Source organism: Sciurus vulgaris (genome assembly GCF_902686455.1).
Source record: "Sciurus vulgaris genome assembly, chromosome: 5".
NCBI classification, from domain to species: Eukaryota; Metazoa; Chordata; class Mammalia; order Rodentia; family Sciuridae; genus Sciurus; species Sciurus vulgaris.
In genome coordinates, this window is record NC_136465.1 from 153,113,461 (window position 1) to 153,257,639 (window position 144,179).

Consider the following 144,179-nt stretch of genomic DNA (forward strand, 5'->3'; position numbering starts at 1 on the left):
CACCTTTGGATTAGCTCCATTCTGTAGCAAATATTCTTCTAAACACTGGATGAATTCTGTACCACATCTTGACAAGTTTTGTTTTTACTATAACTCAGTTTATATTAAAACAAAGCCATGCATTTTCTCTCCACTGTTATCAAGTTATCGAAAAGTTGACTTTATGAACAAAATTCTATTTTGTGAATCTTCTCATTGTTTTCCTTGCTAAGGACATTAGGTCTTGACTATCTTGTACAAATAAATTATTATGAACTAAATCTTCATCACAAATATTTTACAAATATTTTCGAATAACAGGAAATGTTGAATTTCACCTAGATCCCTTTTGTAGTAAATTATTTCTTCTGATTTTAAAACTTTTTGAAATTATTCTGCAGTTAGAGGATTTTATAAATGATTTTATGATATTGCCATGGTTTCTCACAATTATTCAGAATGTTTTACATAATTAATAATTTCATATTTTTACATAAACTATAATTCAAACAAAGACTGGTCAGGATGAGGGCACACATATACTTTACAAGTGCTGTGAAAATTGGAATATGCCAACCCCTACCCGCCTCCCAGGAGAAAAGTCATCATGCTGTCCTGTCTCAGGACCAATGACCTGGTGTTCCTGAAGTCAACACCAGACTTTACACTTATCTTCCTGTAGAAATAGGTGGCCTCTGTTGCATTCTAGTGACAACAACACCTCTGACATCTCTCGGCTTCTCAGCCCCTGTTAGAGTCCTTGGAGAGTCTTCTCACATAGCACCAAACAATAACTCGAGGAAGTAAAGTTCCTAGAGCGAATTGGTTTCTAAAATTAAAACTGAGAACAATTCCAAGGACTGGGAAGGGGAGGAAACAATCTACAGGAATGCTACCAAAACACATAAGACAGTGTGACTCCGTATAAAGATGGCCCAGAAACTTGGGAAACATAGGAAGAAAGACGAGATTGGGGTTGGAACCCCACTGCAATGGTTCATTTTCTGTGTCACCTTGAATGGCCTAAGGGATACCCCAATAGTTTCTGGCTGTGTCTTTAAGGGTGTTTCGCAATGAGATCAGCATTTGAATCAGTAGACTAAATAAAGCAGATGGTCCTCACCAGTGATGGGGGACATCATCAAACCTAGTGAACGCCCTATAGGACAAAAAGAAAGAAGAAGGGCACATTCCCTTTCTCTTTTTGAGATAAAACATTGATCCTTTCCTGCCCTCCAACATAAGACATTCAGGTTCTCTGGACTTTAGGATTTAAACAGGTGGCCCCTGCTGTTCTCTGACCTTCAGTCCAAGACAGGAAGTTAGACCATTAACTTAACATGCTTCTCAGACCAGAGGACTCAGACCAAATAATACCTCCAGCTTCTCAACAACATGAACTGTTTCAGCCTCATATCCTTTTGAACCAATTCCCACAAAAAATCTTCTCTTAAGTGTATGTAGACTATTAGTTCTGTTTCTCTGAAGAATCCTGACTAACATATATAAACTATTTGAGCTTGTGCCTAATACTGATGACTTTATGGACCTTTCCTAGCAAAGTTATGTGCGATTAAGATGGTGGTGTTTCCAGAATCAGGAGTATGAGCTAGGGTGATCAACCACCCTAGTATGCCCTAGTATGCCCAGATCTGATGAGATTCCCAGGATGTGAGGCATTCATTGCCAAAGCCAAGAATATCTCAGGAATTCCTGGATGAGCCGATTGTGCCATATGAGCTTGGATTTATCTAGATGGCCACTGAAAGCTTCCCTAGGCTCTCCAATGGGTTGCTTCTGTGCTCACTGAGACTTCCTCAGTCAGATTGGAAGGAAGCTAAGTTGCAGGGAGGGTGAATTCATCACTGATGTTTCTATAGTTCCCATCTTTGGCATCTGCTCCTTCTTGTCAGGAACCCCACGTGTTGAGAAACATCATAAGCTTTTCTTTCCTTAGAGCTGTTCAAGGTGACCTTTCTTATAGCTTTTTCCTAAACCAATTCCATTATGTCAAAGTACAACAACCCCATCACCATTGCTTATTGCCCTTTTCTTCACCATCTGAACATAAGATCAGCTCTTCTTTCTAATGTGTGGCTATATGAGAAGAACCTCCTCCTCTGTAATAAAATATAACCTGGAGTAAAGGTAATTTCAAGGTGATGCTTAAAGAAGAAAACATTTTCTTAGTATGAGTTTTAGTCAGCCTTTTTTCACTGCTGTGACTAAAAGACCTGACCAGAACAATTTTAAAGGGGGATATTTGAGGGCTCACGGTTTCAGAGGTCTTAGTCCATAGAAGGCCAGCTCCATTCCTTGGGATCAAGGTGAGGCTGAACATCATGGTGGCGGAGTGTGGCAGAGGGAAGCAACTTACATGGTGATCAGGAAGCAGAGAGTCCCCACTCTCCAGACACAAAATGTATACCCCAAAGCCACGTCCCAATTCCAATCTCCTCCAGCCACACCCTACCACTTCAGTTACCACTCAGTTTATCCCCACAAGGGGATTGTTACTGATAGGGTTAAGACTCTTACAACCCAACCATTTCTCCTCTGAACCTTCTTGCACTGTCTCACACATGAGTTTTGGGGGGACATCTCACATCCAAGCCATAACAGTATGACAAAGGCATGGTGAGGAGAGAGTGGTAAGGTAGAACTTTTACCACACCCAGAAAAATCATCCACCTGTTATCTGTGTACCTTACAGAGGCTGGCACTGCCACTCATTGGAAATGAATGGGAATGAAGACCAATGTCAAGCTTCACAATGGAAGAACTTATTTTAAGTAAAAGCTATTGGATCAACTCTTTGTGAGAGTTTCCAGATCTTTTCTGTTACAAATAAGTGCCTATTGTAAATGGATCTCAAGAGCAAAATTGTCAAGGAAGTTCAAGTTCATGAGTATTTCAATATCTCTCATGAAACGTGTTCCCATCATTATTCAACATATTGCATGAACAGAATTCTACACAAAATGGGTGCATGATAATTGCTAATGAGACAATAAAGTGTCTTGTGCACCATGATCATTCATGCAAAGGGCCCATGGGAGTCAGTGGAATCCTGTATACACATTTTGTTTTTACTTTTTTTGAGAAAGAAACAGTGACTTGTCTTGAACTTCATAGGTTATGAAAAGAAACATGTTAGGACCATGAATGTGGGGCCATGGGACAGGAAAGAATGAGGAGGGAAGAAAGAAAACAGTTGTAAGGCGAACAAGCCTATTAAAAACTGAGAAATTTTTAAATCCTAAAATGCACACTCACTCAAAGAAATTAAAGATTCTAAACAGCCAGTTTTCTATATTCTTGGCAGCGAAACATTCACCACAATGTCCAAACTGCCTCAGGAAATGAACAGTAGAGTCAAACCTAAAAGCACCTGAAATTCAAAACTACCACTAGTTTACATGCTATTTAAGACAAGCTAGCAGATAGACCTGCTAATTATGTCAAATCCAGTTTCAAAGAGAAAAATAAATATGGAACCCAAAGTCAAATGAGTTTGAATAAAAAAGAAACCAGTTAAAAAGAAGTAGACAGGGAAGTCACCACTACCTCCTTCAACCTGTGAAATTTTGGTCCTTCTGCTTTTCCCTTCTTGGCACTTTCGGTTTTTTCTTCTCACACTTGGGTCAGAGGCAGGATGAGGACTGTAGGGACTGTCAGTTTCCCCCAAAGCAAAACATTCAGGGACCACACTCTCTGGCAGAATGTAGGAATCTTGGCAAAGCCAAAGTTCTCTTTGGGTTTTCTACTGGACAAACAAAATTGATTTGAAAATATTTTTATGTCTATTGGTTTGAACTATGTGAAATTTATAAGTAAAAAATGAATACGTATTAGTAATTTAAAATGATTGAAGCTAATACGGTGTGACTTCTTTTGAAATTCCATCTTTATCAAATACCAAATTCTCAAGTATGCATCAATTTGTTTTTTAAATCTCTCCCATCCCATTGATCCATTTATCTATTGCCACCTTAGTATTATAATTTTATTTTTTATGATTTTTAAAATTTGTTCTAATTAGTTATACTTGACAGTAGAATGAATTTTGACACATCATACATACACGAAATATAACTTCTCATTCATCTGGTTGTACATGATGTAGAGTTCCACAGGTCATGTAATCATATACGCACATAAGGTAATAATGTTCAATTCATTCTACTGTCATTCCTACTCCCATGCCTCTCTCCTCCATTCACTTCCCTCTATTTAGTTCAAAATACCACTATTCTCCACCCTGCCATTGTGAATTAGCATCTGCATGTCAGAGAAAACATTCAGCCTTTGGTTCTTTGGGATTGGCTTACTTTACTTAGCATAATATTCTCCAATTCCATCCATTTACCTGAAAATGCAATAATTTCATTCTTTAAGGCTGAGTCATATTCCATTGTGTATATACAACACAGTTTCTTTATTCATTAATCGGTTGAAGGGCATCTAGGTTGGTTCCATAGTTTAGCTATTGTGAGTTAAGCTGCTGTAATCACTGATGTAGCTGCATCATTGTACTATGCTGATTTCAAATCCATTAGGTACAAACCTAGGAGCGGAATGACTGGGTCAAATGGTGGTTCCATTCCAAGTTTTCTGAGGAATCTCAATACTGCTCTCCATAATGGTTGCACCAGTTTGCAGTTCCACCAGCAATGTACGAGTGTGCCTTTCGCCCCACATCCTCACCAACATTTATTGTTGCTTGTATTCTTGATGATCGCCATTCTGACTAGAGTGAGATGGTAATATGGTGTGATTTTGATTATAGATTTATACATGCAGATTATTATTCAAAACTTATATCTACACAGTTACATACAAAATCAGGTATATTCGTGACTCTAATTAAAACAAAGACAGTTTCCCTTAGCTACTAATCCCTTTAATGTGAGATATGGACTCTATCAAGTTCGGGAGCCCCATTGTCCAGGTCTGAGTTGTTTCTCCACCTCTCAATGGCTCTGCTCTCTTGGTCATTCATCGTATTCTGAGTTGTCAAATAAAATAACTGCTGAGGCTTTTCTTCCTCTTGTTGGGGTGTTTTTTATTCTTGCAAGTTAATTGGCCTCAGTTCGTATGTTTTATACTCTAGCTTCTGAATTAGTGTTATTGTTGCTATTGGCATTCCTCTTACATATTCATGTGCTTCTCCTGATGTCTCTCACCTCCACTTTTCTTATGTTTTCTTCTGCACTTCCCTCGTCCCGTAAGTATTGCCCCAGTGTCTTCTTTCTTTTCCTTGGCACCGCTCTGATGTCCGCAGACATAGCCTTTTATTTTTCCTCTGAAATGTCATTGTTTAGGAGGCAAACATTTTAGCAAGGCCACTGAGAAAAGAATTTTCCCATAAGAAAGTCAAAATCACTATTTACCTCATTTCCTATATTCTAGGAACGAGACCCAAACAACTCACTGCCTCAGCATATTTAGCTTAGGTTCAAATTCAGGCTGAACTAGGGTAACCAAAGTGAGCTTCTGAGTGCTGATGCAAACCTTTGGGTTTATCTGAATGCAGTTAAATACATAATCAATAGACAAGCCTTATCTACAAGTCTTCACTGTCAGTAACACAAAGAACGAAGAGGTCATTAGTCACTGAAGTCCTAATTTAACTTGACTAGCTCATTGTAATTAAGAATACTTCCCCTTTAGTCCACAAGAGCCTCAGTTTGGATAAATGAATGAAATGACCACCTTAGTCAAGAGACGCACGAGTCAAAAGAAGGTCAGGGTCAACAGAACTCATTCTGTACCTGTATATAGAGAGAGTTGGATTGAACACAAAGGATGACTACTGGGTACCTAGCACTACAGAGTGCAATCGGACAGGACAGAGATCACCAAAGTATGCCAGGCAGTAGAGGAATGGAGAACTAGGTCAGAGCACAGAAGGAAACTTCAAGTTTATAAGCCATCACCACCATCTCCCCAAAGAGCCCTCTGGGGAAATTATAATCCATAATTACGATAGAGCTGACACTGTTCAAAGCTCTATGCTAAGTCCTTTAAACTGATTACTTTAAAAAATTTATTTCTTATGAATAACCTAAACAGTGCATACTATTATTATCCCACTTTACAGAAGGGGAAGCTGAAGCTCCTAAAGGTTAAGTACCAAGATCAAGTTAAAGGAGCTTGTCCACCAAAGTTATTAACTCAGGCAGTCTAACTCAGGTACAGCACTTTTCCAGTGTCAGCTATGCTGAGTTAGAGCATGCTTTCTAGCTAAAAGGACATACAGATCAATTTCAGAAGAGGTGAGAAAATACTGTGCAAAGTGATAATGCAGAATTTAATTTTTTTATAAAAGGTCAAAATTTAGTTATTACTATTGTGACAGGAGTGGAAGGAAGAGAAAGAGCTAAGAAATAGAAATATCACAGGAACAGAATGAAGGGAGGATGAGAATAAATCATCTTTCAACATTCAGTTTCTACGAATTAGAAAAATTACATTTCTCTTTTATCAATTAATGAAAAGTAACACTTCATATAATATTTTATTAAGACTAAAAAATGCTAGAAAAATAGTACATCATTTTGCCTACTATAACTTCCTCAGGAAAAGAAAAAAGTAAGGAGAAGAATAAAGAGGAAAACAAATAAAACTATCAGAAAAATATGCAATTGGAGAAGGATATTAAGTATTTGGGCTTAAAGTAAATTATATTGTAATCTTAGCATTCTGCTTCTTCAAAGTTTGGTCTACATCCATATCACCAGGGAACTTATTATAAATGCAGAATCTAAAGTCCCTACCCCATACTTGTGAGTCACGATGCACATTTTGAACAGATCCTTAAGATTCATATGCATATTGAAGTTTAAGAAGACCTGTGGTAGCATGTGACTATTTTCCATAACTTAATATGCCTAAATTTCCTAAGGATAAAACCCATGCATTGGCTTCTTTGTGTTTTTTGTTTGTTTGTTTGTTTTTTTTGCTGTGATACTCACTAACTATATGACCACAAGCAAAGACTCCATCTTCATGAGCCTCAATGTTCTCATCTGTAAAATGGGGATTATAGTAATTGTCCCCCAGGTTTGTTTTGGGGGTGTTGTGGCTTGGACATAAGTTATTCCCCAAAAGCTCATGATAGACAATGCAAGAATGTTCAGAGGTAAAATGATCAGATTGTGAGAGCTATAAACTAATTCGTGATTAATCCATTTGATGGATTAAAAGTTTCAATGGATTACTGCATGGTTCAGTGGATAACTCTGGTGGGAGTTGAGAATCTGTTGTCTGGATGGTACTCTCTCTCTCCCTCTCCCTCTCTCTCTCTCTCTCTCTTTCTCTTTCCAAGCTTTCTTCCACCATGCCCTTCTGCCATAATGTTCTACCTCACTTGGACCTAAAGCAATGGAATGGACCACCCATGGACTGAACCTGTGAAACCATGAGTCCCAAATTAAACTTTATCTCTTCTAATTGTTTTTGTCATAGCAATGGAAAGTTGACTAACACAGAAAATGGTACAGAGAACTAGGGTCATTTCTGTGACTAACCTGACCCTATGGTTCAGAAGTGTTTGGAGTTGGTTTATAGGAAAAGTTTGGAAAGCTTTGGAGATTTAGGCTGGAGAAACCTTAGAATGTTATAAGTGGATTTCAGTGAATAATTCTAGTGGGAGTTCAGAAAGCCAGAATGCATATAAGAATGTGGACAGTAAAGACTGTGCTCATGAGACTCAGAAAGAGATACTCTTTGGGGAATTATTCTAGAAGCCAGTCACTTTACATTGTCTACATTTTGTCCATGTCCTGAGACTATGTGAGGCTGAATTTAAAGGAGATGCATTAATCAGAGGGAAGAAATTTTTTATTTTTTTTTTTTTTTTTTTTTTTTTTTTTGAGAGGAAGGTGCTGGAGATTACACACAGGAGTGTTTTACCAACACTTTTCATTAAAAAAATTTTTTTTGAAAGAGGGTCTGACTTAGTGGTTTGGGGGTCTTGCTAAGTTGCTGAGGCTGGCCTTGAACTTGTGACACTCCCAAGTTACTGGGATTACAGGCATGTGCCACTGTGCCCAGTTGGTAGAGGAAATTTCAAGGCAGAATAGCATTTATGTCACGGCACTGAAATTGATGGCTGCTTTTAGCCAGATTTACTATAATAGTCAGGAGCCAAAAGCAGAGAGGAAAGTTCTGAAAAACTTGATTTGGCCAGAAGGCACATGTACAATCTGGGCTAAGGACATTATAGTTGCTATAGAGATTACCTCCCCTATAGATAACTAAGTACTTTGCATAGAAATTATGTAAAGCATGTCTTGAGTCATGGAATCAGTGAGATCATATTCATCACAGACTGAATTATGTAAAAGTGAAAACTCAATTGAGAAGATACCATGAAGGCACCCTGCTCACAAAGGGACATCTTGGAAATTGTTTCCCCAGGATTTGGATAACCAATGCACTCAGACATCACTGCCTAGCTGTGGCCCAAGAGGGCCTGCCCTGCTTGAGCTGGCAACCAACCTTGGTATCATCCATGTGGTGCTGGTTCTGCAGGAATACAAGATGCTCGAGTTAAGGATCATAGAGGTTTCCACCAATATTTCAAAGGAAGGCCCAGAAAGCAAGGCAAAGTGTGGCAGAGTCTAAATCCCTGCGGGCATCCCCATGAGAAGGTAATACATGAAACTATTAAAATGAAGACAAAGAAGGAATGGAGACTCCCAGGGATTAAGAGATTCAAGTAACATGGAACATCTGCTGAAGGAAGCAGCTGACTATGGACAGAAACAGTCTGAGAAAAGCAATAGCGGCAGGGATGCTCAAGCCCTTTAGAGATCACATCTCGCCACCATGTGCCTCAGATTCTGGATATGGTGGTGAGATATTTCCTCAGCTGAGTTTTGGTCTTGCTTTGGTCACATCCTTTTTTCTATGCCACTATTTCTCCCCTTTGAAGTGGAAATGTTTGCTTCAGGTCATTATGTATTGAGTATATGTAATGTGCCTTTCATCTTTACAGGGGAATCACAGTCAAAAGTTTGCTCTATATCTCAGGTGAATTTTGGACTTTGACTTTTGGGCAATGCTGGAATTGTTAAGACTACAGGCACTCTTGGAGATGAATTAAATGCATTTTGTGTTGTGAGAAGAGTGTGAACTTTTAGGGATCAGGTGTAGAACATTATGGCTTAGATATGAGGTATCTCTAAAAAGTTTATGATAAACAAAGCAGGAATGTTCATAGGTAAAATGATTAGATTGTGAGAGTAATAACCTAATCAGTGGACTAATCCATTTGATGCATTGATAATTTAAATGGACAACTGGGTGGTGACTGTAGGCAGGTGGAGCATGACTGTAGGCAGCAGACCACTGGAGGTGAAAATGTTTTTTTCCTCAGATCTACATGTACTCCCACTTCTCTCTCCCTCCCTCCCCTCTATACTCTCTCTCCTCTTCCCAGCTGCCATGAGCTAAAAAACTTTCTTCCACCACACCCTTCTGCCATGATGTTGTGCCTTGCTTGGGCCCAGAACAAAGAAATGGGCCTTCTATGGAATAAACCTCTGAAATTTTAGCCCTAAACTAAGTTTTTTCTTCTCCAAGTTGTCTTTCTCAGATATTTTGGTTACAGTGATGAAAAGCTAACTAAATAGGGGTTGTTTGATAAATGTTCCTTTTATTCGTTTATTTATAGAACCCAACTCAGACAACTTTGCTGTCAGTCTTTGAGATATTGTTTGCTTTCTAAACTTAACAATATATGTAATTGAGTGCTACCTAGTTTTATCTAAACTAAACTGATTATTCACTAATTTTCTCAATCCAACAGAATATGGCTTAGCAAATTGCCTCTTAAGTTATTATTTTACTTTCTATGTTCTCTTACACTGAATTGATGGGTAAATGATATGTCACCTCCATAAATCCAAGTACTATAGATAGATAGGTAACACGCTTGAATTTGTATTAAATTAACACATATTGTAAAACTGTTACATGACCTGCATTATGATAGACTGCACAATGTAATACTACTATTAGCTGTAATTATTAATAATTACCTTATAAAACTGCTGTGAGAATTAAGTAGTAGAATTTTCCTCCATTATACCAGGAAGGAAAATAAGCTCAGAAAGCATGAAATGTAGTATTGGTGATCACATGTAGTAAGTAATAAAAATCCTGAACCATTTGGAAGTAATACCAGGAAAGAACTTAATAATCCTAATTTTTCTTATCATGCTCCAAGCAGGACCAAGCTAACATGAACCTCTGTAGATTCTCTCTCAAGCTATAGATAAGTCCTGAAAATCTGTGATCCCAGAGCCACCATACAAACTACGTTGAGAGACCAGAGGGCAAGTGGGTCTTACCCCAGGATCAGGCTTAGGTTGGTGTTTTGTTCCCTTTCCCAATCGTCTCAACATTGTAGCCATATGAGTCCCAAGTTTTTGACTACCTAGTCATTTTACACCATTCTGCTTTGACTCGATTCCTGCCTATCAGATCTGTGGTCTTCCCTAACTATCTAATTAGAAGACCTTCAGCTATAAACAATATAAACCCAGATCAAATTACAAGAAAATTATAGGCAATAATTGAGAAGTCCATGAGAAAAACTGGCTTCAGACCTAACGGGATCCAAGGACCAGGCATCATTCTCTCCTTCCCTACCTCTTTAATTGCTTTCCCCTTCAATGGATTCCTTTCTAGACACAAATAGATGCTGGCAGTCTCAGACTCATGCACTGCCCTCTTAGTGTTCCAAGAAAAGGGAACTTACTTTTGCCTTTGGTCCAGCCTGAGTTCTGGCATTATGCCTCTCTAGACTGACCTGGGTCAGGTACCCATTCTAGGGAAGGTAAACAAAATGTTCTGAACTGACTAGTTCTAGATATTTAGTCATCTCTGGGTGACCAGGGAAGGACATTTGTCCTACTCTATCTGGGAGGTTTCAGAGAGGAGGGATGGTTCTTCAAGGTAAGATCAAGGAACCAAGAACAAGTCTACAGATGGTTGACTGACAAAAGTAAAGGGCTTCTATACACAGACTTATTCAGATAGGCAGTGTCCCTGACTTCTACCATAAATTCAGACTTCCGGACCATTGGGGCAAATATTCCTTAAACTTCAAGCTTTCCCTTTAATCTCTAGATGCCCTAGTCTCAACTCTGCACACACACATTGTGACCAGTTGCCATTGTGGGAAAGTCTTCAGGACCAGGAAGGCACTCAGAGCTCCTCTAATCATTTTAGTTTGAAAAGAAGCTGAAGAAGCTCTGTGGGAATCTATGAGATAATATATTACTGCTTTGTAAATTCTACCTCCTGAACTCAGAGTCAAGGATCCTGAGGAAAGAAGAACAGGTAATACAAGGACTAATGAAAGGAGGCCAGGATGGTAGACAAAAGTCAGGATTGCTTTAGTCTGTTTCTTGTCACTATAACAACAATACCAGAAAATAGAGATTTATTTAGCTCACAGTTTCAGAGACTGTGAAGTACGGTGCTGGCATCCACTCAGAGCCTTGTGAGGACTTTCTTGCAGCATGGAAGGCATCAATGACAAGACTGAGCAAATATGCCAAAAGAGTTTTCTTTTATAACAAAATCATTCTGATGATATCCCATTGATCCATTCATTCAAATCATCTTCCAAAAGACACACTTTCAAATACCATTAAGATAGAAGTTTGGAGATTAAGTTTTCAACACAAGAAATTTGAGGGACACATTTCAACCACAGCAGGGACTTTATTCTTCTAAATAACTAGTTCTAAGTTGGGTGTGCATGAATATATGATAGATAACATTTTAACCATTGATTCTGAACTCCAAACTAAGTTTATTTATATTGGGCAACAAAATATGTGTCTAAGCATCCAATTGCTGAAATCCATGGGAAAAAAAGAAAAACCTTACATGTTGTCAGAGAATGTATTATTAGAAAATGCTTGAAAAAGTAAAAGTATCATGCTATAATATCAGAGCACATAGAAATTTTAAAATATTTATGAAATGAAAAATAATTTTCAGATGTCTGGTTAAGTTTTGTCTTCTTATCCAGCTATAAAAATAAAATAATTATTTAAAAATTCCAATTCTTTAATAAGCAAAAATTAATTTACATCACAAATAGATTTCAAGATTTGGGAGGAGGAACTAGAAGAGACCAATGGGTTAAAAAATTAAATGTGCAGCTTTCTACACAGAGCCAGCCAGAAGTCCCCAAGCCAGTGGAGACCTCCGACCCACAAGCAGCCTCTGGGACCAGGGCAGGGCAGCCAGAGACCTCTCCAGGTGGCCCTGCCCCTCGGCCGCAGACTTTTTCCACCGGGCTATCCAAGATGGCGGACTAGAGGGTGACTGCATCTCCAGTCGCTCCAGAACCCAGGATTCAAGAAGGGGAGGCATTGAGAGATTCAGACTAAATAGAAACACAGGGTGAGTCTCCCCCACCCAGTGAAGCTCAGCCCGGGCGGCAGGCCCGGAATCGGGCGGCTTATTAGAGTAGGGCAGGGCAGCTAGAGTCTCCCTCAGGCAGCCCTGAGCACTCCAGTGGTGGGCTCCTCCCACAGGGCCAGATTCTCCAGCTTCTCAGAACAGGCACCCCAATGAGAGCCTTTCTGCACAGAACCAGCTCCAAGTTCCTGAGCCAGCGCGCAGCAAACTCCAGCCTGCCCCGCCCGCAGGTTGCTTCAGAGACCAGGGCAGCCAGGGTCTTCCCCAAGCAGCCCGGCTCCCTTCAGCGGGAAGTGCCTTTCTAGGCTAGCTTCTTGGAGCAGACCGCCCAGTGAGAGCCTTTCTACACAGAGCCCAAGCCAGCGGAGACCTCCAACCCGCAAGCAGCCTCTGGGACCAGGGCAGGGCAGCCACAGACCTCTCCAGATCTCTCTCCCTGGAACTAGTAGAGGGCTAGGGACAGCTTTCTTCGGAAGTACTGCATTATCAAGTTACTCCAAGACTTCAGGCTACTGAAGGCTGGGAGGTGATACACTGGAAATCTACAGGGAAACTATGAGCAAATAGAGGAAATCTGCAATATCTCAGAGTCCCACTGACATCTGACCAATATGAGAAACTAGTCAGAAGGGATAAAGAAGGACATTACATACTGCTTAAGGGAAGCATAAATCAGCAAGACATAACAATCATAAATATCTATGCCCCAACATTGGCTCATCCATGTATGTCAAACAAATCCTTCTCAATTCCAGAAATCAAATAGACCACAACACAATAATACTAGGTGATTTTAACACTCCTCTCTCACCGCTGGATAGATCTTCCAAACAAAAATTGAATAAAGAAACCATAGATCTCAATAACACAATCAACAATTTAGACTTAACCAAATTATATAGACTATACCATCCAACAAAGAATGGATACACTTTCTTCTCAGCAGCACATGGATCCTTCTCTAAAATAGACCATGTTTTATGCCACAAAGCTACTGTTAGCAAATACAAGAAGATAGAGATACTACCTTGTACTCTATCAGATCATAATGGACTGAAATTAGAAATAAATGACAGAATAAAAAACAGAAACTTCTCCAATACTTGGAGATTAAATAATGCACTATTATATGATGAATGGATAACAGAAGACATCAGGAGGGAAATTAAAAAATTCTTAGAAGTAAACGAGAACAAAGACACATCATATCAAAACCTCTGGGACACTATGAAAGCAGTACTTAGAGGAAGATTTATTTCATGGGGCACATTCAACAAAAGAAGTAGAAATCAACAAATAAACGACTTAACACTACAGCTCAAAGCCCTAGAAAAAGAAGAGCAGACCAACACCAAATTAGTAGAAGACAGGAAATAGTTATAATCAGAGCTGAAATCAATGAAATTGAAACAAAAGAAACAATCAGAAAAATTAACAAAACAAATAGTTGGTTCTTTGAAAAAAATAAACAAAATTGATAAACCCTTAGCCACGCTAACAAAGAGAAAGAGGGAGAAAACTCAAATTACTAAAATTCGGAATGAACAAGGAAATATCACAACAGACACGAGTGAAATACAAAACATAATTAGAAGCTATTTTGAAAATCTGTACTCCAACAAAACAGAAAACCTCGAAGACATCAACAAGTTTCTAGAGACATATGAATTACCTAAACTGAACGAGGAGGACATACACAACTTAAATAAATCAGTTTCAAGCAATGAAATAGAAGAGGTCATCAAAAGCCTACCAACAAAGAAAAGTCTGGGACCAGATGGGTTCTCAGCCGAGTTCTACAAAACCTTTAAAGAAGAGCTCATTCCAATACTTCTCAAAGTATTCCATAAAATAGAAGAGGAGGGAACCCTCCCAAACTCATTCTATGAAGCCAATATCACACTGATACCTAAACCAGACAGAGACACATCAAAGAAAGAAAATTTCAGACCAATATCCTTAATGAACATTGACGCAAAAATTCTCAACAAAATTTTAGCAAATCGCATACAAAAATATATTAAAAAGATAGTGCACCACGATCAAGTGGGTTTTATCCCAGGGATGCAAGGTTGGTTCAACATCCGGAAATCAATAAATGTCATTCACCATATCAACAGACTAAAAGTTAAGAATCACATGATTATTTCAATAGATGCAGAAAAAGCATTTGATAAAATACAGTATCCCTTCATGCTCAAAACACTAGAGAAAATTGGGGTAGTGGGAACATTCCTTAACATTGTAAAGGCCATCTACGCTAAGCCCATGGCCAATATCATTCTAAATGGTGAAAAACTGAAAGCATTCCCCCTAAAAACTGGAACAAGGCAGGGATGCCCTCTTTCACCACTTCTATTCAACATTGTTCTTGAGACTTTAGCCAGAGCAATTAGACAAACCAAAGAAATTAAAGGGATATGAATTGGAAAAGAAGAACTCAAACTATCCCTGTTCACTGATGACATGATTATATATTTAGAGGAACCAGGAAATTCCACCAGAAAACTCTTAGAACTCATAAGTGAATTCAGTAAAGTAGCAGGTTACAAGATCAATGCTCATAAATCTAATGCATTTGTATACATAAGTGATGAATCTTCAGAAAGAGAAATTTGGAAAACTACCCCATTCACAATAGCATCAAAAAAAATAAAATACTTGGGAATCAATCTCACAACAGAGGTGAAAGACCTCTACAATGAGAACTACAGAACACTAAAGAAAGAAATTAAAGAAAACCTTAGAAGATGGAAAGATCTTCCATGTTCTTGGATAGGCAGAATTAATATTGTCAAAATGGCCATACTACCAAAAGTGCTATACAGATTCAATGCAATTCCAATTAAAATCCCAATGATGTACCTTACAAAAATAGAGCAAGCAATTATGAAATTCATCTGGAAGAATAAAAAACCCAGAATAGCTAAAGCAATCCTCAGTACAAAGAGCGAAGCAGGAGGTATTGCAATACCAGATCTTCAACTCTATTACAAAGCAATAGTAACAAAAACGGCATGGTATTGGTACCAAAATAGAAAGGTAGATCAATGGTATAGAATCGAGGACACGGACACAAACCCAAATAAATACAATTTTCTCATACTAGACAAAGGGGCCAAAAATATGCAATGGAGAAAAGATAGCCTCTTCAACAAATGGTGCTGGGAAAACTGGAAAACCATATGCAACAGAATGAAATTAAACCCCTATGTCTCACCCTGCACAAAACTCAACTCACAATAGATCAAGGACCTCGGAATCAGACCAGAGACCCTGCATCTTAGAGAAGAAAAAGTAGGTCCAAACCTTCAACTTGTTGGCTTAGGATTAGACTTCCTTAATGGGTCTCCCATAGCCCAAGAAATAAAAGCAAGAATCAACAACTGGGATATATTCAAACTAAAAAGGTTTCTCTCAGCAAAGGAAACTATCAGTAATGTGAAGAGAGAGCCTACAGAGTGGGAGAATATCTTTGCCACTCATACTTCAGATAGAGCACTAATTTCCAGAATCTATAAAGAACTCAAAAAACTCTACACCAAGAATACAAATAATCCAATCAACAAATGGGCTAAGGAAATGAACAGACACTTCACAGAAGAAGATGTACAAGCAATCAACAGATATCTGAAGAAATGTTCAACATCTCTAGTAATAATAGAAATGCAAATCAGAACTACCCTAAGATTTCATCTCACCCTGATTAGAATGGCAATTATCAAGAACACAAGCAACAATAGGTGTTGGTGAGGATGTGAGGAAAAAGGTACACTCATACATTGCTGGTGGGGTTGCAAACTAGTGCAGCCACTCTGGAAAGCAGTATGGAGATTCCTCAGAAAGCTTGGAATGGAACCAGCATTTGACCCAGCTATCCCACTCCTTGGCCTATACCCAAAGGACTTAAAATCAGCATACTGCAGTGATACAGCCACATCAAGGTTCATAGATGCTCAATTCACCATAGCCAGATTGTGGAACCAACCTAGATGCCCTTCAGTTGATGAATGGATAAAGAAACTGTGGCATATATATACAATGGAATATTACTCTGCCGTGAAGAATGATAAAATTATGGCATCTGCAGGCAAATGGATGAAATTGGAGAATATCATGCTAAGTGAGATAAGCCAATCTCAAAAAACTAAAGGAGGAATGATCTCGCTGATAAGTGGATGAGGACATATAATGGGGGGTAAGAGGGGTTAGTGTTAGGGTTAGGGTTAGGTTTAGCGTTACGGATAAGGAGGGTGGTAAGAATCGAAGATGGAAGGACTGTATAGAGGAAAAAGAGGGGTGGGAGGAGTGAGGGGAAGGGAAAAAAATAACAGAATGAATCAAGCAACATTGCCCTATGTAAATTTATGATTTAAAAAAAAAATAAATAAATGTGCAGATATTTAGGGTTTAAAAAATGTGCAAAATTATCTTCTGCCTGACTCACATTACTGGATTTCTCCACGACCTTTTACGTAAGGCCTGTGACCTCCTCAGAGAAACTCTTCATATGTCCTTTTTTCTGACAGGACTTTGCCAAGCACCTGTCTCTAACTTTTCTCCATCTTTATTCTTCTCTTCATTGAAATGACCACCTCTTGGTATTATATATCTATTTTCTAATTTGTTCATTTGTCTAATTCCTGTAGCGTAGAAGCTTCAAGAGGCAGGTTGTCTGTTGTATTAACCACTGTATTCTTGAGGCCTTGACAGTGCTTGGCATGGGGCAGGCATCAACAGCTAGTAGTTGAGAGTATTAACTGTGGAATAGTTATCTTCAAACTGTATTGATCATTAAATTCACAAGTTAGGAAAGGATCGTATTGTGATTTTTTTAATACTTTAGTTTAAATTTTGAAAAATTAGAGGCTGGTGTAAATTTCTATCAGTTTTTCAACCTACAAAACTCTGACTTCATGCTACTGACTATAACCTTGAATGCAAGTATTTTTGATAAAGGAAACAGGTTGGGTCTATTTTCCCCAATGGTTATCTAATTGTTGGCCTATTCTTTATATATATTCAAAGATATGCAATAGCTAAGAAAATTCCAAACCTTCTATCCTTCAGATGCTTTGTGAAAATCCAAGTTCATTTTGAATAGATGGAAAATTATTGGAGAGAAACTTTTTCAAAAAACCAACAACTATTTCATTAACTGGTACTTTGTAATCCCACATAAATACTAAGTAATTATTTTAATTCCTTTTTTCACATTCACTTTTGAATTTATTAAATACTGTATAATGTAATAGAATGGAAAGGTTAAGGAAAAAAGATTAGACTTTTTAGGATGTCAGTCCAAAAGGGTTTCTCTACTAATTGATGGCAGTGTGAGTCTGGGAAAGTCATCTATCTTCTGAAATCCTGTTTCTGAAAAAAAATGAGTAAAAATAACAAAACTTACAGCACCAGACTTACAAGGTTCAATGAAATAATGCAAAAACTAATCAACAACAGACACAAAAACCCTTCAAGAATCTCTTAAATTAGGGTCTGACATAAAACAGGGACTTGCTAAATATTTATCAGTATTACTTCTTCATTTATCCTAGGTTTTTAGCCAAGAGTTTTAAATTTCAACTTTTTTTTATGTTGGTAACCTAAAACAGATTCAACACAGTTTTCCTGTTTAAACATCTCAAATCCTTGTAAACATATCCCTTGCATGAGTTAAGTTACATGAAAATCATATTTATGTGAGATATTGAAGACTAAAGTAAATTCAAACAATGTTCCACATAAGTTGAAATGCATTTCAAAAAAATGTGTGTGCACACTCATTTGTGTATGTGTGTGCAAGATATACTTTGGTTGCCTTTATAAACCAGTGGCTATGATTAATAAGACTAAGTTTCCTAAAGAAAATGAGATAATAACAAAAGCCCTTTTTGTGTTTAACTCTTATCAGGGGCAAAAATAGAAAGAGATAAAACAGCATGAAATGATGAGACCAAGTGATGAAATTCATTCACAATGATTACTTTCAAGAGTAATTTCTCTTGGGTAATTGAGCGGCCTGTTACTATGGCTCTCCAGAGTGATAGCTAATGTAAATGAAGCTACTAAAAGTGGATTATCATGGCAAGAATATCCTCAACCAATAATGCAATAGAAATCCATTCAAAGCATTCGGGAAAAATTCAAAAGGAGAAATGCCCTTTTTTATTTTGTTTTATTTAAGTTAATGACCTACAAAATACTTCTTCCCTGACTAACAACCAGTAAGCACTTAAAAATATCCAGCCAGGAAAAGCAATGATTCAACTCATTTGGAAGAAGTAGGAACCCACCTGAATTGTTAGTGTCTGTGTTTGGTCCCAGGGACTCAGATTCTGAGCTAAATTCTTTGAGCAATCTTGGCAAAGGTCTGAAATTATTTTTGCCAATTTTTCTTTATCTTGGAACAGCTAGAGTAATGTTTCATGCATAAGCACCAAGGAATTTATTAATTTCAGAAAACTTTCTTACAGATGTGTATAGTACTTTAAAGGTTTTATTGAAAAAAAATCAGTACCATGTAGCATGAAAGACTTTAGAAGGATGCCTTCTTTCACAAACTCACACAAATTGTTTTTGGAATGCCCACACTGAGCAGCTGTCTTTTTGCTTTCGGGATACCTACATCTTGGCTGTTATAAGACAGGTTTTGAAACAAAGATTCTCACCATTCTTCCTGGAAATATTCACCCTGTCAATTGGTTTACAGGTGTAAGCAATGGCCTTATGGTCACGGCTGCTGTAGGAGAAGCAGGCAGAGAAGCAAAGTTACACTTGCAAGAGTGACCAGAGAATGTCTAGCAATGACAAACTCAAAGGTAGCCTTTGCATGAGCAGAAGAGTGGGTGATTCAATGTGGGCAGAATCTCATTTGAAGATTCTGATGAAAGAAGAAATAGAGGAATCCGAAAGAATTACAGTTTTCCTCAACTGAATTTGCAGGAGGGAGGATCAACTAAAGAAAAGGAAGTCATCTTGGCTGAGTCTCATAAAGTCAGGTGCAAATAGAGTGGACTAGAATAATTTCACTAATAACAGGAAGAAAAGTCACTAATAATAATCCAGAAATTATTGGGGTTTGATGTTAGGAGTTTGTATTTGGGGACTACTCCATTTGATATGAGAAGGCACTTGACTTCTTCATTTTTTTCTTGGTTCTTTTTAGTTATACATGATAGTTGAATCCATTTTGACATAATTATACAGATGCGGAATATACCTTGTTCTAATTCAGTCCCCAGTACCTCTCCTTCCCTTCCCTCCCTCATCCCCTGCTCCATTCCTTCTATTGATCTTTCTGCTATTTACCAATAGCTATTTTTTTCACAGTTAAATTAATTTCTTGTGAATGTACACAATGGTGGAATTCACTGTGGTATTAAACAAAGGATTCAACCAACCTATGAGTTGATTCAAAAAAATTTGAAGTTAGCCTTCTACTCAAACTTTTATCTAACTCCTTCTAACTTCTTATTACATAATGGAATGACATTATTTTACTTATTTATTAATTTTGAGACCCAAGGTAAGAAACCTACCGTGGTAGAACTGTTTTACTTCTATGTGTTCCAGGGATGAACTGAGTAACCAGCGGAATTACTATGGAAGGGAGCCTTTAAGTAATCCTCACCTAAACTGAGCATGATGGTGCACAGCTGTAATCCCAGTTACCTAGGAAGCTGAGGCAGGAGGATCCCAAGTTTAAGGCCAGCCTGGGCAACCTAGAGAGTCCTTGCCTCAAAATGAAAAAACTTTTAAAAGTGCTGAGAATGCACTTCAGTGGTAGAGCGCTTACCTAGCATTCGTGAGACCCCGGCTTCCCTCCCCGGTACATTTAAAAAATTAAAAATTAAAAAATAAAATAAAATAAAAGATGGCCCCATGTGAATGAGTTTTTCAGTGTCCCCAACTCTTCGTCCTCATCCCTTGCCCCATTTTTATTGTTCCATTGTTAGTTATGACAGTATCTCGTTCCTCAATCTTGTGAGGTCTTCTCCCATTTACAAAAACTACTTTCAGAGAAAATTTTTAGAACATGTCCCCAAAAGTCTGATTGGATCCCTACCTTAGAGGACAGGCTTGAGCTGGAAGAAATTTCAGATATCCATGAGTCAGAAACTTACAAAATAATACCAACGGCATCAACAGCTCTCACTGACTGACCATCTAGCACGTGGCGGGCACTGACGTTTTGTTTCTGTAGGGAGACTGGTGAGACAGGAGGGGCTCATCCATCTTAAAGAGGTGCTGCTTCATTCGATATAAACCACACAATTCTAGACACTAAGAATTTGTCTAGCAGATTGGAGTATCCAGAAGAAAATGTCAAATGTGAGAAGTAAAAAAGCACCAAATATTTTAGAACAAAGGACAGAAACATAAGGAAAAATGGAACCAAGTCATAAACATAAGCAAGACAAATACTGGCAGTGCAGCCTAGTGGTAAAGAACATGGACTCCAGACCTGGTCTGTGAGGTCTAACCCTGGCCCCATTGCTGACCAGCTATGCAGCCTTAATGGTAGTTCTCTAAACTCCTTGTGCCTCAGTTTGGTCATCTGTAGAGAGGGGTAATGATAACAATAGTGTCTATCTTCTAAGTTTATTAACAGCATTAAGTGCTCAAAAACATGGCTCCAAATCAGTTTGTTAAATGAAAATCTTAGAAAAGGATTCACACCCATCGAAAACTTCAGCTCTTGATCACTGGAAATGATCAAGCCCTGGAATCTGAGCAGGTCTCCACAAAGACAAAAATGCTTATTTCTTTTGCTCAGACCTTTGCCTAGTTCCATACTCGGTTATAGATCATGCTTGATGAATACTGTTGAATGAATAAATAAAGCTATTTTGGTAGTGACACATAATGTTTTGCATGAGTATAAATTGCAACCAAGTGACCTCTAAAGAACTTTCCACTTTAAGGATCTGTGATTTCTTCAAGGAATGAATGAATTGGAATGGTATGACACCAAAAACTTGCCTTTATGATTTGAGGGAAAAAAAATTTAAAAAAAATCTCCCACCTCAGTAAAACAGAATGTGTCTATTAAATGAATATCTTCTTCTAGTTAAAAGGTTAAACAGGAATGTGAAGCACAATATCAAGAGTCTCTAGTCAGCTCCACAGTGTCAAATCATTATCTTCTTTTACATTTTCATATCTCCAGGCCTTTCAGTTGGATCAGGTTGGCATTTCACTGCCCTTTGTGTGTGACAAGTGAAAACAGGAAAGAAAAGAAACTCAAGTGAAGAAACCCAGAATCCACACAGCAGAAGGTGGTCAGCGGTGCCCACTTGGCTGCCTCATCAGGATGCCAGCATCCCTCCTCTGGCTCACCTTGCACCCCATGTGTGTCAGTTCCAACTTCGTTTCCCAGAGCCCAGTCTCCTGCTCTTCTGCATGTCGCCCCACACTTAGCCAGACATGCAATCAGTACCTGCAAAGCTGACCTGTTTCCCCAGGGACTCCAGGGAGCTCTGATGTCATGCCTTGCACCCCAAGGATAGAAGTCTCCCAGCAACAATGTTGAAAAAGAGTGGATCCCCCAAAAATCTCCCTCCTAGAACTCAGTTCTAATTCCCCCAAGAAACTAGGCTGTGACTGCTCACTTCTCTAAAGAACTGAAAACAATCAGTAGATTCTTAGATCTGCTTTAAAAAAAAATCTCAACCCCAAAAATATTAGAAATTTCATTGTTGAAATAATGAAAGAACTAACTTGTTGAAAGTTGAACATCCACAGATATGGGAAAAATGCTTTCAATCAGGTCAAATCACTCTACCTTTGGGATTATAAATTTACTCTTATTCACAAAGAAAAAAATTCAGTTATAGTGGAGAAAGTAGGATTAGTTCTTTAGCTTAATAAGCAAACAGAAGTTCTTTCTTTAAATCTTGACATTTAATCAATCTCAATTTGGTTTTGGAAAACTGTTTTCTATGAGGCCATCTCTGACTATAGGATTTAAATCTGGACATCTTTTACCACATTGACCAATTCCCACACAGGTCTTAACTCCTAGGAGAAGCTGTTGATATTATTTTCTCCTCATGTCCCTTAACAGTGACGAATGTTTGTTAAAATAAGGAATTAGGTATATTTTATTTTATTTGCCTCTAGTTATATTTTTTCCTAAATTTTAATCTAACCCGAAATATGGGTAAAGTTCTTCACATATTAATAATCTTTGGTTTTTGTGTATCTTAGAATTTATCCACTAATACAGGTATCTTACTATTGTCTCCAATTTTGAAAAATAAAATTAAGATTCGGAAATGTTAAGAGATTCTCCTGACATCACTCAGGGAATAGAGCTGGGTTTCGGTCCAGGTCCGTCTGTCTACGTCTTTCATGGATGTACACACCATTTTTACAACATGTCATGAATTCATTAACAAAGTATGTTCAGGGACACAAGTCAGAGGTCAGCAACCTTTTTCTGAAAAGAACAGGTAGTAGTATCTTAGGCTTTGTGGACTATATGATCTCTGTCACAACTCTTCACCCCTGCCACATAGCACAAAAGCAGTCACATGAAAAATAAATGAGCCGATGTGGCTGTGTTTAAGAAACAAACACCACACACATAAAAAACCTTTATTTACAGAAAGCTGACAGCAGGGCAGATTCAGCCCAAGCCATAGGTTTCTTGACCCCTGTCCAAGTAAATCTGACATTTAGGGACAAAATTTAGATTGTGTCCTGCTGAGTAGGAGTAAAACATTGCCTCAATTGAAGGTCACAGCTAGAACTGGTGCTAATGGAAAGGGAAAAGCAAAAGTAGAAGATGCCAGGAATAAGAAGCAAAGAAGCGTAATAGTTATGGCCATAGACATGGAACAGGAATGTCTCCATTCCTGTCCTGGGCACGCTAATTGTGTGGTCTTGGTCAAGTTACTTAGTTTTTCTATGTTTCCATTTTCTTACCTACAAAATAAGGATAATAAAAGCATTTTCCTCATAGAACTGTAAGAACGAAATGAATATATGCACGTCAAGCATATAGAATAAGGCCTAGCCCATATTAGTCCATCATAAATGCTATGTTTTCATTCATCATCAACAAATGTTGATCTGCAAATTGGCAACATAAGAATGGAGCATTACTTGATATTGACCAAGTTAAGGAAAGGAGGAAGCAGAAATTATTGTTAAGATTATTCCTGTTACTGTTGATATGTAACTGACTCAGAATTAATGACCTAAAGAAAAACAATCATTCATATTGCATTCAGCTCTGCAGTTTGGTCATGGCTTATCAGGGAAAGTTAGTCTCTGTTCCATGTGGTTTTACCTGTGGAAGCTAGTTGGAGGGTTGAGTGTTCACTTCCAAAATGCTCAGCTCCAGTGTACTCACATGCCTGCAGGCTGGTGCTGGCTGCTGCTGGGAGCTCATATGGGATGGAAGAATAGGAGTCTTGGCTTACTTCCATTTGGTACCATCCATGTGACCTGGGCTTCCTCACATCAGGGTGACTGTGTCACAAGGATAAGTATTCCAAAAGAGCTGGGCTAAAACTGTATTATCTTTTAAAACCTAGACTTGAGAATTAGTGTAGCATCACTTCCTGTTCCATTCTCTTTTGGAAGTGAGTAACTAAGTTCAATCCATATTTAAAAGAATAGGAATTAAATTCCATTTCTATGGAATAAGTGCTAACAATATTATAAACATGTTTTAAATTCCACAGTCTTATTACTTGCCCAAATTACTTACATTTCTTCCACACTCATACATGATATGTCCCTCCCAAGACTCAGATGAAGGTACAGATAAAGTCCCTTGGATGCGGTTTCTTGTACCAATTCTCTCAAACTGAAGACTTATAAACTAGGAGACAAGTTATTTGCAACCTACACCTGTAATAATTAGTGGTTTACTGTAGGCACTGTAGAAACTCTGTTTAAAACAAAGGAAAATAAGAGCACGTAACAGTCATTGTTTCACAGTAACTATGAAATCCTGCTAACAAACACTACTTGTTTTTGCTTTGCTTTGGTTTCAATCCTAATGCCTTGGAAGGATCCCTTACTACTCTTGAGTCTCTAAAGTTCTTGGTGTTTGGACCTCTTTTCACTTAATCTATTCCTGTCCTCTTTAGTCCAAGCTGACAAAATACATGTTAGTGCAGTTCTGTTAAAAATTCTGTGGACTTCTTATTATTCTTATTAGTATATACTCCATTAGACAGAAACACCAACCTACAGATCTCTTTGATGTGTCCCTGAAAATTGCTATGGGACCACAACCTTAAGATTATTAGAAGCCTTATTCTTTAACTGAGAGAAACTGCTATGTGCCCTTAGATCCCTAAAAGAACTTTGACTGTTTTAAAGGGTTTATGAGACACTACTTCATATCTTTCTAAAGTATTTACAAAGGCTCTTTTTCTTTTCTATTTGATCTTTGACCTTACGCCTTTTCTTAATTTGAGAATTCTACTGTACAGAAAGACTGAAAAGCAAAATAGTTTTATAAATGAATCTCACAAGTCCCCAATTTTTTATACTTGTTCTTTAAATTTTCTTGAAGGAATTCCTTTTTAAAATGATCTCTCTACATACTTATCTCATGCGATGAAAGAAACTCCTTGATATTTTCAATATTCAATGGGATTTTTCTCAGCCAAATCTACCAACTCCTTAGGTACATTTGGCATTTTCCACTTCGTGGAAGATGACAGTTCTGCTAAGCCTTCTGCCACTACACAACAAGAATCCCTTTCTCCAGTTTTTAGTAACAATCTCCTCCCTTTTCTTTAAGCTATTACTGATGGCCTCCTTCCAGGGCTTCTACTAAGAGTCTTTTTTAGCTCCTTTCAATAACTGCCCATCAACTAGTTCCAGTGTCAATGCCCCATATTTTAGGTTTTTTCACAATAGCATCTAACTTCCAGTTCTTAGAACTTATTCCAAACATCTTTTACTGTGTACAAAATATTTTGAAACAGTAGTTCCAAGCATTAGCACTTATTTTGTTCACAAATCTGGAGGTTGGCTGAGTTCAGTTAAGTAGTTCTCTGTTAGAATCTTCATGCAGTTGTATAGGAAGGGACTAAGATTATAACAAAGCCTTCTCCACTCCCACCTGACATCTAGACTGGGAGAACTCAAAGCCCCAGGAGCTAGATCAGGTGGGGTTCTTTTATCATCCTTCTCTTCCCTTGATAACTCCCAAGATCCTTCTACATGGTGGGCACATGGTAGATGGACTTCTTCTGGAGGAGGTAAAAGCTTCCAGAGTAACTGTTTCAGGAGAAATTGGCAAAAGCTGTATGAACTTTTCCAACATAGTAAAGTCACCAGCATCTCTTCTTAGTCTTCTGTTTTTCAAGTCAGACCTGCCAGGTAAGAGAGTGGGAGATTGATTCTACCTCTTGATTCCTTCTCTTATAAAGAATTCATGGACATATTTTAATGCCACCTGAGAGATACTTTGGAACTGCTCATTTTAGTAGGAATGCAATCCAAATGTCTAACTATGGACTGGTTTCTGCCAATGATGTCAAAAACATCCCATGTATGAGGCAGTTGATCTCTGTGGATGATCAGGAGAGAAAGATGGCTATTGTTTTTTAAGAGAAAGTGATGGCATTAACTACTTGAGGATGTGGGTTGGTAGAGAAAATTAGAGGGAATCCCACAGAAGTGAAGATATCACATTTTTAACGTGTACATAGATCCATCTTTTTAGGGAAGTGAGAATATGTTTTTAAGAAGAGAGAAAATTGAAGATGATACACTTCCTTCAGGTTTAGGGAAACTCCAGGGTATAACCCTATGTTCCAAGAATATCGGGCTTATTGAAAATGCTCTATTGAAGGTAGGCAGGAAATTCCCTGCTCAGAGGAATCAGCAACCTCATACCCCATCCTGCAAATGCAAACAGAAACTTGCTCTAAATTCTTATTGCCTTTCAGAAAGTTGCAGGTCATGTGTCTTTATATCCTCTTTATTTCTGCCCTTTATAACAGCCTAGTCAGGATTCAGCTATTGTTATAATTCAATACTTTTTAAATCTTTTATCTGAGAATTTCATTCCTTTTGTACAACAGAGGCCAAGTTCAGGGTTACAATAAAGACTAGGGAAACATACAGTGTCAAAACACCTGGATTTTGCTGTTCTCCTTCTGAGCCACATAAGTGTTGAGCCATATTTTCTTGTGTGTGTACAGGGGCTGGTGGATATTGACTTCTAGTAGAATTTATTTCCATATACAATTTTCTTGTTTTTGAATAAATAAGGAAGAGAAAACAATGTCTTTGAACTAATATCTCTTCTAGATTCTCTCACAGTCTGATGATTGCAGAAACAGGTAAATCCTTCATTTTCTTCTTTTTTATATTGAGACACTGAGATTTTTGAAGAATCAAAACCATCTTTAGATCTAGATTAATTTCTGAAAAACCATGCTACCCAGAATGCTTTACCCTTTAAGAAGTCTTCATTTCCCTGAGTGTTAGAATCTGGTCCATAATTCCTTGTGAGCAGGGATTTACTTTTGCATTTGCCTGCATCAGTGTCTGGCACCTCGTGCCTCCCCCTCCAAAACTTGTTGAAGAAATGAATTGATGGCTTATTCTCTTGGGTGCTCCAGAGCCCTCTCACCCTTCCCTGTTGACACGTTTCTCCATCTTCACATATTCAAGCGTCACCTAGATGTTTTGGATTCTTCACTCTTCTCCTGGTCCAAGCTTCTGCAACCTTTGCTTGAAACATTTTCTGAAACATCCCCACTCCCAAGTGTCATAGGTTTAGATTTCTTGAAGCAAACACACAGAATTTGAGGTACAAGATGTTTGATAGGAATTGGCCCTGGTGAAAGGAAGGCAGAGGAAGTGAGACTGGGTTGAAGGAGAAGTCAGGCTATGATAGCAAAAACCTCAGAAAACCCAGTGCGGAGCTCAGGAGTGAGAATCACCTGCTAGAGTTGACCCAGGTCAGACCAAAATTTCTGGCTGTTACTAACTGTGTCTGGTTTAATTATGGGATGCAAGTTGTTCTGGGAAAGATTTTACTGGGCAAGGTGGATGTCTACAGTTGAAGCCAACCCTGAAGGACTGACAGCTGACAGTGAGATGTTCAACACACTACCCACAGCTGGGTGGCATGTTTTCTAAGAAGGATCTATATGATGCTTCTTCACCTCTAGCGCACCAAACAAAGCCTCTTAGACTACATACTTCCAAATGTAAAATGCATGGACATTCATGAGGATTCTGGGAATAATGGGATAGAATGTGTGAAATCAGGATTGGTCTAAACCATCTGGCCTACAGTTTACCCTAGTGGTCCTGAGAACTTCCCCAGCAGTGATTTGTGCTGGTTATAGAATGATCTATAGGAAAGAGTGATAGCATAAGATTCAGAGGGTTGGATTCTCCCTTCGTTCTACTGGTCTACGTTTTATTATTATTATTTTTTTTTTAAATGCAGACCAGTTTGCATTGAGTGGGTCCACTTAAATGAGAAAGGTCCAATTGTGCTAACTTGCTGCCGCCAATCCACACACCAAATCAAACCATTCACTGTTGCTCAGACACATCCATTTTCAGCTCTCTATTCTTGCCCATGCCATGCCCCTGAATTCAAGGGTTATCCCTTTTTGCTATAGTTATTTATGTCACCCTTACTAAGAAGGCCTATAGCTCATGCTCTCTCTCTCTCTCTCTCTCTCTCTCTCTCTCTCTCTCTCTCTCTTCTCCTCTCTCTCTCTCTCTCTCTCTTTCTCTCTCTCTCTCTCAGCCCTTCCCATGGCCTTCTTCCTTAGACTATGAGCACTATGAGCCCCCAGGGTCTGACACAGTTTGTGGCACAGGATCATTGTTGTCAATTATGTCTAAGCTTTCTGCTTCAGGGGATTGCTTTGTACATTTACAGTTTTGTCCTCTCTCTGCATTCAGTGTGGACTATTTTGCATTACTATTTGGTTTTTAATGACTTTGTCCTGCTCCTCCACCTGTATTGCATGCTCCAAATGATTGGTGTATTTGTGAATGCTCCACACATACTTGAAAAATGAATAAATTTGTTTTCTCATCACCTTCTAAAATGTCTATATACATTAAGCCTCAATTGAAGGTTGGAGATTCTGATATTTCTAAATTCTGAAGCTCTTATTTCTCCCATCTTGAGGAAGTCACGTGAGCTTTGGAGATTAGACAGGAATGGACTAGCTAATACCTCAAGACACAACATGTGTTCATTTCTCACAGTTCTAGAGGCTGGAAGTTCAGGATCAAGGTGCCAGCATGATTAAGCTCTGAAGAAGTTTCTCTTGCTGGCTTCCACATAGGCACACTTTTACTGCATCCTCACATGATGGAAAAAGAGACCACATAGTGGTCTATAAGAATAGACCTTATAGTACCACTATATCCTGTAGTGGTACTGTGTCCCATAGTGGCACTATAAGAAAAACAAATCCTTCATGAGGGCTCTAGTCTAATAAACTCAATAAAATCTAATTATTTCCAAACTCCAAATGTCATCACATTGGGGGTTATGGCTTCAAAATATCAATTTTGGACACAAACTTCTGTACAACTCCAGAGAGAGCACTGGCTGCCTTTCATCCCACACAGCTGTAACATGAGTGGCCAGGTCATGTGCCAACTTTGATTCATTTCCTATCTCTGACCCAGTCTTGCAAATCTACTGATGTCAGGTCATTATATATTTTAAACTCACTCAGTTCCCAGGAAAATATCTGCTGTCCTAATCAGCTCGCAGTAAGGAGTGGAAGCTGTGGTAAGAACAATAAACAGACTTGGACAGGGCCAGGACTGTTTAAATGTTGTTCCTGTGAAACCCAAGGGCAGCATTTACATGCATTTCCTTAATGATGATGTGTTAGATTTGGCTTCTTCATGCTGTAATCAACTGAAAACAATCCATTGTCAGCAATCTTTTATCTTCTAATCAGTCTAGCTTTGTAGATCTTATTATTCCTCATTATTTTTAAATCTATTAAACTAAACAATAAATGATCTCTCAGGGAAATACTACGAGGGAAATGGTTTCTGGAGAAGGCCCCTTATGTTTCTTTCTGATGTCTTATCAGTCCTGTTTCTTCTAAATGGTTACTGAAAATATTCAGTTGCGTAAATGACCTAATTTGGTAGAGGGACTTTCCTCCATTGCCTTCTTGTTTGGTTTTTCTGTTTGTTTTTGTTTTTATTTTGTACCTGGGATTGAATCCAGGGGCCCTTAACCATTGTCTTTAATTTCTGCTTTTCATGACTGGAAATATAGGGATAACAGTGTTGACCTTCCCTGTAACTGTGATTGCCAGTTAGGGACATTCTCCATTCAAAATGGTGATTCCCACAAATTCTTCAAGTTGCCTTATGGAAGTGCAGACTGATTGCAAAGAGATAGCCTCCCCCCGACCCCACCCCCGTCCAGTCCCATTCTGCCCTATGGTGCAGATACTTTCTCTAGTAATTTGCTTTAGATTCATATAAACCCAGAGTCCCATCTTTCCAATCCATATCACTTGGCTAACTTAAATTGCCCCAGAAGTCTCAATGTCCATGCCTACACAAGAGAGTGGTGACCATCTCATGGGGACATTGGGTAAATGAGATAATACTTATGAATTACGCAATATAGACCCAGGAGCAAAACAGGTTTGCTCAATGGCATCCATTATTACCACATCTCAAAGCATATCTGACTTTTGTGATTCCGCTGGGGAGAAGATTTCAAACCCCTCTTGGCAGAGGGGTGTCAAATATTTCATTATTTATTTCCAAGTTCATTGAGGGTCTCTCCCAGAAGATTGTAAGTATAGAGAACAAACCTATGCTTTGGTGGTTCAGGTTTCTTCACATCTAAAACTATTTTTTCTTTACCTACTGTAGACACATTTAGGAATTCCCGGGAGTCTTCATGACAACAAAATGAAATGAAATGATACAGGCTTTGCAGTCAGAGACCTAGGAGACTGTGAGTAATTCATTAACATCTCTGGGCCTCTATTTTCTCAGCTATGAATGAGGTATAAGACTTGCTCTGAAGGGTGATGATAAATGTAACAGAGAAAAAATTATATAGCTATGAATGCATTAGTTTGGTACCAGATAATCTAGAGATGAACAGTACGGAAATTCTACATTTTATTTATTCCTACTACGATTTACTGAATATTTGTGTTTCTCCCCAATAATTCATGTGGTGAAACCCTAATCCAAAGGTGGGGCCTTTGGGAAATAATTAGGTTCAGATGAGATCATGAGGGTAGCGCCTCCATGCTCAATGCCTTTAGTTAAAAAAAGAGAGAAAGAAAGATAATATCTCCATCCCCCTCTCTTCTTCTCTCTCCACTTCTCTACTCATTCCTCTCTAACCTTACACCTGTGAAGGAAGCGAAGGTGTAACCAGAAAAGGACTCTAACCAAGAATCTCACCATGCTTCACTCTGATCTTAGACTTTCTGCCTTCAAACCATGAGACATGTTTTCAGTTTAAGGTATCCAGTCCACAGTATTTTGTTAGAGCAGCCTGAACCAAGATACCTACTAATAAATGTTCCTTTCCTTCTCCCTCATCCTCATGGCACGTTTCTGATGTTCAGAACACCCCAATACTAGTTGGTAATTCTCTCATAGGAGAATATGACAGAGAGATACTGAATTGGTCTCAGCCATGGGAAACCTTTAGGCCAGAGAGAAAAAATAAAGTCAGCTAGCAGGTAGTTGGCACCTTCTTTTGCCAGGCTTCAGCGAAGACCTGATTCCCATGGGTAAAAGGAGTAATTGCTGCAGGGTAACAGACCACGTGCATTTATATAGTGAGAGGTGTTTTATGGGATTTAGTGGGTGATGAAAAGTTATCATTATAATAATTTTATAGCCTAGACATAAAAGAGAGAGCTCATAGAAAGACTAGTTCTCTTGTGAAATGGTTGCCATTTAATATCTTTTTATCTTTGGGCAAGTCCTCTTATTTTCTTATAAATCAGCAGGAGCTAGACACAGATATTTAAGAGAAGGAATGGACCGTAGATATCATGTGGTACCATCTCGCGTCATAGAGCAGGAGACAGGACCATCAAGGGCAAGTGAACATGTCAAGGTCAGATGCTGCCAATTGTTCTCACTCTCTCTAGAGAGACCTTCTCATGATGTACACTGCCTTTCTCTTGAGAGTGAGGGAAGAGCTGCTCAATTCTAGAAATAAGGTCAGTTATAAATGCCTGTAGCAGTCACCTTCTCTTTTATTATTTAGAAAATACTCGTCTGAACTTGTTATCAGAAGACACAGACTGAGAGAGAAGGGATATATTTTTTCACACGTCAGGAAGCCAGGGGCGATGTAACATCCACATTGTAGAGAAAGGCCAGATAATAAATCTCCATGAAATACAGACTGCTTGTAAGCTGCTTTTGAAGTCCCAGCTTCTTGTTAAAACCAAAGGCAAAGGCGAGTAAACTCCTTACCTATGTACTTTCTGCAGAGGTGTCTGGGACTGAAGGTCCATGTGATTGGATCACAGGGGTGATCGAAGAAGGGTATGCTGTTTTCAGCAGAGGGGAAGAGGAAGGAAACCAACGTGTGCTAAACTGTCCTTGGCCCTAGAAGTGTTTTTTTGCAAATGGGAGAGTCAGGATTTGTACCCAAAGCAAACTGAGTTCCAAGCCAGGTTATTTCTTAATAAGCCAAAGAAATTTCCCAACTCCAGCCTATTCCTGGCATCTGTTACAGACAGGAATTGTGCACAGGTTTGGGGAAGAGGACAGTAGCCAATGTGCTCAGCATCAAGGCAATGATAGAGTGAGCTATTCCAGGCGAACTGGTCATCACAGGTGATGAACAAGGGAAGATCTATTTCAGACTGAAGTCTGCAGGCATCTCATCACACCCTAATGTCAACAGACTAAACTGATTGGCCAGACTAAAAATTAGATCAGACCTTGTTTTGGAAACTTAAGTGTTTATGGAGATAAGGAGGCAGATGAGCTTGCCTCAACACAGACTGTGAACAGTCAAGAGGGAGCTCGGGGCAGAGGGAATTCCCCTCAACAGGGCAATCCAGTATTTCAAGACTAAAATTGCAATGAGACATTAATGAGTCAAGTCTCAGACCATGAAAGTAATAAAGTAATAGCTCTTTCTGTATTTTAACAGCAGGACAAGTTTTACACACAAACATTCTTCTGATGGACTCGCTGAATTCAAAACATCCTTGTCCACTCTCCCTTCTGAGAAAGAGCACATGCCTCCATTAAACATGTTTATTGGGAGTTCAGATGTGAGAGTGCTTTGTCCTCAATTTCCAAGGCCACTTAGTGATCTAGGCCCAGATAAGTAAGGGCTTTTAAAACCTAAAATACTCACTGCAACCACCTTCGAAGTTTCCTTCACTTGATGGCTCCCGGGACACGTGCAGGACTTGAGAGGTAAAGCCCTCTTGGACGAGATCCTGGAACTCCAGCCCAACCCTCCATCTTCTCTAAGACCTGTCTTTGTGAGAAGGTCATCAGGTCAGTTTTGCTTACTGACCCTTTAGAAGGTGACGTTTACTATTTGTATTAGAGATGTCACTGGACACTCACTCAACTCCCCTGAACTCAGTGTCCTTATCTGTGAAACTGGGAATAATAAATTCTATTTCATAACTTACTCATCCATATTAAGTGGAAGAACACGTATAAATCACTCAACACATGCCATGACCCTCCAAATGCACGTTCACAGAGCACATCTGTGTCCCTATGGCCGCCACTGGACTTGCATTCAGCTGATTCTCCCCCTTGACTGAGTCTTGACTCTGAGTCTTAAAGGAATATCAGTCTCTTCTGGCCTGGCTTTAGGCACCCTGTGTAGGTAGAAGCTAACCTATCTTTTCATCTGGTTGCTCTCTTCTCCCTGTCTCCAACTCCAGAATCTCTTGCATTATTTTCTCTCCCAAAGTTCCTACTGAGGTCAGATTTCATAGTTCTATTTTTTTCAGCCCCTGCTTTTAACTAATTCAAAAATTCCCAGATCTTATTTTGGGCCATATTTTCTTAGGTTTCTCCAATGCTTGTCTTAGACTCCAACCTTTATCCCCTGAGACCTGGGATCCACCTTGATTATGATATTTTTCACAGTTTCTAACCCTGATCAACTGTATGACTATAAGGAAGTTTCTAAATGGAGGTGGCTGGAAGGTTGGGAAGTGTGTGTGCTATTCATTTATTCTGTTTTTCTTTCTTCATAAACTACTCATTGAACTCCTCTGACTTGTTGGCAATTTTTAATTTCAAGGATCAGGTATATCCATGCAAGGTAATTTCAGCTCTCAAGAAACTTGACGATAAGCACAAAACTTTTAATACTGTGAAGTTTACAATAAAGCAGTAGATCTCAGTATTTGCCGAACACTGGAATCATTTGGATACATTAAATAGAGACATCTGGTCTACCCCATACCAAGAGGATAAAAAATTCAGTGAAGTGGGCCTGGGCACTGGTGTATAATAACAACTTTCCAGGAGATTGCATTATACAACCATGTGTGAACATCCGCTGGGTAGGGGGAGTCCTGGACTACTTTGGAATCACAAGGCCAAGGCCCCTATTCTGATTAATAAAGCAGCTCAAGGCTACCAAGGAAAGATGACATCTGAGCTGAATCTTGACCAGTGACTTGCCCATATGAATAGGTGGGAAAGCCATTCCCGGCATAAGGAGTGAGATGAGTTCATAGAAGGTCAAGTAATTCTGGGTAGAGAGAGTTTAAAGGGCTAGAGCCTGTGGACTTTCTTTGGCCAGCAATGAGAGTCATCAAGGGATTGTTAGCAGGGAAATAATATGATCCATCTTATGTATATCTAAAGTACCAGGGCATCAACTGGGGAGCAAATTTTACTTTCATCGCAGTGTCCCCCAGCAAGAACTATCCCCCCTTTAATAAAACCTTCAACATTGCTGGCACCTGCCTTGGTTTCAGACATTACAAACAGGAAACTCTACCCATGAGCTAACCTTCACCCTATCCTTTTCTGAAACAAAGAACAGCTATTGTCCCACTTAGATATGCCTGGAGTCCACAAGGTCCCCTAGGTCTTCTTAGCTGACTGCAGAGAAAGGACTTAGCTCCACACAGATTCGTCATGCAGATGATTGCAGAGTCAAGTGTACTGAGACGTTTTAGTTTTAAAAAAGTATTTTGTCGCTGATCCCATGCTGTCAGAAACTCAGGGATCATAGTTGCTACAGACCAAATTTAATCTATTCCCTGGAAGAGAGGGTAAACTCCAAAGAAATTAAACAGCAATGACACTGTAAATGCTCTTCCTCTAATTTTTTGTATTCAAGTCCATTCATACATTAGTCGAGCCTGCGGAGCAACTCAGGTTAGTGCTTGCTGGTGGTGGTGCTTATGTTTGTTTGGTTGCTTGCTTTTGTTTTAATTCCAAGATGCACAACCAGTTTACTCATAGATTTACAAAGGGAAAAGAAGAGGCAGAGAAAGAAAGAGAAAGGAAAAGATGATCAAAAGATGATCAAAATGTAGGTTTTAATTGTGAACCAATCCGGTTTCAAAAATGTTGAAATATATTTGTGGGAAGGGGATGAGAAAAGTGTGCTTTATAATAAAAAAAAGTATTCCCAGGAGAGAAGTGAAAGATATTTAAGGGTACCAGGAATGTCATAGTCAATGGCAGCCAAAGCTTTATTTTTAGACTGAGAAATCTGAGGTCCAGGTAGATTGGGAAACTGGCCACAGGTTCTCAAGGGAATTACTTGATAGAGAAGCCAGAATCAGAAACCTCATCTCTGAGCCTCAGGTTTGGTTCGCTTTTCATGACACTAAAATATTCCAAGTAATGTTTAGAAGAAAATAAAACTCATCATTTCTACTCATATTCATGTGAAAAAAATACATATACTGTATCTTACAGCTAAGTTCATTTAAGAAAAAAGAAAAAAAAAAAAAAAGACCAAGGCAACCCGGTCTCAACACACAATTGCTAATTTATTCAATGGTTGTTATCCTGAGTAGGTGACACTCACATATCAAATTACATGCTGGTATGTCAAACTGACAGGTTTTACTTGCTCTTTGGTTCCCGAGGCTAATTATTATTTTAACACCTTCTGATATGCTAAGTGAGGCTAATAAGAGTGGGATTTCTAGTGTGTTTATTAGTCATCACCATTGTCTCACATAGGTATGGATTTTTTACTCCTTTCCAAGTGTCAATAAATGATTATATTTAAAACCTTCACAAGCAGGTTTTATCTTAGCATTTTTCCCCCTAGGAAATACTTAATGGGAAGAATAGTAGTAAAAGATGTAGAGCTGGTATATACAATTTCAAATTTGTCCAATCACAATCGGCTTCATGACCTTGAGGAAGTTGCCTGATCTCCTTGGGCCTCAGTTGCCTTATCTGTAATAGGGAGCAACAGGATTAGGGAAATCATGCATGTCTTTTTTTAGAATGAAAAATTGGGGATAATTCATGCAAGGTGTTTAGCAAGTCACCTGGCAGTCTAACTATTCTATAGTGTTAGCTAGAATATTTATCCATTCATAAATTATGTATTCATTGCCTATAAATAACTTAATGAATATTTATTATATACCAAGTATTTTTCTAAGCACTTCACAAGTAGTAGCTCATTTAAATCTTATAATACCCTTTGAAGAAGAGGTGATTACTATCTCTTACAGAAGAGCAAATTGAGACCCAAAGGAAGTAAAGTCACTTGTCCAAAATCTGGTGAGGACTCAGACTTGAAAAGTCTGGTTCTAGGCTTTGCTCTGCTCCCTCCCAGGAGGCGCTTTGTGCTAGGCACTGGGGTGACAGCAGTGAGAATCATACAGTCCTGCACTCAAGGAGCCCACTGAGAATCATGCAATGGATTGATCCCGAAAAGACCAGTAAGCCCTCTGCAGAAAGGTGGCACAGAGGAGAGAGTTCTGAACTCTTCCTCAGAGGTGGGGGAAGTATCAGTTATTCCCAATTCTCTGTGGAAATTCATTGTAAAAAGGATCCCTCCCGGTCACACCCACTACCATGGAGTCCAGGGACTAAGGCAAAGAAAGGGCAACACTCAGGTTATGAACATCTGCCCCACAAACTACTTTCCAGACCAATCTAACAGAACAGCCTGCCCTTTCTTTATGATTATTTTTTCTTAGCAACTGACATGGATCCACCAACAAGAGCCTTGAAACTAGCTTTCCATAGTTACTGCCTCACCCACCAATCAGAACTCACCAGCTCCCGTAAACACCAAGGGTGCCAAAGAATTTCCCTGTGGAGATTTCTCTGCTCTGATAAAGTGCTCAGTCCTCCCTTTGTTCTCTGGACATGGTAGAGGCCACCTGGCCTCTGTGTGTGCCAGATTGCAACCCTAGTCTTTGTTTATTCCCAAATAAAAGTTCCTGTATTAGAGATCCATCCCTTTTTTCTGACTCTTTCTATTATTTAGCTCTGCTTGCTGTATAGTCGTGCACATACCTGAACGTCACCCTCACTCTGCTGCTGTTCACAACACTTGCTACCTTAAGTTGGACACCTGCACCAGATTCCAGGAGTCTGACCATCTTTATATATGTAAACTCTCTAATGTTCTAAATTTCCTTCCTGTGTGTTGCCAGACCCAAAAAAAAAAAAATTGGCACTTCATGAGAACTCCTTGTTCAAAATGCCACACATTACCAAGCCGATGATTCAACACATGTTTTCTGAGTGCATCCAACCTATAAGCTCCAGCGCTAGAAACAAATTCATACTCCTTTTATGCTCCAGCACCATCTTTCTCAAGGGCGGGGCCCATGTTTCTTCTGCGTCCAACTTCTCATACGTATGTTATGATTTCTGCTTTTGCAAAACAGGACGTTGCTTAACCAAGTCCTTCTGGGAGGAAGCACAGCCCAGCGAGCAGAACAATGATTTGAAAGTCCTGGGTTCTATTTTCAGCTCTGCTGTTGACTAGCTGTGCATTCAGCTCTAGGAAGGTCAAAAGCAGAGTGGCCTTGCACTGACGACTTTGTCTGTCTCTGCAGCTCTAGATGGAAAACATATCAGGCATCTGGCTCTCAGCCTGGAGGAGATACAGTCTTTAGAGAATAGATGTATAGTCGTGCTTTGTTTTTTCAGTTTTAAAGCAAAAGAACAGAACAAACTCCTGAGGTGGGGGAATGGGCAGGTCGAGAATGCAAAGAGGAACCTGATAACCTTTCGAACAATCCAGAGGTCAAAGGTTTGCTTGAGCCTTTCAAATCCAAAGAAACCTCTCTGGTTCATGCTGGAGTCTCCTGCGTTTGAAATGGCAGAGGCAAAGGAAGCTAAGCTTTGACACACTTCTCTAAACCTAGACAATAGCGGGTATCCAGGACTCTCTCTGTAGGGGCCAGGCTGGGAACCCAGGTGGGTCAGGCCGGTGGACAAACTGGAAAACCCAGGCTCCTACTAAATTGGTCTGCAGCTACCAGTACCAATCTCATGGTATGGGGAAAAGCTGGTTACTGTTGCCAGTATCACTGAATTTTCGAGAGAAACTCAATTCTTAGATTTTTGTCTTTAGAATTCCTGATGGGTCCAACTCTTAAAGAGATACTGAACAGGCAAAGATAAATAGCCTAAGCTGTGCCCTTCCTGTGTCTGCTTCATATGTCGATGGCATGGGGTTTCATAAAGGTTTGAATTCTTGCTCTGCTGTGATTGAGTAGGAGCTATACTACAGGCCAAGGCTGTCAGCAGTGATACTCAACTCCAACTACATCTTAGAACACCTGGGAGTTTTAAAAATACCCATCCTTGGGACCAAACACAAGGATTCTGATCTAATTAGAGAGGGTTGTAACCTGAGCATTGGGAGTTTTAACTGCTCCGAGTTAGTCAGACATACTATGGTGATCGAGAGATGCTGTGTTAGGGTATTGCAAGATATTTTGAAAATTTCATGAAGTTGTGAGTTTTAAAAAGATAAAATGCAAAGCCAATTCCTAAACGTGGATCGGAGAATTGACATTCAATATGAACTGCTTTTTCTTTTTATTAACTGGGACACTTAACTCTCCAGGATCATGGCTGGTGGCCTTCATGTCTTTGGGCTCATCAGGAGCCAGCAGACAGCAGACACTCACTGGGCAAAACAGGTATTGTTGTAAAGGTCAAACACAACAAAAGCCAAAGGACAAGCCCAAGTCTGAGCCCAGACAAGTATTTAGAGGGGAAATTGATTTGTTGTCTGATGGTTATGAACTGGGCAGTAGAGCAAAGTAAGTCTTTTACAAGTGAAATTCAATCTCTGTCCACATTCTAATGGCTGTAAAACTCACCATATGAAGCTAATAAATGATGCATAAAACTAATACTTTCAGTTTTTTTCTTCCTTATTCTGTAGGCCTTATGCATTATAAATAACATGATCAAGTCTCAGTGGTTATATCCATGGCTAATTCTTATTTCATCTTCAGTTCCTCTTGCTATTTGCTGTATTTCTCATAAAAGATGCTCATATGAATCGAGTACATTAAATCATGCACAATGGGATGTTAAATGGGGCATTTCCTTTTGTCTAGGTCTATCAGAAGAGGTCCAATGCAGTTGGTGCCTAAGAACTCCTCATTCTAAAGCAAAGCGGTAGCTCACCTACAGAGGGAACTGCTCAGAGGAAATGAAAGTTGTTCCACCTGTCATCACAGTTAGCAACCTCCAGCCTGTCAAGAGAGACTTCAAGCTGGCTCTGAGGATTTATTTGGAAGGTTTTGTAAATTCACTAACTGTCCTCATCTCCACCCAAGACTTTACTTTTTTTTTTTTTTTTCTTTTTCAGGGATTGACTCCAGAGGTTCTTAGCCACTGAGCCACATCCCCAACCCTTTTTACATTTTGTTTTAAGACAGGGTTTTAGTAAGTTGCTGAAGTTGGCTTTAAACCTGAGATCCTCCTGCCTCAGCCTTCCGAACCATTGGAATTACAGGCCAGGTGTCTTTATTCTTTAACACAGTCAAATGAGAAACACTTCAATAGGACCACCTGGAAATCTTGCTATGTGTTTTCTAGACTTTAAATAACATTGCTCCTGAAGTCTGACTCATACCTGAACAGGAGGCTGTGTCTAGAGCTGCCCTTCCTGGTGTCTGGGACAGAGCTATGTTGTAAATAAGCAGCTCTACTAAAATTTAGTGGGGCATGTAAGGACGTTGCTCGAGAAGGGCAGACTGGGTCATCTTGGAAGAAATTGCCTGGAAGGGTACCATGACTCCATTAGGGGATGCACTCTCAGAAGCCAAGAGAATGAAGTCATAGCCTGAGAAGGAATAAGTAGAATCCAGGGAACAGTTATGGAGAGAGGCTTGTGATGTAGAGAAAGAGAGGCATCTTGTAAAATAAATTTTAAAAATCAACCAAATGCCCCATGAAATAAAAGTCCATGGGTGTCCAGTACACTCAGAGGACCCAAATGACAAATTCTAGTAATACTGGTCAAGTTAGAACTTCTTATTCTACTTTCCCACCTTCCCCTTCCTCCTCTGCTTTCCTCTTTCTTTGAAGATGCAAGAAATTTTATCTAGGGAAGGGGAAGAGATAGAGGAGAACTTGAGAAAACAAGTTTAGCTGCTTCTTCTATTCCTGGATTTCTAACCTGAGATACAACAGAGCTGCGAGAGGAAAGGAAACAGAGCTGAAATTTACATGGATTAGACTTTGGACAAGACTTTTTACTACCTGAGAAAGATTTTTTTCATTTATTTTCTATTGGTAATCACAAATGCCAATGCAGAACTGCCCAGAGCTTTATTGGTTAGTGGAATCTGGGAGTTAGGGGTTAACAGTCAAAATATCAGGTTTGAAGGGGCAGAAGCAAAATAAAAATTGCTTTCTACTTGTAACCCACTAAGTCCAGCCACATAGTAAAGCTATTAAATAGATAAAGAAACTATAGTATATACACACAATGGAATATTATTCAGACATGAAGAAGAATAAAACTATGGCATCTGTAGGTAAATGAATGAAGTTGGAGAACATCATGCTAAGTGAAATAAGCCAATCCCAAAAAGCCAAAGGCCAAATGATCTCTCTGATAAGTGAATGATAATACATAAGAGGGGGGTGCAGGGAGGCAAGAATGGAGGAAGAATGGATTGTATAGAGGAAAATGAGGGGTGGGGAGGAAGTCGGGGGAAGGAAAGATAATAGAATCATTACCCTATGCACATGTATGATTACGCAAATGGTGTGACCTTACTTTGTGTACAACCAGAGCAACAAAAGTAGTACCCCAGTTGTGTACAATGGATCAAAATTTTAAAATAGGGGAAATGTGAAAGAGTAGTAAATCCACACAGTAAATAACACCATCATTAAAAATAATTATGAAGACTAAGTAGCAATATGGAAAACAGTTTGCAATATTATAATTGCTTTTCAAAAACTGAATGCAAAATTGGTTTTTTACAACTATGTAAAAATGTTTTATGCATCACAGACACGTACCAGATGGGAATCAGGAAAAATAAATGAATTTATTTGTCCAAAAAAAAAAAAAAGTTAAATAGAGAAAAAGGTTTTGTAGTGTGGATTCAGTTTTATAAGGCTGCAATGTGATGCCATGGTCATCCTAGAGTCAGCTTCTCTCCCTCAAAGATATATTGGGTTAAGGCAATATTTCTGCAGGATGCTACTAAGTATTCCCTAACAAACAGATCTATGGTCAAAGACTATAGTTAAAAACTTAATTACTCAAAAAATAAATAGATTCATTTACTTCAGAACTTCCTGAGGCCTTTACTAGGTTAATACGGGTTGTGAAATATGTAAGAAGGGGCCAAATGTTCTCTCTGATGTGCAGATGCTAACACACATTAAGGAGGTGAGGAGGGAAGAATAGAAGTTCAGTGGAGTAGACAAAGGGGAATGATGGGAGGTGGGGAATGGGAATGGAAAGACAGTGGAATGAATAGAACATAACTTTCCTACGTCATATATGAATACACCACCAGTGTAACTCCACGTCATGTTCAAGAATGGCATCCTATTAGACTAAGTTACACTCCATGTATGTGTAATATGTCAAAATATACTCTACTGTCATATCAAAAATAAAAAGAAGGGATATCTGATGCAACATTTTTACTTTCTTTTGTCCAAGGAACATTATTATTCCCCAAGCCTTAGGTTTTCATTCAATTAAAATTTTCTGAACATCTATCATGTGCAGGTGAGGGGGGTGGGTGTTGGGGATTAATTGAATATATTACATTATCTGAAAGACCTTAGAGTCCAATGAATTGCTTATTTCAGTCCTGTGTTGTTAGTCTGAAAGTTTTTTGAAGAGATCTATTAATGCCATTTTATATGTTTCTGCCACTGCAAACTTATTTGTTAACAAATATATGCAAAATCACCTGAGGAAAAAGTTGCCATGTATAAAGGATGTGATTTCATTAGAAGAAGGAGGAGGAGGAGAGGAGGAAAAGGCAGGCAGGCAGGCAGGCAGGAAGGAAGGAAGGAAGGAAGGAAGGAAGGAAGGAAGGAAGGAAGGAAGGAAGGAAGGAAGGAAGGAAAAGAGAGAAAAAAAGTAATGGAAAAGGGCATTCACAGCCAAACATAACAAAAATGCTTTAGTTACCTGTTCTCTCGATCCTTGATCTGTTTTAGATGACCATGGAAAGCCCTTAATTAAAGGTCTACAGTCATTCTTCTTCTTTTCTTCCTTGGGTTTTACTCTCTTCTCTATCAGACATGGAATGGCCATATTTCTCTCCTGCTGCTCACTCAGAAAAGATGTGATATCAGCTATTTGGATGTGCTAAGACTTCCTGGAGGTATTTTGATGAAGATTTTTGTTATATGTTGTTGATTATTGCTGGACAGTTTTGGTCACTCTTCTTCACCCGCCTAACACAAATGCACACATGTACAGACATGTACGCACACATGTGCACACATACCCTCTCTCAAAACAGGACAAATCTAAGATCCTGTGTACCAACAGGTGAAGAGACCAGTGTTGAGTGAGAGGAATTCCTCTACCTCAAGGAATACAACTTCCCAGCAGATATTCTCATCTGAGGGTTTTATATGCAATGGCTCTCCTCTGTTTCCAGTGAGAAGTCTACATCCAGTTAACTATGATATTAACCGTTGCATCAGTTAACTATGGCTAACTATTGTGCCAGATATCCCTTCTTGATAAGTGATGTGAAGGAAAATATGTAGGATGCAAAGAAGACGTTTTCCCCTGGCCCTTGGGTAAGTGATGATCTGCTTTCTACATAAAGTGGATTAGCAAGGACTTGGATCATGACCAAGTAGCTGTGAACATATCAGATGTCAAAGGAAGTGGTTCCCTGGATCTAGACACAAAAGAACTTTCCCCTTTCCCCTGGACACCAGAGACACATTAGGAAATTCCATTCCAGGGAGAGACCCAAGTGTTTCAGCCCCTATGACCTCAAATACTGGCTCTTATTCTGCACCTTTTCTGTATTGTTGGCTTCATTCTTCCAAAGTCCTCACAGACTGCTAGACTCTTTGTCTAGTAGATGTGGGTCCTAGGTCTGAGGAGCTCATCTATGAATCCTTGTGGTCAAGATACAAAAATATAGGCTAGATCATAACGGAGTAGTTGAGTTTGTAATTATTTGAATTATTGAAATCAGTCTATAAAAAGTATTTTGTGAGTTGTATGTCAGTAAGCTTTTCATCACTATGAAACATATCTAATATAATCAACTTATAAAGAGATAAAGCTTGTTTTGACTTCAAGTTTTGAAGATTCCAGTCCATAATCAATTGACCCTGTTGCTTTGGGACCTATGGCAAAGCCACACGTCATGGCAGGGACACAAGTCAGACGAATACATTCACCTTCCCAGAGGGCAAAGAAGGGAAAAGGGCTGGGCTCTCAGTACCCCAGCATGCCCAAAGTGATCTAAACCCCCCCTACTAGGCCCTACCACCCCCCAACAGCACCTCCATCACAATGCAGCCTCCACCACAATGGAGCTTGTAGGGTCACTTGAGCTATAGGTTTTACAGCCTTGACCCAGTCAACATATTTCTCAAATGCATCTCTACTCCCTTCTACCTTTTTCCATCATGCACATCACTATTAACATCTAGCCTGTCATCATCTAGGAGCATAATCCCAGCTATCAACTGGTTTTCCCTCTTTTGCTTCTGTCCATTGCAGCTCAATTTCACATAGAATAAATGGCTTTAAAAATAAAAGAGGGTATCCAATTCTAGCCAAAATAAAGTAACAGAACCAACCTGAAACAACTAGAAAACTAATAAATAAATAATACACACACACACACACACACACACACACACACACACACACACACAAATTTTCAAAGGTTGGACAAAGCCCAACATTTAAATTTTTCAGATGCTGGATCAAAGGTAGAACATTACTGTGATCCTTACAATGAGGGAAAGCAACAATGTGACATTGAGTCACCAACCATCCCTGTTCTCCCAGCTTGTCTGAAATGTAGGGAGGTTCCCAGAACTGATCTTTCAGTGCTGGGACTAGGAGAGTCCTTGACAAACCAGGGAATAAGTTGTTTACCTAAAAGCCCTGTGTTTTCCCCAGGTGATTGCTTGTGGGGAGTTGATAGGGTACTAAATTGTATCACCAGTCTTAGTGAGTCAAGGAGATAGAGGTAGAAGTTTAGATAGGCCAAGAGGCTCGAATTTGAGGGGCAAGTATCAGAAAGAAGGCTACATGGAGAGAGGGCTCTTTGGATATATAGAAGGGTCTACTTAAGTCGTTGTCTGAGTTCTGATTTGTTCATCCATAACAGACAATTCCCTGAGACTGAGGAATGAAACACCAGAAAGGAACAGTTGGGAAGTCCTTGTCCCTCACACAGGGCTGGGATTCGTTTCTGATCCCACAAGCAAAATGAAAAATGCCTCACAATTCAGCAAACATTGGGTAGAATTCTTGGAGAGGCATTATCTTAGTAGTGGGAATAAATAGTTCTAGACTAATGACTCTTCTGGACACATCCTAACAAAGCTTACTTAATAGGCAGTATCCTGTTTCCAAGTGACCTAACTATATGCTAGAAACCAAAAATGAAATGACAAAAAAATTAACATTACTTAAGAAATCACAAGAAAACTCATAAATCCAGGAACAAGTCACCAAATAGAAATAAATAAAAATAATAATGATGCAGGAACTAGCAGACAAGGATTTTAAGATGTCTATTACAATACTCCCCCATATGTTCAATATGGTTAAGGAAAAATGAGAATGATAAAGTGAAGTCTGAAGATAAAAAAAATTTCAAATAGAACTTCTATAGAATTAAAAAAAAATCTGATATAAAAAGTTGAATAAGAGAAAAAGCAGTCTTCAAAAAATATATTGAAATCATTCCTTACCAAAAAAAAGTATTTATGGTTGGTTTAATTGCTAAAGAATATAAATGGTTTAATGGTTTAATTTCCATTTTCACAAACTTCATGGGGCATCAAAATTTCTTTCCTATCTTCCAATTACAACAAAATGGTATTTCATTATTACAGTATATTTTGTGTGTGTGCATGTGTGTTTATGGGCATTTTTATACCTATGAGTGTGATTGTTTTTGTTCTTTGTTTTATTTACTTAAATTATTAATTAACAATCTTTTCCTATAAAATATCAGTTAGCGAATATTCTGGGCTTTGTGGGCCACATGCCACATATATGGCATCTTCTTATGTTTGTTAGAACCATTTAATGATGTAAAAAAAAAAAAAATTCTTAGATCCCACGTTGTACAAAAATAAGAGTGAAGGATTTGACCTGTGGACCAGTTTGCTGACCTCCATCTTAAATAAACAATTTCAGTCTTCAAAAAAAAAAATGCTCTAGAAGGATTTATAGAAGATTAGATACTGTAACAGAAAATATTGGTGAACTTGAACATAGAGCAAAAGAAAATGATTCAAAACAAGCACAGAAAGAAAAAAAAGTCACCATATAATTGATATAGTTTACATATACATATGTAATATGAGGACTAAAAAATCCAAGAGTTTCAATGAATCTCAAACAGAAAAAAAACTTAAAAAAAAAAAAAAAAAAAAAACTAAAGGAAATCACAAAAATAGTGAAATTGGGGTGGGAGGGAATAATAGAGGCAAATCCTTAAAAGCAACCAGAGAAAACATATTTCACAAATAGGAACAAAAATAAAAATGAAGGCATCTCCTCAAAAATTATTCAAGTCAAATACTAGTAGAACATTCAATTACCGAAAGATAAAAACCATCAACCAAGAATGCTTTACATAGTGAAAATGAATTTCAAAAAATAGTTAAGTCTTTATTTTCCAAAAATAATGAAGATGTTTATATAAACAAAAGGAGAGATTATTCATTACCAGCAAATATGCTCTTCAACAAACATTAAAGAAAGCTTTCTCAGCAAATAAAAAACAGCAGGTAGAAATTTGGGTCTACCTCAAGGAATGAAGAACATCAAAAATTTAACTGTAAACAGACTTTGGTGGAAGTTGTTGTTATTTCACAACTTCTTTAAAATATGAGTGATTCTTTAAACTTTTAAAAAAGTAGTAAATTCTGGGCTTTATGCTATATAGAGAAGTAAATGGCACAGTTCAAAAAAGGGAAGGGAACACGGACAGATGTGCTGATGTACTGTTCTTATGTCATTTGAGAAGGAATATGATGACTTGAAAGCTTGACAGTAAACTGTGTTAAGTTAAAAAATGCATCCTGTAACCCCAGAGCAACCACTAAAAAGTAAATGGATTGTAGATAAGAAAGTCGATTGTAAAAATAAAAATTTAATAATAAAAATACTTCCTAATTTTAACTGTGATACTTTAGGCACTAAACCAGAGCTGGTAATGTTTTTTCTACTTTCACATTGGCTTATTTTAACAGGTTGAGGTGTTTGTTCTAAGACATGTAACCTATCATTAACTTTGTGGCCTAAGTATTCGCTACCAAGTTGTATCCCTTAGTAGACCAGACCAAATCTTTTGTCCCTGAAGTGGTCCAAGACAGACCTTGATGTTTAAAAGAAAAATATTTGTTACAATGGCTTGAGTTTCATCTTGTTAGGATCTTTTTAAATTTTCCATCCCTTGCAGTTATCCATTGTGCATGTACTAGGCCTCTAGAACCAAGTGTGTTAAACTGAAACAACTTGCTCAGAGGAGCTCTCCAGGGCTTGTTTTCCAAAGAAAAGTATTTAGAGAACAAAACTTAAACCTCCCTAAATGTGTTACAAAGCCATTCAAAAAGTAACTCAGTAAGGCTTGTACCCAAGTGCAAGGTAGTACCCAAGTCAGCATTCTGCTTGAAAGAGCAATAAATGCAGATGAGTTAAAAAATACTTCCTAATTTTAATTAACAGGAAGAGAAGAAAGAAGAAACCAAAAGAAGATAGAAAATAGAAAATAAATAGCAATATGGAAGATCTGAAACACTAATATCAATGACTACATTAAATGTTATAGGTCTAGACACCTGAATTAAATGACAGGTATTATTGGATTGCACAATACTCAATTGTATACTGCCTGAAGTGGATGCCAAAGATATACTATGGAAACACTAGATATTACATGGAACAGCTGAATTAATATGTGACATTCCTAGGTACCACACTTATAGTTAGAAATTTGGGTACCTCATAGTCAGTAATTCATGGTACAAGTAGACAGAAAATAAGTGTGTATATAAAAGATTTGAACAATACTACCAACAAACTTGACTTAATTACAATTTATGGAACACTTCATCTAATAACAGAATGTACTTTCTTTTCAAAGGCTCATAACTCATTCAATAATAAAGATAATATTCCAGGTCATAAAACAAATCTCATTAAGAGAATTAATATAAGCAAAATATATTCTCTGAATAGAAGAGAATTAAACTATAATTCAATCATAGAAATACATGAAATATTTGGAAATTGACCCAGAGGTCAAAAGGGAAAACACAAAGGATATCAGAAAATGTTGACCTGAATGGATATAAAATCACAAAATATCAAAACCTGTTAAATGCAATTAAAGCAGTACTTAGAGAGTTTATAGCATTGAGTAAATGTTTACATTAGAAACATCACATTGATAATCTTTGTTTCCTTAAGAAACCAGAAAAGAAGAAGGTATTAAACCCAACATAAGCAAAAGGAAATCGTAATGAAGATAAAAGCTACCTTTTTTGCATTAAGATAAAATTGAACATTTACTGTGACCCAGACATTCTCTTAAGTGCTGAAGGTCCAGTATATTTTCTAATCTGACCACAACCTCATGAGTTAGTCATGATTATTATTCCATATTTCAGATAAAGACATCAAATCTTGCTGAAATTCAGTAACTTCTCCAAGTTCATGTAGTTACCTAAGAGCCAGAGTTGTGATGTGAACTCAGATTCCTATGCTATGTCCTTCATTATCCTATAGATTTTATTATACATACTTATACTATTAGGCATATCTTATTATCCACATTTGATATTTCTATTGTGTGTACATATATCATTTACAACACACATACAATGCAGGTACACATGTATTTGTACACACAAGCACACACCAAATCTTGGTTAGCATAAAACAAGAAGGCCATTCTCCTAACATGTTGGAAAATAATTCAGAGGCCAACCCTTCCTACCATCATTTCTGAAAATTGTTCTACCAATGAAATGATCTACCATGAAGGACATCTGTGAGAACTGTATGACTAGAACCCATGAAAAATTTCCACTTGCTCCTGCCAATCTTTCAAACTACATGTCCTTGGGTCACAGAGACATGGGTGAGCAGCTGGGTATCACACTGTCTTCCAAGGCCACCATAGCTCATTCATGTGCTAATGTTGCCTCACAAGGATAAATCCAGCCTCCCTGAGATATTAAGAAGTCAAACCTTTATTCTTTAAGTGAGAGGTCAAATGCCTCTCTCTCTTTGCACAAAGAAATAAAGAGCACCAGATACCTGACTCCTACTTCCGGGACTGCTCTATAATTATTACATCTTGGGCAAGTCACTTCATTTTCTGGATTCTCAGTATTTTCAGTTGTAAAGTGGAAGCAAGGAAGCACCTCCAATATTCTCTCCCTTTTAATGTGTTCTATCCCTTCCCTCCTACACAGTTGATTTTGATTGTCTTATCAAATGTCTCCTGCACAATCTTACCAATATTCATGAAGATAAAAGTCAGACCATATTAGTTACCAACTCCAAATCCTCCAATGGCTTCCCATTTCACTAAAATAAAACCTAAGTCTTTACACTGGCTTCACAACATAATTCTTTCCCACCTCCCATGCTCAGCCCCCTCTTATTTCTCTGATTTTATCTACTATTCTTTCCCTTTGTATTAATTTACAAGGGAAAGCATGACAAAATATCATAGACTAGGGTCCTTAAGCCATAGAAATTCATTTCTCCCAGTTCTGAAAGCTAGCATTCCAAGATCAAAGTGTCTGCAGGTTTGGTTTCTACTGAAGACTCTCTCCTAGACTTGCAGGTGACTACCTTTTACTGGGTCCTTGCATGGTCTTTCTTCTGTGCATGCTCACCTGGTGCCTCCTCTTGTGTCCAAATCCCCTCTTATAATGACAACAGTCTGATTGGGTTAGAGCCCACCATAACAAACTCATTTTAACTTAATTACCAATTTAAATATTCTTTCTCCAACTACAGTGACATTCTGATGTACTACAGGTTCAGGCTTTGACATGTACATTTACCTAGTCTGCAGGAGGCCCACATAATTCCGCCCATGATACTCTCACTTACTCTGCTCCAGTCAACTGCCTCCTGCATATTCTTCAAACATTCTTTTGCCTTAAGGATTTGCACCAGTTGTTCCTTCTCCCTGGGATACTGCAAAGTACATTAGTGTCTTCTGAAATCTTTTAACTTTAAGGACATTCTCATAACCTAAAGTATATGTTAGCCATTGGCCACAATGCTATGTTTTTAAGATTTATACCACACTGTTTTGGCCTCCTTGCTGCTTTTTCAATTTATTTCCTTTTTCCTAAGTCTTCACTCTAACAAAGAGCACCTTTATAACTTGGCTTGGCTTGTTTGATTCAACCCTGTTTCTGACTTTCGTCTTCACTTCTGGCATGGCTACCATACTAGATTGTGCTGACTCATCCATTCAACGAAATGTGTTGAATGATAGTCAATATACCAGTCACCATTAGAGTCTAGGGATACACAGGAAAACATTAGGTTCTGAATCAATCAGCATTAAAGGCATAGTAGTGGTATACACAAAGACCCATCAACCCAGAGAAGAAACATTTAAATGACAAGGCATCCAGAAAGTGTCTGGGAAGAGTTGGCAAAGATGTTAAGTCTTTAAGAATGTACGAGAGCTAGCCAGTCATATAATGGCGGAAAGTATTTCCTAGACTGTGCTGACATCATATGTGAAAATGTGGAAGCATGAAACTGTATGATATAAACAGAGTAAAGGACACATAGAAAATGTGAAATAATGGGATAGATTGATAAAGGGCCATAGAATAAAATCACGTGTGCGGAAACACTGTATTTTGAAAGCTCTAGGGAGCATTACAAAATTCTTAATAAGGGAATAATCTGGTCAATCTCTAATTAAGAAATTTAATCTACCATCATTGAAAAGGGTGATTTATAAGAGCTAGCTCCACACAAAGGAGATGAGTCAGAACATTATAATAATGTTACTATGAAGAAAGAAGGATTAGAATCAAAGCAAAAGCAACACAAGGAGAATAAAATATATGACCAGATGATATATTAAGAAAATTGGATACACAGGATTGGTGTTGAGTTTAGACATGAGAGTTGAACAGGAAGAAAAAGCTAAAATAACCTAGTTTTTAGGTTCAGTAATGAAAGAGATGATGGTGTCATTCATCATGAGAAGGAGAAACAAATTCAGCAGTAGACACATTGAGTATCCAAAAGAGACACTCAGCAAACAACTGCATATATAACTTCTGCAACCAACAAGTGAGAGTGTGTAGTTGAGGATAGGAAGTTTCAGTTGGCTGAGATTTACTTAGTTGTCTTGTTTTCCTTGTCAGCGCTCTGTAGAACTGTTTTTTCATGAGACCAAGTAGTACTAAGAAGATAGAGTGCATCCTTAACCTCCAACACCACTGCAGCATATCCTAACGAGCAGATATGCCCTGGATCCCAAAAATGCACAGGGGTGACTCAGTGTGACACAGGGAAAAGCACGACATTACAGTAACCACATAGTATTCTTCTGACTCCCAAGTGTAAAGCAAAATGCACTGCATTATTAATGCGAATGTGTAATGCATCACGGATAACCAAATATTTTCTTTGGACACCAGAAACCTAGTAAAGTATACAATGACCAAAAAAAAGAAAAAAATTGTCCATTTTCACTTTACTGATGAGTAAGCCGATGATCTGAGGTTAAGTGACTTGTTCAAGGTCATACTTAGCCTTTGATAAGCAAGACTAAGTTTTCTGTCTCTTAATCTTGCTCCTCTCAGGAGATCACACAGGTTCTTCCAGACAGCATGCTTTAGAAGGACATTTAATCTGTTCCCTATAATAGTTTTACAGTAATAGCAATTTAATCTTCTAAGTAATCAACCTAGGCTTTTCCACTTGCCAGTGAAATTTCAGGTGGAAACTGGAGAACTTGAAACTCTATCTTTCACATTTCTGTATTGATCCTCTTTGATGGTCAGTGATATTAAAGGAATAAATGCCAATCATCTAGTGTTACAAAATCCAACCTTTCAAAGTAGAGGAACACATGACACAAAAGGTGCCCTGTTACCTTCTTGACTCTGAAGGGACATTAAATGTGGACCTTTTTTTTTTTCCTGCCCAGCTTCTTAGGACAAACTGGCTTTTGTGCTAATAATTATCATCATAATAATATTTTATCAGTTCTATTAAGAGTCCCCTAAAATTCAATCTGGCTTGCAATACCTGCTGAGATCATATTTTTATATGTACTAAGTGATAGTGTCATAAATTACCATCTGCAAAACACTAATATTTCAGAAGCTGTAATTCTCTGTCAAGTTCTTTATTGTGTTATCATACATTGCTGTGTAGATTTTTAAAAAGTTAAATTTTACATATTCCTGCATTAATGACTTTCTTTTGATTCTTGTGGTGTCTCAGAATTGCTATATGCAGGGTTTACAAAAACGTTTTTCTTTAGCGTGATAAATTAGGACATGAATCTTTTGCAAAAGGGAGGGAGGACAGTAATTAGGATCTCTGCAGAGATGGCAGTGTATTTGGAAAAAACTTGAAATGTTTTATCTTTCTCTACTAAAAGATAAATTTCTAGGTTGGGTTGGGAATATGGCCCAGCAGTAGTGCATGTGTCTAGCACATGTGAGATCCTGAGTTTGATCCCCGGCATGGCTAAATAAATAAATAATATTCTAGGTTTAAAAGGGTCAGTTGTCTCCATTCTCTTAATGCCTTACTCCATTCCAGTAGCATTATAATTATTCACAGACGTGTGCATTCTTGCACGATCACTACCTTTCCCCCCGACATTTCAAAGATAGATAGACATCCCATAAAGGAGACATCAGAAAGTTATTTAGAAGTCAGGCATGGTGGCACATGCCTGCAACCCCAGCAATTTGGAAGGTTGAGGCAGGAGGATCGAAAGTTCAAAGCCAGCTTCAGCAACTTATAAGGCCCTAAGTAACTTAGTGAGACCCTGCCTCTAAATAATATAAAAAGGGATGGGGATGTGTGGGGACGTGGTTCAGTGGTTAAGTGCTCCTGGATTCAATCCCCAATACCAAAAAAAAAAAAAAAAAAAAAAAAAACAGTTATTTGAAAAACATCTTTGTATTGGTCTTTCTTTTAATAAGTGAAACTATGTTTTCACTTTGAAAATTTGTAAACCCTTAAGTAGTTCTTCTTTCTCCACAAGGCCTAGGAGGTTGTGCATGCCTGGTCTAGCCTCGCCACCTCCACTTTCTCCAGAGTCCCTCTCCTCTTTTTGGTTCACTAAATAGCCTGAGCTTAGTCATGACTCAAGGACTTTGCAGATTCCTCCTCCTCCCTACCCACTACTACCACTGAGGTCTGTCTGAGTTGGTTCCTCCCATTTTTTTTCTCTTTTACTTTGCCCTACTCATTTCCTTTATAGCACTTGTCAAATTTACGAGAAAAAAAAAAAAAAGTGTTACTTCTTCTCTCTCTTGTCCAACTCCCTCAGGACTGTTACCACGTCTGTACGGGATTCCGTGTATCACCGGTGGTTAATACCAGGCCTGATACCTCATCATTTCTCAATAGATATTTGTCCAATGACTGAATGACAAGAATTTCTACTCAAATTTTCAGTTGCTACCTTATATTATTATGACTTAACATTATGCCCTTATCTTCTAAACTCAAACATATTTGTATAAATAGAGAAAATTTGCCCACAGAAACAGCTCACTATGACTGTAAACAGGAAAAAGATAACTGAATTTTTTGAAACTCAGAAACCATTCTGGTATGTTCACTTTCTAATGAGTTCCTGAGTCTAACATATGTTCCCATATCATTTGGGAAACAAAGTATTGGCTATTAATAAATGTTCAAATATGTTGTCAAATTGGAGGGTGAAACCTGGAACCATCAATGACATGAATTAGCAAAAAGAATTATGTAATTTGGAAGTTCTTAGAAAGACCCTGTCTTCTTGATAGAATTAAATGTAGTACCTGGACCACTTCCCTTAATTATGGGGAAAAAAAAAAGTTCCTGTTTAAACTCAATGAAAGCAATTAACTTAAATAACTTTCAATTTAAAACTATTTATTTGGTTGGTTTTCCTTTATAACAGAGGATAGCCCAAACTTTTTCTTGGAAAAAAAAAAATGTCCACTCCTGAATTCTGGAAATCATTTTGAAATTAGCAACTCATTTCTGAACCATTAATAGCTTGGGAGTTTCTTAATCTCAACCTTTAGAAAATCCCTCTTTATAAACATAAGCATGTTTTATGATGGATAAAACATACTTAAATAAATTTAAGGCAAACTAAAATGTGTACATATACTGACATTGACAAAGAGTCAATATGATAGTCAGGAGACCCCAACATTCCCCTTTGGTTTTACAGATACCTGAAGAGAGAAAAGAAACAACAGTTTTGTGGTTTTTTGTTTGTTTGTTTGTTTCTTGTAAATTTTTACAAGCACTGTAAAGGAAATGAAGAGGATGAAGTAACAGGGAAAAAAATGGGAGGAACCAACACAAATAGACCATAGAGGTACAGGGGGAAAGGGAGGAGGAGGTGTCACCAAAAGTTTTCTTTCGAGCTCATCCTTGCCTTCTCCTTCAGCGGCACATAAACCTAAATGGCTTCTATTATGGTTTGGATCTCAAATTTTCCCCAAAGGCCTACATGCTAAAGACTTGTCACAGTCTGTGGCACTATCGGGTGATGGTCAAAACATTAGGGGTGGGGTGGGGCTTAATAAAAATGGAGTTAGATCTTTGGGGGTGTGCTTTGAAGGGGATATTACAACTCCAGTCCCTTCTCTCTTTCTGCTTCCTTGCTGCCACCAGGTGAGCAGCCTCTTCCCTCACACACTCGCCACCATGGTGTTCTACCTCATCACAGGCCCAAAGTGATGGAGTCAAGTGAGAATGGGCTGAAACGCTGAAACCTCTGAAACCAGAAGCCAAAATAAGGTCTTCCTCCTTATAAATTAATTATCTCAGGTATTTTGTCACAGGGATGGAATGCCAGCTAATGCAACTACCTTAGGTGGTTCTGTGTTGAGGGAAGTTGATAGAAAATATAGGTCCTATATCAGTTCAAGGGTTGACAAATTTTTCTTATAAAGGGCCAGATAGTGAATATTTTATATAAAGTGAGCCATATAGTCTATCATAAATACACAACTCTGCCATTGTGGAGGAAAAGCAATCATCAGGCAACATATACACAGATAAGCCTAAGTATGTATCTTTCTTCAGGCTGCTATTACAAAGTATCATAGACTGAGTGGCTCATGAACAACAAAAATTTATTTCTCACAGCCTGGAGGGGAGAAGACTTAGATCAGAGTGCCAGCATTTTCAGGATCTGTTGAAGGTTCTTTCTGGGTTATAGGCTCATATCTTCTTGTATGCTCATATCACAGAAAGAAGATGAGAAAACGCTGTGAAATCTCTTTTAGAAGGGCACTAATACCATCTGCTGAGGGCTCTACCCTCATGACCTAATTACCTCCCGTAAGCTCCACTTCCTAATGCCATCATTTTGGAAGTTAGGACTTCAACAAATAGATTTTTAGGGGCACATAAATGTTCAGTCCATTGTAGTGTGTTATAATAAATGTGATTTACAAAAACAGGTTGTGGGCCAAATGTGGCCAGCAGACTGTTGTTTGCTACCTTATTTATTAGATGATTATTACATAGATGGTCCTGTGATGGAGAGTCAGCCACAGAGTAAGTTCAGTCAGTGAACATTTATTAATCACTTACTAAATGCCAAGGTTTACAGATAATCTCATAACTAAGCGTCACACCTAATCTGTATTTAGCTGGAATAAAATTTGGAACTGCCTACCTACTAAATTATGCTGCAAAACCATGAACCCATTCTCTTCCTTCAGTTTCAGCACTCGAGCATGGTCACAGAGTCCAAAACAACCTGGGTTTCGATCTTGTCTTGGCTTTTTACCAACTGGGTGCTTTATAGAAAATTGAGAGACCTCGGTGTATCCCAGGGTCTTCACCTGCCTCATGCAGTGGTTACAAGCATTAAGAAATAGACAGCAAATAGTGCTTTGGACAGCACTGTATGCCAGTGCTAGTTTAAACACAATTCTCTAGACACCTAAGCTTCCAGAGGGTTCTTTCAAAACTTCCACTAAAGTTTAAGTCAAACAATGCTGAGGGAAATTAGAGGGATGGGGATATGAAAAATGGTGGAACGAGACAGACATCATTACCCTATGTACATGTGTGATTACACAAATGGTGTGAATCTACATTGTGTACAACCATAGAAAGAAAAAGTTGTACCCCATTTGTGTACAATGAATCAAAATGCAGTCTGTAAAAATTAAAAAAAAAATTTAAAAAGGAAAAAAATGTTTTGTTTTTTTTTTCCTGTTTTTGTTTTTGGGTTTTTGGATTTTTTTGGTTTTTACTATTTAAAATACTTTAATAAAAAGAAACACATAGTCATGCAATGTCTACCAAATTCAACACGTATTCTGACTCTCCATGTGAAACTATGCCATCAGTCACTTTTTTGTGTGTTTAAACATTGGAGCAAAGCTTTTCCTGTTCTTTCTGTTTATTTAAAGATTTTACAGAGAATTCGAGAAAAGCTGATAAAAATAATTACTACCATTTGTAACTACCTATCTGTGTGAAAGAAAATTGTTGTGACACTGTGCATTCAAAATTAAAAGAATCTAAAATTGGAGGTCAAAGGGATTATAAGGTTCTTATCTCTAATTTTGTGATAAGCCCAAAACTCCATTATTACCTTTGATTGACTTTGTAATAAGTAAATATTATAAATTATATTTTAAACCTTTATAGAAGAAAGACTCACTTTTTTGTTTTGTTTTGTTTTATATATTGAAGATTCATGTAAAATTTCACTGGGAGTTAAAAAGGACATTCCCCAGCAAAAACATTTAATTAACACTTAAGTAGACCAGGGCTGCTTCTTTAGATAGGGGCTGGAAATTCCTGGCATGAGAGTGATGGTTATGTATCTTTTCACAAAATCACCCCCTAATAATCAGGACAAGGCTAACAGCTACCCAAGTACAGTTCCTCATTCCCCTCCATTGTCTCACTAGCCTGGTTCTGCCTTAGTGGCATTAGCCTATATTTTCTCCTTCTTCATGACAATCTTCTGAGTTTGTCAGGCTGGTCATATTGGTCTTATAAATGAAGAAGTCGAATGAGACTCGGAGAGTCTAAATGACTTCCTGAGATTGTAATACTAAGCAAGTAGCAGGGTCAAGACTCAGGAAACATGACTACAGGCCTAAAGTCTTTTACCAACAGTTTTGTTTTGCCTTGGAAAATGTGTTTATTTTTTTCCACATTTTTATTGGTGCATTATAGTTATATATATTGATTGGATTTTTGTTACATATTTGTACATGCACATGATATAATGATATAATTTGACCAATATCACTCCCAGCCTCCTTCCCTGCCTCTTTCCCCTTGGTCCCTTTTCCTCTGCTGATGTCCTCTTTATTTTTAGGAGATTCTCCCACATTTTGTTTCCCTTTTTTCTCTCTAGCTTTTACCACCAGTTTTGATGTCAGAGAGGGCTAGAACCTGGAGAGGACTTTGGGAATTCAGAGGTCACCCACTAGCCATTGCTGAAGCTGATCAAGATGTGAGTCCCCTGACATATCTTACCCCTTGATAGATTTCCTATGTGCTGCCCAGGCTCTCTGAGGATGATGGAGAAATCCAGGCCCTTGGCAAGTGTTTTGGTTTATTGTTTTAGACTCACTTTCTCTAAGAGTCATTGCACACGATGTCATGCTAAGAAACACACACATAGGTCTTAAACTAGGTCCTGGTTGTGATCTTGGGGAATCTATGCACATAAGGGGAGGAACAGCATTGGGTCTTTGTATTTCTAGCAATGAGATATCCATCATATCTGGGAATGCACACATGATGGAGTCAGGCATGGCTCTACCTCCTTATTCTGTAGATCTCTTTTTTTCTTTGCTACCACTGATTTTGGACCACTATGACAGAACAAATATGAGTTTGTAGGTAATTTTTGAAATTTTGACCTTGCCTTTCTCAGATTTCTTTTGCATACTGACATCAGTCTAATCTTCTCAAAGTATCTAGTCAAGTTTTCCAGGGTCTCTAATAGCAAGGTCAAGATTCTCTTCCTAGGATTCAAGTTTCTCCATAATATGGATGTGCCTTATTGAATCACCCCTGCATCCCCTCCCTCCTTGAAGTCCTCTCTATAGAGGGAGTGCTCATTGCTGCTTTCTGTCTTTGCCATTGCTAGTCTGTTTGCCAGGTTTCATTCTTTCCAGATTCAAATCATGCCCATGATTTTGGACCTAATTCAACATCCATCTTCTATGACTCTTCTCCAATAATTTTAGCCATTTAGAATTTAAATAGCACAAATTTTCTACTTGGTGACACTTGCATTATTTCCTGGGTTAGTCCAATCTCTACAGAGACTATAGGCAACCATGTAAATTACATAAACTGTACCCACATTTTCCACTCTTTTCCCACTGGAGACACCCATTTCACAAAATGATTACTAGATTAAATTAAATGAAAATCATCCCAAAGCACAGATACAGAAAACATATTTCTGAGACACGCCTAACCCATGCTTCATGCTATGTCGAGATAATTTTCCACTATTCTTTTAACAAAAGAGACACTTTTATTGAGTTTGTCTTTCGTTTTTCCTCCTTAGGCATTGCAATTGCTTTGGTATTTATTAAATAAAATCTGCCACTGAAGCATAAATAGACACCCAAGAATGAATTATAGAAAGCATTTAACAACTGCCTGTCTTATAATTGGTTGAACAAAATGAGTGATATGGTAGCTAGTTAAACTCCTCTCACCTGGGAAGATCTCTATCGATTTCCTTTACTATTATCTGGATGATTTGGAGAAGTCTAATGGCATTCCAAAAGATTTCAATGAATGGGACATAATTCTACTTTCCACGAACACTGACTAGGAAGACAAACTAAACTTTATAAGAAGACTCTTTTGAGCAAAATTCTGTCATTCTTCAACACTTACAATGTTTTAAAAACAACAGCAACTAAAGTGTGAGTAAAGACAAATTCCACTTGTACATATGAAATAATAAAAGAGGAGCTGTGGGTTATTCATAGCAGGCAATGCTTTGCACCTGTTCTGGAAGATGAATATGCATTTTGTCTTGGGGCCAGGTCATAAGTCAAATTCCTTCTAAACAGTCAGAGGCCTGCCAGTTCTGGCTGCAGCCCGCGCTGAAGAAGAAAGGGTAAAGAAGGGGGGCTACCACCAGCTTGACATTTTCTCCACACTGATATGTAAATGCTCTTTTTGCACCAGAACATGGTGTCAGGGTGATGGAAAAGCAACAGCTAGGTTGCCTGAGCAGAAGCAATCTGTTGGATTCTGTTCTTCGAACCTTGAGATAATCAAGGACTGCCATTTCAGATCCTGGCTATCCTAACTTTTGAGTGGGAAATGAACTAGGAACGTGCGAGAACTGGACAGTCTATGAATATTAAAAAAATTAAAAAAAAAAAACAGCATGACTCTTGAAACTGTTCGGACAAAACTGTTTTTACTTTTTTTTTTTTTTTTTTAATTCTCTTTATTAGTCACTTGGATTTTTTTCTGTATTCCAAACTCCTCTGTTGTTGTGGGATTTAACCTATTGGGTGGGAATAATTGAATTAAACTGTGCTCATTTCCAAAAAGCACAGAAAAGATGTATAAATGACAAAAAAATTCTACCCCTGAGAAGAAATTGGCAAGGTGAATTGGGACAACACTCTATGAAAATTTAAAGTTTTCCTTAAATTCCTAATTGGAAATTACTACTATTTATGTTGCTTTTCATTGGTCATTTAAACCTTGATCCTGTAGATTCTATTGACTACCCCACTCCTGGGGCACAAAAGAAAACGTTGAATACACAGGCTTTTTAAGAAAAAGAGCTGGTAGGGAGTGGGGAGACCTTGGTTCCCCTTCTAGCACTTCCCTGTGTGACCATGGACAAGGATCCTCACCCCTCTGGTCTCTCATCTAGGGCAAACAGAGGGGATTATACTCAAGCAGAATTGCAAACTGTGCTCAGTTAGTGCAGGAGATGGGTAAGAACTAAGCCAAGTCAACCATGGTCCCTGTCCTCTGCTCTCTGCTTCAATGAAAGTTCTATTTTGCTTCCTGCCAGCTTTGTACAAAAGAGTAGTACAGTAATTGGGGGGGGGGGGGGTCTATGGGCTGGGTAAGGGGAGTGGGTGTCACATTTATTAATTTGAAGAAATTGCTGATAATTGAAAATAAAACTTTAGAAATAAAGGACTTGCAACTTCTCTTGAAGAACGAGGTCATCCAGTGCACTGATCACACCCATTCCGTGTTCTCCGTGCAGATCTGCGTATAGCCTGTTTCTTCCCATTATTCAATTCTCTGATAGAATTTACTCCGTTAAACATCATCCCAGACAGTTCTATTATTTCCTTTCCCAAGGCCTCCCTATCCCTTATCCTTCTTTGCTTTTCTTCTCGTTATTTATCACAACACGTAAATGTTTTGCTTTGTTGGTGTTGTTAGCTGTCTCCTTTCTCACATTCTATTTCCTAGAATATAAATACAACAAGATCCGGGATCTTGTCTGTTTCATTTATGTCCAAAGCAGTACCTGGTAGAGTAGCACTTAATAAATATTCATTAAATGAATGAGTGAGTGAATTTAAGGCTAAGGCAGTGCTGTCCTAGGATGCAGGTGGAGGTGTCCTCTGTGGGCACAATCAGTTTGTCCAGTCCCCATTATTCCCATTGTGTTTCTGAACTGAGTTCACTTGTTATTGAGATTGTTTTTCTTATACCCAGCCCACTTTTCCATTGATGTTCTTGCTGATCTATGTAGGTCTTTTCATTTATCACACGATACCTCTGGTCTAAGATTTCATTTGAAGAAAGAAGGAAAAAAAAAAAAAAAAAGAACTTCTGCTGCTAAAAATAATGTAGACAAGAGGACCTTTCAAATCCCTTCCTGTCCTAACAACCAGTGAATTCATGCTCTGCAGTCATTCAGATCCATAAGTATGAAATACAAGATGTGTGTGCTCAACTTTCCTTCATCGCCTCTTTGAAACGCCTTCTCTCCCCCCTTTCTGGGTCAATCCGGACAGAGACAGACCCAGTGAGTCCATGAAGTGAACAGTTCATTCCCACCTGCCACCTCCAGCCTGCCAACAAGCTCGGCTTCGCCACTCCATTCCTGATTATGCAGAACCATTCCAATCCTGAGTGACAGGATTTACAAAGACAGCTGTTGGACTCCACAAACATTTGGAGGAGGGGAAAATGTGAGGTTGGTTGCTACGTTCTCCCACTCCTTTTTACTGAAAGAAACAGCTGCAATCCTCACATGTAAGACAAGTAAACAAAAGCTTATACTGCCTAGCGCCATTCAGCAATAAGCATTTGAATGGACTTCTCCCCTCGGGCATTGCCACCCCAACATCCAGTCTCCTTTTCCCTCTACACACTGGGGAAGCCAGGTATTTGTATGCCCTGTTCACTTGGCCAAACACAGCCCTAGATGTGCAATTCAACCGGAATAAATGAACGTGATTCGAGTGCCTGAGTCTTTCAGCATTCCGTTACTGGTGATCACTCATGGCATTGTCAGGTTCCAGAAACATCTGCAGGCACCTGGCAAAGGTGGAATATTTATCTGCATTTCTAGGCTCATCAGCAGAAGTATCGAATTAGATCCATGGATGGGAAAATCCAGGTACCTTTAGAGGTAGTCTCAGGTTCAAGGACAGCTGGTTCAGTCCTTTCATTTAATCTGCCCTTTCCTAGGCTCATATAGAAAAGAGAGTATTTATTTACACTTTTTTTTCTCCCTGCAACCTTGTTTTCTGCCTGCAACCCCATCCGTCCACCTGAAACCATCTTTGGTTGTACAGTTGTGAATCCAGATGACAATCAAAATGAGTAGAGATTGCCCCTTAATGTGTACTCTAAGGAGGTTTAAAAGAAAAAATAAAAAAGGCTTTGTGTCTGTTTCACGTTCTTCAGGTAAAATACTGTACTTGCTGAACTACAAGACTCAAAACTGCAAGCTGACTATATGCTGTCATAATCGAAACCTGTTCAGGGCACTATTTCCTAAATAGACCTGAATTAAATGAGTTCTTTTAGAAAGTGGAGGAGATGACTGATGTTTTGCATAGTTATATTTTCAATCTCTAGTGCTTGGTTTAAAACACAAGGTCTTTTTTTTTTTTTTAATGTGTGTCATCTAGGATAGCTTGGTTAACAGGTAAATGCACTGAAGAATGAAAAAAGAAAATCAATTTTTTTATGCCTTGACCTTCAGTGACTGTATATATTAATACACATTTGATCTTTAATCAAAGATGCTCAAAGTGGGCAAAGAATAAAGAAGGAATTTGTCTGCAGGGTTCTTTTATTCCACAATGCCTCAAGACACTCAATAGCGTTATTGAGTTTTTCTACTTTGTTTTGTTTTTTGTTTGTTTGTTTGTTTGTTTCAAATTCATTGATACACTAAGTATTGATTTAGTCTAGTTACACATGTCAAGTGACAGGAAGTGATCAATGGATTGCATCTTCAAAATATTTATTGCCCTCATGGAATCTGCTGCTTTTAATAACCCTAAAGAGGCAGGTAAAAGAGTTGGGGAAAGATGGTAAGTAGAGAAATCCTCAAATATCCCAGTATCAAATTCAGTTCATATCTAAGTGAGGGGGGCATGGTCTACCACAACTCACTGCCTCTTGGTGCCTGGAAACTTGATGAGCAAAGGCATTATTCACCTGAGGAGAAAGCAGTCACAGGACTGTGGGCCCATCTCTTTGCCCATTGCCTGGGCTTTAGTGGCCTTTCCTGAGCCAGAGATCAGGAAAAGTCCCTTGTTTTCAGACCATTTTGTGACACTCAGCAATGGTGGAAGACCTTATAAATGCCAGATGGAATGGGGAAATAATTCATTTGCATCAATCTCTAAAATACAATAAATAGTATTTCCTAAGGTGAATGGGAGTCAACATAACAGGTGCAGCCTAGGATTAACCCAAGAGGAGTTTATGACCAATGCATCAAAAGGTCCTCATTCCAAGACAGTTCCCCTGAGGGGGATCCCCAGGAGGGATCCTACAGCAGAATCACTGAGACCACAGGGCATCTGCCAGGCCAGCACCCCTATTGTTCCACTGTTCCTGACTGCCTTTTAATTAGTAGAATGACTTGCTGCCATTTGCTTGGGGCATCCCCTATGCCACAAATTGTGTGTGTGTGTGTGTGTGTGTGTGTGTGTGTTTTAATACAAAAATGCAGGACAGGACCTAGGTGCATTTTTTCCAAATTGGGAACCTGAGACATAAGAATGGAAGACAACTTGCCCTCAGTCACACAATGTAAGAAGACTCAAAATATACAAATGATACAAAAGGGCTACCTTTCCAGAGAAGGCAAATAGATGCAAAGTGTCAAATTCCTCCATATTTTAAAGTTCTGAAAAACTAAATTAATTCCTTATTATTTCCTAAGACACTATTTACAAGTGTTCTCACGAGGTTAAGCTTCATTTTATGTACTAAGTACTTATTTGAAAGGATCATTGCCTTATTCAATGTGCTAATTTGTAGAGAAAAGTTTATGTATTTGAGGAATTTAACTTATTCCTGCATTTAATCTGGGAAATGAAAGCCAGATGTTTTTGGACCATTTGTTATTTGCTTTAAGATTTTTGGTTAAGATAAGAGAAATATATTGATTGGATATTACATCTTTATCTGGAGAACATAAGACCTTTCATGTTCCACATCTCCCGTCTTTTGAAACTTCAGGACAGATTCTATTAAAATCTAATAAAAGGAAAACTTTAAGAATGTCCCCTCACTTATAGAAAGCAGGAACAAGAAGGTACACTCAATTTACTTGACAGAGTTCTCAATTAATCCAAACTTAAAGCTAAGGGCTCCCTGAGAGGCAGAGACCCTTAGCAAAGTTCTATCCAGGAGTGCCCACTGCCACATTCTGAGAGATGTCACAGCCCTGCACTCCTGAGGCCAGATCTTTCAGATTCCAATTCTGTTTCAAGCAATGACACTATAAGAGCAAGAGTTGCTCACTGCAACCCTGCCCACCTGGGTCTTCTGGTTGGCCATCCTGTCTGGCATCTCCACATCCCTCTTCTTCTGTACTCCCTTCCATGACCTTCCAAGCATTATACACTTTCCAGATACGACCCCAATTCATTCAACACCTAGAGGCAAGAGCAAATAGACTGAGCTCATGCGAAAGGTGTTAGCATTGAGTCTCCTCTCTCACTCAAGACATTAAGACAACTCATCTTAAAAAACTCTTAAAATTTTCATTCACAAAATTGTTGAAGAATTTTACAAAGAGTTTCCATTTAGCAGATCTTTTAGATGAAACGAATATCCAATTTACTAGTTTTCCTTCTTCCTGAGTTTGGAGACAGCACGAACACGGAGAGAAACTTTATACCTGGCCACCCCGACTTTTCCTGGGAGAGTCTAAGGGCCCCACCACCCTGCTCCATAGTTCTCCAGAAGAACAAAGAGCTGTCATATCTGTGAGGGGTCTTTAGAGACCTCAAAAGATTCTTTGTACCCCAGGAAATTATGCACAAAACAATATATGTATTTTGGGGGGATGGTGGATGGGTCTTCAGATCATCAAAGTAATTCTATGAAATCTGTAAACCAATAAATGAAGTCCCTTCTAATTCCACAATTCTGTTTTGTAAAAACTAGTCTTACCCTTCATAGAAATGCACCCAACAGAATTTTGTTTTGATTTAACATTAGGGACAAGGAACAACAAGCAATTAAAGAAAATTTCAAGGTTTTGAGTCTATTAATCAAGAAGCTACTAATATAATTCAAAGAATAAAAACACACAAGAAAGAGAAGCAAGTTCTGTGGAAGATAATTACATAAAAATAAATGGACAAACTGAAGTCTAAGATTCCAGAACTGAGTACACTGAATGTATAATCCAATTTTTTTTTTTTTAAATCATGGCAGAAAAATGCCAAATGCCAAAATTTAGGGCTGTATGCTGACTGGTAATTTTGAGTCTTGTATAAACAGAGAAAAAGCCACTTGAAATCTAGACTCTAAAATGTTATAATTCTAACTGGCTTAGAGATGACTGACGTCAAATCCCTAAGGTTACAACTAAAGAAATCATATCTAAAAAAAATTAAGGAACATATTTTCCATCCTGCTACCAGATTGCCAATCCTGTCTCTATAAATTTTAAAGGGAAAAAAAATCAGATTTCTAAACATTTCTGGAATAAAAATAGCACCTAAATTTTCCAGGAAAAAAAAAAATATCTTTTAAAAACAAAAGTAGTATAACTACATATAAGATACCAAGGTCCACTTTGGTATGGTGCAAGGCAGGAACATAACACTGTCCCTTAAGTTTTAAAGTCTAAATTTCATTCTTCAGCTGGTTCTGGGTTGTTTTCACAGTATTTTTTAACATTAGTCCTCAAAGATTTGATTTGCCTTAGGACATTTACACAGATTCTTCAACTACAAAGTACAAAGAAGCAGAGGGCTCTGTTATTTAGGTTGGTGAATTAGATCCCACAAGTCCTTTGGTTTCCTTTTTGATGTTGTCTTACCGATTTCTGAGATCAGAAAGAGACTAACTCTAGGCATGCGCTCCAGGTATACCTCAGTGTCTTCCAAACTGTCTTTGCCCCTCTGATGAAAAGATTCATTCTGCGTCACAAAGGGTCTCCCAGATCCTGTTCTGAGTCAGCAAGTCATATTTACATAGATATACATGACATATACGTAAGACTTGCTGACTGAGAAAAGGATCTTAGAGATAAATACACACATACACCCACATACAAATATGTGTGTGTGTGTGTGTGTGTGTGTGTGTGTGTGTAAACACTTTTTCACTGCTTCATTTTTTTATCCATCTGGCAAAGTCAAGGAGGGATTGAAACAAGCAAAATTTGGAACTGATCCCGTTTGATACTTATTTCCCGGGGGGTAAAAAACTGTATTTAATAATCTGAAAGCTTATGGCTATTTATGCACAGACTTGTGTGTGTGTGTGTGTTCATTTGTTTTTCAGCGACATATACAATTTTGATGGAGAGTTGCTGAAACGACTGGGTGTCAGCTGCTGTAACTTCAACTTTAAATGCTAAACTCAAATGCAGGCTTCATGTTCCAATTCATACTGAAGCTTTGTAATATATGGCCTTGGAGTAGAGGTATACTGATCTCTTGGGACAGGCAAGATCCAATTAAAATTCAGTTTGCTGTCTTTAGGAAAGACATAAGCAGTTATATGTCCTTTGAGAGGGTCTTAAGAAATACACACCTGAGCTTTAAATGGCTACTCATTTGACTGTGAAGTTGAATTTCAATTCATCTGGGAGTCAGAGCACAAGAAAGAATTCAAATAACAACACTCTGATATTTCCCGGTGTGTTACCAGGGAGAAAAGAGCTCCTGGATAATGAATGCCTTACACATTTGCAGATATCACCAACCACTTATAAAAACAAGGCTATTGTTATGCATAAAAGTCACTCCTTTTAGGGGAAGCCTAAGAGTGAATTGAAATGTGGCTGACATTTCTACCACAAGATAAAATGTTTTTTTAATACCATGTTTAAGTTCTCACAGTTAAAAAAAAAAAAAAAAGAAAAGAAAAAAAGAGAGGGAAAAAAAAAGAAGAGGAAGAAAAAGAAAGGGAAAAAATCCATAATCCAGTATTCATAAGCAATTCCAGATACTTCATCCATAAAATAACTCTCTGGAAGACATTATACTTCTAAACACAAAAGCTATTAGCAGCCTTTTCTAATTCTCTTTTAGTTCAGCAGGGGAATTACTGGCTATATTTTGCAATCCCACATATTGTTTCAAAAAGACAAAAATACACAGCAGATTGAACAGAAAACATACAAATGCTTTCTATTTCATCCGTTAGTTGACTGCTAAGATGAAACACTCCAACAATACACAAGCGCCTCCCCAGCCCCACAGGGGTTCTTCTGCTGGCTGCTTCTGCACAACAATTGGTTCCATGTATTTTTAATTTTTTTTTAAAGCCTCTGCAACGCTGCGGAGCTACTCCAGCTCACTGCCCCACTTTAAATTCTGATTGACTATTACTGTTTTTAACGTGAGACCACGGAGAGATGGATGAAATAAGCTCAGTGGGCTTATTACACAACTATTTTTAGGTACTAAATGGCACTGTACCCAGGATGATTTAGTTACATAGTTCATTTATTCCTTTGACAAATTTGTTAAATAGCAGTATTAGTTAAGGCATTGCAAGATGATGTCACAAATAACCACCCAAATTTCAGTGGTTCACGGTCATTTTCATTTATGGTAACAGTACAACAAGAGGGACTTGCAGGATCCACTGAGTCGGAATCCTCCTTTCTCATACCGCCATCATCTTTTAGAGCACTCTGCATCTACTCAAGATAGGGGAGAAGTTGAAGAAGGCACACCTGTTTGTTACCACCTTCTGCTCACATGTATCGGAATCAAGCAATCATATAACTACACCTAAAGGCAAGGTGGTTTAGGAGTGTATTTTCTGACTGGTAGACACCGTCCAGTGATCACACTCCAGAAGGGGTAAACTGTAATATAATAAGACATAGTTCTGGGCACTGTGGGATTTTCAACCTGGTATTATGTTTTCCAGAAAGCATGCACTTCAGCAAATTTTTGCAAAAATCTTATTTCTTTATCAATGATAATACTTAATATATATTGAAAGTATATTGTATATCAGGCTCACAATGAATCCAGAGAGTATGTAAGTATTCAAGGCTGGCTCACCCTGGTGTGTGGGGTATCCAAAGTTATGCCCTTGTCTCCTGACCTCTGCAGCCTTCCAATCACTCAAGGTAGAGACTAAAGGCTGGTTCTCCCAAAAGATCCTACCATAGGGCAGAGCCCACATCTGACAATTAAGAACTGTGTGTTATTAAACAGAACCCCAGCACATACCTACTGTTTGAATAAGTATTATATTTAATCAAAAGGCTGAAAAGCAATGGGGTAATAATAAACCCTGATTCCAAGTCAGAAATTTATGTACTCCAAAACACAATTACTTATAAAGAAACGTTTTTGTAAACTATGAGGTACCTGTACCATTAATTATTTAAAAGGAAAATCTGAGTCAAATGAGATAGAGATGCTAATTCATAAAAATGAGTGTATGAACATTAGCAGAAAAAAATTTACTTAAAAAAATATGAGAGACCAAGATGCTGAAGGTGGGTCAACACAACAGTTTAACCAGAAGCTTCTATTAAATTTTCACCCTATGCACATGCTCTAATTATAGGACACGCACATGATCCTTTTACAGTTTGGTGGGTTTTCTCTAAAAAAAAAAAAAAAAAAGCAAAGATTTCTCTAATTCTTATTTCCCCTAATTCCTCTAATTCTCCCAAGTTTTAGGGACAGAGTTTTGTAAGAAGGAATTCTAGAGAATCCCTGTCTTGGAGCAGAAAAGAAGTGATTTCCATAAAGGATACAGTTTGTATAATTCAGAAACTCGAACATGAGATTGGGTCTGGTGTAAATAATCTATAAGATGCAATGAAATTCTGTCAAAGGAGAGAGATTATATGCAGTTTTTCAAAAGAAGCAAACTCTTCACTAAGTTTTTTAGAAATTACTAAAATTAATTGAGGTTACCAAGTGTAATCTATTTGGCTAGTCTCATTGACATTAGTGCATATGAAGCACTTAGCTAGGTGCCTGGCACAGAAAGAGTGTACAATGAGTGTCAGCTGTGATTTAAATGCCAATTCTATGTGGAGTTTATTATTACTTCGGTGAGGAAAGTGAGGTCTGGTGAGATGAGTCATGTGCCATAGAGTGAACATCTGTGTCCCCCACAAAATGTACATGTTGAAATCTAACCACCAATCTGGTATTAGAAGTTGGAATCTTTGGGATAAATGGGATCAGTGCCTTCACAAAAGTGACCCAAAAGAATACATTCACTTTTAGTAATGTGAGGATACAGAATTCAAGGTGCCATCTTTGAAACAGAGGGCAAGCCCTCACAAGACATGGAATCTACTGGAGCCTTGATCTTGGACTTCTCAGCCTCCAGCACTGTGAAAATTAACTTTCTGTTGTTATAAACTACTCAGTCTAAGGTATATCATTACAATAACCCAAACAAACTAGGACAGAGAATATACTCAAAAAAGCTTTGCTGAAGAAATCAGAAAGTTCAGTGGCAATGGGAGCATCGGGTGAGAAGGTATCCTAAGCACTACCTTGCTGCCCGCCATGAATCTCGGTTCTAATTTTAATCAACCTTCAGCTACCTATCTTAAGAGAACCCCTTTGGGGACAGGGTGATAAATAGGGATAGGAGGTTACACACAAGACCTCTGATCTGTAAGGACCTAGCTGGAGAAAGCCAATGAACTGATTCCCATGTACCAGTAATGATGAACCGGGGAACGTGAATCAGAGCACCATCCTCCCAGGAGAATATGTGACCTTGGGAAGCAGACCTGTGAACCCCTAAATTCTACTAGCTTGACAGGATCATCTTTGGGGCACCTGCTATTCTCCTTGACTTTGGAGGAGTTAAGAAGGAGAGCAACACAGAAGCCCAGGTTCTCTCTCCCCTTGAGACTGACTGGTGCAACATGCTGCAGCTTTGTGGGAAGAAACTTCCTCTTGGTCCCTCAGCTAGGTACAGTTTACCAACAGGGACTGAGACTGCTGTATCTGCTTCCATTCCTATGCCTCCAGGGTCTTCAAAGATATCCCAGGCAACTAGAATTAAGGGTAAGCAGTAAACATCACAAATACCTCAAGGGGACTCAGCATTCTGAAGGAGGAATAACAATCCACACATTGAAATGAATATCCTCTCATGAAATAGAACTGCCAGAGGAGACAGATAACAACATGAGCAAAGAATAAAATATTCTCTTGAAAAATAGCATTAGACTATATTTCCAGAGCTTAAAAACATAGGATTTAAATTTTAAAAATTTAATCCAGTTAAGAAAAGCATGGTCTCAGATGAGAAAGTCTCACTAACAGTAGGAGATAGTTTAAGGCAAATACCAACAAGTAGTATTGATTCTTAAACTGAGCTAATGATGAAATCTGCCTGCTAACCATCCAACTCGTTTGGGATGCCTATTAAAAATATTACTTTTTCAACTTACCTGGCTGTAATAGAACAAGGAAATAATAGGAATTGCTATAGTTGTGTGTTATGTAGTAATAATAAGCTGTATTTGGTATTTGCCTGGACTCGTAAAACTAAAATCATAAAGGTGCCTGGTGACAAACTTGCTGTGTGGCAGGATGACACTCCTGAACAATGCTGATATGAACCTTCATCTATGATTTGAGTGGTGGCTCCTAGTCTAGTCATGTTCTGGTCTTTATCAGTGAAGACCAGAGCATGACTGGGCTGAAAATCACCACTTAAACCCCTGGACTTCTGGAGCAAACTGTCAGCAGCATCATGACCAGAGGACTCCATGTCGCTCTGTCTCTTGACTGCCCCAGCTGCTGTCCACTCTATCTCTGATTGCTGATCGACCATTGTCACTGAGACCAGACGACTGACCACCTCTCCCGTGGCGACGACTGCCACCCAGCCTCTGGCTTATGGGACACCCGAGAACATCCAAAGACATCCAAGGAGCTGAAAGAGGTTATGGCTGATGAATCCCCTCGATCTTGTTGACTGACTTCTTGGCTAAGAGACGTTGCATTGAGTAAGTCCATGGGGATTGGACTCTAGGTGAATAAGGGAGTGAATCTTCAATGTACTTGTGACTTGCTATTGTTAGGAATGTTGAAATGAGTGTGCATTGCATGAATAAAATCCACTTGTTGGAACCAAACTTGATTCCTCTCTTACTCACTGCTCACGACACTGATCCTACTCAGTCAGAAGTTCTGAAAGTATAGCCAATGAAACTGCATTTTTGTTTGAAGTGGCTTCCGGTTTTGTTTGATGGGCACTGGGTATAAGGAACTGTTGAGGCTGGCAGCAAATGTTGGGTTGTTATTAGGGTGAGAGATCACTAGGTCTCCAGGGATGGTCAGAAGCACAGAGAGGAGGGAACTGACATATGCTGAGGGATAAGTAGACTTTGCAAATAATGACAAAAACATGTAACAAAGATTACTGAATGTTTTGTCTCTGATCCCAAAATTTTACTGGGGGAAGTCACAAATACTTGTCACAATTATAAATTGAATACTGAGTCTCAAATTTTTCTTTGTGTAGGTCTAACCCTAAATACTGTAAAACACATGGAGTTTAAAAGAAGTTGAAGTACTGAATTTTGCAGAAGTTTAAAAAAACACCTGGGTCTAGCTGGTGCTTATTTCCTTTATTCTGTGTGGGCACTGAAATACACAAGTGAAATTTTTTGCAGTCTTGCTTTTCTAACTACTGACAATAATTATGGTCTGTTTCTCTCCCAAGTTTCCATTTCAAGAAGGATGGATCAGTTTTGGCAGGGTGTGGGTGAAAAACACTCATAAGCGGGGTACTTGCAAGACACATGTAGAGGTGTGTTTAATTTGATAGAATCCCCTTGAATACCTTCTCCCACATTTCCTGAAGTACCCCCTCAAAGGGAGATAACCCAGCCCTCCTGGTTCTTACCCTTCAAATGACTGTATCTGAGTCACCAATATGAAATAACATATCAAAAGGTTAATGGATCAAGAACGACTTTTTTTGATAACTTATGGTAGGTTATTTCTTTGGAACTGTTTGTTTTTCCAAGAGTCATGAATTATTTCAACTAAATCACTATATCCTTATTTACACAAAGTAGCCTACCTCCACGAGACTGCCCTTTCGTAGGAGACATGTAGCATGGCAACTTCCTCAGGAGAAAGAAGCCCACTGTTTCCTGTGTCAGAGTCACAGAACACTCCAGTTCCATGACATGCTCCGTTACAAATGGAAAGCTCTCTGTCAACAAATTTTGAACATGATGCACATGCTACTCTATACCCTCAGATGGCTTTGGGACATATTAGCATATCTGAGCTTCTCGGTCCTGAAACCAAGAAATACTTTCAATTTCTTTTTTGTTTTTTTGTTTTGTTTTGTTTTGTTTTGAGGGGGATCCAACCCAGGGCCTCATGTATAGACAAGCACTCTACCGCTGAGCCACACCCTCTACCCCCACTCTTTTTAACTCTTGAATTATTTAACCTCTGTATCAGTTTCCTAGAGCTACTTTAACAAAGTGCCACCAACTGGGGGGTTTTAAACACAGAAATGAAGTGACCCACAGTTTTGGAAACTGAGTTCGAAATCAAGGTACTGGCAAGGTTGGCTCCTCCTGAAGACCATGAGGGAAAGATCAGTTCTAGGCCTCCCTTCTTGACTGGTCAAGGGCTATTCTCACGTACACATGGATTTCACCCTGTATAGCTGTCTCCAAATTTTACCTTTCTTATAAAGACACGAGTAATATGGAATTAGAAACCCAGTCTAATGAACTCATTGATTTGACTACCTCTACAAACACTCTATCCCAAAGGTAGAAAAGAACTCACATGTTAGGGGATAAGGGGACAATTCAACCCATTATACCACAGAATCCCTTTCTCAATCTGTCCTCTATGAGTAGCCTGCATTTTACACTCTAGGAAACATGACTGCCTCTTCTTAAGTACCATGCCCTGCCCCAGTGGTGCCCAAATGCTATCTACAGACTATACACAGCATCCCTGGGGCATACTGCTTACCCCCACAGAGTCAGATCTGCTCTTAGGGAGCAACTTAGGAAACTGCTACTTTAAAACCTTCCCAGAAGATTCTGATGCATAACCAGGTTGGAGGTTCAGCAGCCAGTTTGTTCTCCTCTCTTATGTGTTATACTTGATTTGGGCCAGAAATCTTAGACGAGCTTCCTGAGAAGTGTTCCCTTCTTTAAATAGTGTGAACATAGAATTCTTTTACTGCTTTTATCACTTCTCTCTTCCTACTCTGTAGTACACACTGCTTGATGTGCATAGAGACTGTCATATTTGTCTTTTTGTTCTCAGTGTACCAGAGTCAGCACGTAATAAATATATTCAATAAGTATTTATTGAATAAGTGACTGCAGAAATGTATACGAACATGTACAAGTGTGTTACTATTAAAACAATAGCTCTTTGGTATGAATCTACATCACACACAACCATAAAAATGAAATGATATATCCCATTTGTGTACAATGAATCAAAATGCAGTCTGTAAAAAATAAAAAATAAAAGAAATAGTTCTTGATGTTGACCAGAACTTTATTCCTTTAACCTTGAGATTTTAAGACATGATCCATGGAACAGTCCCTCTCTCCCTTCTACTCCAGTCCTAATGGCTTACTTTTGGCTTCAGGATACATCCTACTCACTCCGAATGCAAGAATTTTTTGTGATTTTTTTTTTTTTTTTTTGCATGCAACTTTGAAATTCTTCTTTCTGCCCTCTTCCCCCTCCCCCACTTGCCACCACTATTTCCAAATGAATATTTGTACTGTCCTTTAAATTTGCAGTTAATGCCCCTGTTAAACCTCTCCATGAAATGTTGGGCTTTCCCACTTGAGACCTGGGCTGTACTTGTATTAACTGGTTCAACACCTGCTCTCCCTGCCAGACTGTAAGCTACACAGGGCAGGCTTCTTGTCCATTGTGTTCATTTTTGAAACTACAGAAACCTGCACATGGCAGGAAATCAAATATTGACTGAGTGGTTGTATACTTTTACCGTGGTCGTGTGTTTTTCCTCCGCCATTAAACTGGGAGCCTCTCTGGAGCAGGGAATAGGTTTAATTCATTTTTCTATTTCTGCCACCTGGCACACTGCCTGGAAGACAGAATGTGTTTAATAAATTTTCTAAGAATTTTTAAGGCTTTTGTTTAGTTGTGTGTTTGTTTAGTTGAGCCTAGATGAAAGTGTGGGATAGAAAGTTAGAACAAGGGTGCGTATTAGTAATGACATAAAAATAGATCTGTTCTTTCCTGTCACTAGAATCCAAACTTTAAATATCTGAAAAATAAAAATAAACCAGAACAGCAAGGGAATATTTAGTAGAATCAAGGCACCGCAGACAACTGAAATACTTTCTGAAAAAACAAATTAAAAATGATAATACACGAGACAACAGCTTATTTTACAAATTGACAAAAGTTAGTTTTCCAATTGCCCAAGATGATTTCAAATGTGGCTCTTGGCATCTTTTTAACAAGAACCTGAAGTATTTGTCAAGTGGCAGTTCCACCAATTTTTCATTTCTAAAGGCAGCGTCAAGCCCAGCTGCAGGCCAGCTGGGATGTGTAGCAATGACCTGAATTCAAGTTACGTAAGAAATCAGTCTTAGTGGCCTGAACCTCTCCTTTTTAGGATGCCCCTCGGCTTTTCAACTCTCCACCATTTTGCTCCTTGAGGGTCAGCCTATGGCAGTTGTGTTATTTCTTCCCATAACACTCAAAACTGGCTTTGGGACAATTTGCTGTCCCTACTTCCAGGAAATCATATAAGGGGGAATAGGCACCTATTTCTCCGGGGCAGGTAGAAATGTGTCTCTTATCCTTTTCCAGTATCACCACCGTACAGAAAGGAAAATTTTTGCATTGGACCAAATTGTCTCCTTAGCAATTTGGAAAGAGTTATAGCCATCTGTTAAGTTGACTTTTAAAATCTTTAATGGATGGAGATGATACTTGCTGAGGTATCTTGACTGTAAAATAAATCTAAAAACACGGATCCCTTTATGGCAAAAGGCATAGACCAGTGGTGAAATTGAACATCAGGGTTTGGGGGGTCTATGTCAGAATGGTCAAGACTGGAAGAGTCTTCTGATATAAATATGGCAGCATGAGGAAAAATGGCTTAGTGTTTTGAGAGAATGGGATGCTCCCCACCTGAACAACCACTGCCCCAACCCCAACCACTAATTCTACCATGACGGTTGTAAACACCCACATGCTAACATCACAGAAGGCCTTCCACTGAGACAGTATGCAAATCACAATTCATCAATGATCAATGATTCTTCAACTATCTTGTCACCTGAGGTTTCCCAGCAAGAAATCCATATCCCTTTGTTACAGAGTGGTTCTTGAGATTCTGGGTAAACACAAGGAGGTAAACCCAAAGGGAAGGAAAAGTAGAAGTTCCAGGATCCAGTTTGTATGTGTCTAAAAACAATGTTAGCTTTTGAAACTACTCTAGGTTAATGAATGAACCATGAATTATCAGCATAGTTAATAGTTTTCTAATGCTGCTATAACACATCACCATAAACATAGGGCTTAAAACAACACAGATGTATTATCCCAGTGTTCTGGAGCTCAGAAGTCCACAGCGGGTCTTACTGGGCTAAATAAAGGTGTCTCTGGGGTTGCATTACTGCTGGAGCCTGTTGGGGAGAATTATTTCCTTGCTCTTCAGTTTCTAGAAGCTGTCTACATTGATCACCTAGTGGCCTCTTACTCTGACTTCAAAAGCAACTCTTTAGCATTTTAAAAATCTCTCTTTCTTTCCCTCTTCTCCTTACCTTATCCCTCTTCCTCTGTTTTCAGTCATTTTTTCTTCTGTATTTAACCTTATGCTCCTGATTCCCTGTTATAGGGTCCCTTGTGAATATTTGGGCCCAAGAAGAAAACCAGCCTACCTTCCTCATAAGACTAAGGTCTGTAGCCTTAATCTCATCTGCAAAGTCCCTTTTGCCATGTAACAAGTAACATATTCATGGGTTTCAGAAATTAGGATGTGGACATACTGTGGAGTACAGCACTCATTATTCTGTCTACCACACTCACACATCATCACCTTAACAATGAGTGAATTATTGGCACCTATTATCACCTTAGCAGACAGCAGGGATTTTTAAAAAAACAGTGGTCAAGATGGCAAAAGAGAATGATCACTTAAGCATGAGGTATTATTAATGCAATGGAAAAGATTTGCTGACTTTGAATTCTTATTTGTATACACAGTAAAAATTTAAGCACCATTAACTGAGATCAGTAATACATAAGAAGTCTTCAGGAAAAACAAATAAGTATGATTTTAGACTATTTCAATTTGAGATAGGATATAGCATAAATTACTTAAGAAGAAGTAAATGCAATCATTCTCATATATATATATAATCATGTGTTTTAATATACATTTTCCAAGGATTTGACATATATATTATTATCATTATCAGCAAATATAGTTCAGAAAATGACCTTTGAATTTTTAGAGAGGTATCTGTAATATATTTTATTGTACCACTATATGATATACCACATAGATAAATATGTATAAAACAGCAAAAAATATTCTAATGTGATATTTATTCTACAGTAAGTATTTCCTATTTAACATAGGTAAGTTGTGAATATTTTCATTTACTGCACATTATACCCCTTGTTTTATGCCACTCCAATGTAAGTGGGCATAGATATTTAAAATTTCTTAGTGATCTGCAAGTCATAGGAAGATAAAGTTATATAATATATAATATGTTTCTATAGATAGGATTATGTAAAGAAAATGTAAGCAAGAATCATCTTTTGAGAACAAAAAGGTAGAGTGTTATGCATCTTTACTTCTTTTTTTCCTAAAATCCATGCTTTCCAGGGCCTTGGCCACCACTGGCCACCACTGATTTACATGCCCAAAAGTTATCCTATGAAGAGGTTCATGTGTCAAAGAACTGAGGGAGGATCCAAGCCCATGGCGGTAAGGAACTAAGGCTCTCAAGAACTACAGTCTATTAGGATCTACCACCAACCACATGAGTAAGCTTGGAGGCAGCTCTTCTCCCAGTTGGGACAGAAAATGCCTGCAACCCTGAATTTATAGACTAGATTGTGCCCCCAGCAGATTTATATGATGAAGCTATAACTCTCAGCATCCCAGAATGTGACTGTTTTTAGAGACAGGCTCATTAAAGAGGATATTAAGTTTAAATGGGGTCATTAGTATGGGCCCTCCTTTGATATGACTGATATCCTTACACAAAGAGGAAATATGGACACAGACACGTACAGAGGGAAGAACACACAGAGGAAATGACCATCTACAAGCCAAAAAGAGAGGCATCACAAGAAACCAACCCTCCAGATGCCTTGATTTCAGACTTCTAGCCTCCAGAGTTGGGAGAAAATAAACTTACATTATTTAAGCCACCCAGTTTGTGGTACTTTGTTATGAGGCCCTAGAAAACTAATATACACCTCAATTACAGCATTTGAGGGACCCTGAATTGGAGGACTCAGCTAAGTTGTGTCCAGATTGCAGACACAGAAGCTGGGAGATGACAAATCTGTCTTATTTGGGGTGCTAAGTGTTGGGATGATGTTACACAGCAAAAGATAACAAATACATCTTCTGGTGTTGTCTTGCACATATGTCTATTGTGGCATTTAAGATAGTACATTGTAGGTAACATATGTATTAGTCACTCCTCAACTCTGTCTTAATCCCAAACCAAGATGCAGAACTAATTTTTTTCACTAATTTCCATAAGAAGCACAATCATAATGGGTCTAATGTGATCTGCAGTTTTTCCTAAAGATTTGTGGAAGTATAGGAAGCAGTCACAGTACATTGGATAAAGCCTGAACAGCCTCCTTCCTTTCTGCAAAATCATCTCTATTATGTAGATATATATTTCAAGGCTCTAGAAATTTGTCCCAGAGCAGCTCCCAGCGAATTGTAGAACTCACGGGGAATGTGAAAGTTTCGGGCCCACATTCCCTGTGAGTTCTACAATTCACTGGAAGCTGCAGTTTGTGCTAGAGTCAGAAACTAGGTGGAAATATAAAACATTTCTGAGAGAATGCCTCAAGAAATAAAAGAAATAAAGGAACTACATCTCCAAAGGCTCTAGCAATTTTCTCGTGGTTTTCAATCCATTCTGGATATTCTCTTTTGCTAGATTTTGAATTTTGTGTTTTCTCAAAAAGCTCCATCCAAATTTTGTGTCGGGCTTTACAAAACCCATCTATTCTGCTTAACTAGATTTATCAAAGCACTTATCAAACAAAGATGATGCTACCTGATGAGTGCTTTCCATACCAGACTCCTGGAAAATAACACTTTTGTATACAATTCATTCTCCTGCACCTGCACCACATTGGCCCAAGTCAACACACATGCCAATTCATTTTTTTGTCCTTGGTGCTCATAAAGTTGCCAAGTATTCAGTCAGCATTTTGTAAAATCATATTGATACATTAGATAAGGGCGTAGATTAATTAAGTTAATTTTCACACATGATTTGAATTAAAGGATAAATAAGGGACAGAGCATTGGCATTACTTGGGAACTTATATTAGCCTTAAGTTCCCCACGGGGAATAGTATTCTAGGATCACAGTCCAGCTTGAAAAAGCAAGAGTCCTCAGCAAATCCACGTTCCTTTCCCCTCATGCTGCGAGACATCTGTGGAAAAGTCTCCAGGTTTGGTCGTCCAACTTATCTGCCTGTGACTAGGTGCCAGAGTTTAAGACAGAAGCCTGTTCTGACCACAGGCCAAGACAGAACTTCTAGTCCTACAAAGATCAATATTTATCAATAGTTAATATCTCCCATCTGCTTCCTCATATCTATGTATCCACACGAGTCTAGAGAACTGAACAAGGGCTCCTGAGGAAGAAGAGAGAGGGAAAGGAGGCAGACAAGTGAAAGAGAAGGACTGAAAACCAGGAGAAAGGCTTGTGGATAATACACTGCCGGGGTGAGAGCACAAGTGTATTTGTTGTGTCAATGTTTTCTGAGACTCTTCTAGTTCTTTTACAATTGTAATTTAGAATTTCTTTAAATAACTCCAAGAATCATTAACTCAGAGTTAGTATAAATCAAAAACAAAACCATTGCAAATGAGTGGGAGTTCTCATAACCCTCATCAGAAAGACCTGTCGTGTTCCCGAATCCTGTCCCTAGCAACCATGAAACGTTTTAATGATAGTGTTTCCATAAAAGCCCAGACTGAGTACAATCACCACCCAGACCAAAGTGTGGGTGAAATCACAAAACTGCTTTCAAGTCCAGCTCTTTTCTTTGAAACTTAAAATTATACTCTTACAGCAAGGGAACAATCTAAAAGAGGCAACGCAGGATGATTTAAAAAGTAAGGGGGGGGAGTGTGTAAGTTGTCAGAATCAAGATGGAGTCACTTTAGTCAAATCTTCATGACAACAAGGAATGATAAAGCCAGGAGCTTGTGAAGGAGGGGATCTCAGTCACTATATTCCTGATAACAAGAACCACCATGAAAACCTCCGCCAGAACCACAGTCTTGCACAAAGGCGGCCACAATCTTGCACAGAAAATACTTCAAAGACAACTGCCTGCCCACCCTTGGGCAGATGCCAACCTTGTTATTGATACTAATTGCCAGAGTTGTTATTTTAAAACAGCTTATGTAATCCTCTTCATTGTGCCTTTAAAAGCTTCCCCTCAACTCAACCTTTCTGAAGATGCTCCTGGTTTCCATGACACATTTGTTTCTCCTCGAAATGCTTTTCTGCTTGTTCCCAAAGAGTCTATCTCTTTGTTATCTAGATTGACAGTGTGAAAAAAAGACAAGCCAGAGTTTGATTACATCTCATAAAACACGTCACTTCTCATAAGTATAGGAGATCTGGGTTTAGTGGTTTGGGTTTAGAGATTCATGTTAAACAAACTACCTCGAAAAACACAATAACCAAATGTTCAGGGGAATTGTATACCCCCAGTTTACTCATCTACTAGAAATTTCCAAACCCTACACTCAGTGGTCACTAAAATGGTCTAAGTGGCAGAAAATCCTTGCCATTGATTTTGGCCAAAGGCTCTGGTAGTTTGTGGGATGATAAACATTGGCTTTGATAGCAGAGTCTTCTTTTGTTTGATATCTTTGTGAAATTCAATGACTGGGAGATGTTTATGGTCATATGAAAATAACTGTAAGCAACCCATCTTTTGGATCCCATCTCTCCAGAAAAAGCAAATTCCATCTTTTAAAATAGGAAAAAACAGTGGCCAAATGAAGTTAATGCTTTCAGCTCACTATGTTGTAAAATTATCTGGAGGTGCTTTACCAGTGCCCTACTTTACCAGTACCCTGTTCATTTCATTTTGATTACCTCATGTTGTATCACTCTTGTCAGGGTGCAATACGCAGTTGTGTCTTTAACAAGGTAGAAAGAACAGACACTCAGAAAGTCATCTCAACAAATGAAGAACAACTATATTTATTCAATTTAATATAACAAATGGATTTATTGACACCTTCCTTCTTCCAGAAAGGATTTAAGGTCTGAAGGTATGGATACTCATGAAAGCCTCCGATTAATATCTGGAACATATAACCCGTCCAGATAGTTTTCAATTATCAATTGCATTAATCTAAGCTTGGAAAGGGCTTTTAAACTGCAGTGAAATATCAACTAGCCTCAAACCTTCATTTTTAGAAAGCTATTTTGTCATTTGAAGACCTGCACAATAAACCTACTGTTCCCTAAAAAGAAAAGAAAAGCAACCCACTGGTGTTGCTTTGTTCATCTTATCACCTTATCATTCTGCAGCTTATTTAGGACCGTGTGGGGGAAAGTGAGTGAGAAGGCTTGAGCCCTATGTTCAGCACAAGAATTTCTTGGACAAACATCCATCTTACTTGGGTAGCCACATAAGGAAATGAGAGCAACATTACTATTACAATGAAGTTGGGTTTTATTCAGTATGTTTCAACTCTAACATGTAAAATTAAGACCATCTGTGCAGATGTCTCACACTCCACTTTTGTGACAACAGTTGAGTTAACTGAGATTGTTAGTGGATTCTTGCATTAAAAGGGAGAGAGTACCATCTTTAACACCGTACGCCTCAAATATCCCTTTGCTTTTGAGATTAGATGAAGGGTTACAAAGAGATATATTTTCTACTGAAATATTCCAGGATTCTGTGAACATTGAGAGATGAATATTCACACAGTTCTCCCAATATATCAGTATGAATTGAGGGCCTAAATTCAAAACCAAAAATTAATCTGTATTGAGTTCTAATTTTAACACTGAAATAGATGCATTCAGAAATCCTGCTAAGTGGACTATACCCAGATTCTGTCTGAAAGATGCAGAGGGGGCTAAACATCTTACAACTAAAGAATATTCATTATTTATCTCTCAAGAGAAGTGAAGGTCAGATCAATTGCAGATGTGACAAATAATTGGTCAGATGCTCCTGGACATTTAGAAGTCTCACTAGGTTTTTTACTAAATTTGTTGACAGCTAATAAATTAAAAAGCCCATTCTACTATTATCACTCATTTTCCCTTGGACAATTTCCTAGCCATCATGTCACTGAAAGGTGAATGAATCTAAGTGAAAAACTATTACAAGCACAGTACTTTCTACAGAGTTCAATCTACCGCTATCATTTCGGTTCCACTTTACCATACTTCGGAATAATGATGCAAATGGCATGATATTTGTATACTCCTAGTAACCAAAACCCAACTTTGGAGACAAGAAGAATAATTCAGGAAATGTTTCCTTGAAAAAAATGTGTTTACTTCCTTAACTTTTTGCTGGAAGGATTATTTCAGGAAGTGAAGGTTTCTTCTGTTTCCAAGTGATTTGAATGTTAGGTCTTTCTGACAAGGCTTCTTGGAAAAGTATTTCGTTTCATTGTCTGGGATTTTTGCACATACAGCAGAATGGGACAAGCCATTGCAGCACTTTTATGTGGCAGTTGAGATACTTCAGATCATACCCAGCATCTGATATGATAAAAAGATGGAATCAAACTACACATTTGAGAATAAAGAAATATATGTAAAATGGGTAATTATGCTAATCCCAATTTCCTCAGCCCCCAGAGATTCTTCCCTATTTTCCATTTTAAAATAGCAAATGAGATAAATATAACTGATGTAGAAACTGGATTTTCAGGGCTCACAGGTTCCCTCCTGCCCCCAGTCACCTGAAAGGCCTTGGATTACCTCTAATGTCATATCAGGTTCATGACACTACATCACTTAAAGCACTGTATTTTAGTTTTTGCCTCCCTCTGCCAATGGACTACAGGTTCTTTGAGCACAGCAACTATGATTTACACCTGGTAGCCTCAGAGTGCCCGCTACCAGGTGGGGGGTAGATGATTTCATCATTATCAAATCAGCTGAGAACTACTGATGGAGTTTTTATGCACACAAGGAGGTGTGGAAGAACTTGGATTTGCATCTTCTAGACCAGTCCAATCTATAGTCTGAGAGTTGCCACTTAACTAGTTGTGGCTTCTTTTTTAATTGATTAACTTTTTGGATCCTCAGTTTCCTCTTTTGTAAAATGGAGATAGTAATTCCTACCTCCTATCAGTTTTGTTGTGGTAGAATGTATCTGAAATGAGTTAAATATGTAAAATTGCTTTAAAATTATCAAAATCTATAGATATATTATGACTACACCTTTACCCAACAAGTGAATGTAGCCATGAGGGATTTACACTAACACATTCACATTCTCCAGTTCAGACTCTCATAACAAACAGAGAAAAATATTTGCCCTGTATTCATCAATTCTGAGAATTTCTCTCCCCCATTCAAATACCCAACCAACCAACCAATAATAGTGGGCCCTAGAGCTCAGTCCACATCCTTTCACCTGAGCTGATTAAATTAAGGGTAGACAACTGGCTCATCGAATTCATAGGATTGTGGAATCGAGACAGCAGGACTGTAGAAAATTGATTGGTGATACTGAAGATGCTGTTCCAGAGCTTTGGTGACTATATTCCAAATGGTGAGCAGAAAAGCTGTCTACAAAGACAGAGCAGAGCACAAAAGTGGAAAGGCTAGACGGAGAGTGGAATGAGAAAGAGAGAGGAAACACAGGCATAGAAACAGACAAGGAGACAACCAGAGATGAGAGTGAATTGTGAATTTGACAAAGCTGAATACAGTTCCTGATGGATTTCCAGTTCTTCCTAGCTGCTTCTGATGTTTAACCATACTTCCTCACACTGCACCCTCACACACCTATAGTGATGAAATAAATTATTTTTTTTCTTGGATTTGTCTTATTTGTAACCAATAGAACTAACCGAAGCAATGTCAATATGTAATATCAACACCTGTAGCAGAACGGTATTCTGTTGTTGGTAACAGAGACCAAGTTCAATGGCTTAAACACACAAGGATTTATTCTCTCACATTAAAGAAGTACAGAGGGGGCAGTCCAGGGTTGCATTAGGTCTGCAAAATCATCTGGGGCCAGGCATCTTCTTTCTCTTGTACCACAAGTGGCTATCTGCAAGGCCAGCTCACAGTACAAATGAATACTTCTACATCTGCCTTCCAAGCAGCAGGAAGGAAAGCAAGTGGAAGAAGAGCTCACCCTGCTCCTTTTCACTTTACCACTTCTGCTCACGTCTTACTAACCAGATGCAGATACATGTCCCCAGCTACCTGGAAAGGAGTCTCAGAAATGTACATTTTCAGCTTGATCATTGCTTGGGGTTCTGATAAGGAAGAAGTGGAGAATGGTTTTGGACTATTACAAGGAGCAGAACCCATCCTTTCACTACCCAAACACACATGTGTACTCATTCACAGGCGTATAACAAGTCTCTTCCATTTAGTACAGATAGCAGAACTTCCGGTTATACAGTCCACTCTCTTGGGTTCAGTGTGGCTCCTATAAGACCAAAACATAAACATAAGTTTTACCCCCATTACACCAAATATGAAGTGGCAGTGAAGGCAATAGGGAAGCTTAAAAAAAAAAAAAAAGAAAGAAAGAAAGAAAGAAAGAGAAGCAACTCTGCTTTGGGGATTGAGAGGGTAAATGGAAAGGAAATAGTGCAGCTGTTTCAATCCCCCAGCAATGATCAAATTCTGCAGGATGGAAACAGCACACCTTTGACAGGGTTGTGTCAATGGGGAGATTTATTACTGACCCAGCTGGCAGCCCACAGTTCTAATCCTGGGACAGTTTCACTTGTCATTGTGCCCCTCCACCATGGTCCCAGACAAATTAGTCCAGGAAGTGCTTTGTTTGTTGTCTTTCATAAGCACATTGACATAGGCTTTGGTATTTCTTTGGAGTTATCCAGTTTTAGCAATCTATTCTTGGTGGTGTGGGACTAGGGGCCTGGAAATTTACTTAAGGATTTTTATAGTCACAATTGATTTCAAGACAGGACTGGGGTTTCTTGGGATTGACTGTGAAGATCTCCTAAAATCTCAGTAGACTACCAATCTATGTGCTGTTGATAAAATTTCGTATGGATGACCACAGTCAAATACTTTATTTAAATCTGAAGGCCTTATATTTCCTTCTAGACTCTGTATTCTGTCCATTCTTACATTCTGGAAAGAAAAGTAATTACTCAGAGTTCAAATAATGGCTTCAATTGAGAAGATAGAAACTTAAATACCACCTTGCTGTTTTGGTTTAGATGTGAGGTATGCCCTACAAGCTCATGTGTGAGACAATGCAAGAAAGTTTATAGAGGTGAAATGATTGGGTTAGGAGACTCTTAACCTACTTCATTAATCCTCTGATAGGGATTAACTGGGAAGTAACTGTAGGCAGGTAGGGCGTGGCTAAAGGAGGTAGTCATTGGGGGTATGCCCTGGGGTATATATTTTGTACTTGGTAAACGGAAGTCTCTTTCTACTTCCTGGTGGCAATATGAGCTGCTTTCCTCCACCACACTCTTCTGCCATGATTTCCTGTCTTACCTCAGCCCCTGAGGAATAGAGCCGACTGTCTATGGACCAAGACCTCTGAAATCATGAGCCCCCAAATAAACTTTTTCTCCTCTAAAATTATTCTTGCCAGGTCTTTTGGTCATAGTAACAAAAGAGATGACTAAAATTCTTGCCAATAGCTCGCCAATTTAGTACGGTTATCTTCTCCTAAGGATGTTACAATCTAAACTTCTGTAGACTAAGGTATAGCAGCATTTGGGTTCTAACCAACAGAACACAAAATTATTGTACTTTGAAGACATGTATTGCAGACTTCAAGCAGAGTTACATTTACCTAAGAACAGGAGCATTTCTTTTTATCTCTTCTGCTTATTGGCTAACGCTAGGCTGTTGTCTTCTCTCTCTTGCAGAACACTGTAATTCAGCAACACACTGACTGGATCAGCCCTTACCACTGATGTTTGGCTGCTAGAAATGAGATTCTTTGAGGGCAATGACTGAAATGCTATGGTTTATTGGCCATGACATAAATAGAGAATTCAAAACTTTACACCTAGCTTTTAAAAAGCCCTTTAGTATAGTTAGATGAGGCCAATGCTTCTCTCACTTCCTCAGAACACTTCCAATGCTGTGCTTCTCACAAAAGCCTTATAACCGCCACTTGGTCCACCAACCTTAGCTCTTAAGAAGAAAAAACAAAAGAAAACAAAAATCACCCCCGTTCCACCCAAAATACTCAACTCTGCTCTATAGAAATAGCCGTTGGTTTACTGTGTCCTGGTAGAGAATGAATGTTTTTGCAAGGAACACCAATAATAGATCAAAATGAGCTAAGATTTAGAAAGAAGTTATTTGAGGAAATGTTTGTTTTTTAGATGAAAAGTTTCAAGATACTGTCATTCAATTTGAAATGTGTAATGGGTGTGGGAATTAGGGAATCCTCTAAGCAACTCTGTGACAGTTGCACATGCTCTTAGCTCAGTTTTTTGTAAAAAGAAGGAGCTAAACTACATGACCACCTATGTTCCCCTTAGCTAGGTCTTTGAACAATGATATTTAAGTTACATATTTCAGGTGTGTGAGAAATCCTCTCTGATAGATTTTCTAAACCAGTCTAAAATCATGAGGAACTGCTTACTTAATGCCCCCCAGCACACACCAGGTTTCTACTCTTGGTCATACCATAGCCACCCTCTACACCTTGTCACTCAGAGGCTCTGCTTTGTGAAAACAGAAAACCACCAAAATGACAGTGAAAGACAAATTCTTCATTGAGATTATCAATCAGTTGTAGGGTAACATTCCTAAGAATAATGCCGTTCCCATCCTCCCCCATGTTTTTAGCAGCTTCTACTATCTGACATGATATCCTTTGCTCGCTTCCTTTCTTTCTTTATCATGAACATCTATGTATCATCAAATGCAATTTTGAAAATTGCATTTACATCATTACCTGAGGACCTGGGATTATGGTGGTCTCATATTCCTTTATTCAAAAGGGTATAGGTGGCTGTTACTGTTTTAATCAATATGGAGAAATATCCACTATACTATTAGCCATAGTCAAATTCTTCATCTCAATTTAATTGCCTCTTCTGTCTTGCAAGATATCAAGTCATTTTGGATATCTGTTTCCTAGAGTACTAAGTGGATAACTTTAGAAGGAAATGGAGGAAATAAAAAAAAAAAAAAAACTACTCACCTCTGTTTACGTCCAACTTAAACAACAGGGACCAAAACAAATTTATTTGAAGAGCTTGCATATTTTTTTATCAGGCTAAATAGGACAGATAAAATGTAGACTACACCCAATGCTTAGATTTTTCTTCTTTCCCCATATAGGAAGAAAGTCCTTATTAAAAATAGGATATTAACTGGACTAAAACCACTTTAACTCTTGGATAAAGAGTTAATACCATCAGAAACATAGAATCAAGCAAAGGTCAAGTTTCCATTTTGGTTGTCATCTGAAAAATTACTATAGTGGAGAAAACACTTGAAGTCTAGAATTTTAGCTGACATCCCAGTCTCCTGGGGAGCATGTCAAAACACCATAGACTGAGCCTTAATCCCAGAGTCTTTGATTCAACAAATGTGGGGTAGAGCCCAAGAATTTACGTTTCTGAAAATTTTAGAGGTGATGCTGACACTGTCCATCTAAGGAATCTCATTTCAAGAACTGTTCCCGTAAAGTATCATTGAAAAGCAGAATGTGGGTGCTTTGTTGAATCAGTTCAATGTCTGCAGCTGAAATACCTTTGGGATTGAGGGAACCATTTGCAATTAAACTCTATGTAAGTCTCTTAACCTGTCTCTTTTCTCACCTGCTTTGAGGTGGGGGACTGAGAAGATTGAGACCCTATTTCAAGCCATTATAAATAAGTTCAACTTATCCATTACCTTTTGGAGGAAATGGGATTGAAGTCAGCTTGTTCTCAGCAATGTTATTTGAAAAAATGGCAAGGAAATTATACATAGTGTTATTCTGACTCCCACACTGACAGACATCTTAGTTTTGTTCTCTTCCAATAGTGATAACCAAAAATCACCATCAGAAACCCCTCAAGGATTCAGGCAGTGGCATCGATTAGACTGAATCATAATGCCAAGCAGGACAGTTTCTGAATTACAAAAATATGATGGAGTTTCAGTCGTAATTCCCAAGTGTCACTAGCATATGCTAGTATAAGAATACATTTCACACAGGACCTTGTGTATAGCAGGTCCTTCATAAACATGAATGAATGAATGAAAATTCATTCTTCTTGGTCACAGAGTGGATAGGACCAGTCAGAACATTCTATTTTTCTTGCCAAAGTGATAGTTGCAAGAGATCGTCAGGTGACAAAAGCAGGACCAGTAAGAACCTTTCCTTGGATATTTTAAACTGAAATTCAAAAAGATATATGACTTTTCTTTGCTTTTTTTTTTTCCACTTTGTTTTTAGGTTATTACCTGGGCAGAGGCCAACTAGGCATATAGACAGGTGACTTGGAAATCAAAAGGAGAGAAAAGAATTGAGAGGCAAGAGATAAAAAGGTAAACATTTATAAGTGTGATTAAAGACTTATCCCTAAGCTTATTTTCTTCTTTTCCTGGTGTCATATCTAGACTAAATTTTCTGGCCCCCATTGAGATTTAGTCTGATTCTAGGACTAAATTCTAGAAGCATCATGTAAGCAAAAATAATGAGTGTTATTCCAGTCCTGGTCCATAAAAACCCTTATATCTGATTCTTACTTCTGTCATCTTTTTCTGGCTTGTTATAAACATATATGACAACCTTGAAAACTATGAGTTAAAGATAGCAGAACCAAAAAACAGAAGAAACCTACATCTACACTTTAAGGAAAGTTGTCAGCTCACCCAGAACACCCAGTTCGGACTTTATGTCAGCTAGAAATAAGTGTCTATTCATTTTAGTCAACTTTGCATCACTGTGACCACAAGAGCTGACAAGAACAACTTAAGAGGAGGAAAAGTTTATTTTGTCTCATAGTTTCAGAGGGTTCACTTCATGGTCAATGGACTCCATAGCTCTGAACCTAAGGAGAGGCTGCACATCTAGGCGGAAAGATGTGGCAGAGCAAAGCAGTTCAGGACATGGCAACCAGGAAACAGAGAGTTCTGCTCACTGGAGACGAAATATAAAACCTTATTGCCACAGTTACTGCTCAGTTAATCCATATCAGTGGATTAATCCACTGATTAAGTTACATAATATCATGATCTACTCATTTCACCTCTGAAAATTCTTTCATTGTCTCACATATGAGCTCTTGGGGTACTCCTCATATTTAAACCATAATGAGCATACTTAATCATTAAATTTTTAAAAATTGTGTGTTGTAACAGTCAGCATCACCTTAACTAGTAGAAATTAGTTTTCGAATGTCCCATTTAAAGCACAAAGTCACAGAACATGTCCTAGGGAGTGGAGTTTGAAGGAGAATAGAAGGGGTTTGAGTCCTGAGAATTTTCAATATTTAAAAAACACGAAAGACAAGGGAAATTAGCAATTGATGTTGTAGAAAGAACATGAACAAAGCTCCCTTGATTTCTCCTCTACCTGCTTAGATATTCCTTCTCAGATTCCTTCACATACTTTCTTATGGTTTCTAGAGGTCAAAAACCTGAATGTGGCTTAGCTGTTCATTTTGGTTCAAAATCTTTGATGAGGTTTTAATCAAGTTGTGGTCTGGGGCCAAGGTCTCATCTGAAGGATTAACTGGAGTGAGATCTATTTTAATCTGACTCATGTGGTGTTTGAAGGTCTAGGTCCCTGGCTACATGAGCCTCTCCGCAAGCTGCCTCGCACCACAGCAATGACTTTCCCCAGGATGAATAAGTCAAGGAAGTATGAGGGAGTTACACTCTCAGTGGAAGCCCTGGTGTTTTTATAACCTGATTTCAGATTATAAAAACCAAAGCCTATTATTACAAGTACATCAATTAATTTATCCCATACTCAAGAGAAGGAGAAGATTATCAAGGACATGGATGCTGGTAGGCAGAGGTCACTTGGAGCCATACTAGGAACTGTCTACCACTGCCAGGGAGTCTTTAGATGGCAGGAATTGAACTCAAATTATTTTAAGAAAACAGGAAACTTTTTTGGAAGAACACTGAAGCATCTCACAGAATTAATAAAAGAGGTGCAGAAACAGAGGATCTCCAGAACCACGTGGAATACATCAATGATTCCTTCTCCTAAGCTGTGTGCAGGGGAGTTTAAAAGGAATAAAAGGACCCCTGGTATTGAGGGGACACATAGGCCAAGAGTGGAAATAGACTGAGTCATAAAACTACACGTATGTAGGAGCCCAGGGAAGAAATGTATCCATTCATCTTGTGAGAGTAATGGTAGTTCTTCAAAGGAGAGCACCTCTCATCTTTATCTCAAAGGATGAGTGGAGCTGCCTTGGTAGGCATAAAAGAAAGAACCTTATTGGAAGTAGGAATGCTTGTGTGAGCACAGACATTTGGTAGAGTTTTCACTGTCCAGAGGGAGGAAAATTAGTATCTAATACAGAGTCCACAGAGAAGAAAGGAAGAGGAGGGAGATAAAGCTTCAGAAGTAGGTCAAGACTTTGAAATGTGTAACTTGGAAAGATTCCTTTAAGACTTGGTGTCAAGAACTCCAATCACGTTCAATAATAAACTCTTACTGAGAACCTACTGTTCTGCATTTGTTCTTTATTGCATAATCTTATTTAATGCCTCATTTAAAACCCATTTCATAGATTAAAAGCCCTGAGACTCCTACAAGCAAAATAATTGTCTGAAGACTTATGTCAAACTATGGAATCCAGCCTATATTATCTCTCTTTAAGTATAAGGTGTGTTTGGAGACATTATAAGTGGCATTTTCTGACTGGCAAAGGTCTTCATATATAATAGCAGTGAAGGAAATTGCTGAAGGTAGGTTTATTCCACAGGTAGGTTGGAATCAGATTGAGAAAGTACACTTTGAATATGAGTCAGAGGAGTTGTACTAAATCTTGAGATAATAAGAAAAAGGATTTTTGAATAAAGGGGTGATATGATTGAAGGGTTGTTCTGGAAGATTTATTTGGTGTCTGGTTACAACATGGATTAAAGAGGAGGAGACTGAAGTAAGAGCAAATGTCAAGTTGATGGTTTAAGCATATGGTGACATCCTTAACTGAGTGATGGTAGAAAAAAATGGAAGAAAAAAGAAAATTGAGAGAAATTTCTCCAAGGAAGAATCAACAGAACTTGGTGACTAATTCGATATAGAGTAGAGGAAGGGAGTTCATTTAAAAAAAAAGAAAAAGCCCTAGATGGTAAAAAGAATAGTGATACCATAACAGAAATAGACGTGTTAAGAGAAGACCCAGTTTGAAAGAAGTAGGTGGAAGGAAAGAAAAGATGAGGATCAATCACACACAGGACCAGAGGTAATAACATTGAAAGTCAACGTCTAGCTAAAGATCCAGAGGAATCTTGACCAAAAATAATGATTTGGGTTTCATATGCACAGAGGCAATTAAAATCCACAGAGTCAATAAGTGTCTAAGGAAAGTCAAAGAAGATCACTGTCAATAGATACCGTTTGTTTCCAATGTTCCTTACCCACCTTGACCTTCCTAACTGAATTCTCACTTGGTTCAACTGCATCCCACCTTTAGAGTGCGTTTCCCTTCAAGTCCATCCCATATTCAAAGGTGGACCCAGATAGGTATAAACCAACATTGGTCATCTGCATGTCTGCTAAGAATGTGTGTGAAATACGACACAAGGTCATGAGATGGGGAATCAGCTGAGAAGTTTCTAAAGAGGCAGGATAGGAGATGGGCTCCATTTCCCTCTGGAAGTTGCTCTGTCTGACACGACACGAAACCTGGAATTGCCCTGCCATCCTGGGCCTCTGAGGAATCAAACTTCATATTGCAAAAGTATCCTGCTACACAATTAGGAACTTAACCTTCAGAAACCATTCAAATTCAGAGATTTGAAACAAAACCAATGGAACACTGAGAAAGCTTGGTCAGAAACCAGGAAGACAAAGAAAATCACATTAGGTCCTTATTCCAAGGAGTCAGGAAACTGAAAAGAAGCTGGAGATTTGACAGGGCTCAGGGTGGGCCAAGGTGAAATGCCCTGGTAGGGAAGTGAGTTGGGTCCAGAAGGGAGCAATTAGAGATAATAATCCTTCCTCACTAGCATATTCAAAGAGATGCTCTTGACAAGGTTCCTGAAGTGATGCTAGGGTCAGCAAAAGGTTTTCTGTGAACTATTAAACACATTCTCTTTTTAAAAAGTAACATTCGTGTCAACTGGGCAAGTCACTCCAACCAGCCTCACTACAGCTATTATTCAGATTCACCCTGTCAGTGTGAAAATGTGGGTTGAAATGGACTTTGCTAGTTGAAATTAAGTGTGATCACACTCAGGAGCCGAGGGAAGCACTCCAATTCAAGCCTCAATTATGAGCAGCTTTGAGCCATGGGGAGTTGGGAGTGGCATTCAGAAAAAGAGAAGGGATTCTTTCTCTGGGGTTTTCCTTGTTTGCAGCCTGAATCCCACATGAATGTTCTTTCCCCTCCGTGATTCCTTTTTCCTGCTTTTGGTAACCTCTTCTCACTTCTTTCTCATAGGTTTCTCTCCCTTGCAGAAAGCATTTGGACCCTTGGGTGACAGTCGCATGTGACTTCACGAGCTGTTGGAATTAACTAAAACTTACTCTTTCCCAATAAATCTCCCCAGAGCCTACACACAGCAGCTGCAAATTCCCAGCATGGGTCTGGCCAAGGTACTAAGAAAAGCTGGCTGTGTTCCTGCATCTTATTCATTGTGGGTCCCAAGAATTGTCAGACACTGACACCAAGACATTTTGAAGCACAGCTCTTTACTTAACCTGCCTTTGATTTCCCAGAAGTTTGGGCTGGGTTTGCTTTGGAAAAAAAGTGAAGCACACAAGAGTCAGAGTTCAGAAAATGATGATTAAATACAAACATGGCTATTAAGCAAGATTCAAGACTTCAGAAAAGGCAAATAAAATCGCAGAGGGTTGTTTAGACAGTGGCTAATCAGAAGGAGAGGTAATACTTGGTGAAAGCGTGAGCTCAGGCACCTTTTCTGATTTAATGTATTTGTGGGAGTTCATTTCTTTTCCCAGCATTCATTTGACTCTAGTAGGGGCAGTGGCTGCGGGGAGGGGAGGGGTAGGAGAGTTGACAGCCAGTGCACAAAGTATTTACTGGCTAAAGATGCCTATCCTTCTGCCAAAATTGTGTTTATTTGTTAAAAATATACTTCATTGTGCTGTTGCAAAACTAAATCCATCCCCAGCCCCCACGGAGACAGGGTGATTGGTTTCAGGGCAAAGTTCCAGCTAGTGCTTTGGGGCATTAACGTGCCAGCTGCTCCTCCGGCATCCGTTTTATTTCCAGTCCCTAGGCTGGTTTTACACTTTGTTTTTGTGTAAGGAAATCAGGATTAGAGGGCCTTTTGTTAGTGAGGGGTAGGCAAAGCAGTATCTCCTCTGAGCCCCATGTACAGGGGCAGCCCAGCAGGCCAGGCTCAAAGCTCTGGTTTACTTCTTGCTCACTAACTTTTTCAAAAAGAAAGGATGTATGCATCAGGTCGCTCAGTTGGAAACTTGTAAGGCAATAGATTTCAGGGGACTGAGGTTTCCAGAATGCAATCTGGAAAACACCAAGCCAGGGTTGTCTTTGAGCTCTGTGCAAATAAAACATTCCCAACCTGGCAAGAGGTGTTTAGAGAAGAAGAATGCCTCCAGATCACAGGGAGGAGGGTTTTCTGGTATCCCTGTCTGCAGGCTGGATGGAGCACGAGGGATTCCTCCTTCACTTTAAAGAAGTCAACGTTATTCTTACCCACCTGGAAATGCTGAAAGGTCACAAGTGTCCAAAGTCCCCCTCATTGGCTGGTTCACCCAGTGCAGCCAGCTGCTGGAACAATGCCAACCAGATTTCCCTCTGCTGAACAAACCACCCAGGCCTGCCTCCTCCTCCCCCCAAAAGCCCTCTTTTATTGAGCAACCCCTATTAAAATGGAATTGCTAAACACACACACACACACACACACACACACACACACAGATGTGCTTGTGTGTATAAATACATGACACAACCAATTTTTTGGTTTTTGGTTGCCTACAACTGGGGCAAGATTACTGAACAAAATTCCCCAAGTGAACGCTTCTCTCTTTTATAAAGACAGAGAAAGACAAAGTGAAAAAAGAACCTGCTTTATCCTCTTCTCCTTGCCCCTCCCAGCACAGAATCAAAACAGTCATTCCAAGGATGGAGTTGGGTGGAAAAGTTCAAGAAAATCAGGCCTGTCTACGTGCTGGCTCGTAGGGTCCTGTCATTGTTCGGCAGCTGTTCCTCTGGCCTCTTAGGAAGTCCTGCTGCAAGTAGGCTGGGGATGGCCAGTCACACTGGGAGGCAGGGGAGTGGGCAGTGGCATCCAATAGGTGCTGCACCTCAAGAAAGATGGGCCTTGTTCCTCAAAAAAAGGAGACATCTTGTTTCTGGATAGCTGTTATCAGAAACTGGTTTTAACCAAACACAGCTGGATAGTGTGTGTGTGTGCGTGTGTGTGTGTGTGTGTGTGTGTGTGTAAGAGAAAGAGAGAGAGAGGGAGAGATTGGGAAGGGAAAAGATAGAAGGAAAAGAGGGTCTAAAAGCATAATCTGCTCAACCTTTCATTCTGTGTGTGTGTGTGTGTGTGTGTGTGTGTGTGTGTTTATGTAGAAAAAGCTGAAAAATTGTGGCCAAATGAAAAGCAGTAAAGTGGTTGAGAAAGGCTTTATGACTAAGAGAGGATTACAATGGAAAAAATGTAAAAAGAGAAGTTAAACCAGCTGGCTTATTTGATTTTGGCTTTCCCCCCACCATTTCACATTTTTTTTTCCCTGCGGCTTAAATGAGGGGGAAATGTACTGTATAAATATCCAGTGTTTTTCCTAGGGCTTAGCCCTATCAAAATTCTTCACAGGACTAAGTTTAGGGAATCTCTGGGGATTGGGTGTGAACGTGACATTTCACCCCTGGGTCACAGGTCACTTCCTGCTCCATCTTGTCAGTCGGAGCTCTTACTATGCTGTGGAGTAGGGTAGGGAGGGGGATGGGCAGTAGAGTGGAGGTGGGAGAAAACGCAATAGTTACTTATTCCTCACACTATTTTATCATAGGAAATTTCTATTTCCATTCCTGTATCATACTCAAGAATTAACTTTCAAAGCTTCTTTCCAAAGTACATCAATAAATTAATACTTTTCTAGTTTCTTGATTTACTCATGCATTCAATAAACATCATTTAAGCACCATCAATATACTATTGTTGTAGTGCTGGGGAAACACAGATAATAAAGAAAATTCTCTACTTTGTATATCCTCAAATGAACAGGGACTCAGATATCTAGGTCAATAATTACAATAATTATCATAAGTACTATGAGATGACAAGACAGGAAAAATGGAACAAAGAAACTTCTGAGAGGTAGAGATAATGAAATAGAGTTTTGCTAGCTAAGTAGGAACACACTGGAAGGCCAGCAACAGGAAGGGCTCCCAAGCAGGGAAACAGCCATGCAAAAGCCTTGTTTTCACTTTGGCGAAGCAGGGCAATCTTTGATGCTGTACCCTGACTAAGGTTCTGAAAACCTGGGACAAAAATCGCGTGGAATGGGATAGGACTGGTCCATTAGGTTTAGAGTTGGAAACCAAATAGCCCCAAAGGCATCTTCCAGGAATGAGGGTCCTGAATCCTAGTGGAAAATGACACCTTTACCTCATCCTATAGGCAACAAGGATAACGATAATATCCAGCAAGAGGGAAGCAGCAATTGGAGGCAGCAGGGATTTGAGACAGTGAGGAGGGAGAGTGTAGAGGAAGGGCCTTACACAGAACCCCAGGGGACTTTTAGAGGGACTTTTAGAGTACATGTTAAAGGCACAGAATCTGTTTGGGCCCCCATGGAAGCAAGACAAAGCAGTCCATGGTCTGGGAATTTGGTGGTCATCGTGACAATGCCCAGACAGCTAAAGAGGATCATAGAAAAGAGGGAGTCACATGGTGAGCCTTGAAAGTGTGCTTGTTGGTTTGAACATCATTGGCCTGGGATCTCCCCAAATGTAGTAGGGGTACCACTGGTGGTAATCGATGTGTTGTGACATGATACACAAATGTGGTTTTAAAGACTGTTCGTAGGGATGTGTTGATTTTCATACAAACTAGATAAAAGCATGTAACTATCACATTCAATCTACAACAACCAAGATACAAAAATTGCTCAAGATGAAGCTAAGATGGACAGCATTATGTTGAACTGATCTATAAAAAAGAACCTGAGAACACACTAGAAAAGTGCTACACAGATATAGTGAAATCTGAGAAGGTGATCCTAAAATGGTTGACATTCAAAAAAACTGGCAATAGACAGGAGGAGACTCAGAAGCTTTATGTATTGGACTCTCTTAGAATGCTGTTCTTTGAGGACAGGAGAGATTACAGATTCTTATTAAGGGAGATAGCATGAACTTTCAGATCTATAGCAGACTTTGTATAGTTTTCGGGTTCATATTTCAAAATAAACTCTAATCTAAAGCCCCAAGTACTCAAACAATCCTTCAAGAACCTCCTTGTAATAATTTGACATATTCATGACTTTATTTTAATCTTGAGTAAACTTGATGTATATATTTATGTGAAAAATTTTTGGTAGAAAGGTACAGTGGCCAAAAGAACTTCCAAGTTATGGGGTGAAGTGCTAACAAACTGAATGTTAGGCGTCTTTGTAATTATTTATCCAGTTTGATTTAATAGATCCTAGAATTTTATTTTTTGCATAAGTCTGATGCATTATCTATTAATTGTGGTTTTTATTTGCTGTATTTTATGATGCTTTAACATCTTACAGTCTTGCAGACTAGGGTCGCACAAATTAATTCCTGATACGCTAAGCAACCTGGCTTTGAGCACACCTTTCATCAACAAACCAATCAATTCAGAGTTCATACCCCATCCGTCTCTTTTTATCAGGTTCTTGCAGTCTGGAACACTCTCCTCCTGCCATAAATCATTCCCAAGCCAGAAACTCCATTGCAAGACACCACTCTTATAACCTAGAGGCTACCCAAAGGATCCAAACTCTTCAAGCCAAGACCTCCTCAGCAGCTTCCTTTGCCATCCCTTCCTCCAAAAGCAGAAATACTGTTTCTGGGCCTTCCCCTCACTCATTCTGCCTCCTGGGCATTCCTGGTGCCTCCCCATATGCCTTGCATGGCATGGCGTGTCTCGTCCTCTCCAATGCTACAAGCAATAAGCTCATCTTTCAAAGGTGGTTGTCTCTTGTCAGTCACCTTACCATACCTGATCGAAACAAAATCCCAGGTACATTTTAAAAACATTAAGGAAACTCAGTAAACAAAGTATCTATTAGATAAATGAATGAATGAATATCTCCACCCATAATATGTCTCTCTTTGACATAATTAAAATTGTTCTAACATGATTAGAGGCCATTTGCATCACTTACCTATGATCATCATACTCTCACGCAACCAAAGACGGGATTTGTGAGAAATCACAGCTTGGAGTAACTTACACATTGAAAAATAACACCGAGAAATTATGATCTATAAGACAGTGATGTTCCTTGGTTCCAGGAAGAGATCCAAAGAGGACTTTTCCCTGAGCCAACACACCCATTTTGCTGTATCTTCCTGCGTAAGACATTACTTTTGTATGCCAAGGGGGATTAACTACTCTAACAAATAACAGTAAATTTCAATTATGTAAGATAATAAAAATTTATTTGTTAATCACAAAAATGCAGTGCAGGTGTTCATAATTGGATAGCTCTCCTGGCTGCCTCTATGACTCAGAAATCAAGGATTCTTCTATCTTGTGCAGCTGCCATTTTTAAAACGTGGCCTCCAAGGTCACCAGAGAAAATGGAAAATTTGTGGAAATAGGCATTCAGAGATATACCCAGCTCATCACTTCTTCATATGTTCTTTCATGAACACCCATGGAGGCAACAGGGCTAGGAAATAGTCTCTGCTGGGCTTTCGCTTCCTAGCAAACTTCATGAGGAAGTAGGAGCTCAGTCCTTTGGTGGTCAGCTAACCTTTCCTACCAAATCAAATCTATTACCCAGAATTGAATCTGGTGATGAAATAACTGGGGATTTGTTGAGTGATAATGTAAACCAGTGGTTCTTAAACTCTTGAGGGTCAAAAATCTGATAAAATGTGTGAACCTTCTACAGAAATTCCTGTCTCTACTACCACACAATTTTTGTTGGTGGTGCTTTCTCCTTCATTTGTCACCGTCAAATCCATTTCACATGACAACCAGGGTAACAGTTAAAGATTCAGGTGTTGTCATGTCACCCCTCTCCTTGAAAACTTTCAGTGGATAAAGACCCAGACCCTTGCCATGGCATACAAGTCCCTGAGTGGCGGCATGGCGCCAGTCTTTGTTTTTCATGCTCCCACCCAAATGGCCTTCCTTTCCCTTCTTTCCAGGTCAGGGACTTTGTACATGTCTTTGAACTTCTTTTGAATCATTTTCCTCTCATTCTTGATAGCTAACTACTTTCAGACCCCAGCACAGTTGTCATTTCCTCAGGAAAGCTTTTATAGAGAACCGAAATGAGTCAGATCTCCTATATGTTCCTAGAGTCTACTTTGAGTTTTTTTTTTTTTTTTTTTCTTGACCTTCATTCTGGTTTATAATAATAAATGTGTGTGATTATTTGAGATGCCTGGGTCCTTCTACTGAAAGGTAAGGTTCATGAGTGAAGAAATGTTGAGCACCTATTGTCTCAATTCAGCTCTAGGCTATTAAAATACAGTTCTGATATAAAATACTGTGGGCACTTAAATATTTATGTGATGGATGAATGAATTCTGCCCATGGGTTATGATTTGGATCTGGGATGTACCCAAAAGGCTCAAGTATTTAAAGCTTCATTGGCAATACAGCAATATCTAGAGGTGGGGGCTTTAAAAAATGGCTGGATCATGAGGGTTCTGACCTCATCAGTCAACTAATCCATTTGATGGGCTAATAATTTGAATGGATTACTGGAAGGTAGGATGTAGTTGGAGGAAGTGGGTCAATGGGAGTGTGACCTGAAAGGGTTTATCGTGTCCCTGGTTTCTTCCCCTTTGACTCTTTGTCTGTCTGTCTGTCTCTCTCTCTCTCTCTCTCTCTCTCTGTCTCTCTCTCTCCCCACCCCTGACTCCCTCCCTCTCATTCCCAGCTGTCTTGATCTGAGCAACTTTCCTCCACACCCTTCCACCATGATGTTCTTCCTTACCTCAGACTGAGAACAACAAGGTCAGTCGACCATGCACTAAAACTTCTGAAACTGTGAGTCAAAATAAACTTTTCCTACTTTAGGTTGTTTATGTCAGGTATTTTGGTCACAGCAACAAAAAGCTGACTAACACCCTGTGCTTTACATTATCTAGGGGAAGGTGGGAAGATAAATAATAAAAGTTCTCAGAACTAAGTTGCTTTCTTTTTCTGGGAAGTGAATAGAATAACCAAGTCAGGGTTTGGTATGATTTTAAGGAACTTCACAGGTAGACAATGTCTTGTACTCTACTGCATTCAATAGGACAAACAAGCAGTAAAATGTGTCCATCATTATCTTATATCACCACAAGGAAAAGTGGCCATGTATGGAAGAAGGACAATAAATAGGAGACATTGGTAAATAGGATACCATTGAATAAATCCAGGAAGCATCCCTGGAAGAGGTGGTCTTTGAGTTATTGTTTGAATGTCTCATCATAACCTTCCTTTTTTGAAATACATTTGATGCCCACAAAATATTTTGCTCACAAATCTTTTTCCTTAGCTTCTCTGTTTTGTTTTCAAGAGGATAAAGCTATAAACTATGAGGTAAGTTGGTGAGGCATGGGTCAGCTGGCATGGCAGCCCTTTAGCAGAGAAACAGATATTGGATGGTGGTATCTCATACTCTTTGATAGACTGACTGTATTATTTTCCATAATATCCAGGGTCTCTCCATGAGGGAGAATTCTACACGGGCAGTGGGAGAGACAAGACCAGAAGTTTCAGAGCCATTATAGGGTTTCACTATCTCTCTCTTTTCCCTCTGACACAAGCCCATTGTATCCCCAGATGGGTCTCTTCTGTCAGCTGGATCTCAAAATGAAGAGAGCAAGGGACAGAGCCACAACTGACCTACAGTAAACATGGAAGATGAACAACATGTTAGCTCTTCTGACATGAGGTGCTGGGATATGAGGGCCATTTGTTACTGCAGCATAACCCTATGAAAGTCTCCTGATATATTTCCTTCACAAAAACTGCACTTAATTGAACTCAAACTATGAGCTGTACACCTAGGGAACAAATGGTCCGTTCCCATCGGAGTGTGTCATCCTTCAATTTATCCAAGTGCAGAGAAACAAGAAAACAGACGAAGGCATGAGAAAGAAAGTGGAGAAAGCCAGCCCCTGAAGTCAGTGAGATAACTTCTTCATTCACTGACTTGAAAGACACTGAAACCCACTTGCCATGTGGCTCTCTGCCAGATGTGCCAAGAGAACTCCATGACAGAGGGAAACTAACAATAGATTCTGTCATCTAGAAGGGGATTTCCTTTTCTGGGGAGGAAAATAAATGAGAAAAGAAAGAGCATTATCTGCTGATTTCTACTGAAACAAGAATAGCCAGAGCGCATAATAATATAACTTTTAATAGTAACATCTCATAAAGAAATATGAAAGAAACTTATTAAAGACAAAAATAGCTTCCACAAACTATTTGCCAGACTTCTGAAGTTGAATGCACAGGCTAAATTCTCACTTAACAGTCCTTTTTTCCTCCTCTCTCTTCCAACTACTTGTGTTACATCTCTCTTCCTTGTCTTTGACTAAAAAATATTCATGGCCATCTTTAGAAGATGCGGAAAGGATAGATATACATATAAATACATTAATTAGATATGTATCTTATTTATACGGTACATTTATAAATATGTTCTAATATTCTGAAAGCCAAATATAAATTAAACATGCACTTATTTTTCTAGGAGTACAATCCCATAACTCTAAAATACTAAAAGAACTTACAGGGCTAGTGATGTAGCTCCATGGTCAAGCAATTACCTAGCATATGCAGAAACTTGGGTTTAATCCCCAGGACCAACAAAGAAGTTTATAAATAAATAAAAACTTTTTAAAAAGAACTTGCTTAACCAAAGTCACTAAAGTTTGAAAAATAACTTGAAATTTAATGATTCGACATTTTCTTTTCAGTATGCTGAAGTGTATTCCCATTTCCCCCAGGGCCGGCCGGCCACAACCAACTTTATTTCAACTTCACAAGCTTGCCTTGATGCCTGTTAGCACCATAGGTTCCATCTTTATGTACAACCTGAAGTTAGTATGGGTTATCTTACTGAAGGGTCCTTTTGTCATGAGCTTTCTATTCCAAGATCAATTCTAGTTAAACACCCTCTCCTGTCCCAATGTTTTCCAATTGCAATTATGGTGCACGTTATCAATTTTTACTCACTCTTTTCAGGCAGTATGGCCCTCTTTCTACATGCACTGACTCTAAAATGTTCAGTGAAAGGTGTGCCATGCAAAACTAGTCTTATCATTTAATCACTGGCGTCACCATTGAGAAACTGAGCATCGATACGTAATGCAATGCAGACGCCTAAGTAAGTGCTCAAAAGTGGGAACAGTTAGACTCATGTGATATAGTGTCTGATTTTGCAAAGATTTTCTGGTAATCTAAGAAAAATTACTCTCAGAAAATATTTTGCTATATTTTTAGAACTTCCTGATACATTGAAGGTTACGGGAACAGGAGGTAGAAATTTGAGAATTGCTAAAAGGGTTCTATACGCAATATTTTTTCAACCAAACAAAAAATATAGTTTACAATCTCATGACCATGAGTATAATGAACTAAACTACTTTTTGTTCTGAATTGCTCTATTTCAATGTAGAATGTTCTTTACCGGATGATCGGTGTGAGAATTCAAAGGCAATTATATATACTTACAGAAAAAAAAGCTGATTTTCCATAAAGGGCCTGTGACTTGAAACCATCAAAAGAAATGGAGTTTTGCAAAATGTACCACTTTAAAAATACTACAATCCACCGATTTAGCAATATATAAAGCATATAATGATGATAATTCCTGGGTATGTCAAGCAAGACACAGGCAAGCTAGTTGTTAAGTCACCTCACCATAAGAATAATGATTGTGAGTACTTGGCTAAGTCATTCCTTCTCCAAGTTTGAACATGAGGGAATGATAGACAGAATTACTGAGCTAACTCCTTCCTTGAAAGTCTAATAGGTCAATGTCTTAGGATATCTTTGTTATAAAAACCACAAAATACCCAATTGGTGACCTTAGAGTCTACCAAGTCATGGAAGATAAAAACAAAGTGAAACTTTTCGACATCTTAGAGTTCATTCATTTCAATTTAGCAGTGTGAATGAATACTGAAGCCCAGAAACAGAGATTAACTTGCTCAACATCACAAAGCTAGTGATAACAAAAAGATAGAAAGAACTTTGCCCTAACTGTCAACTCTGAGGCCAGAATTTTCCTCTCTGCCATGTCACTTTGCAACTCAACACTAATTCCTAAGACTGAGCCTAGAAGTAGCAAGAATGAAATGTGAAAATTTCAATTGTCATTCAAAACTATGGAAGATCCTATAGAAGTTTTAAATCTAATAGCAATAATAAAAATGAAATTATACTGAAGAGGCTTGCAGTATATTCTCCCCTCCCTGTGTATTATGTGGACAAGAGCTGCCACTCATATATCAAGCTACTGAGAGAACTCTATAAGTTATCTCCTGCTTGGAGTAAACTTGTATTATTCTTACCCACTCTAAATACACCTTAAAGGTGAAAGATTGCATGGGAGGTATTAAAGAAAAAGACATAGCTTTAGAGTAAAATTACCTCTGAACCCGAACTGCTGACCTCATTTAACTTTCTTTGAATCAATTTTAGAATTCACTTTCCTATCATTAAATCTGTATTCCAAACACAAGTGCTTAAATATTTATATCGGGGATTATAAAATATAAAACCAAATCCCGTAAACATGCTTAACAGAATTCAAACATACTAAAAATTTCTATCAAGTGGCTATCTTGAGACCCTATCCTCAATGCTACAACCCTTACATGCAATTTTTGTTGCTCTTGAAATATTTGCTTTTTAAAAATTGCCTTTAGAGCAATGAATTTACATAAATTAATTTTTTTCTTATAGCCACACCTTGTATAGTACCAAGAGCCTTATCCTTTTTTGTCAACCAGATTTTTCTTCAAATTCTGCTCCTGATTGTTTTTTCCTGTTTACAAAAATAAAATTTGTTCTAAAAGGGTAACAATCTGTTACCAATGAGGATCATTTAGAAAGAATATGAATCAAGCTTCATAAAATATTTCAAAGAAAATTTGATTAGCTATGGCAAGAGCATGGTCTTCCAGTCTTTACCGCAGAGAGAAACTGCTCTCTTCAACATAAACATATTCCAGCACACTTCATCAACATCTGTCTTTCTGACAAGGACATAGCGTGTGTCTTAGTGTTTCCACAGGTGTGTCTCTAAAAAAATTTCCTATAGGATGAAGTCAAATCTGAAAGGATGCCTGCTACATGTCCTAGTCTATTACTTCTCTGATGTCTTATCCCAGAAGGACAGAAATGTCTAAGCTGTAATGAGTTGGATCTGCTCAATGCAACCACAATGCCAGCAAGTCTTGATTTAGTAAATACAAAATATTCAAATATAGTACAAATTATATTATAAACTTATTAACTTGAAAGCAAAAATTCAAATGTTCTGGGGTGCATAAATGTGGGGTTGAGGGGGCATCGTTACCTGTGTTTTAATTATTATTGGTAAAATATTTCTTTGACTGCCTCTAAGACAGTCATCCCAGCTCACCTGTCTGGAACCCTTTGTGGGAGAAAAGAGATGTACCTTCATTTTCCCTTGTGTCACTGGGCTTGATCCTTCCTTCCTCTTCCAAGTACCCTTACTCAGCATAGGCTGAAGACATCAGAACCTGCTCAATGAGTAGGTTGCCCTTTCTCCCTGGACTAGGGCTGCCATCTCATCAAGAAATAAAAAACTATGACATAAAAAAGAATAGCTTCCTTCTTTTCCTTCTTTTCTTAGAAGTACATCCTGGGATGCAGGGCAGGGAGACAGGACCAAGTTGGTAGTATAAGAGAGCTTGTGTGCTGCTTTCCTGGATCCATTCAGCTGGGTTTGAATTGTGTCTATGAGCTTAGTTTGCACATTTAGATAAAATTGATAAATCTGTGCCTCTGTTTTTTCATCTATAATACGGAATTAGAATGCCTACAATATAGCTATTATGTCAGAATCATTAAAACAATGCCCAGAACATGGTGAATACTCAGTTACTACAAATGTCTGAATGATTGAGAGGTTACTGTGTTTCCAAATGCTCAGCAAATATAGCACCCACTTCCCTTAGATTACTTACTGTGAATTTCTATTTTCCCAAGTGAAATCAACTCAACTAACTATTAATAATGGTGTTTTCTCTGTTTAGAACAATCCTCATTTGGTAATATACATAAATAAATACATAACTTTGATTTTGTACAGTGGTGAATTTTACATTTTTAGGCACTATTATGGTTTGGATGTGAGATGCTCCCCAAAAAAACTCATGTTAGGCAACACAGAAATACTAAGAGGTGAAATAATTAGAATATGAGAAATGTAACCTAATCAGTGGATTAATCCATTTGATAGGTTAATAATTTAAAAGGACTACTCTACTGGGTGGTAACTATTGGCAGGTGAGGCATGGCTAGAGAAAGTAGGTTATTGTGGGAATGAGTTTTGGGTTTATATTTTGCCACTGGCACCTTGGATCTCCCTTTCTACTTCCTGTCTGCCATGAGCTGAGTGGTTTTCCTCCACCATGTCTTTCCATTATGAAGTTCTGCCTCATCTTGGGCCTAGAGCAATGGAGTTGGTCATCCGTGGACCAAACCTCTTAAACCATGAGCCAAAATAAATTTTTCTTCTTCTAAGTGTTTTCATCAGATATTTTGGTCACTGCATCAAAAACCTGACTAACACATTGGTACTGAGAAGTGGGATCGTTGCTAAATAACCTGTCCGCATGGTTCAGAAGTCTTTAAAATGTATCTGCGAGAAGAAATTGGAAAAGTTTGGAGATATAATCTCAAGAAACTAGAATGCTGTAAACAGAGCTTAATGGGTGATTATGGGGAGCCTTGGAGACCAACATGTTGATGATAAGAATGCAGGTAGTAAAGACTGAGCTAATGACATTTCAGAAGTGAACAAGGACTCAGCTGGGAATTAGACTAGAAGCCACATGTGTAACTTTATGGCAAAGAACTTATCTACAATTTGTCATGTCCCAAGACTTTGTGTGAGGTCAAATTTAAAGGTGATGGACAAATTAACCTGACAGAGGAAATTTCAAGGCAGCACAGCATTCCGATGGTAGCATGGATATTGCTGGCAGCTTCTAGCTAAGCTTATTGTGAGAGTCAGGAGCAAAAAGCAGAGTAGAAGAATTTTAAAAACTTGTAATTTGGCCAGAAAAGTGTGGGTGAAACTACAGCCCAGGCAGATTGGTTGTTGAAGAGATTACCATCACCGAAGAGAAGCTAAGTATTTTGTTCTCAGAAATCAGGGCATCTCAAAAATCAGGAAGACCACACTTATCACTGGTTCAAGTGTAAAAGTGCAAACCCTTTTGACGAGAGACAATGGGGGTGCCCTGCCCATGCAGGGGTGCATAGGAAGTTTTTCTCCAGGATTTGGAGTGCCCTACTCAGTCACCCAAGCACTCAGAGGCCAATGCAGTCATAGTCCAAGGAGGCCTGGCTAGTTAAAGTTGGCAGCAGACTTTGGTATTGTCCTGATGTAGTGATTCTGCAAGACTGAAGGACGCTTTGATTAGGAGGTCATGGAGGTTTCCCCCAAGAAGCCAAAGGAAGGCCTAAGGGACCAAAGTGTGGAAGAGTTGGAATCCCGCAGGCTACCCCTGAGAGAGCAATGTGTAAAGTTTGGAGATGAAGCCAAAGCTGGAATGACCACCAGGACTAAGAGATACCAGTAATATGGGCTGTCTGCTTAGGAAAGAGGTCTGCTGCAAACAGAGCCAGGCCAAAAGAGAGGACCTAAAGGCTGCAACAAACAAAGCCAAAGACATGGGACTGCCCTAGTCCTTTTGAGATCACATCTCACCACTACGTACCCCAGATATTGGGTGTGAAACCACAGAACTTTTTTGCCCAGTGGGGTTTTGGTCTTACTCGGGTTCCATTCCTTCTTTCTGTACTGCTATTCCTCCCTTTTGGAATAGGCATGCAAGTTTTGATTTTTATAGGGGTTCACAACCAAGAGTTTGCCTTAATCTCAGAAGAGACTATGAACTTGGACTTCTGTGAAATGCTGAAACTGGTATAATGATGGGGACTGTTGGAGATACACTGAATGCATTTTGCATTGTGAGATGTGAATAAGCTTTGGGGTCCCAGGGGTGCAATGTTTGTGGTTTAGATGTGTGGTATCCCCCCAAAAAGGTCATGTTATACAATGTAGAAATGTTGAGGTGAAATGTTTAGATTATGAGAGCTGTAACCTAATCAGTGGATTAATCCATTTGACAGATTAGTAATTTGAATGGACTTCCAGCTGGTAACTATTGGCAAGTGAGGCATGGCTGGAGGAACTAAGTCACTGGGGACATGCTTTGGGGGTTTATATTTTGTCCATGGTGTCTTGATTACTCTGTTTCCCAGTTACCAAGAGTTCAGCATCTTTTTTCTACCAGACCCTTTTGCCTCACTCTGGCCCCAAAGCAAAGGAGTAAGCCAGCTATGGTCTGAACCTCTGAAATCATGAGCCAAAATAAACTTTTTCTCCTCAAAGTTGTTCTTGTCAGGTATTTTGGTCACACTGGCAGAAAGCTGACTAAGAGGTACACATGCAAATCCCTTTAGTATATAAAAAGAGGAAAACTTTAAAACCAATGTACAACCCTTACTCATTCCCACTACATTTGCTTTCTATTGGTTCTTCACCATCAGTCAAAATAAATCACATCCTCAGAGAAAAGACAGGAAGAAACCAGTCGTGACAAATGGTTCTGCCCAGCTTCTAAGCACAGATACAGAGCTGAGTACATCTGTGCTCTATGTCAGTGAGGAAGATCACTCACCCTGCCTGGGGAGCCAGAGTCATGACAGCAATTGTGAAATGTTGGTGACCTTGCAAGGGATGGAGCAACACCAAGTGCTAGGTACCGTCAGAGCTGTCATGGAAGAAGTGGAGGGCCTATTTATGGAATGTGGCTTGGGTTGAGATGTCTCTTCCTTCTGTAAATGAAAGGGCAGTGGCTTTTTATTCCAGCCCCTTTGGTGGTTTCTTCAAGCTGTCTCAGTCAGGAGCCTGAACCTAATTCCAGATATTTTTCATGTGCACCACAAACCACCACAGGGGCAACAGGAATTCAGGCCCAGAAACTAATGCTAAATTGCAGCAATCACCAAATTATCTACTCTACTGGAAAGCCCACTTGAAAACAGACTTTCAAAAGAAATAGAATTTTGGAAGGGACTCACAATCCTTTTTTGCATCACCAGGAAAACAGTTTGTCTGTAATCCCTTAATAAAGAAAAGGTCTCATGGATTAATCTCCCTTCAGCAAGCAACATTACTGGCTTTTCAACTCCATAAGCAATTCAGCTGCAACAAATAAACTAAAATAGTGCTAACGACAATGTTATAATAACCACATACTATTGCATTATCAATGTCTTTCTTTCATGCAGTGCTTTAAAAGTGTTTTATTATATACAAGATGTCTACCTTCCCATCCTTACTTCTATTTCTCATCCACTCTGAAAAGAAATCACTCAATAACTCTGAGAAATATCCAGTGGGATTATTTTGAAGGACATAATTGCAACTACTGAGAAAGAGACTCAGTGTAATTGAAACTAAATTAGTATAAAATTGTTTTCAGGAGACTGATAATTGTACCTTAGGCTTTAAAATAACCAAACTTACACCAATAACCTCACCCAGACCGAGGGAGGGTTCATTCACATACATCTGCTCCAGTGTTTCAGTGTATCTTGGAGTGTAGCCAATCAAGTTTTTTACCTCCCACGTTGTCACACAATTGTATTTATCTAAGACAGTTTATGTATTTGCATATGACAGCAAATGTCTATTGAGAAAGTAACCTGTTTGCCATTGTAGAAAATGTGGCTTTTATCCCTTCATAACTTCTTGTAATGCAGCCCAAACTAGACTGCTAGTGTTCATTGATAGCTGTATTTCCCTCTTCTTCCTAGGCACAGAGCTGGAGGAGCTTTTTCAACCTGGACGGTGTCTGTAACTAAGATCCTGCCAACAGAAAGTGGTCAAAAGTGATTGATGCCATTCTAGTCCTGGGTCATAAGAATCTTCAGCCTGGGAACACTGATATCTTTCCCTAGCTGAGTAGAAAGGATTCTGAGGACATGGGTATAGTTTGAGAAAAATGTATTTCGTCAGTGCTGGTCAGGGTGTATATTGGTACAATCTTTCGGGAGCATGTTGGTCATACAGCAAGACTTTAGTAAGTGAGTGACCTTGACCTAGAAATTCATATTCTAAGAAATCATTCTAAGAACATTTTCAATGACTCTCTTCATTCAAAGATGTCCTTGGTTGTGTTATTTTAGGTTTTGAATTTTTTTATTGAAAATAAATATACTAAAGAGTAGACTCTTGTCATTACTTCTGAAGCCTTGCAGCCTGCAGAAAATAGTCCCATATGGACTAAGAAAACAGCAAAATGCTGATGTCATCCCAGAATTTAGGTTGAAATTCTAACTCTTAATGTGATGGATTAGCAAATGATTAGCTCAGGAGAGAAAAGCCTTCATAAATGTGATCAGCACCTCACCCCTACACTACATAAGGACACACAGAAAACAACCATCTATGAACCTAGGAAGTCTAGGAAGTGGGCCCTCACTAAGCACCAAGTCTTTTGGCCCCTTTGTCTTGTACTTTTCAGCCTTCAAAACTGTGATGAATCAATATCCATTGTCAATGAACCCCTCTGTCTATGCTCTTCTACCATAGCAACCTGGGTGAACAAAGACAAACACTATAATAAAATGCTGCTATCAACTGAGATTTGGCAGTAAGGTAATAGCAAGCCATAATTGAAGTCTGCTTCTCTATCAGATAAACAAAGGCACAAAAGTCACAATAAGAAAATCCTGGGCAAAAATAGATATTTTTCTGTGAAACTAACAAGGAATTCAAGGGAACAGAAAGGTGTGACCTTATTTAAAAGAAAATGTAATCTATAGAACCAAACTAACAGATGCTCAGCTGTTGGAATTAGCAAAAATTTTAAAACTATTATAAATATATTTAAAAATATATAAAGATTGACATAATGATTAAGAGATAGATTTTTTTCAGGAAATAAATAGAAATGAACCAAATGAAAAATTACTGGACTAAAAACACAATATCTAATTTAAAAATATTAAATAGACAATAGGCTAGTTATAAACACATACTACTCACACCTCCTTCAGTGAGAAGCAGAACTTATTGAAAGCCCAGCTATCATTTCTCTGGATATATCCGAGCATTCACCCAAACACCAAGCTCTATAGGCAGCTCCTGGCCAGTAACTGAGCATGACGGGATATTAATGCAAACATTTTTGTTACCAATGGGTAACTCTGGATTGAGAAATCCTCAAAAGTCTGCCAAAACATTTTTTAGGCCTGTTCAATAGTCCTGGACTTTTCTTACACAACTCTTCCTTCTCCTTCTTCTTCACAAATATAAAAATTTAGTCATTATCTAAGGGTTCTCTCTACCTTTTTCTGCTCCCTCATCTTAAACTAATATTTTCCCCAATATATCTTTTGGAAATCTAATCTCATCTTAGCATCTGCTTTTTAGTAAATTCAAACTGGTGTTACATTCAGAACAAAGCGTTACTGGACTTGAAAATAGGTCAGTAGAGTTGTTCTAGTCTGAATCTGAGAGAGGAAAACAACTGGAAGGAAAAAAGAACAGAGTGTATCAGTGTCTCAAGGGACCAAATCAAATCATCTTCTGTGATTGAGTCTCAAACAAAGAGGAGAGAGAGAAGATATATGAAAATGTTAGATTGAGTAACTCTCAATTTTGATTAGAAATATCCACCCCAGGATTCAAGAAACTCAGTAAGTATCAAGGAGAATGAATATAAGCAAAACAACACTGAGGTTTACCATGGTGATATTGCTGAAAACAGTATAATGAGAAAATCTTCTGTGCAATAAGAGGAGAAATTACATGGAATAATGACAATGACGTTTGCTGACTTTTCATCCAAAGCTAAGTAGACCAGAGGGCAGTAGAATAACATCTTGAAGGTATTGAAAGTGAGGAATTGTCCATCTGAGATTTTATAGCCAGCAAAGGTATCCTTTAATTGTAAGGATGAGAAAGAGATATTTTCAGATTGCCAAGGCTGAGGGAAAATGGTGGAAGATGAAAGCTGAGATCTTCAGGAAACACTGAGGAGGACCAGAGATACAAATGTGGAAGTTTTCTTTTTTATATATATTTGGTATCAAGTTAAGTGTCTAAAGAAAAAAACACAGCAATATGTTGAGTGGTTTGTAACATGTATAGAAGTAAAATGCATAAGGACTCTGGTACCCGAGGCCAGAAATATGGATGGAGGTGTATTGTGGTGAGGCACTTGCCTTTTATGTGGGGTAGCAACATTATTTCAGAGTAGACACCTCTAGAAAAATAAATCTAAGGGATAAAAGTTAAAACAATAAAAATTGTAAACTATGACTATGAGCTTTTGGCCATGATCCACAATAAGAAATATTTTATATTGCTACCCAGTATGCAAATGCACCACAAAACTCACACACATAAACAAGTGCATAACATATACTTTTATTTAAAGCAATAGTCATGATTACAAAGTGCAGTGGATATTCTCTATTCGATTTCATTTTTTACATCGATTAGAACCTATTCAATCAATTTACTCCTAAACTCCTATAGTGGATCACAACTTACAATTGGAAAAACACTTTTCTATAGCAATTACTATGTATCAGGTAGTTTCCTTTTTTATATTTTTTAAATTTGCCTTTGTTACTTCATTGATTTTCACCAAAATGCTCTATGCAGATATTACCTACATTTCAGAAGTGAGAAAATAGACTTGGAGATATTCAGTAACACTTTCAACAAATATCATGAGGTTAGTCATTAGAAAAGGGAGTAATTCCATGTAGATATAAACATAAGTACAGTGGTCATGTTCTTAAGCACATACCACACTACTTCCACATTGGTCACTGTCTGAGGACCTAGACATCATGGATGGGTACATGGACCTTAGACATTTTTCTAGGAATAAAGGACTAGTTTTCAGTTTTCATCTGTAACTTGATATATGCTAAAGAATCACAGCACTGTACTGTTCTGCTGTAATTTACTGCCCTAGTTTGTTGTTCGTACCATACAACTAGGATGTGTTCATATGATCTGAGCAGACATTTTTAAAAAAGCTCCATTCACTTGACCATGATAGAACTCTGACCTTCAAGGTTTCACATCCTATATTTTTTTTGTATATGTTATTGGTGGGTGGCAACCAAAATCTTCAAAACATATAAATGAGCAACTTTAATCTACTGAGGCTATTTTTCAGCTCTAAGATTCTATAACCCTATAATTCTAATCAAGGGCTCAGCCACCTGCTATTCTTTCACTAAGCCACAAAATAGGCAGTTGTCTAAATTGCTCAGAAACATACACAAAGACAGGGGTTGCTCTGTTGCTTTGTTAGCCTACCCTGAAATTTTACAAGACCTAATGTTAATGAGACTCTCTTGGTACAATTTAACCATTTTCCTCTAAGTTTATTGTCTATCATAGAGATAGAATAATCTAGTTTTCCTCAGAATAATCATTTTTTCATATACTTGTATACTTTAAAATAAGTATTTATTCATCATTTAGCTTTTTCCTTTCTAGACTAAACAAACATAATCCCCTTAATCTTCCCCCATTGGTTTGACTTTGTCTGTAATCATTTTGATAGTGCTTGGGAGACCGTCTCTGGTTTCTCTACGTACATTTTCAAGGGTGGAGTCCCACATTGATCACATTACTCTGAGGACCTGACCAATGAGAAGCAGGCCTGGACCATCCGAGGCTCTTGTCTACTCTGTTCTTTCTAACACAGAGCTAAGTATTATACTAACATTTTCAAAAGTATTATTGATGAATTTCTGGACTGTCATCAACTAAAGTTGAATCTTTTTCTTATAACTGCCAAGAGCCAACAGAACCAATACCCTACATGCTCTGTTTTAAAAAAATTTCCTCATATGCTTTTAAGGCATGTGGATTTCCTTTTTTAAAGGCTTGAGTTTTCTTCTTCAAGTTTGTTTAAAATATTTCTCTAATGTGAACCTATGGATTTAATTGATTTCAAAAGTTTCCTTTGTAGTAAGGGTTTCTCTCTTTGGTGTTTTTTTTTTTTTTTTTTTTTTAGTTTGTATGCAATCAAATAGATTGCCAGTTTTTCTATGTTGCCATTGGTGACATTCAAGTTATCAAGCTTTTGTCACAAACTGAATAGGTGAATGTTATCTTTTATATTTAACAAACTTAGTGAGTGCCCACTGTGACCAGCCACTTTTCTGGCTATTGATGAGCAGGGAATAAAACCTACAAACTCTGCTGGCCTGGAACTTCAAGAAATGGGAGGAGACTGATTTGCAAGACATAAAGTCATTTTCTCTAAGTGTTGCTTCTGCAGCACGTTCTTGGTCACTTGTGAAGGTGATCACAGTTCTGTTACTCTGTGCTCCTTGTCGCTGCAGCTGGGTGAATTACTCATGCGTTTCTTTCTCTCTGTGTAGTAAACAAGTGCTTATGATGTGAAGGCTCAAGAGATGCTTCACAGCTTCTGTCTGCCTCAAGTTCCCACGTGACCTCCTGAGTCCTGGGATGACTCTCCCTGGGGCTTCCTGCCCTGTTACTACCCGGCAGAGAACTTAGGGCTAAGAAAACTCCACCTGGCACAGGGTGCTGTTTCCCGTGCTGGTGCACTAATTTCCAGGGTCTCTCTGGGAGACTCTACCTACATCTCTTTGGTTAGTGAAAGCAGCTCCTTGTCCCAGAGGTTGATTTTCTAGAACAACTCTTCCAGTTCTTTCCACACCCAGGACTATATCCTCTCTCTGTGTTTTAGAATCTACCTTCTGGACCAGACAAAGGCCCCACCTGGAGAGACAAAATCCAAGGACCACAGCCTGCCATACCCCAGGCACTGTAATTTGATTCTCCAGTCTCTGCAGACCTAGTGAGTGTCAGGCCAACACCCTTCCCTGTGCACAGGTAGATTCCTAAGAGAGCAGCCCTGCTCTCACCTGCAGCTGGCCTTCCTCTGTCCCTCCCACAGCTGTACTTTGGGAAGAACTGGCCCATGCACTTAAGCTCCTGGGAGTTTCCTCCACAAATAAACAGCCTGTTTTCCATGTTGGATATGAGTCTTTCCCCTCTGCTAACCTAACTTATTTTGTTCTTATTGTTGCACATTTATTTACAATTCCTTATGTAGCCAAATCTGTCAATCTGTTCCTTTGTGATTTCTTTTACTCCAAAGTTAAAAAAATTTTTAAACAATAATAAAAAATATGGTGGGTTCTCCAAAGAGGGACAGACAATAAGATTTTCTGCTGTTTTCTGTAATCTAATACTTTCTTAATCTAAAATGTAGTTTGACAACACCGAGGTCATTCATGACCTTGATGAGCAGTATCGGGGGTATGCTGGAGGTAAAAGCCTTTCTTGGAATGGACTTAAAAAAGAATTGGAGGTGGACTGGGGTTCTTTGGTAGAGTGCTTGCCTAGCATGTGTGAGGAATAGTTTGATTCTCAGCACTGTATATAAGTAAATAAATACATAAAGGTTCATTGACAACGGAAAAATATTTTTTAAAAAGAGAATTAGAGGAGAGGAAATGGGAATTAGTATAGAAAAGAACAGTCAAAAAATTTTGCTGCAAGGATAGCAAAATACTGAAGCAGGAGTTACAGGAAAATTGGGGGCAAGGGACACTTTTGGTGTGGTGGTGGTGCTGCTGCTGCTGCTGCTGCTTTGGTGTAGCTGATTTGTTGTTGCGCTAAGAAGAAAAAAGAAAGAAAAGAAAAGAAAAGAAAAAAGCAAGCAAGCAAGCAAAACATTTATTTTAGCTAGATCTTCACAAAGGTTCGTTCAAAGCTTGAGTTAATTCATAGCATATCCCAGTAAGAATGTGGTGGCTTTGATGAGTTTCCTAATCACCTGTGTAATCCCCTAATCCTACCTCATTCATGCATCCAATGGTTAATAATCACCTTGAACATTAAAAAGGAAGGAAAATTTGGTACCTTTGTAACCAGAAAACTCAGAACTAGAACTGAACTCTCGTGGGAGATACTGAGAACTGTGTTTTCACAACTCCTTCTTCTCCATTTTTGGTATTTTACCAAGGAAAAAATCACGTACTTTTTTTCATCATAATGATTCTTGTCAGTTCCAGAAGTGTGGGGAAAAATCTGAGGTTGCTGAACATTGTGGTGCCTATCACAAACATTAACAAATGTGCTGGCATCTACAAATGAAAATCAGCTTATTGGTACTGTAATTTCATTTTGTATTGGAAGAAAATGGATTTTTAAAAATTAATATGATTTAGAAGCTAAATTTCTATGTAAAATTAGATTGAATAGTTTCAACTTCAACTGAATGCATAGTTGTCTTTAACAATGACCTTGTCTGAGACTATTTGGGGAACAAGAATCAAGATACCTTTACGAATATAATCAAGTACGTGCAGTCACTTTGTAATCTGAAAATATTAAAAATGAATATAATATTGTTTCCCCCCCAAAAAAATAAAATAAAATAAAATGTAGTTTGATCATAAGACGTTAAATTGCAGTATTAATTTTTTTTCAGAATAATTCTAGTTGAGGGTCTTAAATCATATCTACTTAATAATTCTTTATTTTCAGGGGTTTTCAAGATGGCGGCCTAGAGGGTGGCTGCATTTCATGTTGCTCCAGGACTCAGGATTCAAAAGAGGAGATATTGAGACACTTGGGGCCAACTCAAAGCAGCTGGGTGAGTCTCTCCCGTTGGGGAGGCGTCCCGGATGGGGTGGTGGTCCCGGAACGCAGGAAACTTTGTGAAGTAGAGCTGCCGGCGAGCAGTGAACTCGGACAACTGGGAGCATCGGAGAGGAGGCCGCTCAGCACAGTGCTGGGACTCGGAGCCACCACTGGGGCTCCGGAGGCTGCCTAGGGGAGGAGTGGCGAGGAGAGCTGTGTGGACTCAGGACACCGGGGCCTGCCCTGAGGAGGAGGAGGAGGAACATGGCCACTTGGATTCGGAGTGACTACACCAGAGCTACAGGCAGTTGCCAGAGGAGGAGCTGCGTGGCGAGCTGTTTGGACTTAGAGCGACTGCTTCTGAACCACAGGGCCTGCCCTGAGGACGAGGAGGAGGAGGAGCCGGGCCGCTTGGATTCAGAGTGACTGCACCAGAGCTACAGGCGGTTGCCAGAGAAGGGGCTGCGTGGCGAGCTGCTTGGACTCAGACCACTTCTGAACACTGGGGCCTGCCCGGAGGAGGAGGAGGAGGAGGAGGAGGAGGAGCGCGGCAGGGCGTTTGGACTCGCAGCGACTGCATTGGAGCTGCAGGCGGCTGCTCAGAGGAGAAGGCGAGTGGTGAGTTGTTTGGACTTAAAGCGACAGCTCCTGAACACAGGGGGGTTGCCTGGAGGAGAAGCATGGTGGGTCGCTTGGTCTCCAGTGTCCGCACCAGAGCTCCGGGCGGCTGCCCAGAGGACACGTGCAGCGGGTCACGTGGATTCAGAGCCACTCAGAGTGACCGCTCCTGAACACCTGGGGGGTTACCTGGAGGAGGAGGAGGATCAGGGAGGGTCATTTTGACTTGGAGTGATTGATTGCCCCGGGCTACGGGTGGTCGGTGGGAGGAGGAGGCACGCAGTGAGTTGCTTGGACTTCTAGTGACCGCACCGGAATACTGGGCGGCTGTCTGGAGAAAGAGGCGTGTGGCGGGTCTCTGGGACTCAGACCGATTGTACGGGGCCCCAGGTGGCTGCTCAGAGGAGGGGATGCATAGCCAGGCGATTAGGTGCAGAGCAGGGTCCCAGGATCTAGGAGGCTTCTTGGTGGAAGAGCCGCACAGAGACAGGCTTAGGGGTGGAGCGAAGGTTCCAGGCCTGCGGGCAGATTCTCTGAGGAGGGGCAGCCTAAGGAGATTCATCTGCGAAGGGTGAGGCTCCCAGGCCCACGAGGTAGGGCCGGGCCCCTGGGAACTTTGCAGAGGAAGGCAGCCCAGCCCAGGCGGTAGCTGTAAATGGAGGGGAACCTCTACGAGGGAACTGACCAGCGAGACCTCCCCACCGGGTGAGTCTTCCCTGCCAGGTGAGGTTTCCCCACAAGGACAGTAAAACCAGAGACACAGGCCCAAACAGGCCTTGCCTCAGGCCGCAGCCTAGTTCCCCTTTGGATGACCATTGGTCAACAAGTGGAGGCACCTCTGCCCACTAGCAGGGAATATACCCCACCTGAAGGCCACCACTCCTAGAGAGGCAGATTCCTTGTGGAGCACCGCATTATCAACTTCCTCCAAGACTTCAGCCTACTGAAGGCTAAGAGGGGATATATATAGAAATCTTCAGGGACATTGTAAGTCAATAGAGGAAATCGGCAATATCTCAGCGGTCCACTGATACCTGAACAATATGAGAAAACAAGGAAAGAAAATGCTGCAAACAAATCTAGATGTTACATCAATAAAACCCAATGACAGCTTGGCAGAAGAAATGACAGAAAAGGAGTTCAGATTGTACATAATTAAAATGATCAGAGAAGCAAAGGATGAGATGAAAGAGCAAATGCAGGCATTGAATGATCGCACCAATTGACAGTTAAAAGAGCAAATACAGGAAGCAAAAGATCATTTCAATAAAGAGTTAGAGATATTGAAAAAAAAAACAAACAGAAATCCTTGACATGAAGGAAACAATAAACCAAATTAAGAACTCCATAGAAAGCATATCCAGTAGGATAGAACACCTGGAAGACAGAACCTCAGACATTGAAGACAAAATATTTAACCTTGAAAACAAAGTTGACCAAACAGAGAAGATGGTAAGAAATCATGAACAGAATCTACAAGAACTATGGGATATCATGAAAAGGCCAAATTTAAGAATTATTGGGATTGAGGAAGGCTTAGAGAAACAAACCAAAGGAATGAACAATCTATTCAATGAAATAATATCAGAAAATTTCCCAAATCTGAAGAATGAAATGGAAAATCAAGTTCAAGAGGCTTATAGGACTCCAAATACACAAAATTACAACAGACCCACACCAAGGCACATTATAATGAAAATGCCTAACATACAACATAAAGACAGAATTTTAAAGGCTGTGAGAGAAAAGAACCAAATTACATTCAGGGGGAAACCAATACGCATATCAGCAGATTTTTCAATCCAGACCCTAAAAGCTAGAAGGGCCTGGAACAACATTTTTCAAGCCCTAAAAGAAAATGGATGCCAACCAAGAATCTTATACCCAGCAAAACTTACCTTCAAATTTGACAATGAAATAAAATCCTTCCATGATAAACAAAAGCTAAAAGAATTTACAAAAAGGAAGCCAGCATTACAGAACATTCTCAGCAAAATATTCCATGAGGAAGAGATGAAAAACAAAGAAGCAAATCAGCAAAGGGAGGAATTATCCTAAAGAAACTGTCAAATAAAGGAAGAGCCAAGTTGTGTCAAACAAATAAATAAATAAAATTTAAAAAATGAACCAAATGACCGGGAAACCAAATCATATCTCAATAATAACCCTGAATGTTAATGGCCTGAATTCATCAATCGAAAGACATAGACTGGCAGATTGGATTAAAAAGAAAGATCCAACAATATGTTGCCTGCAAAAGACTCACCTCATAGAAAAAGATACCCATAGACTAAAGGTGAAAGGATGGGGAAAAACATACCATGCACATGGACTCAGCAAAAAAGCTGGAGTATCCATCCTCATTTCAGATAATGTGGACTTCAAGCCAAAGTTAGTCAGAAGGGATAAAGAAGGTCATTTCATACTGCTTAAGGGAAGCATAAATCAGCAAGATATAACAATCATAAACATCTATGCCCCAAACAGTGGCTCATCCATGTATGTCAAACAAATCCTTCTCAATTCCAGAAACCAAATAGACCATAACACAATAATACTAGGTGATTTTAACACGCCTCTCTCACCACTGGACAGATCTTCCAGACAAAAATTGAACAATGAAACCATAGATCTCAATAACAAAATCAATAATTTAGACTTAACGGACATTTATAGAATATACCATCCAACCAAGAGTGAATACACTTTCTTCTCAGCAGCACATGGATCCTTCTCTAAAATAGACCATATATTATGCCACAAAGCTAATGTTAGCAAATACAAGAAGATAGAGACACTAGCATGTATTCTATCAGATCATAATGGATTGAAGTTAGAAATAAATGAAAGAGTAAAACACAGAAACTATTCCAACATCTGGAGATTAAACAATATGCTATTATATGATGAATGGATAACAGAAGATATTAGGAAAGAAATTAAAAAATTCTTAGAGGTAAATGAGAACAAAGAAACATCATATCAAAATCTCTGGGACACTATGAAAGCAGTACTTAGAGGGAAATTTATTTCATGGAGCGCATTTAATAAAAGAAGTAAAACTCAACAAATAAACGACCTAACACTACAGCTCAAAGCCCTAGAAAAAGAAGAAGAGACCAGCACCAAAAGTAGTAGAAGACAGGAAATTGTTAAACTCAGAGCTGAAATCAATGAAATTGAAACAAAAGAAACAACACAAAAAATTGACAAAATAAATAGCTGGTTCTTCAAAAAAATAAACAAAATTGATAAACCTTTAGCCACACTAACAAAGAGAAGACGAGAGAAAACCCAAATCACTAAAATTCGGAATGAACAAGGAAATATCACAACAGACAGGATTGAAATACAAACATAATTAGAAGCTATTTTGAAAATCTATACTCCAACAAAACAGAAAACCTCGAAGACATCAACAGGTTTCTAGAGACATATGAATTGCCTAAAGTGAACGAGGAGGACATACACAATTTAAATAGACCAATTTCAAGTACTGAAATAGAAGAAGTCATCAAAAGCCTACCAACAAAGAAAAGTCCGGGACCAGATGGGTTCTAAGCCGAGTTCTACAAAACCTTTAAAGAAGAGCTCATTCCAATACTTCTCAAAGTATTCCATAAAATAGAAGAGGAGGGAACCCTCCCAAACTCATTCTATGAAGCCAATATCACACTGATACCTAAACCAGACAGAGACTTCATCAAGGAAAGAAAATTTCAGACCCAATATCCTTAATGAACATCGACGCAAAAATTCTCAACAAAATTTTAGCAAATCGCATACAAAAACATATTAAAAAGATAGTGCACCATGATCAAGTGGGTTGCAATGTTGGTTCAATATCAGGAAATCAATAAATGTCATTCACCATATCAATAGACTTAAAGTCAAGAATCACATGATTATTTCAATAGATGCAGAAAAAGCATTTGATAAAATACAGCACCCCTTCATGCTCAAAACACTAGAAAAAATAGGGATAGTGGGAACATTCCTTAACATTGTAAAGGCCATCTACGCTAAGCCCATGGCTAATATCATTCTAAATGGTGAAAAACTGAAAGCATTCCCCCTAAAAACTGGAACAAGGCAGGGATGCCCTCTTTCACCACTTCTATTCAACATCTTTCTTGAGACTCTAGCCAGAGCAATTAGACAAACCAAAGAAATTAAAGGGATACGAATTGGAAAAGAAGAACTCAAACTATCCCTGTTCGCTGATGACATGATTATATATTTAGAGGAACCTGGAAATTCCACCAGAAAACTCTTAGAACTCATAAGTGAATTCAGTAAAGTAGCAAGTTACAAGATCAATGCTCATAAATCCAATGCATTTTTATACATAAGTGATGAATCTTCAGAAAGAGAAATTAGGAAAACTACCCCATTCACAATAGCACCGAAAAAAATAAAATATTGGGGAATCAATCTCACAAAAGAGGTGAAAGACCTCTACAATGAGAACTATACAACACTAAAGAAAGAAATTAAAGAACACCTTAGAAGATGGAAAGATCTTCCATGTTCTTGGATAGGAAGAATTAATATTGTCAAAATGGCCATACTACCTAAAGTGCTATACAAATTCAATGTAATTCCAAGTAAAATCCCAATGACGTACCTTACAGAAATAGAACAAGCAATTATGAAATTCATCTGGAAGAATAAGAAACCCAGAATAGCTAAAGCAATCCTTAGCAGGAAGAGTGAAGCAGGGGGTATTGCAATACCAGATCTTCAACTCTACTACAAAGCAATAGTAACAAAAACAGCATGGTATTGGTACCAAAATAGAAATGTAGATCAATGGAACAGAATAGAGGACACAGACACAAACCCAAATAAATACAATTTTCTCATACTAGACAAAGGGACCAAAAATATGCAATGGAGAAAAGATAGCCTCTTCAACAAATGGTGCTGGGAGAATTGGAAATCCATATGTAACAGAATGAAACTAAACCCATATCTCTCACCATGCACGAAACTAAACTCAAAATGGATTAAGGACCTCGGAATCAGACCAGAGACCCTGCAGATTATAGAAGAAAAAGTAGGTCCAGATCTTCAACATGTCGGCTTAGGACCAGACTTCCTTAACAGGACTCCCATAGCACAAGAAATAAAAGCAAGAATCAATAACTGGGATAGATTCAAACTAAAAAGCTTTCTCTCAGCAAAGGAAACTATCAGCAATGTGAAGAAAGAGCCTACAGAGTGGGAGAATATCTTTGCCAATCATACTTCAGATAGAGCACTAATCTCCAGAATCTATAAAGAACTCAAAAAACTCTACTCCAAGAATTCAAATAACCCAGTCGACAAATGGGCTAAGGAAATGAATAGACACTTCACAGAAGAAGATCTACAAGCAATCAACAAACAAATGGAAAAATGCTCAACATCTCTAGTAATAAGAGAAATGCAAATCAAAACCACCCTAAGATTCCATCTCACCCCAATTAGAATGGTGATTATCAAGAATACGAGCAACGACAGGTGTTGGCGAGGATGTGGGGAGAAAGGTACACTCATACATTGCTGGTGGGACTGCAAATTAGTTCAGCCACTCTGGAAAGCAGTGTGGAGATTCCTTAGAAAACTTGGAATGGACCCTCCATTTGACCCAGCTATCCCACTCCTTGGCCTATACCCAAAGGACTTAAAATCAGCATACTACAGAGATACAGCCACATCAATGTTCATAGCTGCTCAATTCACAATAGCCAGACTATGGAACCAACCTAGATGCCCTTCAATTGATGAATGGAATAAGAAACTGTGGTATATATATACAATGGAATATTACTCAGCCATAAAGAATGATAAAATTATGGCATTTGCAGGCAAATGGATGAAACTGGAGAATATCATGATAAGTGAGATAAGCCAATCTCAAAAAGCCAAAGGAAGAATGATATCGCTAATAAGTGGATGATGACATATAATGGGGGGAGGGAAAGATTAGTGTTAGGGTTAGAGTTAGGGTTAGGGAGGGGGGCAAGTATGGAGGAAGGAAGCTCTGTATAGAAGGAAAAGAGGGGTGGGAGGGGTGGGGGGAAGGGAAAAAATAACAATGAATCAAACAACATTGCTCTATGTAAATTTATGATTACACAAATGGTATGCCTTTATGCCATGTACAAACAGAGAAACAACATGTATTCCATTTGTTTACAATAAAATAAAAGAAAAATAATAATTCTTTATTTTGTAGTTTTTAAAAAATAACTCTTGTTTCCTATAATATCTATTATGGTTTGTATGTGAAGTGTACCCCAAAATGCTCACGTGTTAATACAGGAATGTTCAGATGTAAATGATTAGATTATGAGAGTTGTAACCTAATTGGTGGACTAATCCATCCACTGGATGGATTAATAATTTCCATGGTCTAACTAACTAGGTGGTAACTGTAGGCAGGGGTTATGGATAAAGGAAGTAGGTCACTGGAGGAATGCCCTTGAGATCACATTTTTGTCCTTTTGTCCTCTCCACCTCTCAACTGCCATGAGTTGACAACTCTCTCTTCCAGGCCTTCTGCCATGACGTTATAACTTACTTCAGGCCCAGAATAATGGAGTTGGCCATCCATGGACTGAGTCTCTGAAACCATGAGTCCAAAGTAAACTTCTCCTCTAAGTTTTCTTGCAAGGTATTTTAGTCACATTGATAAAAAACTAACACAATATCCTGTATAATCATTCTTCAGTGTCCAGAGCAGAATGATGCAGAACCCCATTCAGTTAACAAAATCTGCCAATGTGTGGCATAGTATTTGCATATAATCTATGCAAATGAAGACACATAGTCATAGGTACCTCGGTCTATCAGCCACAGTGAAATAAACTCTAGAAACTAAGCTACCCCTCTGTGGATACTTCAGTTTTGCCTCAGGCACAGCATCACATACATATTGACAGATTTGAAGTGTCCACTGCCCAGGCTTTTTCTAAGAGGGGAGGAAAGAAATGGAAATTCAGGATAGAAGAATAGAGAAGGAGATATGTTATCAATTTTATTCTGGTTTTTAGATTGGGTGATACCATCGCTGAACATTATATTATTATATTTTATAATGTATATATACATTAATGTCTTCTTCAGTATGTTTCATTTTAAATAAAATATAATTTTTAAATGTTAGAGCAAAATAATCCTCTGGACAAATTTCAAAGAACAGGAGCATTCAATTAACAATTTCTATTCTGTCTTCCCTATCTCATTCTCCAGACCAAAAAGGGATGAAGACCAAGCCAAGTCCCTCCTGATAATCACATCTTGCTGTGCAGCAGAGGCCTGGGCATTATCAGATTTAGTTTTCAGAATTTATTTGTGCTGGAAAATAAAATATCTTTCTTGAAGGGTTAGTTCTCCTTTTGTCAAAGCTTCAAGAAACAAAGAGAGAAATTTAAAAAGCAGTTTGTTTCACTGCTGCCAATTTCTAAGCACTGCACCAAAGGGCAAGGACCATGCTTTATTCCTCTTGCAATATTGCAAAGCACCTGGCACCAGCCCTTGCACTTAGTAGGTGGACAATTAATGTTTGCAAATCAGTGCATGAATGGATCAGTCTCACGATTTCCATGGAGACTCTTAAATGTCACTCCTCTTGAAATGTGACCATGCTTCTCAACCTACTAAAAATTTCATAATGAGCCACCCACAAACACAATCTTGTATGAATATCCCCTGTGTTCCCCAAATCTTTTGTGACCTATGGACACAATTGCTAAATGTGAGTCATGGTTCTACCACGGCTCCCACACAATGGGTATTTTTAATGCTCCATCATTTCCTGAAGTCCGGCTCTCAGGAAATGGTTTTTGCAGTAATGACTTCACCCTCCCCACATTCCCTTACCTCACCGCAGAATCCCAGAATAGCTGAACAGGTGTCCAAATCCCTAGAATTACCCAAGAAGCTTCACAACCTGCCTTCTGTTTTCCTATCAAAGTCACAGAGCTAACCTCTTGTCCTTCAGAGTTTGAAAGGAATATATCCATGAACCAGATCCACCCATATTTGTGCTTTATTTATATCAAGTCACTGTTCTCAAGGCCGGCAATGGTCTCAACACACCAGAAGTAAACCACAGTGTGACATAATAGCTAAAGGAGAACGAATTCTTACCCTGTCACCAATGGCTTCAAGTCATTTAGCCTTTCGGAGGATCAATAATCTCATCTGTAAAATAGATATAAAAGAAGAAACTATCTCTTGAAATGCTGTGAAAATCAAATAATAGCTGGGTGTGGTGGCACAGTGCCTGTAATCCCTGCAGCTCAGGAGGCTGAGGCAGGAGGATCACAAGTACAAAGCCAGCCTCAGCAACTTAGGGAAGTTCTACCAACTCAGCAAGACCCTATCTCAGAATAAAATATTAAAAAGGGCTGGGGATGTGGCTTAGTGGTTAAATGCCCCTGGGTTCAATCTCCAGCACACAAAAATATGTATATATCAAATAATATAACCCGTGTAAACTGTTGGTCTCCAGGCCTACTATACTGTGAATACTCTGCTGATATGTGCAAATACATACTAATACATGCTAATATGTACTATTGTGTCATGTTTACCCAGTCCTCAGGCCTGGTCATTCCCTCTCTGACATCAACATTGTGATGCTTAGGATTTTTAGGTGACTGACAGCTTCATCAGGCCCAACCTATTCTGGCAGGAGCGCTGTCGGCCATCCTCTGAGGCCAGACAAGAAGAGGGATCAGATGGTGAGAGAATGGGAATGGACTTGAGCGAGATTACAAAACCACCTGGGCACACCCAGCTTCAGAGAAATCCAAGAAGCCAACACGCCCCAGTGAAAAGCTTTGAACCCTCATGACAGAGGTCCATACTTCAATGGGAAAAGAAAAAAAATTGTTTGTCTTAAGAGTTTTCTTAAAGTAGAAACCCGACAGCAAAGATGAGAATGAAACTGACAATTTTACTGTGGGAAACAGACTCCTGCTATGCACCTCAGACCATTTGACAAGCTTCCCCAAGGATTTTCTGAGTCCTCCTAACAGCATAGGCAGAGAGCCACTAGGGAGGATGCCCGGGGTGCCCTGGAAATCAGCCTTCAGCTGCTCAGTCAGACACCAGAGCAGAGGGTGTGACGCAAGCATCCCAGAGCCACCAACCATTCGGCCCGGTGGAGAGGCAGACACAAAGCTGCCCCGGAAGAACCGCTGCAGAGGCACAGAGAGGAAGAATAAGACCCTGCTGACAACGCTGGGAAACAGCCGCGGGCACACGCTGGCCTGGCAGCCAGCGACCGGTTGGCCCAGGCTGAGCAAAATCTTTCTGTGAACATGACATGCACACAGACACCTCACGCTCCACGAAGACTAAGGATTGACAACAAAAAGACATTAACCCGTCTCCTAAATGATATTTCACGGCCATCAAACGGCCATCACAGTCCCATCAAAGAAGCAGCCCATCAACGAAGGCTGGTGGGAGATGCTCCCTGCAATTTAGACACATTGGCAGTCCCAGAGAGGGACCGATCTCCAGGGTCTCTTTATTTACGAAGGGCAGCACTTTGCATAACAAATGTTCCATGCATAATTTTTACTTGGCGTAATTCTTCCTGGACCCAGTGATGATAATTACTCTCAGTCCTAATTAAGGAGAAAATAAAGCAGCTAATACTTCTATAAATCAACAAGTAGGTTTAGTATCATGTACAAGAAGTATGCCAGTTTTCAAAGTGACCATAGCACACATCAGGTCGGCCATCCAGACTTTAGTTTCTCATCTACAAACCCTTTCCTTAAAGGGACATCCTGTGGATTTCTTGGAATGTTCTCACTGTCATTTATTACCCATTTCTTTTTTAAAAAATTTTATTCAAGGTTTAGCAAGCATTCAGTAAAGAGCACAACATGGATTTTTACCTAAAATTTTAGACTTTTCATCTGGTGGAAGAGGATGGTGGGGTGATCTTGATTCTCTTTGTACCATCATCAAAGGTCATGTTATAGATGGGAAAGCTAGATGGTCAAAGGCACAGAGAACATGTCAGTCATATCTCTCAGATTAGAGATATGTTCGGCCTTGTGCTATTTAGTCTGGCAAGTAGGGCTCAGAGTGTCCCACCGTGAGCTCATAGAGTGACTCTTCATGACGAGGACATCATTGCTTGGGTCAGGGATAGGAGAGGAAAGAAGCAGCAGTCTGAGAAGAGATCTTTAGATCATTAGAAAGGCTAGAAAATATGAGTATGGACATGTCTGGAAAATAATAACTCCGTTTGATGTTCAGACCTGCCATAATAGCTACTATTTATGGGGTACTTGCTATGTACCAAGCATTGCACTGAGAATTTAACATGAATTATTTCATTTAATCCTCAAAATAACCTGTAAGATGGACAATTTTATTACTTCAATTTTATTTCAGGAAAGGAAGCTGTTTTTTTTAAGGAGATGAAGCAATTTTCCCAAGTTACAGAGAAAAAAGTAGGACAGGGATTTGAACCCAAACCCCAGATTCTATCCGATGTTTCTCAGTGTCCCACGGTGGCTTCTACCTTACTCTGCAACTGAGACCCCACCAAGAAAATCCACTCCTCCAGACAGACAGCACCCTTCCTTCCTACCTCTGTCTTGAGCTTGACATGACCTTCACCTTCCATTCTGCTGTACAGGTGTATCCTTCAGACGCAAAAATCACCACTTCTCCTTAGCCATTCCATCTCACCCTGAAACTAATTTAAGGGTGATATCCATTCCACTCATCTGGGGTCTTCATTGTTTTCTTAAATGTGTAATTAAGAAATTTATTTATTCAATGATATACACAATTATCTTTTCTTCTCAAATAAGTGTCAAATATTAGAGGGGAAGAAACATGTTGTCTAATCCTTTTGTATCTACCAAATTATCATATTGTAGTACAAATTTACAAATGAAATGTTGGTCACTACTAAAGATATGAAAATTACAATATATGGCATTATAGCCACACCCTGTATTTGTTGGTGCAATTGTCCTCAGCAAGACCCTGTCTCAAAATTAAAAATTTGAAAAAGGAGGACTGGAGATGTGGCTTAGTAATTAAGTGCCCCAGGTTCAATCCCCAGTACCAAAGATTTAAATAAATAAATAAATAAAAAGAAGAAGTGTTTTTCTTCATAATAACATAACATTTCATCTTCCACATTTTCACACTAAGACATTAGCAACTGTATGTATATATATATATGCAAAGGTGCATGTATGGGTGTGAAAAAATGTGTGTTCTGATAGAATGAGGCACATTGGATAAAAACCCACTGCATCTTGCATTAAGCAAGCACCCAGGATGGCGATACTTACATGCTAACTAGCAAACTGTCCTGGGAAATGAGCAACTTTCTCAAACCACTATTCAACCTGATGTGTTGACAACCTTGGGAGAGAAGACATTAATTGCAGTCATAAGGTAATAGCTACCCCCATTCCCTTCGGATCACTTGTTTATAGTCTGAAATGGCTGAACGGGTTCTGCAGGTTTTCCTTGTCCATTTGCTGAGCTTGAAGCAAGAAGAGAGAGTCCCAGGTTCACTCAACTGTAAACACTACCCTCCCCAAGGTCAAACTGGAGGGACTGCACAGCCATGTGAGTTGGAGGAGCAGCTCTCTGGATGTGACAAATGAGAGGAACATATTGTATCTATGCCATCTTGCATGCTTGGACAGAGGAAAAATGAAGAGAAAATAATTATGCTCAAACTCACTCCATCTCTCACTCTTTTTTTTTTTTTTTTTTTTTTTGGCAAAACATAAAGGCCAACTTTTTAAAAATAATTAGACTTCTGACCTTTGTTTTATTCCACTGCCATGACTCCCCAACTTTTTCTGCCATTTATAAACATTATTTGAAATTACAAACAGCCCAAGTATGGTCAGTAGGCTGGACAATAAAAAAAGATGCTCAAGGAAGTCAATGAGTCAGCCAGCCCAGTTTGCCTCACAGTAAATATGTGACGTGGGGCTGGGGGGCACAGGCTTCAACACATTCGATTCACTGACAGGAATTGGGTTTTGCTTTGTCACAACCCATGGGACCATGTTGCTCAGGGAAGCCTGACTTCTACTCTCATGGAGCTGGCAGTCTGGGGAGAATGATCAACATCACATCATAACACAGTTAGGACATGAAAACAGACCACAGCATTAGGAGGATATGTTAGTCCAACTCCCTCCACCTTAAAATGATTCCAGCAGACTGTCTAATGCAATAAAGTAGACATAAAATTAAGGGCGATTAGGAGGATGAAGAGAGAATGTAAGATCCCTCCATCTCGAGAAGAAGGGTAGTAGAGGCCAAGGGGACAGTTGGGGTATTGACATTGATCAGATTATGGGTATGTATGAGTATGTATAATTATTATGCACCAATTAAAAATAAATGAATATTTTAAAAGCTACTACTATATATAGTTTTTTTTTTTTTTTTTTTTTGGGGGGGGAGGGGGAACCTATGCCTGTATCCCTCTCTAGATAAATCAAAAGAGAATCTCTGGAACTGGGGCCTAATGACCTGTATATTTAGCAAGTCCTCAATACTTCTCAGGCAGCTCACTCTGTGATGCTGGGTTTAGGAATTGTGTATCTGGGTTTAGGAATCAGGCTTTAGACAAACTAAAATGAAGGGAAGCAGATTCAGATAGAGAAGAGTTAAAGTCAGCTCTTACTTCTCTTTATCTTTGACTCTCCAAAACCAACTCAACACCTGGAACTTAACAGATATTTGTCTAATGTTTAATTACTAAACTTAAGGGGTGAGCATTGAATATTTTGGTGGACAGAGACACACAAGGGAGAACTTAAGGATTTAAGCTTCATCTTGCAAGAGTTAAGGCTAATATTCTGTCCTGTGTATGAAATAGTCATCAACAGTCACCTCTCTGCACCTGCTCCACATTCAAACACTAGCTGCCAACCTGATCAAAACCATTATTACCAAATCACAAGGCCTCTGAGGCTCCCTTAGTTAGACTTAAGTTCACATGATTGCTTAAAGCTTTTTCCCGGGGAATAGATCTTTTGTGCCAAGTAGGCAGGATGACTGTCCTATAAACCTACTTTCTGTCATTAGCTTTGACTGTTGACACTTGCAATGATTAGACAGGGTTGAGCAAAGGGTATTTTTGCTGTCTGTGGGGAAGAGTATGGAACATAAACATTGCATCTCATTACAAAATCCTGAATGTGCAAAACATACTGGTCCAAATGCCATCATTAGATAAGCACCTGCAACGCCCATTAACTTCAAAGGGAAATTGAAGGCAAATTTGGGCCCATATGCCACCTGTCCTTGCATTTCAGCAAATCAGATGACCTCCATTTCCGCATTAAGTTAATTTCTGAAGCAGCCTACGTGACAGTTATTGCTCCAGACTTTTAATAATTACCCCAGTTTGGCCTCTCTTGAGCACGCTGTGAAGCACTCTCCACCTGCAGTCTTTAGGATTTCAGATGAGTCTTTGGGCACACCCTGAATGTATCCTTCTAAAAGACATATCATTTTAATAAATCTGAGTGACAGTCTCAGTCTCCACCACCAAAGAAAATCAGATGTGACTATGACCCAGCCACCCACAAACACAAAGATGTGTGTGTTTTGTGTGAGGACAAATAGTAACTGAAGTGATCAGAATAGCAACTAACATGGACTCTGGAGGATTGAGAAGATGGGCAAGGAGTCTCTAAAGGAGAGAGAATGTGAGGCTAAGGCAGGAAGATGGCAAGTTCAAAACCAGCCTTAGCAACTTAGCGAGGCCCTAAGCAATTTAATGAGACACTGTCTGAAAATTAAAAAGAAAAAAGACTGGGGATGTGGCTCAGTGGTTAAGCACTCCTGAGTTCAATTCAAGGTTAAAAAAAAATAAGGAAAGAAAGAGAAGGAGAGGAGAGAACATAAGATCCCTCTGTCTCAATCCATGATGGTCTCTTATCTCTTGCCAAACTGCCTTACTTCCTTTATCTCATGTTATAGTTTTGATCATGAATGACCCCCTCCACAAAGGTCTTGTGTTCAAAGCATGCTCCCCAATGTAGCAAGGTTCAGCAGTGGTGTTTTTAGGCAATGATTGGATCATGAGAGCTCTGACCCATTTGATCAGTAGATTATGAATCCATTAATAACTGAGTGTAAGGTAGTACCTAGTTGCAGGAAGCAGATCACCGGGGACAAGTCCTTGAAGGGTTTCTCTTGTCCCTCACTCCTTCCTCTCTCTCTCTCTCCCTTTCTGCTTCTGGGTGCATAAGATGAGCAGTTTTCCATCACATCTTCCATCATCATGTTCTCCCTCATCTCAGGCTCAAAGGAATGGAGCCAACCAGTCCAGTCCTGGACTGAAACTTCTGAAACGGACCCCAAATAAATCTTTCCCCTCTTAAGCTGTTTTTGTTGGGTATTTTGGTCAGTGATGAAAAGCTGACTAACACATCCCATGTAGCTCAAAAGGTCTGTGATTCAAGGTAGGAAGCTCCAAGTAACCTGAGAAAGGGCCACATTTAGAAACTTTGTTATACCTACATAAGACTCCCACAACAAAGTAGTTCCCAAAGTTATAATTCTTTCAATCAGATGGTCTCATCTGATCAGGGTGCTTCTTAGACATAGCTGTAGGGAATGACTGGGTATGTGGAAAGAGTTCGAGGGTCTGAGAAGAGCCCCCTGCTCAAATGTCTTAACTGCTTAAGTGTGAAAGGTCCTAGAATTCCATTAGGAGGGCTCTCACTTCCTTTCTATGTCTGCACTGTGATGGAGATGTGTGTCTCAGGGAAGATCGCAGGTTGGAGGCCTGAGTAGACAGACAGTTGGGCAGAAAAAGTCCACAGTGAGCCCAAAAGATCTCTCCAGCAAGCCACAGCTCAGGAAAATTTGCATAAGTGACCTGGGTAAGATGAACAGTTTCTTCCTCTCTTCCCGGCATTGTGAGGATCGTCAGATGCAAAGCCATGAGTCGGAGAGAGGAATGCAATAAAAACAGTTTCCACCACTTTTCCAAATCAACAACTGCAGCAGATCCCAACACTAGCCCCAAGAGGAGCACATTTAGAACAGATGACAAGAACACTGGGGAAGGATTAGGAAGGATTGTTTTCCTTTTGCCAAGACTCAAAATTTTGTGTGATGTCATATGGATTATGGAGAAGACTAAAGTCAGAGGACTTGTCTTGGATTTCTACAAGTGGGAAACTGTGAAGCCTTCCACCGCCAGCTTATTAGACAGAGTAAGTGGTTCTTCAGAAGTCAAGTCACCAAAGAATTATGAGTGCCTATACAATTCTGATGCTTATATAATGAAGTAGTTTTAGCTATGAAACTTGTAAACTGCATTCAGTGAGGGTAACTCTTCTCCCTTGGTTCAGATATACCCAGGAGAGCTATAGCGCCCAGCAAGGTGCTATGAAATTAATTACCTATGGCAACATAAGAAGCATGTCATAGACTATGCTGTTTCATGCATGTCAAATTCTGACCTCTCAGGTCATCTTGTTTCTGTGCAAATATTCTGGATATGAAGGACACTTTAAACAGTTAACCTTTAGCGTGAGAGATTCCTTCATGTGACAGGGTTGAGGTGGCATGTTTTCTGGAAGGGAGATGTGATACCAGAAAAGGAAAGGTATGGGAAAAGATAAGCTCTGTAATAAGCCCAGTCTGACAGGAATTAAAACTTCCAATTATTTGCAGTGACTTCTACAGATACTCACTTGGTCACTAGCAACATGCAAGACATTGTTCCAGGCATTTTCGAAGGGTATAAAGATGTATAAATATACTAAGGCATAGTGGGAGGAATGGCATAGATATAACTGTGATACAGGACAAAATTAGGTAAGTGTCATGGACTTAGACAAGGACCCAAAGAATCAACATCATGTGGGGACTTGTTACAAAGGTAGATTCTCAAGTCCCATAAGGGAATTTTGGTGTCATAATATGCATTTTACTATGCTTCTCTAGCTCATTTGTGTGCATATTTGAGAAACAATGGTTTAAGCAAAATCACCTAGGCCTTCAGATAAAGGAGATATCACATTGTGTTTCAAAAACCAGTGTCATGCTCATGAAAACCTGGTGTACAGCAAAAGAACTTCAGAGATAAAGACTCACTATGTGACACATGAGGGTGAAAGAAAAGAAAGGGCATGAATCAAAGCTCAGAATGGCAGGTAGACAAATGGTGAAAGCATTTGAGGACAGGGGAAAATTCTGGAAAAGTCAGTATGGGCTGACGATTGCACTCCAGAATAACCCTAATTTCTGATTTCATAATTACACAAAGGATTGCAATCAAAAAGCATAGGGAAAATTTAAATGGCAATAAAAATACTCTTTTAGCTTCTTCTTGATAGAATTGCTGGAGCGTTAGTCCTAACTGAAGTCCCTTCCTTCCCCTTTCAGAGTCCTTGCAAGTTTCCTTACGTGCACCTTCTTGACGGAAAAGGAGACCCAGACAGCCAATGGGACGAGGGTTCCAAAGAGGACTCCAACCCTGGGAAGAATGAATGAGAGTGCACCTCAGGATGCACGAAAATTTACCAAGAGGCACAGGGAACGCAAGCAATGGCTAGTGAGAACCTTAACTCAAAGGACATGCATGTGTCCAGGACTGTCACCATGTACTCTGCACAACGCACTCAGAGTTGGAGTCAATTTCAGACACTCCTGCTCTTTGGTTTTGATTCACAGAGTCTGAGGCTGCTGCCCCACAGTGACACTACCTCAAGACTGGAGCCTTTGTACCTGATTGCCCTTCTGCCAGTCCCCAGCTCTGTGCTTGCGCTCTTATCCATAACTAACCAATAAATTATGGCAGCACTTACAATGTGCCAGGCACAGGTCTAAGAGTTTATGTCCTAGATCACTAATGTCCACAACCTACCACCCCATTATTTAGGCACAATTATTACCACCAGTTAAGAGGTAAGAAAACCTGACTAGAGATATAGCTCAGTGATAGAGCAAGTGCTAGTATGTACTAGGCTCAGTGTTCCAGCCCTAGCACTGCAGAAAGAAAGAAAGAAAGAAAGAAAGAAAGAAAGAAAGAAAGAAAGAAAGAAAGAAAGAAAGAAAGAAAGAAAGAAAGAAAGAAAAACACAATTGCATTCCAGAGAGATAACTGAGGTCACTCCATTAGTAAGAAATAATGCTGGAACTTGAATCCTGTCTTTGTTTCCAGAGGCTACATTCTCTAGCAGCTCCTTTATCAGCTTACTCTGAGGTTGGGAGAAGTACCAGAAAACAGCAACCTGATTCATGAATAGTGACCATTCTCTGCTGTTCAACCCACCTACTTAATTGGTAGCTACTGCTAATCACTTTGGAAAACAGATCATGACTACATTTTTAGTACTGGCCTCTGGATTAGATCATTTTTTCAGCCTCCACACTTGTGTTTGTCACAAAACTAGAGATACATTCTAACAAGCATTTAAAATTAGAAGGAATTTATTGTGAATTTAGTGTAACCTTTCAAGGGGAAATAATGGATGTGTCAGTGAAGAATGCTTGTCAAAAATGGGTGAGCCAGAGACGAGAACTCTGACTATGGAAGAAAACCAAGGGGACCAAGGAAAAGAGAAAGAGAGCCCATGAAGAAGTGGATCTAACCAGCATGAAGGTGATTCTTAGATGTTTAATGTGGAACAGTGTTGGTTTGCCTCTTTCAGATGGAAGAAAGAAGGTTCAGTCTTCTAAGTCTGGGAAGCCTGATCACCTATGGAGGCTGTAACCCCCATGTGATAAAACCTAAGGCTCCCAATAAAGGAACATGAAGATGCCCACCAAGAGTCCTGAGTATCAACTCTTCAGGGCACAGTCCACTGTAGCAGGAAGAAGAGACTCGTGAGCAATCCTCAGTCTCAAGAGTGATGAGAAGACAACAGGGGAATGCAAAGTAAATGAATTCATTTATTTGCTCAATCATTTCATTCCACAAATATTTATGGAGCATCTACCATGTACTACCCTCTGTGACAAATTTTAGGTCTATCTTCTTGGAGCTTACAAATAAAAGATCCCCCCCCCAAAAAAATGAACAAAGCAACAAAGTCTTTTTGTGTTTGTGTTATAGGGATGGAGGCAAGGGAACTATAAGAACACAAGCTAGATAGGTAAACTATGGAAGCAACTTAGAGATCCTTCAACAGATGAATGGATAAATAAAACAGGATAAACATACACAATGGAATATTACTCAGGCTTAAAGAAGAATGAAATTATGGCATTTTCTAGTGAATGGATGGAATTGGAGAATATCATGCTAAGCAAAATAAGGCAATCCCCAAAAAATAAAAGCCAAATGTTTTCTGTGATATGCAAACGCTAATTCACAATGGGGGCACTTAGGAAAGAAGAGAGTTCCTTTGGATTAGATAGAGGGGAATGAAGGGAGAAAAGGCATTAAGGGGATAGAAAGGATAGTAGAAAAAATCTGACACTATTATCCTACCTACATATATGAATACATGACCTGTGTGATTCTACATCATGCACAACCATATGAATGAGAAGTTATACTCCATTGATGTATGATGTGTCAAAGTGCATTCTACGGTCATGAATTACTAATTAGAAAAAAATTTAAAAAAAAAAAAGAACACAAGATAGAACTTTCTGTTAGAGTTTCAGGAAAACCTTGTTTGTGATTTTTAAAATGAGATCTGCGAGATAAGAAGGAATCTTTCACAATAAAACATGGAGAGAGGGTAAGGAAGTAAAAAGTTTGGGGAAGAAAGAGGAGATTTATTCTCCAGAGAACCCTAAGAATGACAACGGAGGGAAGGCAACAGGCCTGGTTGCTTGGGTGATATCAGAGGGCTGCGCCAGTCCTATCCACGGAGGAAGGGGTGTGAAGCGGCCTGGAGGGCTCAGGGAAGAGTTTGTGGTAGGAAGTGGGGACGGTAGGCACAGGCGATTCCACGTAGCTGGTGTGGGGGAGGATGGGTCCAGTTTTGCTATTTCAGGCCGTGGATGGGGCATTTTCGGTTTCCATTTGAGCCCAGACCTGGAGTAGGTGCATTCCAAAAGTGCAGAAATCACACCCCTGGAATGAGCCATCTCCAGTGGGCCCCCTAACAAATTCCCCACAGTCTCTGTTGAGCACTCACTCCTCAGGCCTCCACCGTGGCCTCCACTCAGCTACTCCAGGATGACTTTGCCTCCTTCTTCACTGAGACCGAGGCCACCAGATAAAGACTCCCTCATCTTCTCTCTTTTCCACTCACCATTTCTCTCCATCTTCATCTCGCCTCTCAGGAGAGAAAGGTGCCCCTCATTCCAGAAGTAATCAGCTCAGCACTTGATGGCTCTCTTGCTCTCTCTTCTGAAATTGGTTCCACGAGGTGTTCTCTGTTGTTTAACTTTTCTCTCACTCCTGCCATCTGTTTCTAAATCAGATGTTTACTCTTGTCTTCCTCTCCCGAGGAGTTCCTACTCCATGATGCTTCTCTTGTCAGCTAATCGCCAACTCCCTGGGATTCCACCTCAGGACTTCTTAGAGGTAGGGATATGACTGATTCCCCCTCACTCCTTAGCACTCATTTATCTGTATCCCAGTCTGCCTATGTACAAATGGCCCTATTGCACCTGTCCCCCATTGCAGGGAACTGATCGATCACAGTCTGCCTGCTCTGAGATGATGTACCAGCCATGATTCTAGAAACTGCATCCTCCCCTTGACCCTCCCCTGAAGCCCAACTCCATGTCAATCTATAGATATACAGATCTACCTGATTCAGGTAGAAGAGACATAAGGAAACCAGCCCCATCTCTGAGATGCCACTACTCTGGGTTGTGCCTCACTGTTGTGGAACCATCTTGGTTCTTGTGCACGAGCCCAGTTTGGGCTCTGAAACTGGTCTCCTGCTTCCGTTTTTGCTCAACTTGTTTATTGAGCATATATTATGCACCAGCCTCTGTGGCACACACCTCCTACACATGATCTCCTTCTTCACAGCACTTCTGTGTTTGTGAGTTCTACACAGTGAGTAGACTCATGCTACAGAAAGTTCGAGAAACTTGCTGAAAATCACACAGACATCAGATGATGAAACCAGGACTCAAACCAGATATTATAACTCTAGAAACTTTGCTTGATAAATAGCTATAACTTTTAATAAAGGAGAGTGAGGATGTGTGTGTCTTTCTGTCTGCAGAAGCAGGGAGTCCTGGTGAGAAAGCTTTCTAAGACCCTGCTATTCGTGCCAGATTTTCTGGTCCTGATTAGCTGCTGCCCAGCTGCCAGGAGCGGTTATTATCACTCTCTCCTGTGCCTGTCGCTGGGCCTGTGGGGACTTGTTCTTCCTTCCTGCTTTCAACCCTCTGATGTTGACAGCAATGCTGAAAAATCACACACTGCCTGCTGCCACGCTTACCAGATGCGTGCTGTACGTGCTGGGCTGGACTTGCTGCCTCACCCCACTGTCTTGTGCCTGGTCTCTCACAGGGTTGATCTGCTTCTGGACCAGGACTGTTCTTAGTCTGTTCCATATCTGTGCAGATAACTGAGCTCTTTTCTGGATACCACCTCCCCACAGAGTTGTTTCCCTGGCTCTCCTGACAGAATTCATCCTCCACCCTGTGGGTTTTTGCTCATTTCTCAAACTATGTTAGATTAAGTTTAATGATATGCCTTTCTTGTTAGTCTTCTCTAACAAGTAATTTCTTTTTCAAATTTAGATATTTGCTGTATTGAATTGAGTAATTTGAACACACTCCTTCAAAACAAGGATGGTACCCAAAACAAGTTTGTTGGGGGAAACAATTTCCAGAAGAAGAAACCTGTCAACAGAATAAAAGTAATGACAGGCAGGACAATGGCCAACAACCAATACTTTCAAAGCATTGTTTGATTACCAAACATCAGAGTCGCTGGATCTTCACTGTCCCCTAAGATGGTTTCCCTGACACGTCAAAAGCCACACAGCAAAACTAATGGCAATGGGACTCCACTCCCAGGCTCACACATAACATCCCACCTTCTTCTCAAAATGCTCTTTAAAGAAAATCCTTTCTGTCTCAATACTGGCTGGGTCATTTGAAAACCACAAGCAGAAATTCCCCTGGTCAGCGTTCTGTGTTCTCCAAGAATAAGCATCTTTAAACAGAAACCAGAAACAATGAAAACCAAGAACCAATGACTTCGGACTTTTCTGCAGTGATAGCAGATCTTAGTTCTTTCTCCTAGCTTCAAGTGAGGGGTTTTAACCCCCGAGGGAAGCCACGGGATTTCCAAGGGAGAACAAAGAAGGAAGCGCTCAGGAAATGCAACTCCGTCCTCAGGAGTGGAGATCTGCTTCCTCCTCCCCCATCAGTTCTGAGTACACAAACCTTCTAGCACCTTCCATCTCACTGGGCACAAAGTTTCTGTCCTGTATTTATCCTTCTCTTTCTTCCGTAGCAAAACTAAGTAGGTAGCACGTAGACCACTTCTGAATCTTGTCTCCAGCAAAAAGAACGTTGTACCTTTCAAGGGCATGAGTTCATTCAGGAAGATGAGACCACTTGTCAAAAAGTCATTTCCCTTGATATAAGAAGTCTATCCGATGAATGGACTTCCATGCCTGGCCTAAGTGCCATTTTGTGAAAACAATATGGTATAAATAGCAAGGTAGAGAAGTGAGAAGTCCACCCTCTGCTGATAAGCCACACCTGCGCCAACTGACCTGCCCTTCTGGTTGTGGAGGAACGTCTTGTTCCCAGATCTTGGGAGTAGCAAACCACATCCATTGCAAATTCTGGATGACCTTTTTCTTGAGGAATAAGAAAACAACCTCTTTAAAGGCCAGAACATCACAGCTGCTAAACGTTTATTTTAAGAAACATTTGTCGAATGCCTTCTATGTGTTGGGAACCATTCCAGCTTCAAAAGAGACCCTTGCTTCCATTTCCCACATGAGGGTCAGTGACCCTGTTGAAAGGTGAATTGCATCACATCATGCCGCTCCCCTGCTCCACAGCTTTCACTGCTTTCCTCTACAGGGATAGCATATCCGGGTCCTTTCTGTGAAATAGAGGCCCTGCCTGCCTCCCTGGGCACTCACCTCTTCATGCTGTGCCCCAGGCCAGCCACACCAGCCATCCCCACATCCCCTGAGAACACCATGCTCCTTCCCACCTCAGGGTCCTCCCACGTGCTGCTCCCTCTACAGCGAGCACGCTTCTCTCAATCTCACCTCACATAACTGGAACCTTCTCTTGTCTCAGGTCTCTACTCAAATAGCCCTTTCCAGGAGGTACTTTGCTGTTCTAAAATCACACCTCTTTCGTTATTAGTAGTATTTATCATTCTTAGACATTATATTTTGTTTATCTATTTACTTACTTATTATTTGTTTGCTCCTAATAGAATATAAGCTTTTTATGTGAGTTTGTCTCATAGTCCCAGACCCCAATATCCTGAATTTGGTTCCCTGAATAAACATTCAGGATGCCACTTATCAGCCAATTTTTAAATATTTTTCCCTCATATGTTAAAGAAACCGTAGGATTTTGGAGATACCATTAATGGTAATTAGGAGACCAAAGTTTTCTCATTGCTAAGGATGTTTTACCTCAGATGTCAGAGTGGGGTCTTCTATTTTCTCTCCATGGCAAGCACAAACATAATATTTGGGTCAGAAAAAAAAAATCTAGTAAGTCTGTGTCTTATCTCAACTGTCGAAGAAAGAAGGTAAAACACAATAACATTTGTTCCAGAAACGAATGTTTTCTGGAGTTGGAGAAATTCTAATAATCTCAGAACCTCATGCCCCTCTGTAGAATCCTTTGACTGGTTCAATTTGCTTGCTACGACTTTTTTTCTCTACAGAACTGAACAGAAAAGGAAGATTCATTTATTCATTCAACAAACAGCTCAACTGTCATACCCCCAAGAAGTTTTACCCACCCTGGTGTCTTGAGAAGTTCAGCTACCTTTCTATCACTTTCTGGTCCATACAGTCTATTGTAGTTCTGCTAGTCAGCTTTCTGCCACTAGGATGAAGATACCCCCAAAAAAAATCTAATTAAAGGAAGATTTATTTTGACTCCTAACTTTAGGGATTTCAGTCCGTGGTCACTTGGTCCCATCACTTTGGGCCTCTGGGAAGGCAGAACATCATGGTGGGAAACTTGTGGTAGAGCAGAGATGATCCCCTTGTGGTGACAGAAGACACAGAGAAGGAGAGGGAACTGGGGGCCAGGGACATGATATACCCTTTGAGAACACATCCCCAGTGACCTACTTCCTCCTGGGCCCCACCTTCTAAAGTTTCCGCCACCTCCCAACAGGTCATTCAATTATGAACCTATTGATGCATTGATCCCTTATGAGATCAGAGCACTCATGATCAATAACTTCCCCAAAGCCCCACCTTTGAACATTGCTGCACTGGGGACCAAGCTTTTAACACTTGAGCCTGTGGGAGACATTTCAAATCCAAACTTTAATAGTAGTACTTATTCCTGTTTTAGTAGATGCTCTTTATGGTCATTGTCTGATTCTATCTAGTAGAACATAAGCAAGAGTCCTATCTCTTGTCCACTGATTGCTCTCCAGAAATGAGAGTTCTTGGCACCTAGAAAATCTCAGCCAGCATGAGTTGAGCAATGAAGGAAAAACTTGGTTCTGTGGAGACTATTCTGAGAATTCCTCCCAACTTTAATGTTCCTGCTTTTCCAAGTACTTGTTATGGCTTGGATGTGAGGTCTTCCCCAAAAGCTCACATGTGAGATAATGCAGGAAGTTCAGAGGAGAAATGATTGGGTTGTAAGAGTCTTAACCCAATCAGTGAATTAACCCCTGATGGGATTAATTGAAGTGGTGGGGTGTGGCTGGAGGAGGTGGGAATTGGGGTGTGGCTATGGGGTATATATTCTGTATCTGGAGAGTGGAGTTTCTCTCTCTCTCTCTGCTTTCTGATCACCATGATGTGAGTTGCTTCCCTCTGCCACCCTCTCCCGCCATGATGTTCAGCTTCACCTGGAACCCCAAGGAATGGAGCCAGCCTCCTATGGACTAAGACTCTGAAAACATAAGTCTTCAAATAAACCTTTCCTCCTCTATAATGTGCTGGTCAGGTCATTTAGTCACAGTACTCTTAACCATTCATCTCTGCCCATCACAAGGCCACATTCCCCAGAGTTCCCTTCCCTGGTGGTTGTCTCATAATACTGAGCCTTTGCTGCTCCGTTATGCCAAGCTGACAAGAGCATAGAGGCTTTTTGGTGACTATTTCAAGCATTGGTGCATTTCCCCAGACAACACTGTAAGCTTTCCACAGGCATATGTCTTAGGCCAGGGACTAGAGAAGGAAGAGGAAAAATCTTGAGGGAATGATAATGAAGTGAGTTTTTAATATACTCAGTTTTACATGCCAGTGGTAGGTGCAGGTATAAGTGCCCAATAAGCAGTTTATGTAAATGCATCTGAATATCAGAAAAGAGGTCTATGCTGAAATCCTTCAGCTGGAACTCAGCAACATTAAGTTTAGTATCACTAACACGTTGAGCCGTGCCAGCTCATGTGAGGAGAAGATAGAGGAGATGAGTCAGAAGGATGGATGCATGGCAATGCCATCACGTGAGGGGCAAGCAGAGAAGGAGGCTGAGAAGGGATCACATCAGTGGTAAGAGAGGGACCAGAAGACTGTCAGTCTAGACACCAAGAAAGTTTAAATTTCCAAAGGAATAGAAAATGGCCAACAGTGGCAAATGTCACAAAGAATTCAAGTTAGAAGAGACTAGGAAAAATGCCCACTGGTTTCAGCAGCTGAGCCTCAAGTAGCAATTTGACCTGAGCGATTCGAACAGAAGCCTGCTTGAGAGGGCTTGAGAATGGACTTTACTGGAAGGTGAGTAATTAAACAAAGCGAGTGAAGACAATGCCCTTCCAAAGCTTAGCTGTGACAACATAAAGAAAGATGGGCTGGTGCCTACCTAGGAGCTTCTGTGGAAAGTGAATTGAGTTTTACTACTCAAAACTAGGTTCTCGACTGTGTACCTGACATATGTTCGGTTTATTGCATGCCCATTGTCCCGCGATAATGTGATGTCTATAAGAAAAGACGTTTTAGAATTTCACCAAATATTAGTACTTTCTCATTTGAGAACCAAATTCCAAATTTATATGGCATAGTAAGATATATCCTGATGCACGAATGAGAAAAATCCAGCATAAGGAAAAGCCAGAAATGTATAAACTTAAACTCTTGCTTTAAAAATGATAATAATAAGATAAATAGTAACAAAAGTCTTCTTTTCCTACAGTGGAAACAGAAAGGCATTACAACCTGGGATATGGGCTGGCAGGGAGAAGGGATTAAAATTACAGTTATAGTTTGTAGATTACTCTCTATTTGTCTAAGAGCCTAGACATTAGGCTAGATTATAACCCACATCAAAGCCATTAAAAGTCATATTCAGACAAAAGGCTCAAAGTTTCTTGAGCAGATGAATAGTCCTAATGTCATCAAAACTTCATTTAGGAAAAACTTTATAGGGAGACAAGAGGTAGAAAAAGAATAACATAAATGAAATATTTCTCCAAAGGGTAACTGTCCTACCAGTGTCCTAAAAATTGAAGGGAATAAAATTCCAAAGTTTAAACCATTATTCAATAGTTGATAAACTCAACGATAAGACAGTTGGACAAAATAAGAGCAAACTATGAACTCAGAGAATGTTGTGTGCATCTAGAATTTTCTCCACAATGTTTTCACAAAGAACATACAGTCAATACACTACGTACTAATGTGTATGGTGCTTTATGTTTTCTCAAAGCATACTTTCTTCATTGCATCCCTAAAATAATTCAGAGAGGCAAGCAGTGTCTTCATCCCACCCCACGTCAGAATGGTATTTATCTTTGCTCCTTTATGCAACAGAACCTAAAAAGTAATGAGTTTTTCCTTTGACTTATCTGGTTTTTGACAACATTATCCAGAAAGCAGATTTGCCAGTAACTGAAAATGAGAAAAAAAAAAAAAAAAAATCAGGGGAAAGTAAAACAAAGTCATTTTGTACCTATTGAAATGTGTATAGCTAACTTACTGATTTATTTAAAAATCCAAGCATTAAATTAGTTATTTATCAACTTAGTAACTAGGAAACTACAGAGAGGCTAAGTGAGGGGACCATCTCATTCTAGAAGGCATCAGCTAGTACCCACCATAGCATCAGCATCATTATGACCTCCATCCCCCCATGACCTCCAGATATACAGTTGGAATGATGGTTAAGGAAAACACAATGAGTCGCAAGGCCCCACAAAATAGTCAGCATCAATTTGGCACCCAATGTATTAGTGTCTTCAGTTATTTGTCACTCTTCCTACTTCTCCCAATTCGATCCTGCTTATCCCCTGAAGTAATAGCTAACATTTGTGGAGGGCTTGCTACATACCAAGCATTATTTTAAGCACTTTCCATGTCCTAAATCATGCCATTATCACAACAAACCAATTAGGTAGATATTATTCTTTTCAGTCTGTTTATAGAGGAAATGGCTGTGACCCAGGTTAGATGATTTACCCAGTTGATTCACCCAGCTGGTGAGTGTAAGAGCAAAAACAGAAGCCCAACCGGTCTGCAATCAGAGACTTCTTTCTCAGCCACTGGGTTATGCTACCTCCATGTTTATTTCAGATCAGAAATCCTTCCTCTCTAGGAATATCACAATCGATTTTCAGCTAGTATGCATTTTATTTGTCTCTTTTCATATGATTCTTTTATTATAAAATAATATGTTCATACCATCTCTAGGTAAAATATTATAACATGAATTAGACAGAATCCCACTGAGCACCAGCTGCAACCCTGGGTTCACCTCAGGGTCTCTGTGTCTCTTTTCAGATCTTTATTTGCATATATGTATGTACCTTTAAAAATATACATCATTGTTTGATAGATTTTTAAATTAAATGTTGCTATAGTAATCATTTGCAAATTTCAATTTTAACTCATCAGTATTTCTTTGAGAGCATTCAAAATGATGTGGGCTTTAAAATATTTTTCCATGAAAAACACCTGCACCCCAAAATAGAAATGGTACAACCCTATTGAATTGTTCTACTTCTCTTTTAGTACCAGTCAAATCTAGCAAAGTCCTCCAAAGGAAAAGATTAGAAAAGAACATTAAAGGAGCGATAGTTCAAGTGATGCATACACAGAAGGATGAGGGGCACAGTTTTATGGCAGTTAACCCATAATGAAACAATATGGGCATCTTCATCCAGGTATCTACAGTGCAGTTAGACCAGGTCCACTTCTTGATAAAATCCACGTAGATAAGAATATTCAGTTTCCCTGAACATCTCATTTCTGTAGCAACCTGGAGTATTAGATTACATGGTGGTCCCACTCGCTGAATTAGTTCCTACTCAAACTTCACAGTGTATCCCTCTTTACTAGCTTACTATGTCCAGAGTGTAAGCTCATTTAGACAGGAATTGCATCTCTTCTTTCCAGCTGGGGAACCATTACTTAGCTCAGTACCTAGCACCTAGCAAATGTTAGCTGAATGAGTGAATGAATCTAAAAAACACTTGACCAATTCTGACTACCAGGGTCCCACACATTCTGTACCTTGTGAACTCCTAGAAAACAGGACAATGCGATCACCCATGACCATTGCACAGTTAGGATGACCTAAATAGTTAGAGATCTAAAGCAGCCAGTAATAGCAAGCCATTAAAGTAATATCTAACTATGAAATGCTAGAAAAGAGTCAGTCATCTGAGTTAACATCTTCACAAGTTTTTTCCTGTAACCATAGGCAATTTTTTTCACCTCTCTCTTTGTTGTTGTTGTTTTTGTAAATTTTTATTGGAGATGACAAAACCTTTAAGATTTGGACTAAATAGTATGGTGTATGAAATCTAATAACGTGGCATCTAAGCATCTAATAACGTGGGAGACCCTGAGTAGGTGTTCAGTAACTGTCAGTCTTGTGCCTATTTTCCCTCTATCCACCTGCCACCCACCATACTGATAATAAGACTTTGAGTTTCTTTACCCTGATTAGCCTGTTGTCTTCTCCCATTCCCACTTGTAACAGTCTAGGAATAACTTCTTTCTCATCAGGTCCTGAACTACTGTTTTGCTGGACTCAATCTCAGGGCTCTGGGGTCTAGAGTTCCTTTTGGACTAAGGTATGATGAATCAAATTCAAATGCCACAGCACATAATGGTTCAGTCCCTTAAAAAAAAAAAAAAAAAAAATCCAAACTGTTGTGGTTACTTTGTGGAGTGTAATGTAGAACTGGAGTTTACAATAGGGTTACCTAATGTGAAAAAAATTATCCATCAATTATTCCTCTACTTATAGAAATTAATCACTGCTTCTGGTATTAAAACAGACACCTTGCTCTTGAGTCCAAAGTTTTCTCCAAAAGTTCCCACAATTATGATTTCAAGCCAGAGAAAGTGATTCAAACAGGAAAGGGTAGAATCCTTAACTTAGACTTTCACCAGAATTAGATCTTCCTGTAATACTCTTTATCCAAGCCCTTCTCCCATGTCTGTTGCATCAAACGTTTTTAAATCTATCCCCACCAAAAAAAAAAAAACCTGATTTGCCAAGTCTCAGAAATACTTGCATTAATTCTGTAATAGACACACCCTAACAATTCACACTAGGATTGTAAAAGGAATTTAAAGAGATGCATCTGATCACAAAAAATCCTTCCCCCACTATGAGTCTCACTCTTACCAACACCTAAGAACATCTTTCTACTCATCATTGGGGAAGATCTGTTGGGTTTCCACCTGAGTGGATCCAGCAACTAGACTGTCTTCAAAGCTGACATCCATTCCTTCCTCTTCATCCTGCCTTATGAACTAGAGCAATGCCCAGCTTGATGAAGCCTGTGCCTATGCTACTGGTAAGATTCCAAATGCAGTCTTTCAGTGGAGATCAGTCTGGGCAGCTTATAAATCTTGCTTAAAAAATAATTCCAATTTTTGCCTTGAGACCTGGGGAGTGTCAAGAATAACTGAAATATTTTCTTTGTTTCCCAAGCCTGACAATTACATTTTTTCCTTAAAGATTTAGCAAGAAGCACCCAGTTAAAATTATAGTCAACAGCATTAACTAAACATACTACACCCAAAAGACAAACAGCAGTTGAATTACTGTGCCTCCGCTCATCTTTTGGTCAAGGTTAATCTTGAAGTTTCACATTCACATAAAGATCAAAGCATAAAGATCCACATACCAAGTCATGCATTGTTCAAAAGAACTCTGAAATTAACACCTAGATGGGCTGAATAGGCCTAGGAACAACTGTATTTTCTTGATTCTTGATTCCAAGATTCTTTTCATGTTCTAAATACAGCAAAACACAGCCAAGAGATGCATCTGGACCACCTAAAACTTACTGTGAGCTTTTGCTGTGTCCAGCTTGTGAATTTCATGGAAATGTCAATGGAGAAGGAGATATGAGACTTTGAATCAATTACTTGGAGGAAACTAGTTTTGCAAAACTATTTCTTTGGGGAGGGGTTGGATAAATGTATATGAACTATAGGATTATGGTTCACGACTGCAGTACCAGTCCTGCAGGCCAATTCCATGATGGAAAAAGAATGGAGAGACTGTACCAGGAAGGTTATTTCAGGAGCTAGATCTACAAATGGTCCCAACCATTCTTAGTGTATCATATTGGATAAACATATTTCCAAAGTTTGGTATCCAAAATGCATAAAAATCTTAAAACACAGCATGTTTTCTGGTGTTGACGGTTCTTTAGTGCAGCTTATTGAAGTTCCTTAAAGATGGAAAAGAGACAACAAGAAAAACAGGACATAAATTTTATTCTCAGAATATTGTATCAACTGACTAGTTATAATATTCTATTAGCAATAGCATAAAGCAAACTGAAATAGATACATAATAGAAAAACATCTTAGCTCAGTTAAAATTATACTTAAAATTGG

The 144,179-nt window shown here is 39.1% G+C and overlaps 1 long non-coding RNA gene across 2 annotated transcripts; it reads right to left on the reverse strand.

The window, feature by feature from the left end:
- Positions 1-3,612: 3,612 nt before the first annotated feature.
- On the reverse strand, positions 3,613-108,092 carry LOC306662763. Of its 2 annotated transcripts, none has more exons than XR_013764224.1 (3): positions 108,028-108,092; positions 5,166-5,284; positions 3,613-3,745 (listed from the first exon to the last, which is right to left on the reverse strand). It is a non-coding gene; the product is annotated as an uncharacterized lncRNA (long non-coding RNA). The 2 variants fall into 2 exon arrangements; XR_013764225.1 differs by lacking the exon at positions 108,028-108,092 and adding an exon at positions 11,451-11,513.
- Positions 108,093-144,179: the final 36,087 nt, after the last annotated feature.